General features: G+C 32.8%; 12 protein-coding genes across 13 annotated transcripts; 6 read left to right on the plus strand and 6 right to left on the minus strand.

Moving 5' to 3' along the window:
- The first annotated feature begins 11,061 nt into the window (after window positions 1-11,061).
- On the plus strand, window positions 11,062-13,020 carry LOC124913069 (beta-amyrin 28-monooxygenase-like). The gene is made up of 3 exons (XM_047453693.1): window positions 11,062-12,004; window positions 12,091-12,281; window positions 12,718-13,020. Exons 1-3 carry the CDS (start codon window positions 11,062-11,064, stop codon window positions 13,018-13,020), a joined length of 1,437 nt encoding a protein of 478 aa, XP_047309649.1.
- Window positions 13,021-13,631: 611 nt separating this feature from the next.
- Window positions 13,632-15,200, minus strand: LOC124912595. Its single transcript, XM_047453240.1, has 2 exons — window positions 14,467-15,200; window positions 13,632-14,400 (listed from the first exon to the last, which is right to left on the minus strand). The coding sequence occupies exons 1-2, from the start codon at window positions 15,139-15,141 to the stop codon at window positions 13,771-13,773; spliced, it is 1,305 nt and encodes a 434-aa protein (XP_047309196.1). The 5' UTR covers window positions 15,142-15,200; the 3' UTR covers window positions 13,632-13,770.
- Window positions 15,201-21,773: 6,573 nt separating this feature from the next.
- On the minus strand, window positions 21,774-22,446 carry LOC124913070 (mitochondrial intermembrane space import and assembly protein 40 homolog; the record flags this gene model as incomplete). The annotated part of the gene is made up of 2 exons (XM_047453694.1): window positions 21,774-22,116; window positions 22,303-22,446. Coding segments are annotated over 2 exons (354 nt in total), but the record flags the coding sequence as incomplete, so codon positions are not given.
- An 8,617-nt stretch (window positions 22,447-31,063) lies between these two features.
- Window positions 31,064-31,831, minus strand: LOC124913072 (cytochrome P450 CYP749A22-like). The gene is made up of 2 exons (XM_047453695.1): window positions 31,622-31,831; window positions 31,064-31,495 (listed from the first exon to the last, which is right to left on the minus strand). Exons 1-2 carry the CDS (start codon window positions 31,829-31,831, stop codon window positions 31,064-31,066), a joined length of 642 nt encoding a protein of 213 aa, XP_047309651.1.
- A 351-nt stretch (window positions 31,832-32,182) lies between these two features.
- Window positions 32,183-33,145, minus strand: LOC124913073 (cytochrome P450 CYP749A22-like). Its single transcript, XM_047453696.1, has 3 exons — window positions 32,869-33,145; window positions 32,518-32,741; window positions 32,183-32,420 (listed from the first exon to the last, which is right to left on the minus strand). The coding sequence occupies exons 1-3, from the start codon at window positions 33,143-33,145 to the stop codon at window positions 32,184-32,186; spliced, it is 738 nt and encodes a 245-aa protein (XP_047309652.1). The 3' UTR covers window position 32,183.
- A 2,058-nt stretch (window positions 33,146-35,203) lies between these two features.
- Window positions 35,204-41,647, plus strand: LOC124913074 (receptor-like protein kinase FERONIA). Its single transcript, XM_047453697.1, has 2 exons — window positions 35,204-36,083; window positions 40,583-41,647. Exons 1-2 carry the CDS (start codon window positions 35,424-35,426, stop codon window positions 41,645-41,647), a joined length of 1,725 nt encoding a protein of 574 aa, XP_047309653.1. The 5' UTR covers window positions 35,204-35,423.
- A 276-nt stretch (window positions 41,648-41,923) lies between these two features.
- LOC124913075 (beta-glucosidase 44-like) lies at window positions 41,924-44,443 on the minus strand. The gene is made up of 11 exons (XM_047453698.1): window positions 44,194-44,443; window positions 44,070-44,125; window positions 43,803-43,878; window positions 43,653-43,724; window positions 43,491-43,578; window positions 43,119-43,371; window positions 42,925-43,040; window positions 42,623-42,843; window positions 42,499-42,530; window positions 42,309-42,411; window positions 41,924-42,199 (listed from the first exon to the last, which is right to left on the minus strand). The coding sequence occupies exons 1-11, from the start codon at window positions 44,441-44,443 to the stop codon at window positions 41,925-41,927; spliced, it is 1,542 nt and encodes a 513-aa protein (XP_047309654.1). The 3' UTR covers window position 41,924.
- A 10,267-nt stretch (window positions 44,444-54,710) lies between these two features.
- On the plus strand, window positions 54,711-55,383 carry LOC124913076 (cytochrome P450 CYP749A22-like). Its single transcript, XM_047453699.1, has 2 exons — window positions 54,711-54,910; window positions 54,975-55,383. The coding sequence occupies exons 1-2, from the start codon at window positions 54,711-54,713 to the stop codon at window positions 55,381-55,383; spliced, it is 609 nt and encodes a 202-aa protein (XP_047309655.1).
- A 1,230-nt stretch (window positions 55,384-56,613) lies between these two features.
- Window positions 56,614-67,292, minus strand: LOC124911472 (transcription factor BIM2-like). Of its 2 annotated transcripts, none has more exons than XM_047451958.1 (8): window positions 67,106-67,292; window positions 66,897-67,013; window positions 66,724-66,808; window positions 59,692-59,761; window positions 59,514-59,609; window positions 58,492-58,886; window positions 57,157-57,286; window positions 56,614-56,953 (listed from the first exon to the last, which is right to left on the minus strand). In XM_047451958.1, exons 2-8 carry the CDS (start codon window positions 66,988-66,990, stop codon window positions 56,849-56,851), a joined length of 975 nt encoding a protein of 324 aa, XP_047307914.1. In that variant the 5' UTR covers window positions 66,991-67,013; window positions 67,106-67,292; the 3' UTR covers window positions 56,614-56,848. The 2 variants fall into 2 exon arrangements, with proteins under 2 accessions (XP_047307914.1, XP_047307915.1); XM_047451959.1 differs by having other exon boundaries at window positions 58,492-58,883; window positions 67,106-67,290.
- Window positions 67,293-70,859: 3,567 nt separating this feature from the next.
- On the plus strand, window positions 70,860-71,231 carry LOC124913077. Its single transcript, XM_047453700.1, has one exon. It carries the CDS (start codon window positions 70,860-70,862, stop codon window positions 71,229-71,231), a length of 372 nt encoding a protein of 123 aa, XP_047309656.1.
- A 5,198-nt stretch (window positions 71,232-76,429) lies between these two features.
- Window positions 76,430-79,838, plus strand: LOC124913078 (putative U-box domain-containing protein 42). The gene is made up of 4 exons (XM_047453701.1): window positions 76,430-76,459; window positions 76,536-77,714; window positions 77,805-78,114; window positions 78,193-79,838. The coding sequence occupies exons 1-4, from the start codon at window positions 76,430-76,432 to the stop codon at window positions 79,812-79,814; spliced, it is 3,141 nt and encodes a 1,046-aa protein (XP_047309657.1). The 3' UTR covers window positions 79,815-79,838.
- Window positions 79,839-87,950: 8,112 nt separating this feature from the next.
- Window positions 87,951-89,806, plus strand: LOC124913079. The gene is made up of 2 exons (XM_047453702.1): window positions 87,951-88,742; window positions 89,026-89,806. The coding sequence occupies exons 1-2, from the start codon at window positions 87,951-87,953 to the stop codon at window positions 89,653-89,655; spliced, it is 1,422 nt and encodes a 473-aa protein (XP_047309658.1). The 3' UTR covers window positions 89,656-89,806.
- Window positions 89,807-144,179: the final 54,373 nt, after the last annotated feature.

Raw genomic sequence — 144,179 nt, forward strand, 5'->3', positions numbered from 1 at the left:
TCGTCGCTAAAAGTCATAATGTCGTCGCTAAAAGTCATAATGTCGTCGCTAAAAAATATTAATTCCGACAAACAAAACCGTCGTAATTCGTCACTAAAACTTCGTCATAAAAAGAAAATAGCTTCTATCGACGGTGATAGGCCGGCATTGATAATTAAAATATGGTGAATGGGGAATTTCGTCATTGATAATTTTAAATTCTTATATTTTGACGAAAAGCGACGGCATTCTGGCTACGCCGTCATTTATATTATAACTATCTATAAGTATAAAAATTTGACATAACCCAATTTACCAATAATATTATTATTTTTAATAATATAAAAATAATATATTGAATTTTTTTAATTTAAAATAACCCAAAAAGAGATTAATGATCAAATTATAGTTAATTATTGTGATAATTAAACCATAATTAGAAAAATTAAATAAAAATTCAAAAATAATTTGAGCTTAAAATAATGTATTTATTTTACCCAAATTAAATCTAAGAAGGGTTAAAATTATTTAATTATGATTTTAAACATAAATTATGTATAATTAATGGCTTAAAATAGTTAAATAAATACCCCCAATATACTCAAAAATAAAAAATAATGAACATAATTTTTATTATGTTTCCAAAAATTTTTTTGCTAAATTTTTGGTAAGAAAAAACGCAAAAAATTGATTAAAATTCGATTTCAAATAACTCTTTTATAAAAGATAAAAGTGATAATCTTGTCTAGTCAAAATTATGTTTAATTAATGCAGTAGGATTCTGGACCATCAGATCAGCGCTGGATTTTCATTCAATGCCCAGAAATCAGTCATGCTTGCCCGCTGTAACGAATAGGATAAGATAGGGATAGAGATAAGAACTAGGCTGCCACAAATAGGATAGGAAAATCATCAAATTGAAGTTGAATTCCTCCTCCTCAACCGACTCAAAGCTGGATTTAATTATAAATAGTCTTAGGTGATTTTTTTTATCAATCCATCAAACAATCAACACATATTACATACAGAATCGAAGAATTCAAATTCGACACTAACAATTTTCTGTAAAAAAACTTCTCCAGTGATCACAACTTCGATCCAGGCATCTGGAAAGCTTCCAACACATCCTTGGAGTGTTCTCCAATCGTTGGTATGCATCCAGATCCATTGTAATTCAATTTGTGTTTGAAAATTAAATTTTTCTAAGTTTGATCGGTTTGATCTGTTCTAGGGTTCATTTGTATGATCTCTTTGTTTAGAATCAATCCCTAGATGTTATATGAACTTTCTATTGAAAGAGATTTGATAAAATCAACTTCAAACTAAAAAATTAAAAATTTGAATTGAAATTTTAGATTGTTTAAAATTAATATTCTCGAGCTTTATTCTTGAACTTTTTTTATTCAAATAGCTGCTAAACATGTTTATAAACATGTTGATGATTTTTAAATCACTATAACATCATCCCAAACATGTTTGATCAAACTGTAATTTTGAAAATTTTGAATTTGGATTTCATCTTCAAAAGTTATTACAGAGCTGCTATGATCTTCTTGTTTTGATTGTGTTCAACTATGTTTATCATTTCAAAGTTAATGAAACAAATCTCAGACCTTGAAATGGCATAATTCGAAAAATCTCAAATTTTGACCTAAAAATAGTTTTTTTAAATTGATCCTTTAAAGATCGATTGATCGTGTTTAGGATTAGGGCTTTTTTCCTCCATAATCATATGAATCATCTTCAACTCAAGAAAAGTTATTTCTTTTTTATTTTTGACCAATTCAAGAATACTCAGTCCCCGAAGACCGACTCTTGTAGGACCGGGACTGAGAACTAGGATCGAGAATCTTTTGTCCGGACTGAGAACCAGGATCGAGGATTTTCAGTCTAGACCGAGACCAAGGACTGATGTTCTTGAGTTAGGACTGAAATCGATGACTAGTGTTCTTACGTCATTCCCCGTTAGTCCTCAACTTCAAATGGACTTGTTGACCTCTAGTTTTGTATAAATACGTCACATGAAGATCGAGAGAACTACGTGAGACCTAATTCTTCCAAAGAAAATAAGAGAATCTATCAAGAATAAAAGGAAGATACGTAGGCAGCCTTTATATAGGTCCGGTCTCAAACGCCAACAAAAAACAAATAAAGAAGAATGAACTATTTATAGTTATATCCTCGTAGGTTCTTAGGATAGTGGGAACCTTGATTCTTTCCATCAACTAGTGATAAAGATTTTAGGAAACAAGTAAGGGAAAAAAACAAGGGCATCTCCTTTAATTAAACGAGGATTGATCTCCCCATACAAAGCCCCCATAGTTTCCAAAAAACTACAATCGACTAATATCCTTAATAATCTCGTTCTCATGCCACGTGATTATCCAGAAAGTTAACCCTCTCGGAAAGGCTTTTGAAAAAGAACTAGAATAAACTTCCAAAATCCAAGCCAAAGTCGTAATCTAAGAAAGGATGTCACATTCCCCTTTGTACAAGAGAATGGAGAGAGCTAGACTTAAGGCTTCAAAATTACCCCGCAGGCTGAGATGAAGTCATCGTTCATTCTCACTCGGGCGGCTGTCCCGATGACTATCGCAAGAGTAGAACGTACTAATTCCTCCGAATACACCCTGAGGACCGAAAAATAGAAAACACTCATGTGTAGGTTGAAGTGTTGAAATTAATGTTTATGCTCCCTTGAGCGACTGTCCCAATGACTATCGCAAGAACAAAACGTATCGATTCTTCCAAATATACATAAGAAGTCATAAAAAATAAAGAAAAGAAAAAGATAAATTTCCCCAGCAAGAAAAGTTGAAACTCTCTTTGTGACTATACCCGGAATAATCAATATTTGAAAGGATTGCAGCCTATGGCGAAAGCAATCAAAAATATAATTGAATATGACCTCATTTTTATGGTTAACTTCCCCGTAAGTTGATGCTTTGGATAATCGTCTACACGAGATAGAATTTATCATCCATATCTTCACATAGAAGAAAAAGGAACTTGAAATCTTTTAAAACGAGACAATCTTTACAAAATTGTAAGAATGCTCGTAGTTAGCCCCGAACACGTTCCGAATCCAAGTTACCCTAATACGTGATTAAGATCAAGGTTTCTTCTATTCTCAAATCTTGTTTGAAATATAATTGGGAATAGTTCATCCCCATGAAGCTTTTGTTAAAGCTCATCACACCATAAATAATTAAAGGCGTCATGATGCATGACAAGACAACTTGTGAAGGCCACTTCGGAAGACTAAAAGAAGATAGATTATATGCAATCCTCCTTTGAAAGTGATAAAATCCCCTAAGAGTCAACGATTCTAATCCAGTTGTGAAGAACATTTTTCCACACTAAAACCGAAAGTTTCCTTTGAGACAGCACAATCGATGTTTCACCTAGCTGTGAAGGACACTTTGCAAGACCAAAAGGAAAAGCTCTATAGGAAAGATTCCTAAGGATTAAAAATCCCCACAAAGTCAACGGTTTTAATCCAGTCGTGAAGGACATTTTTCCACACTAAAACTCAAAGTTTCCTTTGAGACAGCATGGTCAATGTTCATTTAGCTATGAAGGACATTTTGCAAGACTAAAAGGAAAAGCTCTATAAGAAAGTTTCCTATGGATTAAAAATCCACAAAATGTCGACGGTTATAACATAGTTGCGAAAGACATTTAGTAACATCAAAGCCAAAGTTCCCTTCATGACAATGCGGTCAATGTTTTACCTAGTTGCAAATGACACTTTGTCAAATCTAGAAGAGATAAGCTGTCAATCAGAACAACTCCTCTCGTGAACAATCCCCAGTAGAAGAAAGATATTTCAATTAGTTGTGAAGGTCATTTTGTACCAGACCTCTCTAAATCCCTATTCCAATAGGCATCTTTGTAGGTTATTATTATAACTTATCCCCAACAAAAAGGAATTGATAGGTTATTGTTATAACATATCCCCTCAGAGTAAGTGTTTTCACATATCCCCTATCAAAGTGAGTCTTATCTCTGAATAGGTATCCATATAGGTCATTGTTATGACCAAACACTACTAGAGTGATTGTTATCACATGTCCCTTTAGGATGATTGTTATCATTTGTCTTGTCTATAGGTCATAATGTATATCATCATCATGATTGTTATCATCCACACAAAGAAATTGTTGATAGATTCCCTACACAGCGTGATTGTTATCACCACCCAACATGATTATTGTCACGTCACCTAGAAGATCTCCCTTCATCCTCAGTAGAGAATTCTCTTCATTCCCCAGAAAAGTCTTAATTGTGGATACCATCTCCTATAGTCAGTCCTATCTCATTATAGGCATCCTCGAGAGTCATTATAATGACTAATATTCAATAATGGTTTATGTTTTTTGTAGGACGTGGTGTGATTATTATCACTATCCCCGAGAGTTGTATCTCTATCCTGGTGGGATTTTATTCTCAAGCGAGCATTTTTTAGGAAAGTCCTACTTCTTGATAGGTAGTCTTACTGGAATGAGACTCTTCCCCACAAAGAGTTCTTTTCACTTCCCAAGTGAGCCCTATTTGTTGATAGGCACCATCGGTCATTGTTATGATAGGATTATTATGATAATCCATTCCCTAGTCGAAGTCTTGCTTACTCATCAGCATGGTAAGACTATTGTAATAGTCCATCCTTAGCAAGATTCATCAAAGGAAAGAATGAGCCATTATCATGACTCATCCCCAGTAGCACCCTATCGTCTTTCTTGCGCATGATAAGACTATTATGATAGTCTATCTCCGGTAGAATACAACAGGCAAAGAAAGATCACATGATATCCCTAGTTATGAGTCATTGTTATGACTCATCACCAGTATTCGGTGTCATTCAAGTTTTATCCTTCTACCTCATTATAGGTTATGGTAAAAATTTTATGGTCAAACCTCGAACCCACATTTTCCAAAAATTAAGTTTGTTTATTCAAACTCGGTTCGAGAGGACATACTGTAAGTATGAAATTTTGATTTACCCTATTTTTAAATAATATTATTATTTTTAATAATATTAAAATAATATTTTGAATTTTTATATTCAAATTAACTCAAAGAAGGAATTAAAACTTAATTAAGGGTTAATTATTGTGATAATTAAACCCTAATTAGAAAAATTATTTAAAATTCAAAAAATAATTTAGGATAAAATATTGTATTTATTTTATCCAAATTAGACCAAAGAAAAGATTAAAAATATTTAATTGTGATTTAATCAAGAATTATGTTTAATTTATTACTTAAATCAATTAAATAAAATACTCCGAAATTCCCAAAAATACCCAAAAAATAAAATATGATCATAATTTTTATTATGGTTCTAAAAATATTTTTTGTGAAATTTTTGGTGAAAAAAAACTTAAAAAAGAGAATTAAAATCGATTTTTAATAAAAATAAAATATGATAATCCAGTGTAGCCAGATTTTTGTTAAAATTCTGCAGCAGGATCCTGGACCATCAGATGAGCACCCAGGATTCATCCAACAGTCTAGATGCTCCCACGTAGCCCTCTACAACAGATCAAGTGCGCGCCTACCATGTCTGATCAACTAACGGGATGGACTAACCCCATTAGTCAAACGAGTTGATCGCGGACGGAACTCCAATAGAACCCGGTGTTCCGTCACCCGAAAGGGCATCGTTTCACTCGTCGTCTCCGATCGAACGCAGGAGTCTCCGAATTCGCGATCGTCGCTAGAGCGGTTCTTCTAGAAGCTCCAACTTCCTCCAAAAACGATCAAATTTACTAATTTTTTCGCCCAGATGCTCCCCTCGTTATCGCCTACGAAACCTCCTTAACCTTCAACTTTATCCAACCCTAAAAAAGGCTGTTAGTGAACTGGATAAAACTTTGAAGATAAGTTCATTAGAGGGTAATTTCGACCTGAATTACCCCTCCTCAACTGACCTACAACTACTATAAATACTCTCAATGCTCTATGAAGCAAATCATCAAACAAACACTAAGAATTACAGCTTATAACCATCGGAATCAAAGTCTAAAAATCCAACCAAGAACTGGTTTTTGTCAAAACCTTCTTTGGAGACTCTTTCTTCGATCCAGGCTTCTGGATAGCTTCCAGCACCTCCTAGGAGTGCTTTCCATGTGTTGGTATGAATCCAGAATGCCTGTATATCAATCTGTAATTTAAAATTTTGATTTTTTTTCAAATTTTCTTATTTGATTAGGTTTGATATGTTCTTAAGCTTGATTATGTGATTTTTGTTTAGAATTATTATATATATCATGTATGAAATTTCTGTTGAAAGAGATCAGATTAAATCAACCTAAATCAAGAATTTTAAAATTTTGAGTTTGAAACTAAATTTTTAAAAACTTTTTGTCCTTGGTTTTAATATGGATTTTTTTATCCAGTTAGTTGTTATACATGTTTGTTAACATGTTAGAATGATTTTCAAGCAACTATAACAATATTTTGATCATGTTTGATCCAATTGCGTTTTTTAAAAATTAAACTTAAAAACTGAATTTTTTAAATCTTGTGTTTCTGAGTTTAATCTGAATTTGTTGATTCAGTTAGTTGTTATACATGTTTTTTAACATGTCAGAATGATTTCTAAGCAACTGTTTCATCATTTTGATCATATTTTATTTTATCAAATTGTGTTTTTGAAAATTTTTAGATTTTGATTCAATTTTATAATTTTGTTTTAATGTTTGAATGATGGTCTTGTTTTGGTTAAGTTCAACTATATTCATCATTTCAAAGGTAATGGAACAAAATCAAACCTTAAAATGGTCTAATTAAAAAATTTCCAAATTTTGACCTAGAAATGGTGTTTTGAAATTAATTTTTGTAAAGATTTTGAAATCGTGATTTATGTTAGGGCTTGTTATTCATAATCATATGAACCAACTATAGCTTACAGATCATTATTCCATGATCTGAATCAAAAGTTATAGAACCTAAAGTTTTAAACCAAATCAAGAACACCTCAGACCTGCATCCGATCAAGGATCTTAGCTAGCAACCGAAGAGTCCGACCGATGAACTTAGCCAATGACCGAGGAACCCGACCGAGAAAATTGACCTAGGACCGAGAATCTCATGACCAAATTTTAAGACCCAAGACCGATGTTCTTCAGCTCCGACCGAGGACCAGAACCGGTGTTCTTGAGGAAGGACCGAGCCCTAGGACCGATGGTTTTAGCCTAGGACTGTGGAGCCCGACCGAATTTTTTAACTTATGACCGAGTCCTCCCCTTAGCCTAAAACCGATTTTTTTAACCTAGGACCGAGCCTTATTTTAACCTATGATCGAGAGTCTTTAGTCTAGAGTCGTGCACTAGGACTAAGAACCTCTACCCTAGGATCGATGATTAGAACCGAGCCTCCTAGATCTAGGACCGGTAAAACTAACCCTAACCCTAGACCTATGACTGATAATTACATAACTCTAAGACCGAGCACTTAAACTGATAGACTTGACCTGGGAACGAGCCTCCCAAACACAAGACCGAGCTCTCCAGTCCCTTGACACATACCACCTAAGCCCTAGTTCGGATCACCCCGATCTTTACCGAGCCTAACCGAGCCTAGATCGACCAAACTAAACCCAGACCCTAAAACTCCGGTCCTAAGGCCTATTTGGGTCCATTTTTCAAAATCCAAAATTATTTTTGTAATTTTGGAACCTGAATCCATTTTCAAATAATCCCGAAAGGTTAGAAAATGATATTTTTATATTTTTGAGATATTTTCTAAACCAATATTTTGGATAAGACCCCATTTAGAATTTATTTTTTAATTCTAATATTTTCCTCTGACATTTTCATGTTTTGTTATATTTAAATACTAGTGCAACAGATACACACTCCTTTATAAATAATTTTGTTCAATTATTTACGCGATCTAAACGCATCCCTGTTTAGGACACTTGAACTACTAAATAAATGTGATAAATGTTATAAATGGATTTATCATAGCTAGACTTTGTTTATTTTAGAATAATTTTTAAAAACCATCCATAGGCGGGCATAGAGGACATAGCGCGAAAACTATTTCCAAGGCGTAAACAGACAACGAACTATCCATTTTAGAAACTCTGGTATAAATACGTTTATACACGTATCATATTATTGATTTTCATAAAATCACTTGACGAATTTGATTTTCAAACAAATAATCTTTTAAATTAGTGATGTTTAATTAATTTAAATTGGGTTCTGGTTAAATTGTTATTTAGTCCTCAGATTATTAAGATTTGAACAAATAATTAATTATTTTTACATAATTAATTTTTTACCGCTCCAGTTATTTTCAAAATCTTTTAAAACTAAATGTTTCATTTTAAAAGATGTCTGACTCGCAAACCAAGGTCGAAACGCATCAAAACTTGAGTCACCCCGCGATCTTCCCCCCATATTGCCACACGTTCGCCTCACTACGACGCGTGCTAAGCTATGGGATGGGATCGAGATCCCGTGGAGGGTTACAATTAAGAACGCGACTCAATTTGTATTAACTATGAAGTTTGAAGGACTAATATGTAGTTTGATATTTTACTCATTAATAAAACAGGAGATCCTATTGCGTGATATTTTTTTTACCAAATCTACAATCCCTAATTTGTTAAATGGTAAACTTAATTCCCTCTTCTAACTTAGCGACAATAAGAGATGGATACTAACCCTAAGTTCCTGGGTTCGAGCCCGTCGGGCGGGAAATTTTGTGCATGGTTAAATGGTTAAATGTGTTTGCGGGCTAAATATTTAATTTGTTGACCTATTTTTTGTTTTTTAAAGGTATACCCAATCTTTACATCTTCCCTTAGTCTTTTAGAACCCTTCTAAAAAGAAATAAAAAGAAAAAGAGAATATGACATTTCACTAAAAATAAAATAAATAAATAAACGGTTTTTCCTCAAATATATATCATATAATTCCTCTAGTCAAGTTGTTGTAAGTGCTAAAATAAGCATTCATTGTTTATTAATGTTTGACTTAGGTTTAATTAATTAATGTTGTTTACCTGCCCAAATTCAATGCTCATGCTTAATCAACACACCAATAGCCTATAAATTATTATCTCAGCAAAGTTAGTTTTCTAAGTATGTAAACTACTCCATATAAAACCTAGCATAGCCTACAAATATATTCTAATAAAATCATTTTGATGATTCAACATATTTTTGAGAGCTTATTTCTATTCTTTAAAAAGAGAGAGAAGATTTCTTTTATTAATTTAATGCAGATTATGATGATTATATTTATTTTATATAGATGAAATATATATTACAAATAGGGACAGTCAAATTAACAGATAACCAGTTAAAACCGGACAGAACTCTCCTAAAACAACCGGTAATTAACTTAAATCGAATATAAATCAATTAATTTAATCTCTAAACCAAATCTTGAAACACTTTGGTAATGGGTACCCGTAGGCCCGATACTCGTGGGTACCCGATAGTCGAGTTCGGGTATTTTAAATCGTATTCGGGGTCGGGTTTGGGGAGGGAGAGAAGGTACCCGGTCGGGTATAGGGTCGGGGATGGGAAGCGTGTGAAATCCGATACCCGATTATATTAATATTAAAATTAATTATTTTTATTAAAGTTTAATGTATGACTTTTCAAGTGTTTCATCATTACAAATACATAATTTAATTTAATCTTATCAACACTTCACTCTAAACAATGTCATAAATACACTACACTCCAATTTTAAATTTTTTATATTCTCTAAAAAAATATTTCTCCCAAACTTTTATTTAATAACAAAATATTATTTCACTCTCATCATTTTTCATATTTAATCTCTATTTTTTTTATTCTACTTTTTCTTTACACTAATTTATCTTTAATATTTACAAAAATAAATATGTAGGTAGACAAGTAATATTTTTATTTATATTTTTAATATTTTGATATTACTATTTTAAAATTATTTATAAAAGTTTGTGTTTTTTTTATTCAATATTTATAATTTTATTATAAGTTAAATATATAGGTAGACAAGTAATGTTTTTATTTATATTTTTAATATTTTAATATTACTATTTTAAAATTATTTATAAAAGTTTGTGTTTTTTTATTCAATATTTATAATCTTATTATAAGTTTTTTAATCGGATAATTAGGTACCGGTCAATGAATTGTGGATAGGGATAGGAGTAGTGATACCCGTCGGGTTTGGGTTCAGGTCGGGTAGTGAAATTAAAATCGGGTTCGGGGATAAAGTACCCATTGTCATCCCTACTTTAGAGAGAGATTTATTGGATGGACTTTAAACCAATCCAATTGGGCCATAAATATCTTTAATCAAACTAATTATGGAATTGTAATTATTAAAGAGAGTAAACAAATAAATTCTTCTAAACTTTATGTGAAAAATGTTAAAAATATTTCATCTTACTTAAGAAATCATTGGCATAAAACAGATAGTATCATATGCATCTTGTACAAACATTTTAGCAATTATTCACTTATCCATTATTAACGGTAATAATTGTACAAATTAGTCTTCGTTTGGTTGTAAGTATAACCTAATTCTAAGTAGTTTTTTTTTAATTAACTTTAGGGTTTTTTTCAATTGATTGAATAGATAATATATAGGGAGAAGATGAAATAACCCTTCAAGTGTAAGATTATAAAAGATCCCTTTAAGTAAGGTCCTAAATTTGACCCAAAAAAAGTCTGTTCCTTTTATTATTTTTAAATAATAAATAAAAATGTTTGGGAATTCATCTTTATTTTTATTTATTTATAAGATTAATAGATTCACATGGCATCATAATGATACCCGTCTTGGATAAAAATCTACTAGAACACCTAATGACTCCTTACAAATATATAGAATAATAATATATATAGTAAAGTTATATACATATTTATAAAATGTGAATCTAACCAATCTAAGAACATCCTTAATTAATGACAAGCACATGCAATATTGATCAATACATATATAGTCAACTGAAATATTTTATAAACTAAAATATTAATAAAAACACATTTCAAATATCTATTAAAATAGGAGGGAAACAAGATCAAATAGCTCTCAAAACATAGCTAACAAAGTTTTGATCTCCATCATGTACTTCTTCCATGCCTCTCTTGTTGTTCTTCTCTGTTTGATCATCCCAATAATTTTGGTGAAAGTTTTAACTCATTGGAACGCGGTCACTCGAGGGAAGTCGTCGCTTCCCCCGGGCACATCGGGATGGCCTTTTGTTGGCCAAACCCTAGAGTTTTTGGCAGCTGGTTGGAGTGGTCATCCCGAGAAATTCATATTCGATAACATTAAGAAGTATCGATCACTCATCTTTAGATCACACTTGGCTGGATCCCCAGCCGCCGTCTTCTGTGGGGCAGCTGCCAATAAGTTTGTATTCTCGAACGAAAATAAGCTTGTCCAATTGTGGTGGCCAAAAACAATCACCAAGTTAATACCTTCTACGTCCAATTTCGAAGAATCCCTTAAACTAAATAGGATGCTTAACAATTTCTTAACGCCAAAGACTCTAGAACCCTATATTGGCTTCTTGGACATAATCGCGGAACGACATTTTGCTTCTCATTGGGAGAATAGGGAACAAGTCACGGCGTTTCCACTTATAACAAGCTACTCCTTCGCGTTGGCTTGTCGCTTGTTGATCAACGTTGATGATCCCGAGCTCGTTGAAAAGCTCGCAGATCCTTTCGAGCAAGTCTTGAGGGGGACTGTTTCGATGCCCATTGACTTGCCATGCACAAGGTATAACCGTGCCATCAAAGCATCCCGTTTCATCATTAACGAATTTACGACGATCGTAAAGCAAAGAAAGACCGATTTAGAACAAGGAACATATAAATCCCTTACGCAAGATTTACTATCACACATGTTGCTTACTAGAGATGAAAACTTTGTGACGGACTATAACATCGCGGAAAAGATCATGGGATTAATTATAGGCGGCGACACGGTAAGCTCAGCATGTTCTTCCATTGTTAAGTTCCTTGCCAAACTCCCGGATGTTTATGAAAGAGTTTATAAAGGTATGGATCATGATTCATGATTAATGTTAATTTAAATAATATTTTTGATGATTAATATATAGTTCTTTTTTTATGCAAATAAATAGAGCAAATGGAGATTGCAAATTCAAAGAGTTTAGGTGAATTGCTGACTTGGAATGATGTTAATAATAAGATGAAATATTCATGGAGTGTAGCATGTGAAGCAATGAGGCTTGCCCCTCCTATTCAAGGCACCTTTAGGGAGGCCTTGACTGATTTCATCTATGAAGGCTTTTTAATACCCAAGGGATGGAAGGTGAGAAATTATCATTATTTAGATGGTCTCTTTTAGAAATAATTTATGAATCTGAATTTCTAAAAGAAAACATTGATTTGAAAATTGATTTAAATTAGATAATATTATGAAAGAAAACTAAAAAGTTTCCAAATGATATCATGAATTGGGTCGGATTTATTTAAATTTTGCCCTACTACTACAATTGTTACACTCAATCAAGATCCGACTCTATATTCGGCGGATTGATATTTTGGTAGGTTGATATTTTGGTAGGTTCGATAATTTGTTGAATATCTGACTCTATATATTCCGGTTCTACATCCATCAGATATTTTTCGATTTGTATTGGGTTGGTATGTCTCGATTGAGCGGTTCAAATTGATTTGAATGTTAACCTAGTTTAATAATCATTTTTTTCTTATTGAAAGCTATGTTTTTCTTGTATTAAATGCAGGTATATTGGAGTGCGAACTCTACACATAAAAGTGCGGAATATTTTCCTAAACCCGAAGAATTTGATGCCTCGAGATTTGATGGGCAACCGCTACAACCCAACACTTTTGTCCCTTTTGGTGGTGGGCCGAGGATGTGCCCTGGCAAAGAGTATGCCCGTATAGAAATACTTATTTTCATGCATTGTTTGGTGAAGCGATTCAGATGGGAGACGATAATTCCAAATGAGAAGTTAATTGTCGATGCTAGGTTTAGCCCCGAGAAAGGTCTTCCAATTCGTCTTTTTCCTCATCCAAAAGCTTAACATGTTGTTATCTTGTTTAGCTAATTATATCTTGAATAAGTACACTATTTAGTAAATATGCTTCTTTTATGATATTGAAATAATATGTGAAACTTTTATAATAAGATTAAACTAAATAAGCAATTTGGTGTAGTTGCTATGATGTAAAACACCAAAATCTCTTCCAGATAGATTTTAGACCTTGTCAAACACAATCAGAGACTATATCTCAGCTGGAGAAGATAGATTCTATCAATATTAGACATACTAAGGTTGGATACAATCTAGATCTAGTTGATACATATTTTCAAATAAAACCATTGCTCTCATTTAGCTGTTTTGTTGTTTGTCAATAAGAATTGATTAGTTTTTAATCATCATTCTTAACCTTTACTACATTGAATTGTAATATATGAACTTGTTAGACTAAGTTCTTTAGTAACTAACTATGTGATTATGACATCTAGATTCTCGCAAACAAGGTGTCTTTACTAACCGTTGTTCCCACATCGATATATATGGGCTATCACAGACCAGCTAGAGTTGCGACTTTTCTATGTTTTGTTACTAGCTGTTTTGTTTTAGCAAATATTTGTTCTCAAAACAATATTGGTAGTTTCTCTCAATTGGCACACAATCTACACAAATTTATTACTTAACCAAATATATCCAGATTATTACAACTATGGATTAGTGAAATTCTAGATGATGGTTTTAGTTGAAAACAGAACTTGAAAAAGAAGAAAAAGAAAGACATGAAATTGAATTTACTCACTTGACAAGACCAAGATTAAGGATCCCCCAAGAAGTGTTTGGCCAAGACTTGTCTTTAGACTTCATAAGAACAACTCTAGCCCAAGCAATCCAACCTTCCCAAGTCATCCTCTTATCCCACGGGCTTCCCCATTCCAGTATCAACCTCACTCCTTTCTCCGCCTCCATCTCTGCTTCCTCGAATCTCCCCTGTCCTGCATACACTTGACCCAGAACCACATGAGGTTCTCCCACAAATGGATTCTTCTCTATCGAATCAAGCAGCAGCCTTTCAACCTTCTCCTTCTTCTCATTTCCACCATTGCAGACTGCTTCCCAGTATAATTCCCTACCAGCTATTTGCTCCTCTGAATCTAATACTCTAGTGCAGTAATTGAAGACTGGAGGGATTACCAGCTTCAGTTCTTCATCTCTGTCTTTTATTGATTCTGTTTCAGATTGATTTGAATTGCACATCCTCTGTTGGATGAAAATCTCTTCTTCTCTTACCAGCAGACTGTAGATTGCTCCCATTCGGGATACCGAATTCATCCATAGCCCTGGTTTCCCATTTCCTGGCCATATTCCGGCAGCCCAGTCATTTCCTGAAAATTCCAGTCTACCGTTGGTGTTTTCGAACAAAGCATCCTGTAAAAGGAAAATAGAATATGAACAAAGTATTGCCTCTTTGCTTATTAAGTATCAATTTCTTGCCTGAAATCCGAAGAGTTGATCACTGAAATCCGCCATGGTCATCAAGAGAAAAATAGCTACAAGTCTTCTCGAGACACGAACGTCTTCACCGGTTTTGATATGCTTAACTATAACCCCATCGTCCGGTATGATAGACTGGATCTTCTTCCTCCACGGTTCATCATCGTCAAACAACCGCTTCTCCTTTGCATTCATCACCGAAATCTCCGACAGTTTGAGATGCTCAATAAGTTCAGAATCCGCATATTTGAACAACAAATCGTCATGGATTAGAGGTTGTCGAGGTACAATACAGAACAGATAGACAAGACGTTCAGCTTCTGCACCAACGTGTCCACGAACAACATCACGACCAGTAGTTGGATCAAAGATCGCGAGGTTAACGTAAGAATTAGAATATGCAGAATGGAAGAGACCGCATAGACAAACCGAATCCTGCGCGCCCCATAGTTTAAGAATCCTGTAGATGTCGACAAGGTGTTCGAGAAAACTTCCGTGTTTATGCCAACACTCTCCGGCGCCAACTGATCGGAGAACTGAGACAAGTGATGGAAGTTTGTCGTCTACGGATTCAAGTTCTCCTCGGAGGAAAGGACGGGCGGATTGGAGCAGAGTGTGGAGATATTGGTCTTGGTGATTGGATTTCTGCTCAACGGTTGCCGGAGAAGACGGCATTGTTGCTATGGAGATTGGAAATCGCAGTGAAAGTGATATTTGTATGAAGAAAGAAGGAAATTTGGAAATGTAAACGAAACCCTAAAGAAACGTGATCGATCTGTTGTTCTTAATCTTGAGATTGTGAAGTTTGATAACAACATTTTTAGTTAATAAATATATAAACCCTAAACCTACATTTTTAGTTTATTGTCAAACTAGTTTTAATTAGTTTTGTGGATGAACAAATTATATTAGTTTGTTACAATAATAGTAATAACTTTACTTAACCCGATTTTTATTTTACGATTTATCTCATTATCATGACAATGTATTTATGTTTGTATTCATCGAGTTATCCTTCTCTAATTTAGAAATTTAAGAAGAATAAACAAAAGTTTAAAGACATTGAAGAAGATAACATTTTTTTAGAAAAATGATAAACTAAACGACAAGTATGCCGCGTGGGTAGGATAGAAATTTTTTTAAAAAGGTCCGAAAATGCTCATGGTAGGAGAGAAAAAATTAAAAATGTTCTGAAACGCTTTTTTTGGGTCTTGAAACGGTCATTTCGGGACAAAAAATTTGTCCCAAAATTAGCGTTTTCAAGACCCGAAATGAGCGTTTTCGGGACTCGAAACGAGCGTTTAGAGATCCAAAATGTGTGTTTCGGGACGTGAAGACAAGATGACAGACCTGCTTTCGCTGAATTTTTTCAACGAAAATAAAGAAATAATATTTTTAAGAATATTAAAAATTAAAATTAGAATAAAATGTGAATAAAATTATGTAAAATGTCCTATTAAACTTTAATTAAAAAAATATATAGATTTAGTCCAACTTAAGCCTTGAATCAGATTGTTTGTCTTTAATAAATGTAATTAATTGGAGATCACATATTCTTAAATGAGTGGATCACATATTCTTAAATGAGTGAATTATATTGAGATCCACATTCATTTTGATTAGATTTACTTAAAAGAATATTTGGATTTAGTGCATTGCGTCCCTATTTCTAACCATTCATTTTGTTAGACCTAAAAGAATAAAAGTAATATTGGATTTAGTGCATTGTTGTATTCATTTTGATTAGATTTACCTAAAAGAATTTATAAAAGTATATTTGGATTTGCACTAAGTTACAAGGGCCTCGTTTGATCTTTGGGTTTTTGGGATAAAACCCAGGTTTTATTCCAAAACCCAATCATCCCATCATCAATCAAATCAATCCTTTTATTAATTAAAATATCCAAATTATCCTCTACTTAAATATTTATTTTTATTATAATAATAAATTATTTTAATATATATAATATTTATTTATATTTTAATTATTTTAATATAAATTAAATTATAAAATTATTTCATTTTAAATAATTTTATTAATTATCTCAAATAAAAATAAAATCACAATCTAAATTCAATTATAACATACCCTATTAAAATTTAAATAATTCAAATAAATAAATAATTATACTAAAAAATAAAGTTAATATATTTGAATAACATATATTAATTAATTTATAAATATATCTCATATAAATTAAATATTTATAAAGATATTTATTCTATTTTTATATATATAAACTCATTCTAAATAAATATATTAATTAATTTAAGTTAATATTTTTTAATTTAATAAAATCAAAATATTATAATGTAATTTAAGAAAATAATAACAATAAAATTAAATGACATTTAAATTATAATTATAAACCACTGAAACTATTTTATTTATTTATTTTTTAATTAATTATAATAATTAAAATAAATTTATAATATAAATAAAACTATAACATATTATATTATCTCATATAATATTTAAATTTTAATAGTAATAATTTATAAAATTAATATTTATTTAAAATTTTATTTTTATATTAATAAAAGTTAATACTAATATATGTATAGTTTTTAATATTTATTTTATTATATTTTAAAATTTAATTTAATAGAAATTAAATTATTTCATTTAAAAAAAAGTATTATTAATTATAATATATATATATTAAAATTTTATTTTTTATTAATAAAAGTTAATATTAATATATGTATAGTTTTTTAATATTTATTTTATTATATTTCAAAATTTAATTTAATATAAATAAAATTATTTTATTTTAAAAAAGTATTATTAATTATAATATATAAATAAATAGAGTTTTTTTTATTAATAATCATATTAAAATATTTAAAAAAATTTAATATTTATTTTATTATATTTTAAAATTTTATTTAATTTATATAAATTAAATTATGTCATTTACAAAATATTATATATATATATATATATATATAAAGGGTAAAATTGGTATAAATTTTAAAAAACCTGGTTTTTTATCAATTCCATCATATAAGGGTTATTTGGACAAAACCCAAGATTTATCCAAATAACCCCTTCCTCAAACAAGCTCAAGGTGAAGTCATGTATTAGTTTGGTCGTGTGTTATTTAAAATATATATACATATATATACCGCGGCGGACTCAAAAATGTTTTCTCGGGGGCCAAATACATAGTGGCCAAATACATGATAACGTAACATTTTTTTGGCGATTAAAATTTTACTTGGTAATTACATAAAAATACTAACAAACACAATTATAAAATACTAATAAGCACAATTATTAAATTATTCTTGTCCATGAGTCGGTACAAAAGAAGACAAGTTTATTTTACGAGATTTCATTTGTTGAAAATATTGCAATATTGCCTCATTTTCAATTGTTGAGAAAATATATTTCTCAACATATACAACTAAATTATCATTCATCCATTCATCTCCCATTCGATTACACAAATCAGTTTTCACGGTCTTCATTGCAGAAAAAACTCTTTCAACGGATTCAGTTGCAACTGGTAAAACTAAAGTCAACTCTATCAATCGATAAACCAATGGAAAGACTATATATTTTTTCTGTTGCAACCAATTTCTGAGAAAAAATTCTCAAGTCTTCAATTGAAGAAAATTGAGGATCATCCCGCAAATTAAATAAGTATGCCCGAAGTTGTTGTTCCAAAAATAAATAATCAATGCATGTGAAATCTTCGGAATAAAGTTTGGCAAGACGAATGAGTTTGCGAATATCAAATTGGGAGAATGAATTTCTGGGATGAAGACATGATATGCAGCCAAGTAATTCTGTATTAACTTCTGAAAAACGATTATTCATTTCTTGCATAATCAAGTCAACAACCTAACATTAAATAATAAATAATAACTATTAATAGATAATAGATAATAAATAATAACTATTAATAGATAAAAAAAAATATTTATTATACATGACAAAAGATTTCCACACGATAATGATGAAAATTAGTGATGAGTTTCTCTTTTCTTCTTCGCCTACCATTGCTATCAATTATCATATGTTCATTCATATCAAGTATTGAGATCGAGTGTAATTGACAAAAACTGTTAACTTTGTCCAAAATATCATGTCATCCATCTTCTCTAAATTTTTGTAATTGATTTTTCGAACCGCAATCAATGACATGGTTTGAACTATATTTTGATCTCCTCTTTGTAGGCAAAGTAATAACTCACTTGTAATTCCCATTAAATTTTTCATCACATGCAACAAAAAAACAAATTCATAAAAAATTAATTATATAAAAAAATATGAAAATCTAATTTAATAGACTTCAGCCTAGTTTTATGAGAATATAAAAAAAATAAAAATATAAATAAGAACAAAATACAAAAACGTGATAAACACATATCTGAATAGACACCCGAGATTACGATTATAGAATATTAATGCGTATAAAAATAATATATCAAATTCTTTATTTAAATATTGTAACTATTGTAACTTGTTTATTAATATTAATTTATATATTTTTATAAATTTTTGAAATAGTTTAAAATTAAGAAATATAAAACACTAATATTATTTTAATTTTTATATTTTACCCTTATAAGTAATTTGTATTATTAATTATATTGAAATAAATAAAAAAATAATGTATAATTATTACATAAATATAATTTTAAAATAAAAAATATTATAATATGATTTACATTATTTTATATATAATTTTTTATACTTTATTTATATAAATAAATTTTATTTATATATTAATTAAAATTTATGTATTATTATAAATATTAGAAAATATTGTTAGTATAAAATAAAATATTAATAATATATATATATATATATTTAATATTTGGTAATTGAAATAATTTGTTTAACTGTTAAGAATATAAATTTTTTGTTTAAACCTAACCTATAAACATTGATAATCAAATAAAGCATTTATAAAAACAATTTACATTTTTAGTCCATAGTCTTGCAATCAAACTAAAAAACGTATAAAATTATAATCACAAAAAAATTAATATACTTTCATATTTAAAAATAAAACTAAGAATTACACTCCAAAACAATCAAGTCCTATATTTTGATACAAAATTAAATTTAGACATGTAGACAATGGATAACTCATGAGACAAAATTAAATTTAGACATTATAGACTAATAACTCACTATACAATTAATCAAATCTTCGAATAGATAATGCTTTCAAAGTAGAATAAGTGAACCAAAAAAGAAATATCAATAAAAATCTTTTTAGAGTGGTTTAAAAAATCGGTTACAAAACAACTTTTATTATAATCAATTACAAAATTATACACCGAGATATAGAAATTTGTTTTTGGACAATCTCATTTAAAAAATAAATATCTCTCAACCCACTTCAGATTTCAAGTATATATATTCTTGATTCATTTTAGCTTCCATTAAATAACTAAAGTCCAAAAAATTAGAGATTTAGGATAAATCAAATAATATATATATAATTATTACCACCTAATTTGAAAATTTTCAGTTTTGTATGTCACTAAATTAAGCAACCATAAATTTAAATTATTTTTCCCAATTCTTTATTGATTTTCTCCTTATTGTTGTGATTTCTCCAAATTGTTACATTTTCATTCTTCAATCATGATTAACTCCTTTTGTTTTGAATTTTCTTTTTCCATATTAATTTTTTAACAAAGAATTAATCCTTAATTCAATTAGGACTTGTTAATAACATATTCATCACTAATCAAAAATATTAACATATTCATCCCAATCTCAATATATTTAAATCAAAATTTATTATATAGTATCACTTTAATTATAGCAACCTTTATTAGAATATAAGTTAGTTAAACTAATCTAATTATATATTTTGATTTTATAGATTTAATTAAACAGGTAAGAAAAATTGATCTAATCTCTAAAATGGAACCGAAAAATAACCAAACATTTCCAATCCACAAACTCATTCTCAAACCCAAAATGCAGTAAACATCACATCAAACACTAATTCATCTCCAACCCAAAACTCATTTCCAAACTAAAAAAAATATTCTTAGAATATTCCTTTCTTACCATAACTTTTTAACTTTATTAATATTATCTATATATTTACCAACTTTACATATTTAACCCTAATCTTTTCTCTTTCATTTAATAAAATTAATTATATATCTTTTCACGATAATTTTTTTTAATGTATTTTCTAAGTTTATTCGTATGGTTTAAAATTATAAATTTATAATTTATAAAATTTAAGTTATAAAATATAACGTAAAAATATATAATAAAATATAAATATAAAATAAATTAAATAAAATTTCAAATATATTACAATTTAATGATTTAATTATATATTTAAAAAATATTATAATTTTTTATCTTAAAATAAAAAATTAAAGGACCAAATAATTTATATAAACAAGTTTAATATTTAAATTAAAATTAAAATGTTTATATATTTGAAGGACTTAAAATTTAAAAAAAAAAATATGCCGGATGAACAGCAAATACGCATGTGCGTTTCTGTCTGGAGAGAGATTGCATTCTCATTTTGCAGGAGCCGTTTGCCGTTCGGTTGGAGAAAAATTGGAACTCCATTTTGCGTTTTCAGTCCGGTTAGAGACGCCCTAACCAAACCCAATAACTGACTTTTTTTTTTTTTTTTTTTTTATTGGATAATCAAGTTTACAATCATTTATAATATATTATTAACTGTTTAGTGGGATTTATTTGAATAAATGAATGATCTAATCAACTATCGATTTTTTTATTATCAAATTATTAATATATATATATTAATTAAAATTTATTCTATATTTTAATTTATAGCATCTTTAATTGGAATGATAGTGTTGAACTTCAACAATTTTAAAAAATTTATATTTTAATTTTGTAGATTTAACAAACAAACAAAATGTATGGAATCATTTAAATTGAACCGATAAATAATCGAATTAACCAAATTAACGACAGTATGCTTATAAATTGGTCAGTTTAATAGAGGTAGTATACTCTATGAAAATGTTTGGTTCAGTTTTCACAAATCGTTTTCTCAACCAAAAAAACATTCGAGAAATTACCAACATTTTACAATCCATAGAACAGTATTATCTATTTGCAAGGATGTCATTCCTTAGAATATATAGAAACTCTTTTTTTCATCTATAGTTTGTAAGCTTATAAATATTTCAAACTATAAATTAACAGTCCTTTTTTACATTAAGATTAATACCCACATTATTTTAAAGCAATAATTTAAACCCAAAAAAAGTTACACAATTATCTCAAATTTGATATGAACCAAAGCATTCCCGATTAAAAAAAAAACAAGTATTTAAAAAAACTTGCTAATAGAGTATCTAGGATTAGCCAGAATCTGATATGAGAATTAAGGCATATCTGGTTGCAAATACCAGATTAAGTCTAGGTTGTAAAGAATTAAACATTGATTAATGGAGAATCAAAATGAATCAATCGTTAAGTGGCTTAGTGGCTTTCGATTTTCTCGATTCAACTGACCAGATTGGCGGGAGTATCCTTTTGGGCACCTTAGCAGGTTCTTCTTCTCCTGTCTTTGTTTTTTCTTCTTCTTTGTCATCAAGAACTTCTTTCGAAAATGCACCAGGATTTGCTTTTATACAACTCTGCAAAGCCACAAATGGGTGCACACAATCCGAGCCCTACAAAGAAGCAAACATGTGTATTTTTGGATTTAGATCTTGTTTGATGTATAGATTATTTCATCAACTATCACTACCTCAATTCATCAATCTCATTATGAATCGCTTTTTACATTAAACAAGTTTTCTTTCAAATAAATCAGGTTATTTCCAAATAACCCTATATCGTGGTGAGAAAATTTTTACCTTTTCTTCAGCAGTGCTCTTCAGAAAGCAAAGGAAGGCAGCAGAAAATTGGTTACCACATGGCCCATTCCTCAAATGAGCTATACAAGGACATTCAAGTGCTTTCTGAGCTTTTGCATCAATAGACTGAAAATTGAAGATGAAGACATGATTTCACACTAATGGGTTATCGAAATGAATGTATGTATGTATGTAAAGTCGGGTTCCAACAAACCTCATCATTTTCACTGTCGCCAAATGCTGCAGCTTCTGTGAGGCCAAACAGTGAAAGAATTGTAAACCTCAAACAGTAAATTAGTGAATGATTATGCACAATTTGCATTTCAGTTCCTTCTTTCCCCATTTCAATTGACCATTCTTTGAAACTCTATTCAAGTACTCAGATTATATGGAACAATTAGGGAATGAGGAACTAATTCATACACATGATCAATTGCATATTCTATCTTCAAGAACTATTCTTGTCTTTAGTCATTATTAGATCTCACTCCTTTATCATATCTAGTAATCTAACCCAACATTTGTAACACTCTCCTAGATGAGGAACAAGAAAAGAATGTATATGAAACTCTGAAAAGTAATCTATCCAAATTCTCCCAAATAGAAAGGATCATGAGTCAATCACTTAATCAATGACATAAATTCTACCCTGTACATATAAGTCAATGACCTAGTTGATGCAGGGCTTAGTTTTTCATTGAATCAGGTATCTATAATCTGAAAGAAATACTGAAAATAGTAGATTGGACAAAGCAATGAAGTCAATTTAAGATACATAGTGATCCAAACTATTGCAATATGGGCAAGAAGGATCGGGTAATCGAATTTGTGTCGTACTTGAAAGAAAAAGGAAATACTAACAGAAAGAAATATAGGGTGAGAGAAATTAACGAACCTGCAAGTAAAGAATCGAGAGAAGGTTGGGGCGGTGGCTTATCAGAAGAAGAGGGAGATGAAGAGGAATTTCCTGAGCGCTGAGTAGCGACGTCGGAGCCATTTGCCGTGTCGCTCTGAACTTGGCCCATGGAGATGGGAGCGTGAATTGAATCGTCTTCTTGGAGAATCTATCTACAGTTGATCGTGTGCAATTCACAGTTCAGACATGCGCGAAGAAAGCTTTTGCTCAAGCTACAAACGTTAAGAAATGAGAGAGGCGGCTAGCTAAATATATCAAATCTCTTTTGCACATTTCTTTTCTTTTCTCAAAATATATAAATATAAATATGGCTCAAATGAAAGTTATTTAGATCACGCGTATCGCATATAATCCCGAGAAAACGAGTTTAATCACTTATTTCTAACTATGAACAAAAATCTATACCGAATGTCAAAATATCTTTGACTATAGATAGAAATAGAGGTAGACTCGGAGAAAACATTCGCCAAACATTATCACCACACCAAGTGTCGTTCTAAAAACTAATCGAATTTTCATTACCCACAATAAAAATTGAATGTTCCCGATAAACATTAAACATGGCATAAATACTACCCCAAATGTTGCATCCCACGGGTCTATAAGAATTCTTGATGAACCAACCAAACTTATATTGACCATATTTACATTTAATCAATTTAGCTCAAATATTCTTTTGCTCAGATTCAAATCTACTACACCATTTGGATAATAAGACTTTATTAAAAAACAAGATCGTGGATTCTCAGTCCTCGTGCTCTTTTATTAATTTAACTTTATCACAACTCACTAAATAAGGAATCAGACGATTCCTAAAAGAATTTACACATAATTTTCTTCATCTTTACCACCATACACTTTGGGAGACAAATAAATACATCATATAAGTTCGTATTGAAGAAAGAGCGCTTTTGATAAAGACTAAAAGTAAACGAGCTCCCTTAAAAATCATCTTACTTTTTCAAATGGAAAGCTTTATCTCCATCTTATTGATGATCGAGTCCCAAGAAGCTTTGAAGCTAGTTTTAACACCTAAAGGGAGCCTGAGATATATGTAAACAGAAAAACCTTAATTTTAAATCCCAAAATACATGACAATCTAATTTTTCTCCTAGACGAAACTAAATTAAAAAAAAGATATCAGACTTACCCAAATTAACATATAGTCTCAAACACGCTCTAAAACCAAAGAATATCACGAAGGTGTTTGTCATTTCTCTTAATAGCATGAATCATTCTAAGAGTGTCATCTGCAAATAATAAGTGAGACATAGATAAAGGAGATTGTCTTGTACCACACTCCACCCCACGAAACAAACTCACATTTTCGACAAACGACATCATTCTATAAAGGCCTTCAATAATAATAACAAATAAGAAAGGGGAAATATGGTCCCCTTTTCTTAAACCCTTGAACTCTTAAAGAAGCCATGAGAGTTCTCATTCACAATAATAGAGAATTTTGTCGTCGATACACATAATCTATTACATCCGATCAATTTCTCCCCCATACTCATTCTACCCATAATATCAAAAAGGAACTCTCAATTAACATGATCATATACATTCTCGACATCGAGTTTGAAAAAAGCACATTTATCGCCCCTGGAGTTAACCGAATCAATACACTCATTGATGATTAATGTCGCATCGAAAATTTGACGGCCTTTGATGAAAGTCATCTGATTGTCAAAGATAATTGTGTGCTCAAACTCAACGCATTTTGTTTACCAAACATTTCGAGATAATCTAATAACACAATGTAACCAAATTGATGGACGTAGAAAATTCTTCACGTCGATATTTCCGCTTGCCTTACGAATTATGACAATCAGCGTAGAATTCTAACTTTTCTCAAAAGATGAAAATCGATAGAAATGATTCATAACCACCATAATATCAGCCTTAAGGAACTTTCAAACCTTTGAAAAACACCTAAAGTAAAACCATCGATCTCGGGGACTAATCACTACTACTCGCATTCACCTCCTCGATATAAAACGAAACTTCCAACATGTATTTCTCATTTGAATTTATAGATGCAAAACTCATATTATTTAGTTTTAGTCTAACTCAAAATAATTTATAAAACAATTTTTTTAAAATTAAATAATATTATTATATAGTTGGTTCGAAGATATATAAATTCTCTATCTTCATTTATTTATTTATATTTATATATATATATATTTTCCTTATTTTTAATTTTTATATCTATGTGTACAATATTCTCACAAAATATATATTTATATCTATATTTTAATATTTTTGTTTTTTTATTGAAATCATTTTATTTATATCTTTATATTTATCTTTTATTAAAAAATTAAATTAATTTATATAATTGTACATTTTTTTAAATAAATATAAATGAGTGATGGGGGAAATAAATTTGATAGAGATAATAAGATGTCACCCCATTACTGAATAAAAAATGAATAAAAAGTGAGAAAAGAGAAAAAAAAAAAAATTTTCAACAATTAGAACAGATAATTCACTCTTTCAATCATCTCTCATAAATATAATATAACATTGCAATACAAATATATATCTAAATCAAGCTTCATTGTAGTATTAAAAGTATGCATATTTACACTAACGTTACTAATATGTATAATTATAAGAGAACATTGAAAAAAAAATGCCAATACTAGATCGAATTGAATAACGATGATTGTCAAATTGTGAAATCATTAAGACGAATTAATGGTTCAGTTTGTTGATTTTTGTAGTAGTGTAACCTGTTGGGAATTTTGAAATGAAGATTACTTTTATACTGTAATCTAGCAATGTGAGATGGGTAAATGCACAGGTTATCTAAGTCTAAAACAGAAGATCAAACACAGAACAAAACAACACCAGATTTACGTGGAAAACCCTCTCAACCTGGAGGGTAAAAAAACCACGGGGCCAACCAGCAAATTTCACTAATCAGCAAGAAACAAATACAAATGTTCTTTTCAACTTTAAACCCAAAGTTGAGGCATACAAACAGAGAAAACCAGATTCATCCAGACTTAAGCTAGTCTAGATATAAGATAACAAGAGATTGAAACCTGAAGGTGAAAATGTAAGAGATCCACTGCCTCTTTCTCTTCTTCTTCCTCTGTTTCTTCTTCTTTGTTTCTTCTCTTCTTTGCAGAATGGCTTCTCTCTCTAGAAGTGATAGAATGAGCAGCATTCTTAGGGTTTTGCTTGTTTTATTAAATGCCTAATTGGGCTGGACCCAAAGACCCAACAATCTCCCCCTCCAGCCCACGGAGAGAGGTACACCGATCTTCAAGTCATCACTTGGTATTCATGCCGACAAGCCGACAACAGAGCTCGAGCTTGTCTTTTGGAACAATCTTCGTAAACATGTCTGACGGGTTCTTATCCGTGTGAATTTTCTTCAACTTCATCTGCTGGTTTTCTATTACATCTCTTAACCAATGAAAACTCACATCAATATGCTTAGTTCTGAAATGATATGTAGCATTCTTGCTCAAATCTATGGCACTCTGGCTATCACAGAAAACAATTGCATCTTCTTGTTGCATACCAAGCTCTAGGAGAAATCTAATCATCCACAATAACTCCTTACCAGCTTCAGTTGCTGCAATGTATTATGCTTCTGTTGTTGATAAAGCCACACATTTCTGCAATTTGGATTGCCATGACACGGCCCCCCTGCAAAATAAACACATAACCCGAAGTGGATTTTCTGTGATCTAGATCTCCAGCCATATCAGCATCAGTGTAACCTTCTAGCACATGTTCACCATTTCCAAAACTCAAACACAAATTGGAAGTGCCTCTTAGATATCTAAGAATCTATTTCACTGCTTCCCAATGTTGTTTTCCTGGATTAGAAAGGAATCTGCTTACCACACCGACTGCATAAGCTATATCTGGCCTAGTGCAAACCATTGCATACATCAAACTCCCTACAGCTGAGGAGTATGGCACACTTGACATTTCATCCTTTTCTTTTTCTCTTGATGGACACAACTTCTTGCTCAATTTCAAATGGCTAGGAAGTGGACAACTTACTTTCTTTGCTCCTTGCATGTTGAATCTTTCAAGCACCCTTTCAATGTACTTCTCTTGTGACAACCAAAGTCTCTTAGCCTTTCTGTCACGAGTAATCTTCATGCCCAATATCTGACGTGCTTGACCCATGTCTTTCATTTCAAATGTCTTGGACATCTCTTTCTTCAACATAGCTATAAACAGAGCATCATGTCCTGCAATCAACATATCATCAACATAAAGTAAAAGGATTATAAATTTTCCATTATGAAATCTTTTGAAGAAAACACATGGATCTGCCTTGGTTTTCTGGTACCCATGACTCATCATAAAGGAGTCAAATTTCTTGTACCACTATCTCGGGGCTTGTTTCAAACCATATAGACTCTTCTTCAATTTGCAAACCATGTTTTCTTTTTCTTTCACTTCAAATCCCTCTGGTTGCACCATATAGATCTCTTCTTCAAGGTTACCATGAAGGAATGCAGTTTTTACATCAAGTTGTTCAAGTTCAAGATCTAGGCCAGATACTAGACCTAACACTGCACGAATGGAAGTCATCTTTACCACTGGTGAGAAAATTTCCTCAAAGTCGATGCCCTGTTTCTGTCCAAAACCCTTTACAACTAGTCGGGCTTTGTACTTCATAAGTTCTCCATTTTCATCTCTCTTTAGCTTGAACACCCATTTATTTCTCAAGGCCTTTCTGCCCTTAGGAAGCTCCACAAGCTCATATGTGTCATTTTCTTGCAATGACTTCATCTCGTCTTTCATTGCATCCTGCCACTTAACTTTGTCTTTATGAGCTTGTGCCTCCTGAAAACTTTCTGGCTCTCCTTCTTCTGTCAACAGGATATACTCTGAAGAAGTCAATTTAAGAAATATAGGGTGAGAGAAATGAACGAACCTGCAAGTAAAGAATCGAGAGAAGGTTGGGGCGGTGGCTTATCAGAAGAAGAGGAAGATGAAGAGGAATTTCCTGAGCGCTGAGTAGCGACGTCGGACCCATTTGCCGTGTCGCTCTGAACTTGGCCCATGGAGATGGGAGCGTGAATTGAATCGTCTTCTTGGAGAATCTATCTACAGTTGATCGTGTGAAATTCACAGTTCAGACATCCGCGAAGAAAGCTCTTGCTCAAGCTACAAACGTTAAGAAATGAGAGAGGCGGCTAGCTAATATGTAAATATATCAAATCTCTTTTGAACATTTTTTTTTCTTTTCTCAAAATATATAAATATAAATATGTCTCAAATGAAAGTTATTTAGATCACGCGTACCGCATATAATCCCGAGAAAACGAGTTTAATTAGTTATTTCTAACTATGAACAAAAATCTATACTGAATGTCAAATTTCTCGGGTTTAATTAGTTATTTCTAACTATGAACAAAAATCTATACTGAATGTCAAAATATCTTTGACCGATTAATCTCTATAGATAAAAATAAAGGTAGGCTCGGAGAGAACATTCGCCAAACATTACCACCACACCAAGTGTCGTTCTAAAAACTAATTGAATTTCCATCACCCAAAATAAAAATTGAATGTTCCCAATAAACATTTCACATGGCATAAATACTACCCCAAATGTTGTATCCCACAGGTCTATAAGAATTCTTGATGAACCAACCAAACTTATATTGACCATATTTACATTTAATCAATTTAGCTCAAATATTCTTTTGCTCAGATTCAAATCTACTACACCATTTGGATAATAAGACTTTATTAAAAAAAACAAGATCGTGGATTCTCAGTCCCCCTGCTCTTTTATTAATTTAACTTTATCACAACTCACTAAATAAGAAATCAGACGATTTTAAAAGAATTTACACATAATTTTCTCCATCTTTACCACCATACACTTTGGGAGACAAATAAATACATCATATAAGTTCGTATTGAAGAAAGAGCGCTTTTGATAAAGACTAAAAGTAAACGACCTCCTTTAAAAATCATCTTACTTTTTCAAATGGAAAGCTTTATCTCCATCTTATTGATGATCGAGTCCCAAGAAGCTTTGAAGCTAGTTTTAACACCTAAAGGGAGCCTGAGATATGTAAACGGAAAAATCTCAATTTTAAATCCCAAAATACATGACAATCTAATTTTTCTCCTAGACGAAACTAAATTAAAAAAAAGATATCAGACTTACCCAAATTGACACATTGTCTCAACACACGCTCTAAAACCAAAGAATATCACGAAGGTGTTTTCCATTTCTCTTAGTAGCATGAATCATGTTAAGAGTGTCATCTGCAAATAATAAGTGAGACATAGATAACGGAGATCGTCTCGTACCACACTCCACCTCACGAAATAAACTCACATTTTCGACAAACGACGTCATTCTATAAAGGCCTTCCATAATAATAACAAATAAGAAAGGGGAAATCGGGTCCCCTTTTCTTAAACCCTTTAACTCTTAAAGAAACCATAAAAGTTCGCATTCACAATAATAGAGAATTTTGTCGTCGATACACAAAATCTATTACATCCGATCAATTTCTCCCCCATACTCATTCTATCCATAATATCAAAAAGGAACTCTCAATTAACATGATCATATACATTCTCGACATCGAGTTTGACAAAAGCACATTTATTGCCTCTAGAGTTAACTGAATCAATACACTCATTGATGATTAATGTCGCATCGAAAATTTGACGGCCTTTGATGAAAATCATCTGATTGTCAAAGATAATTGTACCCAAACTCAACGCATTTTGTTTGTCAAACATTTTGAGATAACCTTATAACATAATGTAACCAAATTGATGGGTCGAAAATTCTTCACGTCGATACTTCCGCTTACCTTACGAATTATGACAATCAACGTAGAATTCTAACTTTTCTTAAAAGATGAAAATCGGTAGAAATGATTCATAACCACCATAATATCAACCTTAAGGAACTTTCAAGCCTTTGAAAAACACCTAAAGTAAAACCGTCAATCTCGAGGGATTTATCACTACCACAATCCATTATTGTCGCATTCATCTCTTCGATAGAAACAAAACTACCAACATGCATTTCTCATTTGAATTTATAGATGCAAAACTCATAATATTTAACTTTAGTCTAACCCAAAATGATTTATAAAACAATTTTTTTTAAAATTAAATAATATTATTATATAGTTGGTTTGAAGATATATAAATTATCTATCTTAGTTTATTTATTTATTTATATTTTTTCTTCATATATATATATATATATATATATATATATATATATATATATATATATATATATATATGAAGAAAAAATATAAATAAATAAATTGATTTCCACTTAAAACATCATCTAAAAGTTCAAACTCTATCTATCTACTTGAATTTTCATAGAGAGGTTGATGCTTCTTATTGTTGAACCTCCTTAGAATTAGAATGAAATTGTCATCCACCTATGATGATTATTATTATTTCGATACTTTCCATATAGGTAGTGTCTGTATTTCACTCATAAAATGACACTTATACATAAAAGTGAAACATTAGCCTCCTTGTTTATTGATTTTTTTTTCTCTTTATATATGTGCCGCTTTCTTAATGGATAAAGGTACTGCATGTACGGGTAACATCGAACTAATCTTATGATGATGAAAAATATCTTAACCTTAAACCATGTTGAGGTAGGTGGTTGGTACACTTTAAGGAAAATTGATAAAAGTGAATAAATTGACACAATCTTTTAGAACTTAAATACAAATATCTCCTCATTTTATTTTATTTATGCAATGGAGATACTTCTTACTGCAGAAACCAAAGAAACCAAAGAGTAAACAAACTTTACAGAAAAAAGAAGAGTGACATCAACGTTTTATTCCATGCTCAAACCGTCTGAAGAACAATATGAATTCCATGCAGAGGCCTAATCGAAAAAATCTGAACGGGCAAGTGAACGTAAGTAGGAGACAGAGTGAACACAAAACGTTGTAAAATCATGGCGAGAGCAATTTTTGATTCAACAATAGCAAAGTTCAAGCCAACACAAGTCCTTGGTCCAAATCCAAAAGGCAAAAATGCAGCCTGAGTTTTGGTGATAGTAGCATTCGCGACTCCTTTAGCGAACCTCTCTGGCTTGAACTGGTGAACATCTTCACCCCAGATATTGGGATCATGGTGAAGTGCAAGTGGGGATATGTATAACTCGAGTTTAGGCGGGAGAATCATGTTTCCAAGTCGAACTTCTTTAGTGACTCTTCGTTTTATATTAGGAATTGGCGGGTATAGTCTCAAGGATTCCTCTATAATCATGTTCATCTAAATGAGAACAATCAATAAATCATATGTTAGTGAAAATTGAACATGAGACCATTGGTCTCTTAAACAAAACATTTTCCATGATCTATCTTTGTGGGTGGTTGTGATTGAGGAATGAGGACTTACAATCTTTAGTCTTGGAATTCCTGCTGAGTTTGGATTGTTTTGGCCGAAAATTTGGAGAACTTCTTCTCTGGCTTTGTGTTGCCATTCTTGATGGGTGGCTAGAAGAAGCATGGTCCATGAAAGTAAAGAAGTAGTTGTTTCATGTCCTGCAAAGTAGAATGTTTTGCATTCATCGATAATGTCGTCTTCTGTCATCCACTTAGCCTGCATGAGTTTTTCTAGGAAACCGCCTTCTCCTGGTGTCGAGGTTTCTCTTCTCTGTATAATATCCCTAATGCACTCTTTGATTCCTTTCTCAAGCTTATCAGATTCTAAATCATCACTGCTTTTGAAAATCTTACTGTCAAATTTGGAAAAATGGAAAATTTGAATGTCAATTAGAAGAGCACAAAGATAAAGGATAAGTGGATGATTAAATTATAAAGAAAAAACTCATAAAGAATCCCTTAAAACTATTGCTAAATTTTGATATTCAGTTATTCACCCTCAATATTTAAGCCTCTATAGCTTAGAAAGGGACCTAAATAAAGTTTATAGAGTTTTCAAAATTATAAAGAACATTTTACCTTATCAAAGGAAACCTTATTTTGTGTATATTTCTAGAAACTAATAAGGTTAGATGCATTAACATGTCAAACATGTTTTTTCCTTCTAAATAGCTGCTCCCAAAAGCTGTTTTGGAAATGACCTCAGATGTTAGCACCCTAAACTCCTGAAAAACCTCGATTTCTTCCCCTTCGTAGTTCTTCCATTTTTCGAGCATAACCTCGCTGCTCTTGATCATTGCCGGAATCATGCTCTGTATATATGAAATTAATTAGCACAGTCAAATTAGCTCAATTCTCAGCTCAAATATGCATTATTCTTAGATCTCTAATGGTCTAATTGAGACATACTTTTAAACTATCAGCATGAAAGACATGATTAGACAGTTTTCGCATCTTTGTCCACTTTTCACCTTCAGAGGATGAAAGCCCATCTCCCAACAACTTCTTTGCATACCCTTTTAGGCATAGTTTTGGGTAAAAACCTTCCTTGTTGCTCAATATTTCCTCAACAAGTTCCACTTGAGTAACAACTAGCTCAGCTTGAGAACCTTGCCAGTTAAGATAGTTCTTCCCTAGAAAGATATATCAAAGTAAACCAAAGATGGTTAAATTCCCAATAAGAATACACTAATTCAAGTGAGGAGACATGACATGGGAGGTATAAAAGTAAACCAGAGATTCAACAATGAAGAATCTTACCGTATAAATTTGTCCAAGTGTGTACATGAGGTAGGATTTTTGGAAAAATGTTGTGGAATAATCCAGGGATGGTTTTGGCCATGGATTGCTTTCTCATGGCAGAGATCTCCTTTATGTTCCCATGAAGGAACTTGTAAGAAGGCCCTTTTATTCCTTGTTTCTTTAGTTTGTATTGGAGGAGAAATGGAGTCCAACATACTCTTTTCAAGAACTTGGCTAGAGCAAGAAGAAGGCAAACATAAAGAAAATAAGTAAGGAAGATCATTGTGTTCCTCATCACAGTTTTCAGAACTCATAAAACTTCAATATCATTTTATTACTCTTTCAGTACTATTTTGTAAGGAGAGATCATCTCCATTTTGTAAGGAGAGATCATCGGAGAGGGAACGAGAGAGGGAATGACGTGAAATCACTCATAAATCAGCCCCTAAAATATTCGTCAATTTTGAAATCCGTCCCCCTTGAGTGTTTATTTATAGGTTAACTCCACAAAAATTGTCTTTTTAGAGTAGAGACAATACAATAATGAAGGTAACAAGTGGGAATATTTAGAATGGAGATAGAAGACAAACACTTGGAGTTGCTGCTAAATAATAAAATAAATTTTGAAATATGATAATACCATCCCTGCTCCATGATTCTCCCCAAATTATGATTATAAAATGAAATGAATCAGCATCAAGTTGTGTAAGCATGAGATAATACTATTTTTGTTCTTACTTTGCTCTTTCTAATTTTTTATTTTACTACCTGTCTAACAGGATACTGGCAAAGGATATCGATATTTTGAAGTTTGTCTTGACCCCCTGTTTGTGGGTTAGGGTGTAAAATTTTAAAAGTTTTTAAAATTTTGTTGAATCATATGATATTTCAGGTCTTCTTGTTTAGGCTAAAAAATTTCCACATAGTTTAATGAAGATGGAATATCAAACTAGACCTTATTATAAACAACTCATTTGTGGTCCCAATAAAATGGTAGTTTATGTTATCTTGAAAGTTTTATTTTATTTACTTTCTTTTGGTATTACCTATAAATATCCATCCATCTTTAAGTTTGTCCCAATTAACACTTAGCACCCACTTTTCTTTGAGTAAGCCTTCTTCAATGTTGATAATAAGTGAGAAGTGACAGATGGCATAGACCTTAAAGAAAGACTCAAAAGGGCATAATGAGGTCTTTGAAAGTGTTAGATTAAATGGCTTTGACCAATCAACTTACAAAATGGGGCAAATTATTGAAATTGAACCATTAAATCCATAGCTTTGACCTTTGCAGTTTGTAGATAATTAAAGATAAGAGAGGAATCTAAGAGAGTAAATTTCCAAAGCATTTCCATTTTGTCCATTTCTGAAAATTGCAGAATCCAGTTCTTTAATCATCAAAGTCAAGTGGAAACTAGTAAATAACCACTCCAAGTAAAAAGAATACAATAGAAACTTAGATTTTATGTTTCAGAAAACCAACAACGCCCAGTTGACTTCATAGTCTTTTTATGTTTTTTTGTGTCCCCGGTTTATTTTCGGGGATGGTTAACACAGAAAGACTCAAAAGGGCATAGACCTTACAGAAAGACTCAAAAGGGAATAAAGGGTCTTTGAATCAGCAGTCTATTTCATGCTGATCATATTTCAAGGAATTTGGACACATGAAAGTTACATGTACAAGAATCTAGGCCAAGTGTCAGATTAAACGCATTTGACCAATGTACAAGATGGGGCAAATTATTGAAATGGAACCATTGAATTCATAGCTTTGACCTTTGCAGTTTGTAATAAATAAGATAAGAGAGGAATCTAAGAGAGTAAATTTCTGAAGCATTTCCATTTTTGTCCATTTCTTAAAAATGCAGAATCCAGTTCTTTGATCATCAAAGTCAAGTGGAAACTAGTAAGTAACCACTTCAAGTAAAAAGAAAACAATAGAAAGTTAGACAGTAACATTTATGTTTCAGAAAACCAACAACACACAATTGACTTCATAGTTTTTTTTTGTTTTTTTACCCAGGTTTATTTTCGGGGATGGCTAGCACGGCCCCCTTTTTAAATCAGAAGGTTCTTAGTGAGAACCGAAGGTCTCTTAGGTAAAATCCTTGTAATTTGAGCAACCTTGTTGAGTTGTTGACTTTATAGTCTTGAATTAATTTAGAATGGAAAATGGTACATAAACTACACAGAAGAGCATGACATAATTAATAACTGAAATAGACAAGCTATTATAAATATGGTCATTTTTTGAAGCAAAAATTCAGGAAACCAATATAATATTATTGGAGAGCAAATTGCAGAAAGAAGCATGGCTATACCAGTGCTCATATTAACATTGATTCCACAATTATTACTGCCCACCATGGCTGAGCCAGCTGACCACAAGACATACTCTTTTAACTGTGGATCACCAAAAGAGACTTCATCATCTAATCACCACAATTGGAATCTCCACATGTCAGAATGCATCAATGGAGTCTCAAGAGCTTCTTCCAGGAAAACCATGTACAAGGACATAGAAGCATGTACATTCACGTGTGAATTCACCTAGAGTCTCTATTTCTGCAGGTATGTATTTCATCCGCCTCTACTTCATTCCAATCTCATACGATGGCTTAAGCATATCAAAAGCTGTGTTTAGCATCTCTGCCAACCATTACACTCTTTTAAACACTTCCATGAATTCTTCATACACTTCTTTAGACACTAGTACCGATTACTACACAGTCAAAGAATTCTGTGTTGAAGTTGAGGGATCAGAACTCAACATCACATTTTCTCCATCCAAATATGTTTCAAATGCCTACGCCTTTGTGAACCGAATTGAAATTCTTCCATTAGTCCCTTCAGACCTTTACCTGCACAAAAATGCAGCCCTGCCTCTTATAGGAAAAAAGAACTCCTCTAAATCCTTTAGTGGGAACTCTAATGCCCTTGAGCTAATGTACCGACTAAATGTTGGTGGGAATGCCATCAAGCCTGAAGATACAGACCTGCACAGGACTTGGTTGGAGGATTCACCTTACCTTGTTAATGATCCTGCAACCACGATGAATGGAAGAATTGAGCAGGAGCATGGCATCCCCTTTCAAGAAATTGCACCTGAGGAAGTCTATGCAACTGCCAGAGAACTAGAATGGCTGTATCCTTTTGGATTTATGAACCTCACATGGTCCTTCAGTTTAGATACCGGTTTCTTTTACCTTGTTAGGCTACATTTCTGCGAGATTGTTGTTGGAATTTATGGGTCACTATTATAATAAATAAGTGTGCAAATGTCATCTTTTAATTAAGCCAAAATAATGTGATCTAATTAGAAATCAAGTTTATAGGCTTATGGGTGTATTTGTCATGAATATAAAGTGAGGATACCTAAGTGAACTTTCTAATTTTATGAAGGGGCTAAATTAGAATTGTTTAAACCAAAATAACTAACATTATGGTTATTTTGTAACGGTATGGTCCCCAAATTGATGTACGATTCAATTTCCTCTTTGCGTCCCCATCAACAGAGAGAGAAAACAAATTTGACGTACTCATCAATTGGAAGATCCATTCCACTTCTAAAGGAAGAGAAAACTAAAAAATCTTTCAAATATAAAGGAAAGAGATGACGAGTACAGGTACGCTTCCGCTAATGTTAATCGTAGTATTCTTTTCTCATATATATTATTAGGATTTAATTCAGATAATCTAACAATTGTATAATATATTACACATTACACAGAATAACCAAAGGAGTTTGCGGTATATTTCAATGGTGCCATTGCTGAGAAACATGTGGATATTTACCAGTGGAGTGGTGGAGTTGGCTTTCCATTACACAAGGACTACATCATAGATTTAACACAAAGAGACCACCAAAAGGTAGAGTCTTTCTTAATTGTATTGGGGAGTACAACAACGAATGGGAGCCCATCATCCATGGGATCTCTTTTAAATGGGTTGGAAATTTTAAAGATATCAGATCCATCCAACAATCTTGCTGGACTAAATCCATTTTGGAATAGGAATTTCCTCCACAATGTGAAAAGCCAATCCAAAGGTTCAGAAAATGCAACGTTTATTGGAGAACTGATGCGGTGCGAGTCGAAGAGATTGGAAGATAATCTAATTAAGGAAGGGATTGGAAGATATATTCTAATCAAGGAAAGGATTATAATATATATTCTAATTAAGGAAGAGATTACAAGGGATATTCTAAATTAAGTAGGGATATTCTTGTTATGGAAGGAATATCCTAAATTAGTGTAATTAAATTGTAATTAGACGTAATTCCTAATTTAATACGTGTAAGTCCTATAAATACCCTGAAGGTATTCCATTGTAAGGGGGAGAAGATTATTAATCAGAAAACGAGGTTTCCTCAATATCTATCGACTTTCGGTATTCGTAAGAATCAACGAATCTTGATAAAGATTCATCCTAGCCACGCACGCTGCATCAGTTGGTATCAGTTTCCAGTCGACCCTGAGGTATGCCGCCCCGAAGACAGCCGCGCAACCCTACCCCTGGTGCTGATGATGGTGACCTTGCTGAGTTGCGACGTGAAAACGCTGAGTTTCGCCGTGATAACGACGATTTGAAGCGGCAGGTTGAATGGTTGACGCAGCGGATGGATGCATCTATGCACATGCACCACCCTGAAGATGATGTTACGATGACAGATGAAAACCCCTTCGGTGGTCTTCGGAATCGATCCCCTGAACGCCCCAATCATCGCTGGGAGCAGGCTTTCAGGGTGGACATCCCTAAGTTCGATGGTAGTCTATCACCGGAAGAGTTTATTGATTGGCTTTCTCAGGTTGAAGAGATTCTGGATTTCAAGGAAGTTCCTGCAGATCGTCGTGTACCCCTTGTTACGATCCGCTTACATGGTCGTGCACAAGCATGGTGGCAGCAGTTGAAACAGACACGTGTTCGTCATGGTAAGGCAAAACTCACGAATTGGGACAAATTCAGGAAGCATATTAGGGCTGCGTTTCTACCATATAATTACGAACGTAACCTGTACCAGCGGTTCCAGAATCTTCGTCAGGGTTCTCGTTCCGTGGATGACTATTCCACTGAGTTTTACACCTTTGTGGCTCGTGTTGACCTGTCTGAGTCCCCTCTCCAGTTGGTTTCTCGCTATATTGGTGGCCTTCGCCTCCAGTTGCAGGATATTTTGAATATGTTTGATCCCTTGACTGTTTCTGAGGCACATCAGCGTGCTTCACAGGCTGAGAAACAGCTAGCCAGACGCGGTTCGGGTAGCTTTGGAAAACAGGTTGTCCCCACTAGTGGCATTGGTTCTTCTTCCCAGCCGGCCCATCCCACCCCAGCCCCCCCTCGCAGCACTACAGCCCCCCCGCAGGGACGTCCCGGTGGCTTGCGTTGTTTCAATTGTGGTGAAGTTGGCCATCGCCAAGCAGAGTGTCGCAACCCAAAGTCCACCAATCGTGGTCTTTTTACTGAGGTGGAGGATCCTGACTCTGCTCTTCCTTCAGATTCAGCCCCAGTGTATGATGTTTATGATGATGAGGCAGCGGAGGAGTATGTTTCTGGTGATGTTGGCCCCCTTTTGGTGATTCGTCGATCATGTTTAACCCCTCGTGCTCCTGACAACGAGTGGTTACGTAATAATCTGTTCCATTCCACTTGTACCATCGGTGGCAAAGTTTGCACCTTCATCATTGATGCTGGGAGTTGTGAGAATGTGATTTCTGAGGTTGCAGTTTCGAAGCTGGGTCTGTCCACTGAACCTCACCCCAAGCCTTATCGTCTGTCCTGGCTGAGTCAAGATTGTGTTGATGTCAAATCAGCCCAAGAAGGGTGCTGCCCCCACTCATCATGCGCCCCCCCCTACCACCTTGTTGTCTCGGGGTCCTTTTCAGACCGCCATGGTCGAATCGGGCATGGTGTTTGCTCCATTTTGTTCGCTGATTACCTGTGGTGCTAGTTCTGAGGTGCCTATTCCAGTGCAGCCGCTGTTACAGGAGTTTGCAGATGTCTTTCCTGAGAATCTGCCTTGTGCCTTGCCTCCTTTGCGTGATACCCAGCATCACATTGACCTGGTTCCAGGTGCTGCCCTACCCAACCGCCCTCATTACCGCATGAGTCCCAAAGAACATGAAGAGTTGCGTAGGCAGGTGGAGGACTTGCTGGCTAAGGGACACATTCGAGAAAGCCTTAGTCCTTGTGCTGTCCCGGCCCTTCTTACCCCAAAAAAGGATGGGTTCCTTTTCCGTGGTGTGCAGCTGTGCATTCCAGATTGCAGCCTGCGTTTGAGGATGATTCAGGAACTCCACAAAGAAGGCCATGTTGAGCGTGATCGTACCTTCCAGCTTCTTGCAGCTTCTTATTTCTGGCCTTCGATGCGCAAAGAGGTGGGGCGTTTTGTTGCTCGTTGTCGTGTTTGTCAGTTGGCTACGGGCGCTTCGACTAATGCCGGGTTATACTTGCCTCTGCCTATTCCCACTCAACCATGGTCTGATGTCAGTATGGATTTTGTCCTTGGGCTGCCACGTACCCAGCGTGGTTCTGATTCGATTTTTGTGGTGGTTGACCGATTCTCGAAGATGGTTCATTTCATTCCCTGCAAGAAAACCTCTGATGCTGTGGCTGTTGCACAACTTTATTTCAGGGATGTGTATCGCCTTCATGGACTTCCTGCCTCCATAGTTTCTGATCGGGACACTCGCTTTGTGAGTCACTTTTGGAGGAGTCTTTGGCGTTTGGTTAATACTCAGCTGAATTTTAGCAGTGCCTATCACCCGCAAACTGATGGCCAAACTGAAGTTGTTAATAGGTCATTGGGGAACCTTCTGCGCAGTTTAATTGGGGATCATCCTAAGGCTTGGGATCTGAAGCTGCCTCAGGCCGAGTTTGCTCACAATCATGCTGTTAATCGCTCCACTGGTTTCAGTCCTTTCCATGTGATTTACGGGCTGTCTCCGCGTGCTCCTCTTGATTTGTTAGCGCTGCCCAGCAAGGTGCGTCCTCATTCCACTGCTGCGGATTTTGTTGGTCAGTTGGCTCAGGTTCATCAGACCACTCATGACCGTTTGGTTGCTGCTACTGCCAAGTACAAGGAGAAGGCTGATTCGAGAAGGCGTGCTGTTGATTTTGAAGTTGGTGACTTTGTGTGGGCTATTCTGACTAAGGATCGTTTTCCAGCTCATGAATATAGCAAGCTTGCTGCTAAGAAGATTGGTCCTGTTGAGATTGTGGAGAAGATCAACCCCAATGCTTATCGTTTACGCCTTCCCAGCCATGTGCGTACCTCTGATGTGTTCAATGTGAAGCATCTTGTTCCTTTTGTGGGTGAGTCTTCTTCTGATGAGGATGATGCGGTTCCAGATTCGAGGACGAATCTTTTCTACCCTGGGGGGAATGATGCGGTGCGAGTCGAAGAGATTGGAAGATAATCTAATTAAGGAAGGGATTGGAAGATATATTCTAATCAAGGAAAGGATTATAATATATATTCTAATTAAGGAAGAGATTACAAGGGATATTCTAAATTAAGTAGGGATATTCTTGTTATGGAAGGAATATCCTAAATTAGTGTAATTAAATTGTAATTAGACGTAATTCCTAATTTAATACGTGTAAGTCCTATAAATACCCTGAAGGTATTCCATTGTAAGGGGGAGAAGATTATTAATCAGAAAACGAGGTTTCCTCAATATCTATCGACTTTCGGTATTCGTAAGAATCAACGAATCTTGATAAAGATTCATCCTAGCCACGCACGCTGCATCAAGAACTTGTTCTGGGTTTTTACCTTCTGTTACCACTAGTTTTCTCTGTTCTATTGTACATACTACCCGAGATACGATGGTTTCTGAAAGTAGCTTTTCTCTTATGTGGTCACTCTGAATGGCAAAGGAAAACCATCTTTAAATGGGCATCTGATGATCAGTGCCAATATTTCAGCCTTACAGAGCTTAAAGAGGCAACAAAAAACTTCTCTACAGCCACTTTGCTCAGCTCGGGTGGCTTTGGCAATGTATATGAGGGATATGTTAACGTTCATGGAAAGGCTACCCATGTTGCAATAAAACGCAGAAGCTCAAATTCCAATCAAGGTCTACATGAGTTCCATACAGAGATTATCATGCTTTCTAAAGTTACACATTTGCATCTCGTCTCTCTGATCGGATACTGCAAGGATGACAAAGAAATGATACTTGTTTATGAGTTTATGGAAAGAGGCACCTTAAGAGATCACCTCTATAATACCCAAGAACCGCCACTTCCATGGAAACAGAGACTTGATATCTGTATTGGTGCAGCTCAGGGCCTGCATTATCTCCATGCTTATGTAAATCAGATGATTATTCACCGTGATGTGAAGAGCACTAACATTCTACTCAACAAAGAATGGGTTGCAAAAGTTGCAGACTTTGGATTATCGAAAATTTGGCCACCCAATGGACTCACTTGTGATACTCAAGTCAGCACAGCTGTTAAAGGAAGTTTTGGGTACTTAGATCCAGAGTACTATCGCTATCGAAAATTGACAGATAAATCTGATGTTTACTCCTTTGGTGTAGTACTGATGGAAGTGTTGTGTGCGAGGCCTGCAGTTTTGCCTGTACCTACTACTACTACAGAAGATGACATGGAAGGAATAGATCAAGTAAACTTAGCAGATTGGGCAGTTAGATGTTATCAAATGGGTACTCTTGATCAGATAATAGATCCATATCTGAAGGGAAAGATTGACCACCATTGTTTCAAGTCCTTCACAGAGATAGCAATCAAGTGTCTTCGGTTATGTTGTTCTGTCTTAACGACTTTTTCTTAATCATGCATTAAGAACAAAATTAAATTTGTGAAAATTTTCGTAACTTCAACTCTCATACCAAGTAAAATTTTATCATTAAACTTCAACTACAAGAAAAAACATATCATAAACCAAGACATTATTAGTGATGTCTTAGAGTCTTGAATAAAAAAAATGAGGAGCTATAAAACCCTTATTTGCCTAGTCTATTAAAAAAAAATTCTTAAGACAACAGCAAGCTACCTCATAAGGCTACTAAAGAGAAAAAAGAGAGCAACATGCCTTCTTTGTTCACTAGCTAGATAGTTTGATTGCATAACTGTTTGAACCAATTAGCAGACATTTTGGGATATCTTACTAGTGTCTCAAAATCAACATAAGTAATACCAAATCTTGAGGTATAACCGAGTGCCCACTCAAAATTATCGAGCAATGACCAAGCAAAATAGCCTTCAACGTTTGCACCATCATCAATAACCTTCTTTAATTCGCCTATATATGCATTATAGTACTCAATCCTTGCAGTATCATTCAGGCCATGAGCAATGTCTACACTACCCGGATCATCCATTCCTACAAAACCCACGTAAAAAGAAACATATAGATCGAGAAAATATTAATTGGAACAATATTTATTTTTATAAATTTAAACATATACATAAATTATGACTATGAAGATTACCATTTTCAGCTAGAATCATTGTAGGATTTCCATAATGCTCCTTAATGTATGAGATGGCATTGTAAAGTCCCCATGGAACATTGTATAACCAATCGGAATGTTCCTTTTGCAATAATTGAATTAAATAAGTGGGAGTGTAGCATGATATATATATAGGAAAATATTAATTAAAACTTTATTTATTTTTTACCTTTGGACCAATTGGAACTCCATTCTTGGCATCTGCATTTTATAACCATGAGAAACAATTTATAAAAAATCAAATTTATTACTAACTTGTTTTGTTCTTATGGAAATATATGGAAGATTCTTACAAGCAAATGAAGCATGCCAATCCATATTATAGGCCTTCACTTTTGGATGATCTTGACTAGGATCATGATATATATAATATGTTGTGTATTGGTTAATTCCAACATAATCAATCGATCCCTTAACCATTTGAATCTCTTCTTTAGTGAACTTTGGCAATCGGTCACCAACAATATTTTGCATAGTCTTCGGATACTCTCCATAAGTTATAGGATGTATAAACCTAACACCAAACATCCACGATTGTAAGCATTATAATATATGAATCAAAATATAAATTTAAAATTGTTGTGAAAATCTTTACCATCCAACATGAAAATCTCTAGCTCTTTGAGCGGCATAATTGTCGGCTTTCCCTCTAGTAAGAGATTCATACCAGACAAAATCTAGTAGAATGCCAATACGCCCTTTTTGTTTATCCTATAATGATATAATGTGAGGGGTGGAATATATTTATAGAAAGTGACTTATAGAAACATAAAGAAATGAAGTTCTCACTTGATATTTTTGTCTATATATTTGAACTGCAGCTGCATGAGATAAGAGCAAGTTGTGAGCTACAATGTAAGGTTCGGTTGCAGAATCACCTTCGGTACAATTTCCATAAGGTTTAGAGCATCTTCCAGGTGCATGTGTTCCATCGTCATATCCAAGTGCTGAAACAACCCTTGGCTCGTTAAAAGTCATCCAATTTTTAACTCTATCACCATATGTTTTAAAACAAAATTCTGCATAATCTGCATAATCCTTCCTGAATAATTGGAAAATAAAATAGATTTATTATAAGAAAACATATACTATTATTCAAAATCTAACAAGCTTTTCAATTTGACACAATAGAAAATATATGATCCATGCGATTAAACTTACACAACTTGACGATCCAACCATCCTAGATATTTATCTTGAAGTCCTTGAGGAAGATCATAATGGTATAAATTGGCATATGGAGTAATTCCTGGTCATATGAACAATGCTATTATCTCAATTATAAATTTGTACTCTTTTCATTAGTTAGGGTTAAAGTTATACCTTTTTGAATCATGTAATCAATTAACCTATTGTAATAGTCAACTCCCTCTTGATTAATAACTTTGCTTCCATCTATATAATGTATAATAAGAATGTTAATTTAAAGTTGGTTAATAATTACCAATTATAATAATTTAATAATATCATTACTTGGGAAGATCCTTGACCACGAAATTGAAAAACGATATGCATCAAAATTAAGATCTTTTAGTAGATCCATATCTTCCTGCAAGAAAACGCATCATTAAATATATTAATTTAATAATTTGTATAATTAAGTTTTATTTTGATAAGGTAGAAAAATAAAATCTTTAATCGAAAAATATTATTTGAAATAAATTAATTATTCAAAACTCAACAAATTATAAAAGTTAAACATTAAATTTTGTTAATACATAATTTGAAATACATATATACTTTATATCGGTGATATTGATCGACCGTAATCGATGCATTAGCTCCCGATGCAATTCCTGTACAAAGACAAAATTTTAGTAAAATTGCATGTTTGAATTTTAAAATAAAAAGAAAATATTCTCACCATGAACTTTGATAAAAGTATCCCATATACAAGGTCCACGCCCCGCTTTATCAGTCATCCCCTCTACTTGGTACGCAGATGTGGCGGTTCCAAAAATGAATCCTTTCGGAAAACTTTTACGACTAAGACCACTCGTATTAAACATTTCAGATTGGAGAGTGGAGGGCATGTTTAATTGTCGTGCGCATGTTGTGTGCAATACAAATTGGATAATGATGCATAGTAGAGATAATTTCAAAACTTTTTTCATGATTTAATACTTAAAAAAGAAGAAAGAAGAATGTAAGTTAAACTAGTATAAGTTGTGCTTTTTATAGTCTAATATGGATAATGAGTTAAATTTCTATGAGTAACAATATATGGAGTGAAAAAGTTTGCAGCGAATATACAGCAAATGTGTTGGAATGAGATAAGGATTGACTAAGTATAATTTTTTTTTATGAATTATTTATCTTTCTTCTCTCACCTACTAATTTTAAAAAATATATTTATATATTTTATTTCAATTAATTTATTTATATATATATAAAATCAGTAATAATAGAGAGTAAATACATTAAATTAATAAAATATATAAATATATATATAAATAAATAAATAAAGAAAAAAAATAAATGTAAAATTATAAATATTATATTATTTGATTTTGTAAAGAATGAGGTTTAAGTAATATATTTTTGGTAAACATTTGAATTTATATTTAATAGATAATAAAAAATACCTTTATTTTTTTAATTATATCGTACAATCTGAGTGTATTTCTTTTTCTTAAATTTAATATATTTAATCACTTTTTATTTTACTTTAATATATTTTAAATTTTATAGTCAGTATGAGAATAAGTTAGTAGGAATTATAAGATTGTATTCAATATTTTTTCTTTCTTTTATTATTTATATATATAATTAATAAATATATATATATTTAATTATTTTTAATTATAAAAAATTATATATATATAATAATATATATGTCACATCTTAAAAATCCACTTTTCTTGACCAAGAATCTTTGGTCCTGGCGGTGACTTAGGACCGAGGATATTGGAACCCAGGACCGAGTAACCGGACCGATGATCCTCCAGCCGAGGATCATTAACAAGATCAACCTTTAGCAGATTCATAATCAAGGCGATCAATCTTTCTTAACATTTTTAAAAATCCACACAATGCTATATATATTCATGTATTTTATATAAATGATGCATACTGTTTTCAAAACAGGATTTCATTGCATGTCCATGATTTCTAAATAATGATGTTTTATAGAAGGGTTATGGAATAATAGTGATAAAATACTTATAAAAGAATTGACGAATAAATACGGGAGGAGGGCTACCAAGATGAGCTCTGGTAGTCTAATTCTAAAATACTAGTTAACGAATTGACAGATATGGATTCCTCACCCTTTAGGATCAGCTCTAAAGGGTCTAGGGTCAAATTACGGCTCAATATGTGATAGTACCTTCGCTATTGATGATATACTCTTAAAAACCCTCATATGGATGCAATGTAGTTTTAAATGTCCTTTATATAATATTTTAAATGTTTGTTGGGTCTATCGACTCACTATGCTTGTGTGGTGTAGGTACTCAGCCACGATTTTTAGATGACAGATGAAAGGAGACTTAGAGTGGAGCAAGGTGCAGGAGATGCGTGTGGAAGGAGGGATCGAAACCGTACAACCGTAGTTTTGTAGGAACATGTATTGAACGACCGATTTTTATAGCACCATTTTAATAGAAATTAATGTTAAAAGGCACCATATCGCTTCCGCATATGTTACTGAATAGGATGTGTTCCACACCCTCTATCCTATAGTAGACTTTAAAATTTAGGGTGTCACAATTTGGTATCAAAACAATGGTTCCGAACCTTAGTACTTTCACACACATGCTCATACAGATGCACCTCCAAAAGCTCACCTCCAGGTCTGTAAATTATTTTAAATAATGTTTTGCATGACATGAAACTGTTTTCATAATGATTCTAAATAATGTTTTGCATGAAACTGTTTTCATAATGACCAATGTAGTACTGCCATTATGTTCGAATTTCGAGGTCTAAATTCCTTATTAGTAGGGTAGTTTGTCACATCCTAAAAATCCACTTTTCCTGACCGAGAATCTTCGGTCCTGGTTGAGACTTAGGAACGAGGATATTGGAACCCAGGACCGAGTGGTCCGACCGATGATCCTCCAACCGAGGATCATTAGCAAGATCAACCTTTCATAGATTCATAATCAAGGCAAACAATCTTTCTTAACATCTTTAAAATCCCACACAATGCTATATATTCATGTATTTTATATAAATGATGCATACTTTTTTCAAAGCATGATTTTATTGCATGTCCATGATTCTAAAGAATGATGTTTATAGAAAGATTATGGAATCACAGTGATAAAATACTGATAAAGGAATTGACGAATAAATATGGGAGGAGGGCTACCAAGATAAGCTCTGGTAGTCTAATTCCAAAATACTAGCTGACGAATTGACGGATATAGATTCCTCACCCTTCAGGATCAGCTTTGAAGGGTCTAGGGTCAAAATACGGCTCAAGATGTGACTGTACCTTCGCTATTGATGATATACTCTTAAAAACCCTCATATGGATGCATTACATTTTTAAATGTCCTTTATATAATGTTTTAAATGCTTGTTGGCTCTATCGACTCACTATGCTTGTGTGGTGTAGGTACCCAACCACGGTTTTTAGATGACATGTGAAGGAAGACTTGGAGTGGAGCAAGGTGTAGGAGATGCGTGTGGAAGGAAGGACCGAGATCGTACGACCGTAGTTTTATAGCAACATGTAGTGAACGGCCGATTTTTATAGCACCATTTTAATAGAAATGTTAAAAGGCACCCTATCGCTTCTGCATATGTTACTAAATAGGATGTGTTCCACACCCTCTATCCTAGAGTAGAATTTAGGATTTTAGGGTGTCACAATATATATTTATAAGTTAATAAAAAATAAGTTAATTAAATTATATATTTTTAATTAAAATGTAAATAATTTAATAACTTTTTTCTAATGATAATTTAAGACATTTTAAGTTGCAGTCGAACTCGTGATGACAATGGGAAGGTTTTGTTCAAGGAAGCGCATTATCATTCCGACTGACGGATTTCAACTAGTTGTAATTGACACTTTGGAAATAGAAAAGAGAGAAAAAAATATATTGTTGAGATATTCCCTTAAAGATTGTTCCAAGATCGATACTGCAAAAGATAAACAAACAATCGAGTCTCAAAAACCTTATTTGTCGATAGGTCCAAAAACATTGTCTATTGATAAATACCCATAATTATTTGTATATGATCCATCACAACCCTATATGTCGATAAGTATCCACGATCATTCGTACATGATCCAACAAAACCTTATTTGTCGATAAGTCTAAAACCTTATCTGTTGATAAGTACCCACGATCATTCGTACATGATCCAATAAAACTCTATTTGTGATAGGTCCAATAAGCCTTATTTGTTGATAAGTACTGAGATTATTCGTAGATGATCCATCAAAACTCTATCTTTCGATAGGTCTAAGAAACCTAATATGTTGATAAGTACCGAGATCATTCGTATTTGATCCATTAAAATCCTATATGTCAATGGTCTAAGAAACCTTATATGTCGATAAGTACCCACGATCATTCGAACATGATCCAACAAAACCCTATTTGTCAATAAGTCTAAAACCTTATCTGTTGATAAGTATTTGCGATCATTCATATATGATCCATCAAAATCCTATTTGTCGATAGGTCTAAGAAACATTATTTGTTGATAAGTACCGAGATCATTTGTACATGATCCATTAAAATCCTATATGTCGATAAGTCTAAGAAAAATTATTTGTCGATAAGTACCCGCGATCATTCGTACATGATCCATTAAAACCCTATATATCGATAGGATTTTTTGATAAGTACCCGTGATCATTCGTACATGATCCAACAAAATTCTATCTGTCAATAGGTCTAAAACCTTATATGTTGATAAGTACCCGCAATCATTCGTACATGATACAACAAAACTCTATTTATCGATATTTCCAAGAAACCTTATTTGTTGACAAGTACCGAGATCATTCATACATGATCCATCAAAACCCTTTACGTTGATAGGTCCAAGAAACATTATATATCGATAAGTACCCGCAATCATCCGTACATGATCCAACAAAACTCTATATGTCGATAGGTCTAAAACCTTATTTATCGATAAGTACCGAGATCATTCATACATGATCCAACGAAACCCTATTTGTCGATATGTTCAAGATACCTTATTTATCAATGAGTACCGAGATCATTCGTACATGATCTGATCAAACTCTTTCTCTCGATAAGTATCCAAAGCCTATCTCTTAAATATGTATCCAAACCCTTTCCCATGATGGGTACAAAAATCCTATCTCTCGATATGTACTTCTTTCAAATTCACAAAATGATAAACCTATATGTTGATAGTATCATGGTCATTACTTGTTAGTAACCCTTTATAAACTCTCAAAAAAATCTATATGTTGATAGTCCGACGATCATCTGTTTGTAATCATACTGAGCGTTGCTTGTTAGTAGCCTACAAGAAAAGTTTAATAAACTTTTAATGTCCCCTCTATGTCATACCTAAACACTAACTTTGATCATTTGTGATCATCCCAGCAAGCATTAACAAATACTATCAGCCAATAGTTAAAATGCATTTGGCATGAACATTTTGTTGATATTCACGTCTAATAAAAGTTGATGTTTCAACAAATACCTATGGTTATCTCTGTACCACTATCCTATAAACTTTACGAACACTTTGTTAAGATCGGTAAAACATGATCCAAGAGACCATCCTTGTTAGGATAATCACCAAGAAAAGGTTCTTAATCAATTAGTGGAAAACCTCATTGAATGCTATACACATCAACACAAGGTCACCCCAACATCTTCTCACTCCAGGTTCTATCTTTTCATCACCTCAAATGATATAATTTGGACTATAAAACTTAGTGTTAGATGTCATACTCGAATCCACATTTAAAAAAAAAACTAGTTTATTGTAATCAAACTCGATTCGGGAGTGGACTATGTAAGTACAAAAATTTTAAATACCCAATTAATAAATTTAAAAATAATTATTTTGAATAAATAAATCAAAATAATTAAAACCAATGCCAAAACATGATTAAATAATTAATTAGATTAATTATTGTAATAATTAAATCCTAATTAATTAAGAATAATGGCCAAGAAAAATAAATAAAATAATTTGGGATAAATGTTGTACTAATTTTATCTCAAATTAATTTTAAAAAAATCAAAGGGATTAAAATAAATAATTTATGATAAATGTTGTATCCATTTTATCCCAAAAAAATTATTTATTAAACCAAAAAAATTGGCAAAATATGTGTCAAATTTATTTAAAATATTTTCTATATTTTTAAGATTAAAAACAAAGACAAAAGGGTAAAAGAAAAATAATTTCAAACAAACCCTTAAGTTAAAAATGGAGTGTGATCATGTGTGAACAAAATCCGGAAGAACCACTACAGTAGGAATCACAGTCATTAGATGAGCATTGAAAACCCATCCAATTCCTAAAGGCCATCAGCGTAGTTTGCTGCAACGGAAAAGAAGCGCTTTCGCGTAACACCTGATCAGCAAACGGATGCATTAACACCGTTAGCCGAAACGTGACGGAACACCTAATTACGGATGGAACGTAGATGAAGTTTACCGCGTTCGATTTCTCGCCCGAAACGACGTCATCTTACCCTATGTCTTCGTCTTCCTCGCGATAGTGAATATATAAGAACGACAACCATCTTTAATTTTTCAAAGATGGAACTTTGTTGTTTCTCCACCTTTTGACTTCATTCAAAAGGTGAAATGATCACCATACTCCGGTAATTATTTCCCCTATACTTAAGCACATCATTGCTTCATGTATCGGTAGCTGGCCAGAGAAAAGCCAAAATGTCATCAATGACTATTTGACTTATTCCGATACACTTGATGTATGAACCGACTTTGAGAGGCTATAAATAACCTCCCTTGAGAAAAACGAAGACAAGAGATCAAGTCTCTCCCTCTCAATAAAGCTCAAAGAAAAATCTGTCATTAAAGCTTCAAGCTTTTTTTTGGAATTTTGAATCTTCGAGTAAGGCTTTAAAGCTTCGATCCTAGTGTTTAAGGAGTTTCTCTACGAGCTAAGAAGTGTTCTCTAACTCCAAATAAGCTTATAATCACCCTCTAATTCAATCTAATAGTGAAATCTTTATATTTCAATTTTGACAATTTTGTATACTACCTGGTTATCGGATTTCTTGATTGAAAAATGATCCTAAGATCATTTATAAGTTTTATGTTGAAGTCATACTCAATCAATCATCTTAAATAAGAAAATCCCAAATTTGAATTCGAAAAAAATTCAAAATTAGGTATTCTATTTTTGAGTTATTGCTCAAAAACAACAACCTAGAAAGCTTTCCTACATGTTTTCAATGACGTTGGAACCTATTTGGACAATTTTCAATCCATCTCGAACATGTTTGATCACAGACCAAATTTATAAAAAAAAACAGTTTTTGAATTGGTCAGAACGAACAATTAGTTTTCATTTTTTGGTTCCATTCAATTATATGAAGCATAAGGAAGTTATTGACAAGCTCCTTACGCTTCATCAAAACCCACCCGTTTTTTGCACTAAAATTGTTTGATTTAAATGAAATCTCTTCTCGATCAAATGATACATCGAGATGATGTTCAAAATAATCATGGGAACTTGGTAAATCTTTCCATGCCCTTGGATCAAAGGATCCGGGCCTCAAACGAAAACATTAAAACCTGTACTTTTATGTTCTTGAGGAACTAAACTCCTTCGAGCCTAGGACCAAGAAATATTAGTCCCAGGATAACTCACGATCGAGAATCCTCAGTGCACATGACCGAGGAAAACTAGCCTCTTGCTAACCCAAGACTAGGTGTTCTTCCCACTTATGACCGAAAAAATTAGTCAAAGGCTAACCTAGGACCGAGAATTCTCGCACCTGACCGAGGATTTTAGCACCTCGACCGAGGATCCCCGAACCTCAACCAGGGACTTCAGCACTCCAACCGAGGGACATCTGCAAACGACCAAGGATTTTAACACCTCGACCTAGAGGCGTTAGCACCCCGACCGAGAATCCCCGAACCTCGACCAGGGGAGTTCCAACCTAGGACCGAGGCTTTTAGCTCCGACCGACAAAAATCGCACAAAGGACCGAGAGCACCAATCTTAGGGTCCGTTTGGTTCCATTTTCAAAATTTCAAAGTTATTTTTGTAATTTTGGAATCCTAAATTTTTTCTAAATATCCAAAAAAATAGAAAATTATTTCAATTTTAGAATATTCTCATAAAAAATATATTTTGATAAGGGGTTGTTTGAGATTTATTTTTAAACCCTAATGCATTTAAAACTGATATTCTTCAGGTACATTCCTCTTCATTCATCATCATTAGCTATAGGTACCAACATTTAAATCATGTTGTTGCAATTATAAATACACAAAAACGTGTGCATGTCTAGGACCTAAAGAATAATTGATTAAAATAAAACGTTATATAACCAATTTTCCAAAAGCCAATATTTTATAAAGTAAAAACTATTTTCTAATGGGTACGGAGGATGTAACGCGAAAACATTTCCCGACTATCACCAAACTACGAACCAAAACAAAACTTTAGTTAAAAATACGTTTGTATACGTATACTTATTATTGAATTTATACTAAAAATCAATTGGCGACTCTTTATCAATTAAAATTTTTTAATTAATTATTTTTAATTAAGATTTCTTTAATCAAATTTTTATTTGAATATTTCAAATCTAAAAGATTATTTAAAATTTGATTAAAAATTAATTATTTCTTATTTTAAACTGTTAGGACTCATTATGTAAATCTTTTACAATAATGTTTTATTTAAAAGATTTCTGACACGCAAACTGATGTTGAAATTTCTCGAATCATGAATTGGCGGGTGATTAAGGATTGACACAACTCTAGTTAACACACAATAATAATGAAAAACTAGGAAGATAAAGACTAGTGAAACACACTTATAAGTTGAGGTGGAGACATCTTGAAAATAACTATCAAACGAATTAAAGAAAAACTCATTGCATTATCTTCTAATGTAAGAAGATAAATAAAACCTTGAGTGACATTCCTAGTCATGAAAAAGAAGCTAGATGAGAGAGTCGGTTAATTCGAAGGTGATGATTTTGTTACTTATTTTGTTCTATCTTAATTGTCTATGCATTATGGATCATAGTTTAGATGAATGAAATTATTCATTTGTCATCTTATTGAGAAGATGATTGAGACCTTGAATGAGATTTATAGTCATGAAAAATGGGTTAAATGCGAGACACGCTCAATTCAATTGAAAGGATATTCACGATTTCTTTAGGAGAAACTATAGATTTGAAGCATTTGTGAAGACAATTGAAGATTGTTCGTGAATTTTGAAAAGATATTATTGAATTTCTAGTCGTTTTGGATTTAAAAACTAGTAGATTGCAAGTTAATTTGTGTAAGGAGAAGTATGAGATTCAAGTCGGTTGAGTGTTCAACGTTCAATGCAAGATGGATGACAAATGCTTTGTCAGATCTTGAGCTTGAGAAAAAAATGTCGAGATAACCTAATTTATATTTTATGATGTAGACGATAAAAGTCCGTCTTAGGTCTTCTCATTTTTTATCGATATTTTATCTTGAGGAAGTAGACGATGTAAGTTCGTTTTGGGTGTCCTCAGCTTTCGATAAATATCTAGTTTTAAAAAGTAGACGACGAAAGTTCGTCTTGGGTCTAATAGTTCTCACTCTGTACACAATGGTCTCCCATTCGATCGACTTTTTTTGGCCCCCCGACTATTTTGGTTTCAATCAATTGTTGGACTTGAAAAATAAGACACTTAGTTTGTGGAAATAAAGGTAAAGATTATTTTGACATAATAAAGAATTGTTCATTCTAGTTTCCGCATATTTCAACGGGTATGAACAAAGATTGGGAAGAGTTGTTGAATGTTTCTCGTCGTTGTAATAGCGTGGTTACCCAAATTTACTTGGTGTTATAAGCTCTATGATTTTATCTTCTAAGGACTTTTGAGCGGAAGTGGAGGTATAATAATTTATCTCGTGAATGGCTCGAGCAATGAAAATTGATGTGTGGATCATAACCTTTTGATTGCGCGATATACATGATGGTGAAGATTGTTATTCTTCTAAATTCTCTTAAGTAGAAGTGGAGGTATGACAAGTTATCTCATTAATGGCTCGAGCAACTGTAAAGATTGAAGTGTTGAACTACCTTATTTCTTGATGTCTTGATATTTGTCAAGGTGGAGATTGATGGGTACGACTCTTTTTCTAAGGACGTAAAATTCGTCAAAGTGGAGATTGTTGGGTTTAGACTCATATTTTATTAAAGTTTATATATTGTAATGAGTTTTAAATCTTTAATGGACTTAAGAGTAGTATTTTAGTCTTTATGATTTTTGATATACTCTAATAAATAGAGACATTATAAACTAAGATTATTTGGACCATTATTTCATTAAAATATATAGAATGGACACTCCCCGAGAATGTAGACATTTGATGGCCGAAACTCGTTATATCTTGTATTCATTATTATTATTTACCTATCTATCTCTATATTTCTTTTATCGTGTCTTTATATTAGACATTTTCTTAATAGATCGACGTTAGAGTATTTATATATTCCACAGAAGCAGAAATTGCTAAGGAGTGCTTCAGAATAGGGAGAGGAATTACAGGAAGGATAATGAAGGATTTTTTAAGAAACTTTTAGAGAGGATTTGATTGTATCAGAATTCAGAAGTTGAAAAAGGGCCAATACTAATAATGCCTTTGTGCTGAAAGCTTGAAGGTTTATATTTCTTTGTTTAAATCTGAATCATGTATTCTTTTTTTTTTTCTTTTGCCCAACTTGTTCTCTTATTCGCAAAAGTTTTGAACTAAGGACTTACCATTCACATTTTTCCTATTAAAGTGAGTTACAAATTAAATAGTTGTCTAATTAATGAAAAAACAAGTATTATGTTAAAGAATATTCTTTTTATTACCCATGTTTACAAAAATAATACAAAAAAAAACTTATTATAATAGTTGAATTGACAAGAGTTATGAAGAGACCAACTTCATGAGTTGCAAGTTGGAGTGACATCTTATTAGTTTCTTAAAATAAAAATAATATATATATATGAAATGGTTAAAAAGTAATAATGACTATTGGGTAACACAAAATTTATATTTTTTATGTTCATACAAAATCAAAATTCAAAATTTTTAGTTGCACCTAGTTCTTGGGTTCAAACTTGATATAGAAAATAATTTGAATTATGAAATTATGATAGTTTGTGTTCCAATTAGCTAATTGAATTTTAAGTACTTATTTTTGGCAGAGTATGATTCCAGCCATGATTGAAATGTGCAGATGATGCTAGACAGATGGATAGAACATGAAGGCAAAGAGATTGAAGTATTTGAAGATTTCAGATTACTTACATTAGAAATCATTTCAAGAACCTTCTTTGGAAGTATCAATCGCAAAGGACAAGACATATTTGAAATGATCGTTAAACTTTCTTCTATCGCGTCTCGAAATCTTTTCAAAGTTACCATTCCATGGCTGAGGTGCATACAATTGTTTCTGTTGTTTTCCCCTTAAGAGTTACAATTTACTTTTCTGAATTTGTAGCAAAATTTGGAAGAGCAAAGATGAAGTTGAGTCAGAGAAACTCGAACAAGGGATCAATGATGCAATAATAAGAATTGTAAGGAAAAGAGTAGGAAAAAACTTGGTTATAAGAATGGAAGGTGAAATTGAAAGTTTTGGGAATGATCTTCTTGGTTTGCTTGTGAAAACTCACAAAGATGAAGATGAAAATTCGAGGATTTCCCTTCAAGATGTCATCGACGAATGTAAGACATTCTACATTGCAGGGCATGAAACCATGACCACAATGATGGGATGGATTGTTTTTCTCTTGTCACTTCATCAAGATTGGCAAGACAAGGCTAGAGAGGAAGTGTTCAAGTTATTTGGGAATCAAAAGCCAAATGCAGAAGGCCTTACAAGAATGAAAACAGTAATTAACTGCCCCTAAATTCTCAATTTACATTTTTTATTAAAAATAAATCTACCCAAGTTTTGATTTTTTTTGTAACCGAATATAGGTAACTATGATCATCAACGAGTCTTTGAGGATTTATACTCCGGTTGGTACTATTGCTAGGAAATTTGAGCAACAAGGTAGTTTTAAAATGCTGAAATTCCAGAGGATATGCACGTTACAATTGCAACTTTGGCGATCCACCAAGAGCCACAAATTTTGGGGTTAGATGCCAATGAGTTCAAACAATAGAGGTTTTTTGAAGGTATCGCTAATGTCAATGAAAGAAACAATAACGGGGCTTTCATTTCTTTCGGGTTAGGACCCCGAATGTGTGTTGGAATGCATTTTGCAGCGTTTCACCTTCACTCTTACCCCAACTTATGTGCATGCGCCTACTCTTGTATTTTCTTCCTAATAATGTGAGAAACTTGCTATTATTGTGAACAATACTTGAGCATAGATGGTATATTATTATGCCAAATAAGTTGTAAGCCTAATAGTTTTTATTAAAGAATAAAACATTTTAAAATTGTGAAAAAACATAAACAATACAATTTAAATTAAATATCATAAGTTACTCAAACAACTAAGGAAACAAGATCAACATCTGGAAACATCTAAAATAAGAAATAGAGTTACCAAAAAAATCATATATAACACTAAATATGAAGCAACCAAAAACACTAAAAAATTTGAAATAAAAGTTGTCAAAAGAAATATAAATAACATTGAGAAGGGAGTCACCAAAAATAGATCAAAATTATTGTGAAAATTATAAAAACTTAAACTAAAATCTTATAATTCAAATGTAGGGGTCAAAGTTCCATACATTGACAATTAGTTCGAAACCTTTTTTAAACGCTTTTTTGGCAAACTATGGCAAACTCCTCGGAATGCTAATGGCCAGATCTTTACACTTAATATTTTGTTGTCCAACGACAATCTCTTACACCAAATTTGTAAGAGACCTATACCTTAAAATGGTCAAAGTTCCATACATTGACAATTAGCTCGAAACCTTTTTTAAACGCTTTTTTAGCAAACTATGGCAAACTCCTCGGAATGCTAATGGCCAGATCTTTACACTTAATATTTTGTTGTCCAACGACAATCTCTTACACCAAATTTGTAAGAGACCTACACCTTAAAATTGATTCTACTAAATGTTATTAAACCAACCACACTGAAAAAGAAAGAAAAAGATGCTAAACCAAAACATAATTAATGAACAAATTTAAGAGCTTAATTAAGCTATGAAAATCAGCTGTAAGAACATGTTAACAACAAAAATAAATAGAAGAAAAGAAGCAACCATTTTTCCTAAGACATCTATTACCATCTACAAAAGCAAGGCATAAAAATAATTGTTCAAATCCCACACCATATGTCATAAGAAACACCACTTCAGGAAGAATAACATTTACAAGGGCAGTTTGTAGGATCAGGAACAGGCAGACTAGCCTCGGGTCTTAAGCCTCTTTTGAGCTTGATCCGCATCCTCATTGTTGCTTTCGTCTCTTAGATTTTCCATCAGTTTATCAGAATGGTTATTCTCATGCTCCTATCAAATGAATAAACAGATATGGCTCCATAAGAAGAAAAAAATAACAAAAGATTGCACTTGAGACAAACTTCTTTTTGACAAGAAATCGTCTGATACAGCTAATAACAGCAACATTAGCGATAAAACAACCATCTTGACTTTTCACAATTGAAATTTAACCAAACCACTGAGAAAAAAAGAGTTGACGAGACTTCCTTTACCTTAGAATGGGAAATCCCAGATATAAATCCTGAATTAGCTTGTTTCCCCAAGTCAATCTGGACTGAGATAGTGGCTTGCGACAGATCAAGACCTACATCTTGTAATGCTTTGGCCAAATTATTCAACAGCCTATTCAAATAAATAATTCCATGTTAGCTCTCAGTTTAAAATAAGAATGAGACTTCATATAAATGGAATTAAGTATACAACAATTATAACAATATGCAAAACCTTACAGAAGCATAAAATAATTTTAATTGGGTCTTATGGAAATTGCATCTCATCCCATTTTCTCATATGGATATGGATATCTGTGTATGGATTCCATTTGAAAACGGAGTTTATAAATTTATTCCAACCTAGATGCAAATACACCTTACAAAGATGTCCTTAATAGAATTGTTCTTCCAACAGGAGGTGGTGTCCAATTGGGTCGGTGAGGACTAAAAAGAGTAATCTGATAGAGATCGATAAACTGTACAAAATTCAGGGTAATCAAACAGTGATGAGAGGCATTTGAATGTTGTGATTTCCAGTGTATTCCGAACCAACTACACCTTTCATACCAAACTTAGCTGGATTTGTATCTTGAGATTCACATGCGGTCTTCTCGGCCAAATTTGGATCCAGATACTTTTTTTTTATAGCAGAAAAATTGGTATCATGATTTTTTATCTTGATCATATCTTGCAAAAAAATCTACATTTGTCATGTTTTTCAAAAATAACAATCACGTAGAAAATAATCTGGATTATGATTTTTTTAACGAATGAAACAAAAGAAAAGGTACACTATAATTCGGATCATGATTAGAAAATACATGAATGATGATCCCAAAAAACAATCTTAAACCAAACAACAAAATGTCAATTATAATTTCACTTTAACGATTTTGTATTGGGATCGTGATTGCATCATGGGACATGAGGAGTACTAAACGTTGAATGATAAATTGTAGGCGCAAGGCTCGCTCTATTCTGTGTTTTCCATCCCATTCAATCTATCCTCACCTAAACCTGCCTATACCACCGTTATAGTTAAACCAGTAACACAAATAATAACATGTGACAGATTGTGACAGATTATTTCAAATAGAAGTTTCCAAACAGGCTGTGACTTTTAATGCTAAATTTTGTGTAACTTGGTTTACAACCAAATGAAGACAAAAGCAAACCAATCATTCATTATCCTACAAAAAATGGCCTTAGTGATCTGATGGTAAAGGCAATTGACAATAAATTTGTGTCATTTAATTTCCATATATATAAGCTAACTATGATAACAAAAACTAATGTTGAAAAAAAATATATATATTAGAGCTTTAGAGTACTTACCCTTCAGAGTATACACTGGAAATGCTAATAGTGCCTCCTTCAATCATCAGATGATCTTGTTGGTCTATCTCATTACCCACAACCGGAATCTCAGTTGATTGTGTATCAGAAACAGGTCTCTGAAGAGGAAGGTTAACAATGTCTTCACTTTGTATTGGAACTGATGAAGTGGGAAGGAATGGCATGGCATTAGCACCTCTTTTCAACAAATTGGGTAGTTGAGCAGTGTTTTTACAAGGTTCAGATTCAGTTAGATTCTGTGGAGTGGACTGAATGGTTGGAGGGAGAGCAATATCGTCGAATCTCCCGGAAAAGGGTGTTCCTGGACCAACACCATTCTTTGTGGCTTGCGGCTGTCCAATTAGGTTTTGAACCCGCCAATGACTATTTCTCTGCTACAAACAAAAGCATTGTTCACACTGAGAATACAATTTCTATATAGGATTTTGTCCAATAACAAAGGATTCTATAAAAATATAGTTATTAGTCAATCAGATTATTTGAACATGAAAAAGTGGATTATTTCAATTATTAATTTTAAATGATCAAAGTACCCTTAGTATTTGATATTTTTAAAATGTTATAAAGAATAAAATTGAGGCTATTTTGATATTTTAATGAATGGTTTCATGGGATGCTCAATGCTGTGCATCTGTCACATAAAACACAACTGTTAACAACAAATATAAAGCATCACTCAAAAAACTACAGGATGGGGAATATACTAGTTTTCTTGCTATACTAACTCATATAGTGGCAAAGCATTGCATGCTAAAGTTTCTGCTATATGTTTGCCAACTCCATTTTTCTCCACATTTTATCAAATCAATTTCTATATCAAGTACTTAAGACTCAGATATTTTAAATTATTTATTTGACATTTATTTTCCAGACACTTAACTAAATCGGCCCTTAAAATTTAATATTCAACATTTGATTTTCAGTTGTACCAAACGCAAGTCATTCTCGGTAGATGTCATCATAAGTTGACAACTTTGTCAGGTAAGGGGACGAGAATATACCCATGTCATTAGTTTTGAGGGCTCTGGACTCAATCCTGGATAAGAACCCTCATACTTTTGTACTTCTTCTTGTAAATATTGAACATACTCTATCACCTGCATGTACAAAAACACAATAAGATTGCATCATAGGGAAAACTAATAAGATTAAATAGAAACATATTTTTCCCATTACTACCTCCAGTAGAAATGATGATGTATCCCTCTTCTGGTCACTATGAGGTATAAGATCTCTCAATATCTGAAACCTGTAAGGGAAAAAGAAATTCATACCATCTATTTGCATCAAGTAACCATAGTGTTTAAGACATAACATTTTAATTCAATCATTTACAAATAACAACAGTCCTTTTTCATAGTTAGCACTGCAATCATGACTAAGGTTACTGGGTGATGCATAATAGGAGTCCACCAAAAGTTCAGTTATAGAGAAGAGATTTTTGAGTTTTGTCTCTCCAACTAAGAAATAATTCATTCTTTAGTTCATTTTTCAAAATACCTCAATTGGTACACACAAGAAATAGGTTAGTTCAATAGTTTTTTTATTTATTTTTTCAATTTCTGGTGGAGTCAGATTCTCACCTGTATGAGTCAAGGGAATGGTCCCTTGGACTCTTATTTCTATATAAAGAACCCTCTTTAATTTCTATACGGATGGCTTAATATCTTTTATAGTGGGTCACAAAAAAAAACTTTTATAGGAGACTGGAGGATGAAGTGACACCTGTTTTAGGAAATCCCCAATGAAAGAGTAGACACTATTTCTTCTTTCCTATCGAATCAATCATAAGAAGAGATGACTCGTAAGGGTAGCGATTACCGTCAAACTGAGAACTCAGAATGATAGTCATTGCCACTAAGGTGGTAACTCGTAATAACAGTCACTCCAATTAAACAGGTATTTAGTAAGACAAAAAACCACATCTTATTGATCCAATAGTAAAATCAATTTACAATATGATGCACTTATCCTTGATTCGATTTTCAAAATACAATAGTATTTTGCAAACCATATGTCAACAGAAACAGTACATTTGATCATAAATCAATTTTTTCAAAAAATTAGAGAATATAAAATTGTTGAATAAGATTACTTATATGTCCTTAAAAGTATGCTTACAAACTAATTTCAACCAATTGAGAAGAGTCTATGTTCATCTTCTTCTTCTAGTCTCTATCTCTCTCATGTCGCATATTGTTGGATAGGCAAAATCCCGACCAAACACACACAACCCTAATTAGACTATTTACAATAACGCTTTTAATTAATATACTAGTTAATAAGCTATATGTTTAGCAATAAATATATTTCCAGTTTTCTTGGATTATTTAATTTTTGTGTGTGAGATGTTGAGAATTTAGAAGACAATGAGATGGGAAACCAAATGATGCTTCCAATTGATTTTCCTTAAAATTGTATTAATCAAATGTACAAGCTAATTTAAAGAGAAAAAATAAAACATAGTGGGTGATCCCAACTATACATAACCGAAACATATACCACTGGTCCACTACATAATTAATTTATCACTCCAAGAATACATAAAATATATCTACACTTCCCCTTAAATTAGGTTGTAGATTCCTAACTTGTTACACAAGTTTTCAAGTGTAGTATTTTTTAGGAAAATAACTTAACGTCATTTCATTAAGAATCCAGAAGTGGGAGAAATGATCAATTATAAGTTAGACAAACTCTAACTATGATTAAAAGAATCAAACGACCTTAAAGTATCTAAATAGAAACAAACAAAAAATAGAGATTACAGACAACTAAAGGATACCAATCCTACTACTTAACATTCTTGTTCCATTTTGCCAAAATCTTCAAGTGTAGTTTTTAGTAGAGCCTTGGTGAGGATGGCTGTTACTTGTAGTCTCGATGGGATGAGAGATCTCAATTATACCAGCATTAACTTTTAGTCTCGATGGGATATGAGAGACCTCAATTATACCAGCATTAACTTTCTTGGAGATGAAATGTATGTTGATTTCATTGTGCTTAGTTCAGTCATGATGCACATTATTCTTCGCAATACTGACAGAAGCCAAGTTGTCACAATGAAGACAACAATGAAGTTTGATGGCCTTACCGTCACATATGACAGATGAATTTTTCTGTTATCCATCTCCTTTGCACAACCCGAGGGTGAGTGCTCTTAGCTCTACTTCAGCACTATTTCTTTAGACAACTTATGTTTGTGACATCTTCAACCTAGTCTGCATCAAAATATACATAGACATCACGTTCTTCATTCTTTTAAAACGACAATCCTTTACCTGAGTTCCCTTTTGTATCTCAAGATTCTATAAACATTGTCCATGTCGACAATTCATGAATTGACTCACCACACTCACCGAAAAGCCAATATCGGGTCGTGTGAGATAAATATAAGAGGCGACAAACCAATCGTTGATACCTTCCCTAGTCAACGACAACACTATTTGCCTTGGATCCAACATCCCATCTTGTTATATGGGCTCATCGAAGTATCAATTGACTTACAATCAAACATTCATGTTTCTTTCAACAGGTGAAGTATATTTACGTGGGACATGAATATACCTTTCTTTGAACGAGCTAAATCCATATCGGGAAACACTTTGGGTGCCCAATGTCCTTTGTTTCAAAATCTATGGCTAAATCTGCCTTCAGATCATAAATTTCCAAAATCTATGGCTAAATCTGCCTTTAGATCATAAAATTCTTGTTTATCATTTCTTATAGATTAATATTGTCAACTTACATAATAAGAATCACAATATTCTTTTCTCTTTAAGTCTTTACAAATATTGTGACTTTGGCAATAACAGGATATAGTAACAAATTTCTCAAACTTATTGCTCAAGACTTGTGGAGTCAACACTTGCCTTTCTTGAAAGCTTGAGTTCAAACCAGGAGAAATATCTATATATACTTCTTCTAAATCTCCGTTTAGGAAGACATTTTAACGTCTAGCTGATATAGTAGCCAATTTTTACTTCCGCTAGATAGAACAAGATTCTGATAATATTCAACTTGCCACAGGAGCAAATGCTTCACAGTCATCAATACCGTATGACTGAGAGAAACCTTTTGTAAAGAAACGAGCTTTAATCTTTCAATCGACTCATCTGCTATATGTTTAACTTTAAAAATCCATTTGCATCCAATGGACATTTGTTTTTAATGTTGAAAGTTAGCATGAACCCCACAACCATGACCTTCTCTTCAACTTAAGGCGTTCTAATTTAGAATCGAACCCGTGACTTTTAGTGTCTTAGGAACCACTCTTGCCACATGAGCTACTTTAGTGGGTTATCCACTGAACTTCTTATCAAGTGATAAATTGCAAATTGTTCAAGTCCCATTTTTGTAAGAGCACTAATCTCATCGTCGATTACTTCCTTCCATCAAAGGTGTTTCATTGCTTCTTCAACATTCTATGGTACCTAAATACTGTCATGAGTGGCAATACAAGTACAGTAGTGTGGAGATAGCCCTTCCTAAGACACAAACTTAGCGATGGGATGTTTAATACACGATCGAGTCCCTTTTCTCAAGGCTATAGACATGTCGCTATACTCAACAATATTATCAACATGTAAGGAAATACTGTGATCAAATGGATTACCTTCTGGAAATAAAATTGGGTCGACTGATTGATCATGTACCGAGTGTGCTTGGCTTGGTCTTTCTTCTTGTGTATACTTTGACCGGAGGTGAAGGCACAGAAGTAGAGTAGGAGAAGGTTGACCAAAAGGAGGTGAAGACACTTGTTGGGAAGAAGGTTGGCATCGAGAGGAGTGTTGTCGAGTGGAAGAGAAAGCTGGCCGAGAATTTCATCAAGAATTGGTTCAATAATGGGATGATGAAAAATCAGAAGGTGGATAAAATGCAGATTTTCAAAAAAGGTGACATCCATAGTGGTGTACATCTTTCTTGTGATGGGAAAATAACAACGATATCGAAGACGCATTTTTTTTAATTAAGGAGAACAAGCATGACACCTCACAGTTATGGCCAGCGCTTCCAGTTGGATGCATGTAGACATAAGATATGTAACCGGATACTTTAGGAAGAAGATCACGAATGATGGCTTTAGTGTTAAGAAAATATTGTAGTAAGCATTAAATGGGGCTTTCAAATTTGAGAATGCATGAATGCATGCGATGGATGAGGTATGTGGCGGTGGAAACGACATTGCCCCAAAAACGTTCTGGAATGTTAAAGACAAACATGTGTGAGTTACATTGAGAAGATGACAATTCTTGCATTCGGCGACTCCATTTGGTGGAGGAGTATGAACTATGAACACAAGAGCTAAGATTAAGAATACCCTTGAAAGAGAGAAATTGAGTGAGGTGTGAAGCAAACAAATCTAAAATGGCATTATCGGTTTTTATGGCTTGGATGGATAATTGGAATTGAGTTTGATAGTGTAGAATTGTTGAAAGATATCGCATACTTAGAATTTTTCCTTTATTTTAGAAATAACCATGATAAACGAGTGTGATAATCAACAAACCAAACAACCGAAAGATGACCATTAAGAATTTTGACTTGAGATGGTCCCTATACATCGCCATGAAACAATGCAAAAGGTTTAGACAACATATAGGGTAATTGTGGAAATGATGTACGTGAATGCTTAGCAAAATGACAAACTTCACATTGAAAAGATTCCCCACAGCATAACAACATGATTGTTCAATTCCAAGCTTCAAACCTTGGATAGCAGGTGGAATACCAGTTAAAACTGTTCTTACCTTTCCCACCAACTTAAATACATATGGCTAATGACAGAATGTCGTGTAGTCTCCCAAATTCGCACCAAGACATCGCTTTATTCTTTGGCTTGTGTAACGTAAGAAGCTAATGACAAAAGACAAAATCAGCAAGTTCATGGCTATACCGGATGCACACTATGTCCTATGCACAACAGAAATAGAGACAATTATTCACCTCCTTGGAAACTGCCCATTCACAATCGATATATGGAGGAAGCTTGCAAGAATGACACATACATGACGCATCGAATCCAAGAATGGACAGATAAAAAGCCAGAAACAACCTGTTTGTAGCTAACGCCCTCAAGAATATTTTTGGAGCTATAGTATACCAAATAAGGTCAGAAAGAAATGCAAGAATCTTTAAGGGGTTAGACGGACAAACAAACAAATTTGGCGAGATATTCGAACCAATGTACACGACATCACTCGCACGTGGAGAAGAATCTCGATCACCCAACAGAACTGAGAAACATGTCAAAGCCAATATTGACTATGCCAACGTCACAAAAATCACCCAATGTAACACGAGATAGTTAGATTACCTTTTGTATTGTTCTTAACATTCCGATGTAATTGATTAATTTTGTTTGGAAATTTCAAATATTTGAGGCAAATGTTTGCTTTGGCCAACGAAAACAATTATTTCGTTTTCCTATTTTGGGACAATTTTAATGAAAGGACTATCAGTCACTTTTTTCCAAAAAACAGTTACAGCCGGAGTGAAACTATGCCATATAATTCTAGCCATTTAATTTGTAACAAGTGATGATGAAAGAGGAGTTCTTTCCAAATGTTGGATAGTTGAAATTGCTGCATGCGGCAGTGGCTGCTGCAGTAGTAGCAACAGTGGAATCATCATCTGGATCGGGGCCGAGGAGGAAGAAGATGAACCTTTCACCATGATTGCAAAGAGTAAAGAAAGAGAAGACAGACAATTGCTGTATGTACGAAGAAGATGACCGGAAAGAAGGCTCCCAGAGGTCGGAAACAGTTGAGAGCATTTACCCTCTGATACCATTAGAATTTAGAAGACAGGGAGATGGGAAACCGAAATGCTTCCAATTGATTTTCCTTGAAATTGTATTAATCAAATGTACAAATATATGAGCTGAAAAAATGAAGGATAGTGGGTGGTTCGGTTCCAACTATACATAACTGAAGCCCACTTGTTAACTAAGATATACCACTACATAATTAATTTAGCACTCCAGTAATACATAAAATATTTTATTTTTCTGTTAAATCTTATAACTTTGTGACTCTATTGATAGGAAGCCTTTCAACTGCTACTAACATTTCTAACATGTCTAAGTTCGACTTATACTGTTGCATCTTAATAAGAATATAATATCTCCCAATAATCAATTCATCCTATTTCTCATCAAATTCCATCTAATGAATTGAACCCAACTTTGCCATAAAATGATAAGCCAAGGTCCAAGGGGTATTCCAAACAGAGATTCACTTCTCAAAAAATTAAAATGCATACAATGTATTATCCTTCGATTAATACAGTCACTATAAGTAAATCACTTTTACCGTTTACCATTATATGTCAAACAACATACACATCCCCTCTAATATCTCCAACACTTCTATACACAATAATACTCTTCTTTAAAGATACATTTTACTTTCAATTTAAGACAAAAATAAATTGAGCCCAACCATACCCCACTTAAACAATTTGATTCCTACTGTAGGAATCCTACAAAATGTCACAATTTTTGTTCAAGTTGCACTGTAAATAAAAACACCTCCAGCCTTCACTATCTCATCTCAACTTAATGGACATTGCCAATAATCCAACAAAAATTGAATTGTCGTCTCAAGATTGAGGGACCTATCCTCCAACGATTTCTAATCCTTTAAGGATGATCTTAATTATCTTATTGAGTTTACCCAACGATACATATATAACTGTCACGCTCAGTGTTTTCTGCTTTTCTTCAATTGAGCATAGTAAGTTTACCTCAATTGTGGAATAAATAATCAAACATGGCCTATTTCCAAGAGCATTTACCCAACTGGTTGGGGTTGTTGGTCTTCCAATAAAAGGTTCATTTATGTTTATCTAGGACATTGTTATTGCATTTAATTAGTTTTCTTCTAGCAATTCCTATAAATTGCATTCTACTTGTAATAGTTTATCAATCAAATCTATGAAAAAAATCATCTTCCCTACAAAATTTTACATCACTCAAGCCTAGAAATGAGCCATACCCATGATTTGGTTGCAATCATATGGCCTAACAAATTTCACTCAGATGAGAAGAAACTCATTAATGATCCAGTCCAACAATAGGAACAACAAACCCTATATGTAAACAGAAGATCCAACATTGACGAGGTACTGACAGTATAGACAGATTAAAGGATACCCTACAGAATTTCGTTAAATCATGGATACCCATGTTTGTAATCATCATTATTTTACCTCTCATTAATCTTGCTCCTCCGGCGCTGCTCTGTCACTGAGTGCTTCGTCCTAACAGCATTGGCCTTATCGTTGTTTTTGTCATCTGCGCAGACAAGTTGCAATGCAAATCCAAAATTGAAAACGTCAACAAGAAGATACAATCTATGTATGTATGATAAGTATTCATTTACCTCTAGCACTGGTAGACGTATTATCTTTCTTAGAACCCAATTCTTCATCCTCGTCTTCCTCCTCTTCGTGATGACCCCTCATCGAATTCATCATGTTTATAGCTCCTGAAGCATTTACTGCTCAAACAAAGAACAAATTCCAGAATAAATATCTAGAATTTTGGATCAAGATTATATTAAAGGGCGTGGAAAGAGATCTGATAACGAACCTAGACGGCTTTGTGGATGAAAAAAGATCTAAATCGTAGAGAGAGAATGAAAAAGAAAAAGCTTGTCTGCGATTAATCGGAGTTTCAGGTGAGAGCGCCACCGAACTGAGAGCTAGTAACCACCGCTTTTCTTCTTCGTTGTTTTCGGGGCATTTGCCTTTTTGGCTGGTGTTTTCACGGAGAAAGCATAGTGTAAATAAATGAAGATTGTGATTTTTCTCCCAAAATTTGTTAATAAATAAATATAAGGGCCTAATTAAAAGTATAAAAAAAATAGTAAATTTCCTTAAAAATACTAGCATGGATCCGAAATATAAAAATATTATTTATATATAAATATTTTAAATAAAAATAATATTATTTAAATTATTGAATTAATTTTAATAGATTAAAATTAAGTTAAATCTAAATTTAATATAAATCTAAATCATTTAAGTATATTTTTAAATTCATGAAATATAGTAAACAGATAAATCATATAAATTAACAATATACATTATATAGAAAAAAAAAAGTAATTTAAAAATAAAAATAAAAAAAATTTAGATTAAATTACCAATCAAATTATATAAAATTTTATTCCTATATAATATTTCTTATTATTATATTCTTATTTGAAAAATAAAAATATTAAAAAATTATTTAACTAATTCATTTAAGTTTTTTATATTTTTATATCTATCATAATTTTAATTATTTAATAACCAAATTAAGTATTTTTAAACATTCAAGTACACATTTCAGCATGATCTTATATCATGAATCATCCTCCGTGACCGAACCCTTAAGTTTCTCAATAATGTTTATTTTACTCAAGCCGATATTCCCAATATTCGATTACATATTTCGGTATGATCTTAGGCCCTAAATCACCCTATGTGAACGAAACTTTAGGTTTTCTCAATAATGTTTGATACTTTGATTTACTCAAGCTGAAATTCCCTCCATGGACGAACCCTTAAGTTTTTATCACCAATGTTTGCGTTACTCAAGCCAATATTTTTTCTGTGGATGAACCCTTAGATTTCTCACCAATGTTTGTATTACTGATCAAACCGACATTCTTGTTTCCACTTCATCTACCAATGTTCACGCACTCACATATAATAATTGTTTTTAGAGAGATTCGAACATTGATCTTAACTATGAAATCTTAACAATTTAACCGATAGACCATTTATAATTGTTGAAATAATTTTATAATTTTATATATATATATATATATATATATATTTTGTAAGTTACATTTTGAATAAGTATAATTTTTTTTATATTCATACAAAAATAAAAAATAATAAAAATAATTATATCTCTTATACTAATATTAAATAAAAATATCCGCTAATATATATATATATATATATATAACATTATATATAATAGAAATAATAAAATTAATTTTTATTTTTTCTCTTATATATATATATATTATTTAATTAAAAATTATTCGTTATTTATTAAGTATAAGCACATTGAATACATATTTTAAAATTATTGTAATTTTTTAATTTATTTTGTTTTATCTTTTCTGTGTGCATCGTACGTGAATTTACCTTGTATTTATTAAAAATGCTTAATAGTCTTGAACATTTTTTTTTGGCTTTAACTCATCCTCCGTGAAGAATTTTGCGATTTTCAAGGGTGCATTTTTAAATATTAGATTACAACTAGGAATGATTGTATGCCCTAAATCACCCTCTATGGACAAATCTTGAATTTTTTTCACCAATGTTTATATTACTCAAGCAGATATTCCCAACATTCGATTACACATTTCGGCATGATTTTAGACCATAAATCCCCATCCGTGGACGAACCTCTAGGTTTTCTCAACAATGTTTGTTTTATTCAATTCAGCTTTCCTTTAGTGAACGAACCCTTAGATTTTCTACGAATGTTTACGTCACTCAAACTGATATTCTCGTTTCCACTTCATCTATCAATGTTTACGCATCCACATATAATCATTACTTTTTAAGTGATTTGAACAATGATCTTAAGTATGAAATGTTAACATTTTAACCGCTAAACCATTTATGATTGTTGAAATAATTTTATAATTATATATATATATATAATTACATTTTGAATAACTATATATATTATATAAATTTTTCATACTCATACAAAACAAAGTTTAATAATAATAATTATATCTCTTATCCTAATATTAAATAAAAATATTTCGTTAATAATCATATATATATATATATATATAACATTATATATAATAAAAATAATTAAATTTCTTATCTTAATTTTTCTCAATATATTATATTTATTAATAAAAATATTTTTTTATTTTTTCTCTCTTATATATATATATAATTAAAAATTATTCGGTATTTATTATTTATAAGACACATTAAATACATTTTAAAATTATTGTATTTTTTTAATTTATTTTGTTTTTATATTTTCAGTGTGAATTTACCCAGTATTTATTAAAAATGTTTAATAGTCTTGAACATTTTTGGCTTTAACTCATCCTCTATGAAGAATTTTGCAGGTTTCAATTGTGCATTTTTAAACATTAGATTACACATTTATGCATGATCGTAGGCCTTAAATCATACTCCTCGAAACGAACTCTTAGGATTTCTCACCAATGTTTGCAATCAAGCCGACATTCCCTCTGTGGACAAACCTTTAGGTTTTATCAATAATATTTGCGCACTCACATATAATAATTACTTTTAAAAAGATTCAAACTCTCATCTTAAATATGAAATTTTAACACTTTAACCGCTAGACTTTTTATGATTGTTGAAATAGTTTTATAATTTTGTGTATTTATATATATTTTGTAAGTTATATTTTAAATAACTACATATATTATATACAATTTTCATCTCATACAAAAACAAATATAATAAAAACAATTATATCTCTTATCCTAATATTAAATAAAAATATTTCGTTAATAATGATATAAACTCAAGTATTCATTTATTCTCACATATATATTCAAGTTAACCACAACTCTCGACCCGATAAATTCAAATTAAACATTATTATATATATATATTATATTGTTATAAATGTCGCGCATTTACCAAATTTTGTGTAGAATTTAAAATATAAAGTCTTATTAGATTAGTTGATTAAAGAGTTTTACTTTTTTTTTTTTTGTTAGGTTGCAAATATGAAAAATATCTATAACATTTTTTATTTTATTTTTAACCGTTTAAGTTTAATAGTGGTTCAATCCACACTCCTCCGATCTAAATCTAATTATATATATAGATGATTTTTAAAATAATTTTTTTTTCGCTGATGGGCCTGAGTCTACACTATTGGACTATCAATGGATCTATAGAGATATCTTGTTTTTAAGTAGTATGAATCAATCTATTTGGAATTCTGGATTGTGGGTGAAAATTTGGGCCTAGTAAGATAATGGACCTGCGATCTATTAAACAAAATATGTCAAATTGTAATCTCATACAAACAAACAACTTTCATTGAAAATCTAACTAATACCAGTCATTCATAAAAATAAATATAATATTTTCAAATAAAAGCAAAACACCCACTATGTATCAAATAAAAAAATAAAAAATGATTTGAAGACACGTGCACCACTATGTATCTTATCCGTTCGAGTTCCTCTAGATTTAGAATTTTAGATTAATAACGGCTGGATGTGACTTGGTCTCTGAACTCTAAACTGTCTTTATAACTATAAAAGTAACTCAACATTTCCCAAACCCTAATCTTCTCTTTCTTCTTCATTTCATTTTCTCTCTACGGCATGTCTAGCACAACATTTGCTACATTTCCAATGATCATCTCATCCTCCTCCGCTGGCTCTAACCATAGAAAGTCCAATCAAAACCGCAACAAGGCACCGTCCTCCTCCACCACCTCAAGCCGCTGGTGGTTCCCGCTCTTCGGATGGACAGCAGCTGCGGATCCTAGCAACAAGATTAATAATGAAGAATCGGTTGGAAGTGATTCTGAAGCTGCAGATCTGTCCGGATCTCGCTTTCCCCCACTTGGATGCTTTACTGAAAAGAAGGCGAAACAACTGCGAAGGAAGACCGTGGAGATTGCTTCGTTTCATGATGTAATGTATCATTCTGCAATCGCATCTCGCCTTGCTTCTGACTCATCTGATCTATAAGTTCTTCTTCTTTTTTTTTCTTTGTTGATTAGTTGTTGGGGGTGTTGTTATCTTAGTTTGCTGCTATGTTAGCTAGCTAACCTAGGATATTGATATAGGATAATCACTAGTGTTTTTTGTTGTTGATTATCCCTCTTCCATATATAATTTCCCTTCTTTTTTTTCTTTAATTAATAAAATCTCCTGGCTGGCTCGATGTATTGTACTCACCTAATCATATTTGATGATGATCCTGTCTCTCATTATTATTCAATGATCACAGCTAGACAGAGATACAACAACAAAAAGGATCATCTCTTCCAAGTTCCTCGGTCAAACATAGATTTGACTTTGGAAACTGAAATAACAATAATATATTCCTAAAAATCATTGGTGAAACTGAATCTCATATGATACTATGGGAAAAAATTTATCAATCCATTTTTTTTTTATATATATTTCTCATTTTTTTGGTTTGATAATTAATTATTTAATAATATTTTATTTAGGTAAACATATAATTATTTTAATTTAATTACTGAAATATTATTTCACATAAATAATAAAAATAGACTAATTATTGTTTAGGTTTAATGTTTTGTAATTTTTATAAATATTTTATTTTATTTTTAAATTTTAAAACTCACTGGATCAGCTTCGGGTATCCGAAATTTGTTTTGCCCAATTCGTATTCGATCCGGAAATCCAATAAAAATATCGGACCGAATCATATCAATATCCAAATCCATTCATCGGATTCAAATTTTTCGGATCGGATCGACTGAATCAACAGATCTAATCTTTCGAACTTTCTTGCCACTAGTATTTAACACTAATGTTTATATACATCTAATAGGTAAGATTTATTTGTAATTAATTCCAAATAAAGTCACCAGTATAAAATAAAAAGAAACGGTTAAATATTATGCAATTGTAATCCTAAAACATATAATAAATGTGCAGATAATATATATAGAGAGAAACAAAAAAAATTTCTTGCTCACTATAATTACTCATATATATAATTTTGTATGTATATATATATATATGATAATTAATTTATATTTTATTTTCTCCTAATCTTAATTCTCAAATTTAAAATATAAACACTTCAATCAATACACTATTTGCATTTTTGCATTTGTGATTGATAAAATTGTTAGAAATTATTTTATAATTATATATATATATATATTGTATATAAAAAGAGAATTTATATTTATTTAAATATATCATAAATTAATTTTAAATATGTTGTTATATATTATATTTAATAATTAATATGTATTAGTTATTATTTTAAATATATAATTAAAAAAAGATATTTGGTATAATTTATTTAAAATGTGAACACTTTAATAAATATACCATGGTTGATGGTTAAAATTATTTTATAATATATATATATATTTATTTATTTATTGTATATTATATATTGTATATAAAGAGAGAATTTATTTTTATTTAATAATAATATCTTCTCTTTATATCTATAATATATATTTCCTAATTAATTTTCGTTTTTATTTTCTCTTCATTTTATTTATATATATATATATAGTCTTTTACATAATTTTTATAATTTTTTAATAAAATAAATAATTATACATATTTTAATTTATTTAAAAATAAATTCCTAAAATCTATATATTAATTTTCTTTCTTAATTAATTATTTTTATTTTTATTTTTAATTTTATATATATATATATATATATATATATATATATATATATATATATATATATATATATATATATATATATATATATATATATATATATATATATATATATATATTAGGAGAGAGAAAAAATAAATGATTATAGAAAGTTTATATTTTAAGTGTTATTAATTATATATATATTAAGAGAAAAAATATATATTTTAAAAGATAAAATATTAAGATAAATAATATCACAAAAGAAAATAAAAAAGTTAGATTAAAATAAATATAATACAAACAAACATTTATTCAAGTTTTTTTATTTATATATCTATATATTTATTATAAATGGTTTTTTTTTGTATTTTATATACAAACAAACGTGCCATTGGTTGGTTTAGACTGGTTGTTGGGTGGACCATCGGTTGAAGCGGAACCAGCTGCATAGTCTAAGCCAGGGTCAATGTGGTCCAGTCTTCAGCCAATGGGACGCGATACGCGGGGGTGGACTAGGAGAGGCGTGCTTGACTCGATGTTGGAGGTCGGGTTTTGACCAATCTTGGGTCATCTTCAACCCACTAGGATTTTGGTCTCGGGCTAGGGGCTCTAATCATGGACATGAGGACATAGGGAACTTCGTGTCCGATTTAAAAATTGTTCGGATAGTCAGGAGCTGTTATTCAACCGATAAAATAGTCACTGGAGCTCCGACAGAAAATGACAAATTTGAGATCGTTTAAGGTTCTAATTTTTACGATTTTAAATTTATAATTTATGATCTTTTAAGTATGAATTTATAGATTATTTTTATTTTATAATTTTATACAAATTTATATAAATAAATAAAATGAATTTATATTTATAAATTAAAAATTTACTTAATTAAAAAACTCATTTAATAAATTTTGTAATTATAACTTCTCATAAGTGTCATTTATTTATTATTATTTAATTAATTTTATATTTAATTATATATAAAAATAATAATATATAATTAATATTTTTAAATTAAATTCTCACCATATTAAATATACTCTAAACACCTCCCAACAATTTTACATCAACTCTCCATACATTAATTGATTTGTAATTTACATATTTTAATTTTGTTTTTGAAAATAATATAATTAAAACATTACAATTGAAATTCTATAACCATTCATAACAATATAAACATAATATTCAAAAGTATTTTAAAAATTAAACTCAAAATTCACGTACAAGACATGTTTCTTCCAATCCGTGGCTTGTTTGATTTTTTTTTTTAAATATTGTTTAACTAGATTATTTGAATTATAATGATATCTTTAGTATATTTAAATTTTATAAAAGAAATAAAAATATTTTAATTAATAAATAAATTAATATAATGGTAAAAGAAATATAAATCTAAAAAAAAATATTTAATAAAACTATATAAACAATATTTTTTAATATTATATATATATATATATTAATATATTGAAAATTTATATTTTTTTAAGGAATAAAACTTAAATCACTTTTCAAATATAAAAAATAAACAAATATTTATAAGTATTTGAGATATTTATATTTAATAAAAATAAATTTAGGTTAAATTTATTAATTTTTTAACATTAAACTGGATAGCATTAGGATTACAGATGAGTCAAGTTAAGCCTATAAACGATCATGTTCATCAGTTTATAGACCGAAATGTACACTAAAAACCGTTGATCCTGTTCGATCAGTTTATAGACCGAAATGTACACTAAAAACCGTTGAAATGTACAACTAAACCGTTGACGTCGGTTTACCCAAATCATAAACCATCGGTTTCGGTTTGATAGTCAGTTCGGTTTAATCAATTTAATAGTCGGTTCGGTCGGTTTATTCGGTTTTAAAAATATGTTAAAAAAACACTTAAATTAAAAAAATTTAACTTTATTAATCTAATTTAAAGTCATAAAAATAAACATAATTTATTATACTTAAAAAAAAACTAAAAGAATCTGCAACCAATATCAATAAACATTTACATAAAAATAAATTGGTCAAATTAATATATATAATAATGTTATAACAGTATAAATGGTTCTCTCTCACTTCTCTCAGAAGGGGAGAACTTCATCTTCAAGCTTTAAAATTTAATTTGTTTCATTCATAGAGTAAAAAAATTTTGGAATGGAACAACAACTAATTAATGATGGCATTATAGATGAAGGAAGCTGAAGACAAAAAGGCATATTTATTCCCCAGGTTTCATTTAAGCTTAAATACAATTTATCGATACAATTTATCGGTTTGGTCAATTGGTGGAACGGTTTCGCAACCAAAAAACCGATGCACCGAACCGAATGGGTTCGGTTCATGCTATTTCAGACCGCCAGTTTATCAGTTTGATCGGTTCGGTTAACTTCGGTTTGGTCGGTTTTCAACAGTTCGATCGGTTTACTTACCGACCTAAGTCAAGTTGTTCGTGTCAAAGCTCGACCTAGACTTGAGTTGACTTAACCAAATTTAACCAAATTTAAGTCGCTCAAGCTGACTCGTTTAATATTCAAGTTGAGCTCGAGTTCATATAAATATTTATTCGAATTTTATCGAACTTGATAATAAATAGTATTTTTTTTAATTATTTTAATATTAATATTAAAATGTAAAATATTTAAAAATAATTTTTTTCTACAAAAATATTTAAAATTTTAATTTTATTCAAATTTTTTGAGTCGAGCTTGTAAATAAATAGTCGAGTCAAACTCAAATTTATAAACTCGTTCAAACTAATAAATACTTAATCTAGCATAATGGTTTAAGATTAAAAAAATATATATTTTTATTTAATTATAAGTTCAAATTTAAATAAAAATATTTTTTAAACTAAAATTAGGCAGCCAATCTTTTTTTCAAGCCAATTATCGGACCAACACTGAGATTAGGGCGGGGACCAACACTGAGATTAGGGCGGAGTCGCCCAACCCATCTCGATCAACTACCAAACAAATTGGAAAAAAGTCGCCACAACGGCCGTTTATGATTGAAACAGCTCCGCGAATTAGAATTGCAATACTTAGTAATTAAGATTCAAGAAAGATTGATTTTTAAAATATTATTTATCATAGAATCTCAATAACAAAAAAAAACATATCTTTATGACTTACATGTCCCTCTGCTACTTTTGACATAGTCAAGACTAATGTCTCTTAATTATAACCAAGTCTATTATTCACTCTGCAATCTGGTGTAACTATCAACCACTCGATGCTAATTTCTCCTTACCCGCTTACCATTGGATTAACCGATGATCACAAGATAACCATAATCAAGTGTTCCATCAAGTTAGTTCAACAAACATCCCACCTTATTGGTTTGTTTGTTTTTCAGCAGAAATATACCCCAGAAAGGATAAACATTAAATTAAGTCAACCCAACTCAATCCAACATGTATTTTTTAAAAATAAAAGTAAATATCAAATGATGTCTGCAACCCACCACATAGGAGATATGTTCATCAAGTCAATAGCGTCCAAATTGAAATATGCAGATTTTTTTTGAATGGTAGGATTGCTTCTTCCTCATTTAGAGAAATCGTCATGTCGAGCAATGGATCATATTGGATATCGGTAAGTTTCTTGAATTTTCTATGAATCTGATTATGTTTTGGATATTGGGCATTCACATCTTCGTTATATAATGCAGCGAGATGGAGAGAGCAATGCTCCGATCGCGGTTTTGTCATCGTCTTCCATTGAAGAGATCACTGCATCACTTGAGAATTTGGAAGAGGAATCCGACCGTTTCGTCGAACTTGGATGTTACTTCTATCGGATGTCATTAGTCATTTTGGAACTACAAACTTCCAATACAGCCTTGGATATTATGGAGATATTATCTAAAAGAATCGATTCGGCTAAGGAAATAGTCGTCAAACGCCAAGCAAATGATGTTATGGAGAAGAAACTGAGAGAGGTTATTTACAATATGGGAAGAGATTTGAGTTCAATACCGTCGAAGACGTTTCATGATCTCGAATTCGTAGAACTATCAATTAAATCACTTTCTAAGGAGATGACAAGCGCAGGAGTTTCCGAGATAACAGATCAAAAGGAAACTGAAGAAGAAGAAGAAGAAGTTGATGTCAAAGATATCTCTACTCCACTACCAATGGTTGAAGTAGATACCGATCTATACTCGGCGGTAAGCATTGATGACAAATATATTTCTACTCCATCGAGAGAGGTACTACCAATGGTTGAAGTAGAGACCGATCTATACTCGGTAAGCATTGACTACTCAATCGAGAATTTCCCATCATCAAAGGGAAATCGACGAAAAAACAGCTTTAGCTATGGAAATGTAAGCCCGGGAGGAAACTTATCGTCTTTACCTAAAATGGCTCAATACATGGAGCCACATTACGAAGCCTTCTTTTGCCCTTTGACTAACAAGATTATGGATGAGCCGGTCACATTAGAAACCGGAGCAACTTTCGAGAGAGCGGCCATAGTCGATTGGCTTGGAAGATTCAAGGACCCAAAAGACTTTGTTTGTCCCAAGACGGGTAACAAGTTGTTGAATAGATCTTTGAGTACAAACATAGCTTTGAAAGCCACGATTGAGGAATGGAAGGAAAGGAATGAGGTCGCGAGAGTTAAGGTTGCTAGGGCAGCACTTTCGCTTGCCAATAGTGAATCTATGGTCTTGGAAGCGATGAACGAGCTTGAGAGCATATCGCAGAGGAAGAACAGTAGTAGGTTAATGATCCGGGAAATGGGGATATTATCGTTGTTGGTTCGGTTCTTGATGTATAGAGATAGAAACGTGAGATGTTCTACGCTTCAACTTCTCCTTCAACTCGCTCAAGATGACGAGGGAAAGGTTATTTCATTACTACCAAATAACAAAATATGAATGAAAACAAGTCTGATTCTTTTGTTTTGAATCTTTTGATGGATTGTTTGTTCTTAGGAAATGGTATTCAGGACAGTGGACATGACTATTGTGATCAGGATGCTGTCCAGCGGCCATCAGCCCATAAGAAATGCATCCTTATCACTGCTTAAGGAGCTGTCATGCACACAGTCTATGGCGGAGAAGATAGGTTCGATCACGGGAGGAATTCTGATGCTGATCACCATCAAATACAGGGAGTCTGTTGACGCCTCTGCTTCAGAGAAAGCAGGAGATGTTTTGAAGAACTTGGAGAAATGTTCCATCAATGTTAAGAGAATGGCGGAAAATGGTTTCCTGGAACCACTACTGAGACATTTAGCCGAAGGTAATTCATGAAGAGTTCTATCTAACTTCTAGTTAAAGATTATCGTTCTAATATTTGACAAAACGGAATTTAAATCAGGTACAGAAGAGATGAAAACAGAGATGGCGAATTACCTGGCAGAGGTTGTTCTAGGGCATGAAAGCAAAACCGTGGTGGCTGAGAAAGCTTCACCAGCTTTAATCAAAATGGTGCAGAGTGATAACTACATGACGAGAAACGCAGCATTCAAAGCTTTAAACCAGATCTCATCTTACAAACCGAATGCAACAGTTCTGGTGGAGGCAGGAATAGTGAAGAACATGGTTGAAGAGATATTTCTTAGAAATACCCACAAATCAGAGTACTCACCCTTAAACTCGAGAATTGAAGCTTCTACGGTTCTTGCAAACTTGATAGAATCAGAAGTCGAACTGGACAACGTGCGAGTAAATCAAGACGGACATTCGATTACATCTGAATATATGATCTACAATATAATCAGCTTGCTCAAGAACACAACCCCAGACGGACTCAACATCAATCTCATTAGAGTTCTGTTTTGTCTGATGAAATCGGAGAGAACCTCGTCTGCGATTATCTCAGTTGTGAAGGAAACAGACGCCAGCTACAGTTTGATCGAGCTCATCAACAATCCAACCGACGAGCTTTCTGTTGCAGCAACTAAGCTACTCATTTCATTATCTCCTTACATGGGAAACACATTGGCAGAACGACTATGCAAAACCAGAGGACAACCGGAGAACCTAATCGTGTTTCCGTCGGAGATGAATAATCGAATAACCGAAAAACAAGCAGTTTCAGCCAATTTCCTAGCTAAGCTACCTCATCAGAATCTTCAACTGAATTTAAATCTCTTAAACAAGAATACAGTACCTGTTGTTCTTCAGAGAATCAAAGAAATTCAAACCACCTCCATTAGAACAAGCAGGCATGCGAATTCCTACTTAGAAGGATTAGTCGGAATCCTAGTCCGATTCACGTCCACTCTCTACGACTATCAAATACTTATTCTCGCGAAAACCTACAATCTAACATCGGTTTTCACAGACTTACTCGCGAAGACGTCGAGTGACGAGATCCGAAAGCTATCAGCGATCGGACTTGAAAATCTCTCGTCGCAATCATCCAACCTATCAAAACTTCCTCCAGCGAAGAAACGCAAGCTTCTGCAAGTATTCCTGAGAAAATGCGGTTCGTTTCGTCAAACGAAAGAAACTGAACCGTTTATCTGTTCAGTTCATAGAGGAGCTTGTTCTGCACAGGATACATTCTGTCTAGTGGAAGCGAAGGCGGTGGAGAGGCTTTTAGCATGTTTGGAGAGCGAGAAGACGGAGGTGATTGAGGCGGTGTTATCAGCACTAAGCACATTGTTGAAGGAAAACGTTGTGATTGAGAAGAGTGTGATCGTGTTGAACGGATTGAATGCGATGGAGTATTTGTTGAGTGTAGTGAGAGAACATAGAGAAGAGGTGTTATGGAGGAAGATATTTTGGATAATGGAAAGGCTTTTGATCGACGATGGAAGTGATAGATCTGTTGTTTCTGATACGCTATCTAGGGATAAATTGCTTCCTTCGATTTTGGTAAATGCGTTTCATCATGGAGATGGATATACAAGACAGACGGCTGAGAATATATTGAGATATTTGAATAGGATGCCTAATTTTACCTCAGATGTTACCATGACAATGTCAATGTAGTTCTTCATCTTCTTCCTTCTTCTTCTTCTTCAAGAAACCATTGAAGACCTAATGTAATTATAGCCATGGCGCATAAAGTATATAATCTTGAATAGTAAATATATGTGTATTTTGATGAAATTTGTTTGTTAATATTTGTGAATTTGAACTTTTGGGGGAAATTTGAATTTGAACTTATTTAGATAAATGAGTTTTTCACCGTGCGACCTAATTTATAATTTAAAATGCGTTAGTGACCACTTTATATTTTTTTTTACGAAATTGTCTATGTTGCGAGACACAACCGGATGTAATATGAAAAGTCCACAATGCCTTGTGAAAAGTCTACAATCGCGAGATATAACCGGCAATCACGAGATACAATTCTTTTTATTTTTTTTAAAACCGGTTGCGTCTTGCGATCATAGACTTTTCACGACGGATGCATTTTCGTTAAAAAAAAAGTGTTCACCCGTATATTTAATTTTATGTGTTGGTCAAAAACCCATTTACCCTAATATTTAAAGTCATTTCGTCAAATTTCTCCCGATTTAAATTCATAAAAGGACACATTATAGACAACAATATAAATTTTTTTTCATTTTATTTTTATCAATTTAATATAAACATTCTATATTTTTTTATAAATTTATATCGAATCCTCAATCTTTATGATGCATAATCAACACTTAACCATTACACCACTTATAATTATAATTGTTAATTTATTTTTATAATTTTATATTTTTATAATTTTATATATCAATATATAATAGATATAACAAAAGAATATATAATTTTAAAATTGTCATATATATATATATATAATTAAATAATATAAACGAATTTAAAATATTGTTAATTTATTTATTTAAAAGATTAAAGTTATATGGTTAGAAATATCATTCAATTTTAAATATAAGTATCAACATTTTTATTTTTATTTTTTTAGATTCGAGTTATTTAATTAAAATTTTAATAAAAATTAATAAAAGTTAATTAATTAAATAAGAAAATATTAAATGAGATTAACTTGAATTTGAATAATCTAATTAATCCAAAATAATTTGAATTAAAATATATAATATACTTAATTCATTTTTTTAATTAAATATAAATAAAATAAATAAATAAATTATAAAATAAATATTATTAAATAATTTCAAGTTCAATTTAAAAAATAATATATATATATATATATATATATATATATATATATATATATATATTAGTTTGGATTGTTCAAACCATATTCAATCCAATTAATATTGGATCCGTATTAATTAGTAAAATGGTTTGAATTACGGATTAGATTAATTTAGTTTAGATTTAATTCGGATCGAACAAAATATATCGATTTTACCTATTTGTTCACTCCTAGCTCCAATATTACGCTTTAGAATTGTGTAAAATTTTGGCAGTGTAATGCAATAACACTCACCTTAAAGGCACGTTGGTATGTTCAAAGAAGAACCTTGACATTCTTTTAAACTCCTACATGCAAAGGTCTCCGAAAACAAAAGACCTACATATATCAAATGGTCAAGAGTTTGAGAAATCAGGTATCATTAATTAGAGAATTGTGAAATTTATAATTAAATATTTTAAATAAGATGAATCATTGTCCTCTTTTTTAAGATATGTGTTACAATCAAAATGTTATAATATCCAAGTATGGGTTTATAAATTTCAGTTAGTCTGGGTTTGAAATTTATTTTAAATATGTTTAATATTTTTTTATGATAGAGTTAAATAAAATAAAGAGAAAATTATGAATAAAACAAGTAAATAAATATGTGTTTAGCATTTTCTAGATTTATATAAGAAAATAGTGAATAAAAAAATTAAAGAGTCATGCAACTTTTTTATCGTGAAAAAGTTATTTTAAATATATTTAATATTTTTTTTGATAGAGTTAAATAAAATAAAGAAAAAATTATGAATAAAAAAAAGTAAATGAACACGTTGTTTAAATTTTTTTTAGATTCATATAAGAAAATAGTAAATAAAAAATAAAAATAAAGAGTCAAAAAGTTATATATTTTGTTGGGTTTAAGACTATCTGAGTCTAACCTAAATTTGTTCGGAAGAAAGTAATATGAAACTAAAATAAATTTAGTAAAGTACAATTTTAACTAAATTTTTATACAATTAAATATAATAAAAATCTTTTAAATTCATTTTGTGACGGTAAAATAATTAATAGTCCAATCAAATAAGTTATGAACATTATTAAGATTTGATAGGATTATAACAAAACATTTGTTATTAAATATTAATGGTAAATAACAATAGATTAGTAAAAAAATATTAAATTGACTTTTTTTTTATATATGTTTTTATGGAATGCCAATTGTCAACTGGTTCATACATGTAATAATTAAAGTAGACTTGTAAAAACTAAAAAAAAACTTGTGATGAACTCACCAAAATAAAAAATAAAATTATATATAACTAAAAAAGTTATTGAGATATAATTTATAAAAATTGTGAAGGTAGCCACTAGATAAATAATAATAATAATAATAATAATATTTTTTTAAAGATCGAAATATACTATTTTAATTTTAATTATTTAAAATTAATTATTTATTATAAAATATTATTTGAAAATAAAGAAAATAAATAAATTTAAAAGATAAAAAATACTTATATATTATAAGAACACTTAAAATTTTACAAATTAATTAAAATTCAATTAATCATTATAATCAAATAAAAAAACAAAATAAATATATCTAACTTCTTTTTCTCTCAAACAATGTTCAAAACCGAACAAATTTCATCATTAACAATCCGTTCCCTTTTTTTGCCAGATTGTATATAAATATAAAAAATATTATGGATGAACTAGGGGTAAGCTAGCCCACCTCAGCCTTAAGCTCCATCCATCCATAATAATATGAATTAATAGAGATGAAGATAGAATATTAACCTATGAAAAATAGGAAGAAAGTCATCTTTCAAAGCATTCTTAAGATAACTCTTAAAGTTTAGTTAAAAATAAGTGAAAGGATATTAATACTTTTTTCTCAGATGTTTGAATAAATTTGTCTTTCTATGATGAATACATTTATATATAGTTGAAAATGACAAGATATTTTATTGTTGTGAAAATTAAAATAAAGGTTATTTAAGATTTCCCAATTTTATTGTTGAGTCAGTCTTATTTATATGTTATTGTTTAGTCAGTCTTATTTATATGTTTGGTTTGAATGCTTGTCATCAAGTTTTTTAATTATAAATTAAAACTATTTAGGTCACTAGTGTCTTTAATTTATCCTAAAAAATATATTTGACTTTATAAAATATTTATATGAGGAGTGATAGGGAAATCTGGGAAGGAAATGATAGAGAATGATGTATTATTACCTAATTGGTTGGAAAAAATAGTTTGAGTAGAGACATAATTTTTTTTTTCCGGACAATCAGATTGCATCATGTCGTTCTCTTTCTCATTCGATATGTTAAATTAGCATTCCTATCCTTTCTCTATTTATATACAGAGAAATATTATAAGGAAATAATACTAAATTTGTCTACAAATTTATCAAAATATGTCATATATAAAAAGTTAACTACCACTAGAGCGGTCAGACAAGCCAACCCATGGCGGGGTAGGCCTACCCACCAAAACTTATACAGCGGACCAGCCCACCATTCCGGCGGGCTGAAAATCCCCAACCCAACCCAAGGTGGGTTGCGGGTTAGGCGGGCCAGCCCGCGTTTTGTCTCACTGCAAATAAAAATAAATAAAAATTATTAATAGTTCTAGAAAACAAGAGTTTTTGGGTTTTCCGGTAATAGGTTCTGGAATTCTTGGTTCTAGGTAGGACCTCTCGGTCATGGATATAAAAATCCTTGGTCGGACCTCTCGGTCCTAGTTCAAGAAAATCTCTCGAACCACTCGGTCCTAGATTTAAATTTCTCGATCCAAGGTCTCGATTCGGACCGATGATTGTCGGTCGAACCTCTCGGTCCGAGGTCGAACTTCTCGGTCCTCAAGAACACAAAAGTGCAATTTTTAAATTTTTTTTAGCTTGAATATTTTGATTCAAGAGCTTGAGTAGATTCACAAAGCTCCCAGAAACATGTTGATTATTATCTCAATGTATCAATCAACATGGATGATGATCAAATCATTCAAAACAGTTTGTGATCAAAATTGGATTTTTGATTTTAAAGTTCTTTTGAGGAGAAATGAGATATCAAATAGCTTCCTTATATCTCATATACTTTATTAGTATCAAAACAAGAACACTGGTTGTTTGTTTTGACCAAATCAAGAACTCAAAATTTCAATTATTTTAAAATTTTTGATTTTGATTAAACATAATCTGAATGGATCAAACATGATCCAAACAGTTACCCAACATGATTAGAATCATGTTGGGATTCTTTCTGAGCTATGATTTAAGAGAATTAGCATAAGAGTAGTAAATACATTTTTTTGATTTTTAAAATTCAAATTTAGGTTTTTCTGTTTTAGTTTGATGGATTGTTTTTAACATAATCAGAAAGTTCATAAATGATTTTAAGATCGATTTTCAACTATAAAACACCATAAATAGCAAGCATACAAGCTTATATAATTTGAAATATAAAATTTTCAAATTCAAACTGTAAATATAAATTAGAGGGTGATTGGATTATTACTAATAAATTGGAGAACACTCATTGATCCTTAGTAAAACTTTTGGGATGCTAAAATTCAAACTTTAAACATGAAATTTGAAAAATCTGAAAGCTTAAAGTTTTAATGGCGGATTTTTGATTTCTTTGATTTGAAGGCAGAGAGTAGATTCATTGGTTTCAAAATGACTCAGGGGGTGTATTTATAGCATCCTCGAGTAGGTGGAGGCTTCAAGTGGATTGAATTAGCCAAAATCCATTTATGATATTTTGGTTGTTCTTTCTTCCTCAAGTTGGCTATAATATGGATGAATCATCACTATTTGGATAAGAGGTCACTGTTGTAAGGTGATCATTCCGCCTTTCAAATAAGTCGAAAATGTTGATTGTGGAGGAAGTTCCACTTTTGAGAAATCAAAAGTGGATTTGATCTTATCTCCTCCGACGATCGCGATGCAGACGAAGGTGGCACATGAAACGACGTCGTTTCATGCACATTTGAGGCGTCCCGTAGGTAGTCCGTCCAACGCCGTTTGGACATTCCGTTAGCGATCTGGCTAATGGGCGTTAGCCGATCGCCTACTTCTCATGCGCAAGCGTCTTCAGTTGCAACGAGGTACGCGGCCTGCTCTTGGGTGTTGGATGAAGATCCGATACTCATCCAACGAACGCAGTTTCACTATAGCCATCTCACAAGATTTCGGCTACACCCGATTACGAATTTATTTTTTATTTTAAAGCTTAAGGGATTGTTTGAAATTGATTTTTCTTTCACCCTTTTAGCTTTAATTTCGATCCCTTTATTTTTTCTAAAATTACTTTAAGATAAATTAGTATAACATTTACCCAAATAATTTTATTTTTATTATTTTGACTATTTTCCTTAATCAATTAACTCAATTCTCACCATAATTAGTCTAATTAATTATTTTAATTGAGTTTTGATCACGGGATTAATTATTTTGATTTTATTTATTCAAAAATAAATCAAAATAATTATTTTAATTTTATAATAATTATTTTAATTTTATAAATTGGTGTGTAGATTTTTAGTGCTTACAACACTCTAACTTTATTAATGTGTTTTTAATAAAAAAGATTATGGTAATGGATTAACTAATGGATCAAAAACTTATATAATATATATATATATATATATATATATATATATATATATATATATATATATATATATATAAAAGTTATAAATTGAATTCAATAATCATAAGTGAACTTAGAGATCAAGTTTCAAGTCCCAGTTTGGTGCCAATTTGAAGGACTAAAGGAATTGTTGGATTTTAGAGAGGATGTTATAAATATTAAAATGATGATGGTGTTATGTGTGAGTGTAAATTTAAGGGATTGATGGAAATGATAGTGGTATATGTGGGTGTAAATTTGAAGAATTAAGGGAATGATGATTCAAATTAAGAATGATGTTAATAATTGCATATCAAAATATGATGATATATGTGAGTCCGAATTTTAGGGATAAAAAAATGATGGTTCAAATTGAGAGTGTGTTCATAATGTTATCTTTGAAAGAAAATATACTTATTTAGTATGGTAAGGAACTCTTGTAGCTTGAATATAGGTCGATTAGATGAGAAAAATGATAAACACATTCAAAAAAAGGTAAAATATCTAATTACATACTATAAATTTTGACATGTTTAACTTGTGAAACATAAAATTATAACTTCTTATGTATGTGACTATCATTTATGTTTATGTTAGCAGCAATAAGAGATCTATATTAATCCTAAGTTCATGAGTTCGAGCTTGTCAGGTAACAAGTTTTGCGTCTGATTAAATGATTAGGTATGTTTGCGGGTTACATACTTAATCTGTTGTTCTATTAGAGAATGAAATTAGAATGTATCCAAAATAAGATAAAATATTTTTTTTGATGTATTATAAATTTGGACATATTTATAGTTTTAATTTATTTGTATTTTTTTCCTTTTGTTTTACTGTCATTTATTTATGTATTTTTTTATTTCTTTTCTTTTTATTAATTTTTATCCTATATTATTAATTATCAATTTAATTGAATATTTATTGAATGATTTTGTAACAGATTTTGATTATTAATTTTAAATCGAAATATATTAATATTTTACAACTTATTTAATTAATTTTTGCAAAGTAAGTAATGTTATTAATTAGTAAAAAAATAAAAAATATTGTGGATAATGCTAGTTTCTTAACCTTAATAAAAATAAAAATAGTAATAATAAAAAATGTTGAGCTATAAGTATTTGTTATATTAACTTTGTTAACCCATTGCTGTCTTAAGTCTTTCTTAATTTATTTTTCTACTAAATATGTTTTTCTAACCCCATTTCAACAATTCTATATTATTTAAATCCTCAACTGTAACACATCTTTTGAACCATTAAGTTTGATTCCATTTGAACTAATTAGTAAATGAAAATAGAAATATGCATGTGAGTCATCCTAGATTCTTATATTAATAAAATCAAAAATAGTAATAATAAAAAATGTTCACCAATAAGTATTTGTTATTTAAACTGTTAATCAGTTGCACCAATTCTTTGGTCTTTCTTAATTTATATTTCTACTAAATAAGTTTTTTTAAACCCCACTACAACAATTCCATATTATTTAAATCCTTAACTACACATCTTTTGGACCATTAATTAGTGATATTATTATTATTAATACAACTTATATCTATATAAATTATTTTTTGAAACTAATTTATAATTATACTATTTAATTACAAATATTATTTTTTATTAAATTATTATTATTAACAATATTTTATTTTAAATAAACAATTAATATTTTTCAATTATACAAATATTTTTAATAATACATAGAATTTAAAAAGAAATATTAAATATTAATTAATATATAAATAAGTTTTATTTATATAATTATATAAGTTAAATTATAAAAAATTATATATAAAATTATGTAAACTATATAATTTCAATATAAATAATAATACAAATTACTTTTAAAATAAATATTATTTTTTTTTTTATATAAATATAAGGATAAAATAGTCATTTACCTTTTTTACTATTTTTTTATATTATCCATCAAACAAAAAAATAATAAATTTATATAATTTATATTGCTAACAAAAACACAAATAATATATATAATTTATAGTTTTAACCAAACACAAATAATATATATTTACCTACAATTTATACCTCTTACAAAAATTATATCTGGAAAGCTACCTTAATATATAAACTCGGTTAACAACCATTGTACCCATTCTTTGGTCATCAGTTTATTTTTTTTTATTAAATACTTTGTTTTAACCCCACCACACCAATTTCATAGTATTTGCTCTAACGACAAATCTTTTGGATCATTAAGATTTTTTTTTTATTAAGACAAGTCAACTGTTTATTGTGCAATAAAATGAGTAGTTTATTTTCTTCTTGAAATTCAGATTTGACATAAAAACCATACTCATGTACAATTAATTTTACATCTAGTTCTCAAATCTTTGAAAGCTATATACATTTTTTTCAAACAAGAATGCATAATGTTTTGGCATTCAGATTCAACTACACATCAAACAAACTCGAATGTTTGGGACAAAGCCCAAATAATCGCAAATACTTCAATTACAACAACGCGACAATCTCTCTAACACGGAAAGAAACACAAAAACACAACACAATATCATCTTCTTTAGTAACCCCTCGTAACGACCAATATCTCAAGACCCTATTGGATTCTTCGCGTCCTTTCCTCCGAGGAGAGTTTGAGGCCATCGACGAGAAACTTCCATCATTTGTGTCAGTTGGCGCCGGAGAATGCTGGCACAAACATGGAAATTTCCTGGGACACCTTATGGGTGTCTACCGAATTCTAAAAATATGGGGTGTGCAAAATGCAGTTTGCCTATGCGGTCTTTTCCACTCCGCATATTCCAACTCTTACACTAACCTCGCGATATTCGATCCCACTACTGGCCGCGACGTGGTTCGCGGCCACGTGGGACCTGAAGCCGAACGCCTCATACACCTATTCTGCATTGTTCCTCGACAAATCTTAATCCACGACGACCTCTTGTTCAAATACGTGGATTCTGAACTTGTCGAGCACCTGAAACTGTCGGAAATTTCGGTGAGCAATGCAAAGGAGAAGCGGTTGTTCGATGACGATGAACCGTGGAGGAAAAAGATCCAGTCGCTTGTGCCATCAGATGGGGTCATACTCAAGCATATCAAAACAGGGGAAGACGTTCGAATCTCACGAAGGCTCGTGGCGATTTTTCTATTGATCACCATGGCGGATTTCAGCGATCAATTCTACGGATTTCAGGCAAGAAACTTAATAACACGAGTCATTTTTTTTTTTTGTTGGTGGGCAAACAACTGTGGAATCGAAAAAAAGCAACTAAAAAACAAAAACATAATATTTGTACAGTAATTCGATAAAAACATACCTACATCCATTTTCGAATCACAAGACACTTATCATTTTGCTATCAAGAATGTTACATTAGTATTGTAATGAATTTTTGACAATTAAAGCTCACACGCAATTTAAAAGGAAGTAATGCTTGTAAGGCAATATATTTGAACATTTATTATTTTGTTGGCAGGATATTTTGTTTGGAAACACAAATGGAAGAATGGAATTTTCAGGAAACGACTGGGATGCCGGAATATGGCCAGGAAATGGGAAACCAGGGCTATGGATGAATTCGGTATCCCGAATGGGAGCAATCTATAGTCTTCTGGTAAGAGAAGAAGAGATTTTCATCCAACAGAGGATGTGCAATTCAAATCAATCTGAAACAGAATCAATAAAAGACAGAGATGAAGAACTGAAGCTGGTAATCCCTCCTGTCTTCAATTACTGCACTAGAGTATTAGATTCAGAGGAGCAAATAGCTGGTAGGGAATTATACTGGGAAGCAGTCTGCAATGGTGGAAATGAGAAGAAGGAGAAGGTTGAAAAGCTGCTGCTTGATTCTATATTGAAGAATCCATTCGCGGGAGAACCTCATGTGGTTCTAGGTCAAGTGTATGCAGGACAGGGGAGATTCGAGGAAGCAGAGATGGAGGCCGAGAAAGGAGTAAGGTTGATGTTGGAATGGGGAAGCCCGTGGGATAAGAGGGTGACTTGGGAAGGTTGGATTGCTTGGGCTAGAGTTGTTCTCATGAAGTCTAAAGACAAGTCTTGGCCAAACACTTCTTGGGGTATCCTTAATCTTGGTCTTGTCAAGTGAGTTGTTCAATATCATGTCTTTCTTTTTCTTCTTCTTCAAGTTCTGTTTTCAAATAAAACCATCATCATCATCTAGAGTTTCACTAATCCATAGTTGTAATGATCTTGATATATTTGGTTAAGTAATAAATTTGTGTAGATTGTGACTTGTATGGAGAGAAACTGCCAATATCGTTTTGAGAACAAATACTTTTAAGAGAGATTTAAAAGAATTTAATACAAAACCTTTTATTAATTCAATTTAAAATTTTCTTATAAGTTATTTTGTTATTATTTTTCACAATTCAATATTCAATGTCAACTGAAATCATTCTACAAATTTTTAGTTTTGTTTACAGAAGTATCAATTCAATCCCATTAATATCTTATTTCCTTGAGTTAATCATAAACAAATTATCAAAGATTCTCAAGAATATCACATAAAAGCCCTTACATGAAATACACCCACTAAAACCTCCCTCACTTTTACTAAATATACAATGATAAACGAATATGAAAAGGTCGACATGATTAAATAATAGAGACCGCGTTATATCCTGTTACCATGTATAAAAATTAATGGTAACAAGATATAATGCATATCAGCTTACCAAGATATTTTTCAACAAAAATAAAATAAAATCTTACAATTTTTTAATCAAAACATTCAAAATCTGTAATTTTTAAATTCAAATATTCAATTAATAATATCACCACAAAAGACTCAAGTTGAAATTTATACTAAATGTTTAACAAAGTTTATATGTCTTCTAAATCTAAAATAAGTTCAAGATCTATATAACTATTAATAAAAGTAACAAATTTCTCAAGAAGTCTTCATCTTCCAATTGTATTTGATCAACCTACAACTACAAATAAAGACAACCACACTACAACAAAAAAAAAAAAAAACTTCTGGCGACCCTTCAAAACACTTATGTCAACCCTTAAAAGCGTCACCAAAAATATCACCAACCCTTATTCTTGCGTCGCCATAAACAGTGTCGACACAAGTTATAACAACGCTTATTTAAGCGTCGGTAACATGAATTTAAGCGTCGCCAAAACCCCATATAATTTTTAACAATATTAATTTTTGTTTTAATTTAAATAATCATTAAAAACATTTAAAAGAACATTTTCTATTCATTATTGACAATTTAAATAATAAAAAAAACATAAATTTTCTCTACAATATTTTATCATAAAATAATATCATAGTCTAATAAATAAAAATTAATTATCATATTACAAGTTTTTATTAATGTTCTAATGTTCAAATAAAAAAACATTAGATTCCCGTTTATTTCCAACTTTGGGGAATTATTCTGGGCAGGCTCCATGCGAGTGAACTCTGGCTACGTATGTAAAGAACATGTTTGTGATGGTCACTATTCTTGTCGAAAAGCTGCTCACCAACCAAACCATTAAACATTAATGGAGTGATACGATAAACACAGATGAATAATTAATCACTCGACAAATTCTAACAAGTTGAAATAAATCTATCTATATATTGCACTTACAAATGTGATGTTCATAGGCTCCAAAGGGTTTGATGAAATAAAATTTGTTCTACTCTACAACAAAAATATTTAAGTCATATATATGAGACAAGGACAAAAAGAAAAAAAAACTTTAAGAGTCTAGAAAATACACATGACAACAAGTTATGTAAATACAAAGAATGTAGGAATTGCGCAATTTCAAATGCAATTAACCATGTTTAATGACTTAACTAGTATCTATAGCCATAGAGAATCGTCTCTCCAGTATCAACCTGATCCAATGAATATTCTTCAACTTACTTAAGAGAATAAGGCGGATCCACAAGCTTCTCAATAGACATTGAGATCGGAAGTTGTCAACTACAAAATTAACTACAAAAATAAAGTAGATTTAGTGAAGTTCACCCAAAGACTATCTCAGGGAAATGGCAGAAACAAAAATTTACCATCGATCAAGAAAAAACAGATACAAAGAGGTTTCTCATTTTTCTAAATCTCATACATACATCAACCATAAAGAATATTAGCAAGCAGTTCAGGGCACATGTAATTGGGAGTTCCAACAACCTGTTAAGAACATAAGAGGAAGGACTAAATGTTTGGCCAATAGATAGACGAAAAAATTGCAAACGTTGAAGAACATACTTCTACCACCCCATTTTGATCCATACTTATGCTTTAACATGCAATCAAATTAGTTAGCTGGGAAGTTTCTATAACTAAATTCATATCCATTGTTCTTTCCTATGTTTATATGAGACTTGCCTGTCCAAACAACAGAGTTTGCCTGTGCAGGCATTGTCGTGAGTCTTCTTGACTACGGATTTCCAGTTAATAGGGATTACACCACCCTAGTTAAGACAAATTGAAAGAATGTTCAAGTAAATGACAGTATAGATGTTAAAACTTAAAACAGGTAGATGATTTGAAAAGTGCATTACCCAACCGAAAGTTCTTGAAAGGTCGTTGCCTGTACCGAGACATAGGGGTGTTCATCGGTTCGGTTTCGGGTTATTCGAGTTCCTCAATTCGGTTTCTTCGAATTTTTTGTTTTTTTTCGCCAATTCGAAAACCGAATTCAATTTTATTTTATTTTAAACTCAAAATAAAATGTACCAACCAAGAATTGAACTCGGGGTCTATATCATGGTAAGGTACTATTCTACCACTAGACCACTAGTGTTTTTGATCATTTTTTTCTCTTATTATAAATCTTAATTCAAAATATTCTAGTTTGATTATTTTGAACTTATTCTTAAGTTAAGTTTGGAAGTAATAAAAAATGAATTCGGTTTTCGATTTAGTTTTCGAGTTGAAACCCAAACTCGAAAACCAATTCGAAAACCGTATTTGAATTCGAATTGGTTTGAAATTCGATTCGAAAATCGAAAATGAAATTCGAATTCGGTTTATTCGAATTCGGTGAATTCGAATTCGGTCGGATATTCGGTTCAGACAAAATATTGAACACCCCTACCGAGACATCCCAAAATCCAACCTACTGCACTATCACCTCCTGCAACATGCAAAATTTTAAAGTTTTTATAATGTACATGCATTTCTGCAAACAGTTTATAAGCATGAATCTTACCATAATTCATACTGAACAAACTCATAAGGCTTCACAGAGTTAAGATAAAAAACCTGAAGATTTACAAATTAAGATCATTTATGAGGCTTCACTAATTAAAATATGAACTAAGATAAACATAAATTAGTAACAATTACAAATTGATGGCTTCAATTGCTGTCATTTCAATATATATATATATAGTATAGTATGATCCAAATTCAAACCCAAATTCCAAGTTCTACTTCAAATAAGTTTTGATTTATTTGCCGTCTACATTAACCAATCAAATGAATACCCATTTGAGATAGAGATAGAGGGAAGAACCTGTTCACCCATCAATTCTTGAAGACGACTTTTCAACCAAGGGTCATGCCGACCACCGCTGTTGGAGTTAATGAAGACAACCAACAAAGATTCACAAAGTCATTAGAAAGAAAAACAATCAAATTGGGGATAGTAAGTAAATCAAATTGGTAAGAGAAAAGAAGGATTACGTTGAAGAAGAAGGACCAAACATAGGATTGTCGTTGAGCGGCTGAAACGAAAAACGACCGAAGATCCAGCATAACCGTTCCCTCTGTTCTTCATTCTCCTACTTTCCAAATATTGAAACAATAAAGAGCATATCTCAAGATTGAAGGAATTAGCAGATAGACTAAAGAGAGAACGAGTGATCTATAAAAGAAAGATAAAAACAAAACCAATTTGTAGAATAAGAACTGTCTTCTCCTCTAATCAATTTAGAGTGTGATTAAATGATGAAGTTATCAAGTATGTATATCAAAAAATTAATAAAAAAATTAATAAAGGTTGTTGTATGTAAAAGGGTTGGCAAAAATTTTGTTTCTTTTGATTTTTAGCCACGCTTAATATGCGTTGGCATATAAGTGTCGCCGAAAATATGTTATGTTGTAGTGCCAACCAACCAATTTTTTAACACCAATATATCTAAATTTTTTCAACCACAACAAAACATCCTTCAACTCAAGACAAAAAAAAAAGAAAACAAGATAGTTTTAAAAAATACATGTTTTGTCTTCTTTCTCATCTCAGTTATCTTCATATTCTTCTACATCTGAATTTAACATACTTATTAAACCAAGAAAATCTAAAATGATAGAAGATGGAGTGCCTAAGTATCTAGCAATTTTCCCTCCATTGCGATATTATTTTATCAATCTTCTAACTTCATTAGTTGTTTGATCAGTTAATCTTTTACCTTCACAAGCTGCTTGTTCATAGACTAATTGGTGTACTAACTTACAAAGTTCTACGTTTTTAAGTTTCAAAATCGACAGTTTTGTCTTTTCGTCTTCGAGTTTCATCGTCTTCGAGTTTCAAGAAAGGCATCTTAGTAAGTCATTCGATTCTCATCTCTTTACTCCTAAATTGATTAAATCACACACATTAATTTTTAATTTTTAAATATGCACACCAAAAATTTTGTGAACAAAATGTCTTAATTACTATTTCTTGTTCTAATTGAGAAAAATACTTAGCTCCCATAATGATAAACATATTTAAAATTTATTTACGACATAACAAGTTTTTAGATATGAACAACCTTAAAAGCACGGGTAAGGGAGGGTAGGTAAACAACCATTCCCAATCTTCTTGTGTGTTTGGTGTGTGCTTAAGTTGCATTCAAATTATTCTCATGTGGGACAATGTGTTTTTTATTTTTTCTATTATCGGACCTCCATTTGTCCCATAATTCATTCATGTCTTAATGTAGCATAGTCCGATATATGAGTGTAAATGAGTCAAGCTGTTCGTGAGTAGCTCGTTCAAAGCTCGACTCGAACACAGTTTGATCGAACTCGAGTTTTATGTTTGTTGTTCGGGTAGCTCACGAGTAACACATGAGACTCCGATAAAGATGCATGTTAGGAGTATCAATATTTATCTTAAAACAATTAATAAAATATTAAGAGTGATTCAATGTGATTATTGTTCATATAAATTGAAAATAAATATTAACTCACATCCGCATACTAGTGTCACAGATTATCAATAGTAGACTGACCTAACAAGATCCATTTTAGTATATGATGTCGAATGAAAAAATTATCTCGGTACAAGACCAATTCTTAAAACATGTTTTTTTTAGATTTTTCATCAGATACATGTTGCGGAAAAAGATCTAATCTAAATATATAATTAGGATATTCATGCATAATCGATCGACTAAAGATATACTTCATTAAGTTATATTTTTGATGGGTGAACTCATTAGATCTCGCAGTATAAAAAATGAGAGCAGCACGTTTTGCTCATCTAGTCCGTACACACAAGTTCGTTTAGATCTTATTGCCTTCTATTGCTAGGACAAAAGAACAACATATACAATATTATTGTCTATTGGGAAACAAAATATATATCGTATTAAAATCCTTCTATCTCTCGTTTGATTAAAATGAGAGATGGAAAAATAGAAGAATTCAAGGGACTATCCATTTTCTAATTATAAGCGTTCCTTTTCCATTTTGGGAATATCAAAAGACAATCTTTGATATTTCGCCTTCCATTTTCGAAATTATTTTTATCATTAATAATTGTTTTATTTCATATAAGTGTTGAGATGAATATTTCTAATTATTAATAATATCTAATATATTTACTAATAATTAGAAATCATTCCTTTTAATCTATTCCGTCAACTCTAAGTGTTGACCTCATATGACTCAATTATAATAGATATATGTTTAACCCCATTAATCGTAGTTGGCTTCTAGCAAAGCATTGTGACTCCTAAAACAATTAGATTAAATTATCTCCGTTAATTGTCCTACCCAAGTTTAGTCATTGCACATTGAATTAAAGGACATAATTCCTTCAATCTCCCACTTGCCCTTAAACAAGTGTGCAATATAAAATACCTTTGTCTCTTAATGTCTTATTTGACAATATGGTGACATTCATATCATTTATCAAATATGTGTTTCGAATTTATGAGTTTGAGCTGTCAATTAAACGAATGATTCAAATAATCCATCCGAGCATTTCCATGCATTTTCAATTCTTTCCCTTCAAGTGGTCGAGACACCATTTCTTTTTAATGTATCACATTATACATGAAGCAATAAGACTGAGACACCATTTCTTTTCAATGTATCACATTATACATGAAGCAATAAGACTTCTCCAGTCTTGTATGACTATTGCTCCCACTCAACTTTTAGTAATCCTAACAAATGCTTTTATAACTCTCTTTTATGGAAAATGTTTAACAATGTTAAAGAAATACCAATCATCAAGTGGGATAATAACATACTCATGTTTGAGGAATCTACTAAACATTGTTTAACTCAAAACTCTACAACTTTTGAAAAGTCTTAAGGTGGTCAGTCTTACATGTATCCTTCATGCACATATATGTAAATAACTTAGACATCTCCATGTCCCTATAGCCCATGAAACCTGGCATTATCAATCAACTTACAATATAGTAATATATAAAATCATCCATGTCCATTTGATGATTTCAAACTATAGACATTTTAATAATTCAAAAACACATTTTAATGATGTTTCATTCACTAGAACACTTAAGGTGATCTCATTTGTTAATAATAAATTTTTTAGACATATTATTTAATATTGATAAGAACAATATATTTTTTCATACTAATAATATAAAATATTTTTTTAGCAATAACTTTTATATTAAAATATATAATATTACATAACATATTAATTTTTATATATATATATATATAATATATATATATATATATATAATAATGTTTACTATCACCACATTAATCAATGTCAACAGTTTTTTTTCCTTCCTCTCTCTTACTTTCTCTTTCTTAATTAAATTTTATTTATTATTATATATATATATTATATTTCATTACCATATATTATCTAAAAAATTATACATATTAATATTAATTTAAGATATAAACAGTTTTGTTATAAACACATATCTTCATAAATTTTTATATTTTTTTATATACATATATAAACTATATATATATAAACAATTTTTTTTTTATAAATGCACCTAAATTGATAATTTTATATTTATTTATTACCTTATATATATTATATTATTTTTCATCATTAATTTTATATAAATACATTATCAAATATTTTTTCTCTCATATATATATATATATATATATATATATATATATATATATATATATATATATATATATATATATATATATATATATATATAGTATTTTCTTTATGAGTATAAATAACTTTTACGTTTATATAAAAATTAACTAATTGGTAATAAATATTAAATAAAAAATATATATACATACACAAAATAATAAAATTATTTCAACAATTATAAGTGGTCTAACTGTTTAAGTGTTCACATTTCATGTTGAAAATCAGAGTTTGAATCCTAAAACATGCAAATTTATATTTTCAAGATGGCGCAACTTTTAAACAAATGATAGACATCTGAAAATGTGAGGGCAAAATTAGTGTTGGTTTGGCGAATATTTGAAAGTCTGAGGTTTCGAGATGGAGGTCGGGTGGTGGGTGGTTTGTCGAGTGTGAGGTCGGAATTAATGGTTGGTATGATGAGCATTTGAAAGTCTGAGGTCTCGAGATGGAGGTTGGGTGGTGGGAGGTTTGTCGAGTGTGTGAGGTCGGAATTAGTTGTTGGTATGACGAGTATTTGAAAATGTGAGGTCACGAGATAAGAGGTCGGGTGGTGGGTGGTTTGTCGAGTGTGAGGTCGGAATTAGTGGTTGGTTTGTCGAATATTTGAAAGTGTGAGGTCACGAGATGGAGGTCGGGTGGTGGGTGGTTTGTCGAGTGTGTGAGGTCGGAATTAGTGGTTGGTATGACGAACATTTGAAAATGTGAGGTCACAAGATGAGAGATCGGGTGGTGGGTAGTTTGTCGAGTGTGAGGTCGGAATTAGTAGTTGGTTTGTCGAACATTTGAAAGTCCGAGGTCTCGAGATGGAGGTCGGGTGGTGGTTGCTTTGTCGAGTGTGAGGTCGGAATTAGTGGTTGGTAGGATGAGCATTTGAAAACGTGAGGTCACGAGATGAAGGTCGGATGGTGAGTGGTTTGTCGAGTGTGAAGTCCGAATTAATGGTTGGTTTGGCGAACATTTGAAAGTGTAATGTCACGAGATGGAGGTCGGGTGGTGGATGGTTTGTCGAGGGTGAGGTTAGAATTAATGGTTTGTTTGACGAGCATTTAAAAGTGTGAGGTCACGAGATGAAGCTCGGGTGGTGAGTGATTTGTCGAGTGTGAGGTCGGAATTAGTGGTTGGTATGACGAGCATTTGAAAATGTGAGGTCACGAGATGGAGGTCGGGTGGTGGGTGATTTGTCAAGTGTGAGGTCGGAGTTAGTGGTTGTTTTGGCGAGCATTTGAAATTGTGAGGTCACGAGATAAATGTCGGGTGGTGGTTAGTGGTTGGTTTGACGTTGGATAAGAGGTCTGTGATCAATTGAGATTGGTTGCTGATTTGTTGAAGTGTGAGTAAAAGAGATGTTGACTAAGATTGGTGAGTAGAATATATATTTAAAATATTATTTATCTATAAATATTTTAGATAAAATTAATATTATTCAAATCTAATTAATTTAAAATTATGCACCCACTTAACCCATCAATTGATCATCATGTTGTGACTTACACTTTTTCATATGTCTTTTTTATCCCCTCATGAATCACCCACCAATCTTAGTTGACCTCAAATGCGACAAACCACCCACTTGACCTCCATCTCTTGACCTCATACTTTTAAATGCTCACCAAATCAACCACTAATTTCGACCTCACTCGACAAACCACCCACACCCGACCTCAATCTTATGACCTCACACATTGAAATGCTCATCAAACCAACAAATAATTCCGACCTCACACTCGACCTCCATCTCATGACCTCACTTTAAATACTCGCCAAACCAACCAATAATTCCGACCTCACACTCGACAAACCACCCACATCCGACCTCCATCTCATGACCTCACACTTTCAAATGTTCACCAAACCAAACAATAATTCCAAACTCACACTCGACAAACCACCTGACCTCCATCTCGTGACCTCACTTTCACATGCTCATTAAAACAATCAATAATTACGAGCTCACACTTTCATATGCATCGTATCATTTATTTAAAAGTTGTGTCACCATATATTATAGTCAATAATGCATTCTTGAAAATCAAAATTTAAATATTTTGGAATTCGAACCCTGGTCTCAAACATAAATTGTGAACACTTTAACCGTCAGAACACTTGAGTTATTAAAATAATTTTATTATTTTGTATATATATATATATTTATTTTATATTTATTATAAATGTATAATAAAAGATAAAATATATTTATATAAAATTAATGATGAAAAATAATATATATATATATATATATATAAATAAATAAAGAAAGGTAACTACATTTAAATATATATATATATATATATATATATATATAAATAATTAATTAATGAAAGAAAAAAATAATTAGGAAAGAAAAAAATATATAAAATAAAATATATTTATAGTTTTTAAAATCTAAAATTTAATTAAGAAAAAGATAATACGAGAGGGTATGAAAAAAAATACATAATCACACGTGAATTATTGGATTATTGTGTATTATTGGATGTTTTTTTACTTTAAATATCATTATATATATTTATATATATTCACTATCCTCATCACAATTACTATTATAAATAATATTTTTGTAATCGTAAAAATAAAAATTAAATAATTCTTTCATATAATAAAATTGTATTAAGACAAACAAAAACCCTCCAGAAACTTTATTATTGCAAAAAAAGATGAGGGATTACAAATAAAAAACAAAATATTAAAATCTACATAGACACAAACTTAACGGCGCCGTCTCACAAACCCCTTGAGTCTTACCTCCAAATTTACTCTGGCAAAGAATAGTGCAATGCGGTTTATCACAGTTGTGTATATCCACTGGAATCTCTGCAAACTTTGCATTTACCGTCCACAATACTTCATTACCTGCTTATAAAAAAAAAAGTATTTTCTTACCAAATCTTAATAACAATGTTATGAATAAGAAATTAGAGTAAAAAAATCTTGCATGAAACAATAATGAATTCAACTATAAGTGTAACTCAACATACTCAAGAAAATAATATATCACAAATTATACTACTATGATAAGAAAGATTTAAAAATATAAAATACCCGAAAAACTAAACAGAAATAGAAGAACGAATCCTAAAATAGCTGTAGAACTTTTCATAGTGAATTTATGTGTTTTGTTGAATACTTTTCTTATTATATTAGTTTACAAAAATAAAATATTGAAACCATGTTGTATTTTTATACTAAAATAATGCAACAATAAAATATATATATATATATATATATTTATTAATGGTTACTTTCTTAAAAGTTATCTTATAAAATAAAATCTACAATATTATATTAAATACACATACGTACCCATGTTGACAAAAGTGACTTTCAAATCTATATATATAATGATGCTTAATTTTTAAAGTGTCCGGATTGTCGAGTCGAGATCTGTGGTTAATTTGAATACTTGGGTCGGATTGTGGGTTAACCCGACTTTAAATTTAAAACGGTTAAAAATAAAATTAAAAATGCTAGAGGTATGTTTCAAACTTGCAACCTAACAAAACAAGTACAACTCTTTAACCAACTAGGCTACAAAGACTTTATATTTTAAATTCAACGCCAAATTTGATAAACGCGGGACGTTTTAATATTAATATAAGTTCAACTTTTTAACTAACTAATATATATATATATATATATATATATATATATATATATATATATATATATATATATATATATATATATTTATATATATATATATATATATATATGATGCTTAATTTTTAAAGTGTCTGGATTGCCGGGTCGAGAGCTGTGGTTAATTTGGATACTTGAGTCGGATTGTGGGTTGACCTGCCTTTAAATTTAAAACGGTTAAAAATAAAATAAAAAATGTTAGAGGTATGTTTCGAACTTGCAACCTAACAAAAAAACAAGTACAACCTTTTACCAACTAGGCTACTAAGACTTTATATTTTAAATTCAACACCAAATTTGATGAACGCGAGACGTTTTAACATTAATATAAATTCAATTTTTTAACTAATATATATATATATATATATATATATATATATATATATATATATATATATATATATATATATATATATATATATTGATGTCGAGTAAATGGATACTTGGGTCGGATTGTGGGTTGACTCACCCATTAACTTAAAACGATTAAAAATAAAATTAAAAATTTATCCGTAATTTTTTTTAACGATTTTATATATTATTAATCGTGCAAATGTACAGACTAAATGCTAGTAATTTATTAAAATATTTCGTAGCCCTTCTGTCCACTTGGACCGTCCGTGCTTCCAAATTGGCCCGCCAACGCATATAGTTTGTTTGTTGGAATTTGGCATCATTTAGCTTATTTAATCACTTTATTGCTTTAAATCATTTTTTTTTTAAAAAAAATATATGATTTAGAATAGTTTTCTAAACAGAAATGAACAAAATATTTTATTTGGGACTGTTTGGTTATATTTTATCATTCTTCCCAATAATATACATTACTTTCATTATGCAACTACAATTAAAAATAAAAAAATCTTGATGATCCTTGCATTAAATAATGATTTTTTATATGCGAACTTGAATTTTGAGAATAATTTTAGGTTTTAGCTCAATTCTATCCTATCATGTTATAGTTATGTATTTATTTTAAATGCAATTTTCTTACCTTTTTAAATTTCGTGGCCTAGAAGCATGTTTAGGAACATAATGATAAATATTCCCTAGATTCTAGGTTAAACAAAAAACATTGCCTTAAAGACACACGAGGATATGTTTCATGAATAAAAAAAGTGTAAACATCACGATTTCAAAAATAACAAATTCATTTAAAGTAGAGATGGTCTATTTGAGAACAAGCATGTGGGACATGGCGCATAGGTATTTTTTACATGTGATTAAGCACCGAATCAGAAATTGAAATCTCAATATTCTTTCCTAATTTCCGATGGAGCAAACTATGTGGTGACTTTTAAAGTCAAAATCTATATATATTTAAATTGAATAAACTGAAATAAATTTTGGTTAAGTCTGTCATTTCGATTTCTCATCCCACTCGGAATTCGAAAGGAAGATAAGACATCACGAATTCAAACTTTTTTTTTGAAAAATGAAAAGGGTCAATTTTAGACGTGTCATAATTTTTTTTTATTTCTTTTTTTGAGAAAAACGACTTAGCGTCATTTCATTAAAAATTTCCAAAAACGGGAAAAAAATCACGAGTTTAAGAGATTATTCTAGACAGGCCTAGAATGATTTTGAAGTCGTAATATTCTGAATAAAAGCTAAAAAACTAAAAACGTAAATGAATTATCTGTTTACAATGCTTTCAATTCTAGTGAGTTTAAAAAACGGTAAATTCCAGTGCCTACAGATATTCCAGTTCTGCTCCGTGCTTGGAATTCTTCTCCACGTTCCCGCGAGGGCGCTGCAATCCGATACAATATCTTTCCATAACTCGTCAATGCTCCTGCGGTTCTGTCATATACCCTTGCATTCCGTTCTTGCCAAATGTTATACACCACTGCTCTAAAGCCGCACTTGAACACGCTTGTTGCAAATCTATTTCCCTTGGCTTTGAGTAGTGCTGCTTCTTTGATTTCATTCCATTCGCTCGGGAAACTGATCAGCTCCAGGCTTTTATAGAATCTGTCCCAAAGCTCCAAAGCAATACAACAGCTCCCGAATAGGTGATCTATGGTTTCTTCATTTCCTATGCATAGAAGACAGCTCGCGTCCGGGATGCTCATATACTTACTGATACGATCACGAGTGCTGAGTCTTTCCCAGAAGGCGAGCTATATGATGAACTGGTGTCGAGGGATAATCTTCGTTGACCATACAAGAGTAGCTCATTCTACTTTCTGCGCTTTTTCCCAGATTACCTCCCATATTTTCTTCAATACCAACTTCCCATTGTCCTCAGCTTTCCATTCATGAATATCTGGTCTGTCGTGTAGTTGTATGTTACTTATATGATCAAGTATCCTCTTTCCTTCTGAATTCTTCTCAAGAGCAAGTTCCAATTCCCTTCTTTGATGTCTCTGATTTTCGCTTTTGCGCAGTCCCTTCTGATACGAGTATTTTGAAACTCCTCTTTGTCGATGATAGGCTGGTTTTCAAACCAAGGGTTGTGCCAGAATAGAGTGCCTTTCCCGTCCCCTAGTCGGATGTCATAAAGATCTGCAATATCGCTTCTTAGTTTAAGAATCTTTTTCAGAGACCAGCTCATACCTTCGTGAATTTTACAGGTCCAGATGCTGGTTTCGTGTTTCATAAACCTCGTATGCATCCATTTGATCCATAGTGACTCCTGATTGCGCTCCAAAGCCCACAGATGCTTGAAGGTTAGAGCCTTGTTCCACTCTATACAGTTCTTCAAGTTGATGCCTCCCTCATCCTTCGGTTTGCAGAGAGCGGTCCATTTGACTTTCTTTCCTTCTCTTCCACTACTATCCTAGATAAAGTTTCTCATCAGTGTGTCGAGTTCCTTCATTAACTTCTCCGGAATGACCATTTACTGCGCCCAATAGCCAACTATGCCCATAACCACGGTTTTGATAAGTTCGATCCTCCCTGCATAATTACAACTTAGTGAAAGAAGAATAATGACAATTATTCTATGCATAATAAACTCTAATTAAGATCATATATTTATATGTCAAATAATTGGCCTAATGGAAAAATATCAAACAAATAATGATTTTTTTATCGTAGTGCGAGATTAGGTCCATATTTCGGTCAAAACTGGTTTGGTCACCATAACTATTAGGCCTGTAAGCAGTTCGGTTCGGTCGGTTTATAGACTAAAATATACAACCAAACCGTAGGCGTCGGTTTGCCTAAATCATTATCCGTCGGTTTCGGTTTATTGATCGTTTCGGTTTCATCGGTTTGACGATCGGTTTGGATGAATTATTCGGTTTGGTCGGTTTTAAAAATCTGCTATAAAATAAAACTTGAAAACACTATTAACGAAAAATCAATTTTAATTTGTATCTTCTCAATCAATAATGAATTTTACATTCTTCAACTACAACAAGAAAACAAAACTCCCAAAATTATATAACAAATCTGATGCACCGTTCCAATATATTATATCCCCTATCCAATTTGTTGAATAATAAATATATATCAATCAGATCATTACTCTATCTTCAGCATTGAAAACAATTTCACAAACTGTTCCAAGCACCGTGAGTAATCCATTTCATCACCAAGCTGGTGTCACTGTAAACCGACAACGTTGTAATTCAAACAAAGAATGGTAATTTCTTGAGAATTGGAAATTGGGAAGACAAGATTATACCAGACCGGTCTCTATCGGAATATTTTCTACTACCACCAAGATTTGCACCAACGACCACTCCGCCCAAGCTCACGTCTTAGGTTTTACAGTGATCGCTGCGCCCTCCTACTCATCGGGGCCTAGCACTTGCCCCGACGGCCGACCTCCTACTCATCGGGGCCTAGCACTTGCCCCGACGGCCGAGTATAGGTCGCGCACTTAAGCGCCATCCATTTTCGGGGCTAGCTGATTCGGCAGGTGAGTTATAGGAGAATTTGGCATGTGAACATCCATATCAGGCATCTGAACATCACTAATCACAAGATCAAATATGTTCTTGTTTTCCTTCAACATTTTAAAAGTTATTTTTACTGAACTAGTTGTTGTAACTGAAAACAAAAACACAAAATCTTTATTATCCTAAGAAAATTCGCAAATACCCAATATAGGATTTTGATTAATGAATCAATTACAGACCTTGGTATTGGCATCTTCGAAGTAAGGTTTCTAAGAGTTTAAACAAGTGGGATCATCATCAACGGAAAGAACTCGCATTCCCACTAGAAGTTTTTCATTTTCGCCCATTGAATCTCCTTTTATCTCTCTTCCACGGTCATCTTCACAAATGGCTTCAAATCAGTTTTCTAAATTAGCAAATCTCTCTATGTAGTGGTTATGACAAATGCCCATTTACAGATTTTTTTAGACCACGGTCGCTAGCTTCCTTTTTAAACCTTAAAATGATTCGCCGCCTCGTTCGTACCTAGTTAATGGAGTGATTGGTGAAGGAAGCTGAAGACCTCGTTCGTACCTAGTTAATGGAGTGATAGATGAAGGAAGCTGAAGACGAAGAGCCTCTCCATTCCATTGGGTTGATATGTTGCGTCAAAGTCGAAGCAACACGAGTGAGAAGGAACTGCCGAGCATTCATTGCATATAAGCTGAAATACAAGCGTACGGTTCCGCCACCAAAGAACCGAAGCACCAACCCGAATGAGTTCGGTTCAAGATATTTTGAACCATCGGTTTCTCGGTTTGACCGGTTCGGTTCGTGGACGGTTCGGTTAGCTTCGGTTCGGTCAGTTTCAATCGGATCGGTCGGTTTTCTTACCGGCCTAATAACTATAATCGTTACGGAATAAAATAATAATATAGAGTTTCATTAATCCATAATGTAATAATCCAATATATACTTGGTTAGGTAATAAATTCGTATAGATGGTAGCTTGTATAGTGAGAAATTGTCACTCGGAATTTGAGAGAAAAGTAAGAATATGGTCAATGCTCTAGATTTTGAACTTTTTTTAAAGAAAAAAATGTTTTAGGCATGTCAAAATTAAAATTTAAAGAGACAAAAAAAATAATGATAAATATTATGTGTATAATAAACCACTAGTAAGAAAATGGACTTCAGTAACAAATATCAGTAACGACCTAAAAATCCCGACGGGCTAAAAATCCCCAACTCAACCTAACCCAAGGTGGGTTGCAGGTCAGGCGGGTCAGCCCACAGGTTGTCTCACAATAAATAAAAATCATTAATAGTTATAGAAAACAAGATTTCAATAACATGATCAAATAGTCATAATAAACACCAAACAAGATTCTTGTCCATCATTACATATTAATTGACCAAATAGTTCAACAAAGTAACTAAAATTTGAAAATTTCATAAAATATAAATTTCAGTAAAGTCAACATTCTTTAAATATCATCAATCGAGATATAATCCATGTCAAATCCTTCTCCTTCATCTCATTTTTCTTCAATGTTTACATTAGCATCCTGTAGAACATTATATCATTGCTTGAACAATATTGATGTAACTATTACGTTACCTTCTTGAATTTTATTTACATATGAAATACACAAAAATGAAGACTATAAGGCTAGGGAGAGAAAAAAACTGGGATTATGCGGCATATGCCTATAAGGTTATAATTAAATCTGATTAGATTCTTTTTCCAACCCGCGGGCCAACCCAAGCCCGACCCGCCTAAGCCCGCGACCTAAGCGGGTTGGCCCGTGTATGCCTACTTCCAAATGGGTTGCTAATATTTTAACCCAACTCGTCTAAATTGTTTGACGCGGGGACCAACCCAATAGGCCTAACCCAAATTGACGACTCTACTTGCCTTATAAAGTTGTTACAGGTGATATATTAGTAACGACTCTAAAGTAAGTCGTTACTGAAACCATAATTTTCTCTTTATTTTCCAGGGATATCTGTAATTGTTTTCCAAAAAGCTGTTACCGAAACTGCCGTAATATTAGTAACAACATTGTAATAAAGTCGTTACTAATAGTCATTAAATGAGCATCTGTAACAGCTGACGACAGAGTAGTTACTGACGCTCCTTTAATTAATCCTAAAGAATTTATTCTCGCTTTCCTTGTGCTTTTCTTCTTTACATTATGTGCTACCTTATGAATAATTAGCAAATATTGATCATGCAAGAAATACATAACGAATGGCAGTTAAGAGATTGTGATTAAAAGGTTTTTAATTACATGCATATGTGCAAGTAATAGATTCAAATCCTAAGTTGACTTTCCATCTTCAACAGATGAGAACGGTGGAGTTAATTTGAAGTGGAAAGGTGATCGAAGCGTTGAATTTTGTTGCAAAGGAGCTTTTACCAATAGGAGAAGCAAAGGTGATTCTCAATTTCACTCTTTTGATATCCAAATGTGGGTTAGTGTTCAATATAACATTTAATAATTGTTCTTAATACATATCCAACCCATCATTTTGGGAGATAGAGAGAACACAGGTGATGCTAATGAGATTAATGCAACCATTCTCACTACCTTGGGTATTGACACAGGTAATGATCTTAGTTTCTTTACTATCTTGTGATTTTGGGAGATATAGAGAATATTGTTTATTCCCTAGAATAATTTAAAAATTCAGTACTATCATGTTCATATCTTCTTTCTTTATTATTAATTTCTGATGATTTTATAAGATTATTCTTATGGGATTTCTTCAGTATACGTGATATGATTTGATTCTGTTTTCTCAAACCAGATTGATCTTCTTATAAATAATAAAATGTTTTTTTATTTTTCTTGAGGGAAGTATTTATACCCATCCTAAGTCGGTTGAGGAAGCCAAATGGACTGAATCCGTCAAAAACCATTAATGAATTTTTGGCTGTTCTTGGCTTGTAGTAGCTGGAATAAGCAGTGACGAAACCCACTCTTGTAGGGAGAATGATGACCATCGTAGGGTGATCATATTGAGCTTTGAATAAGCTCATTTGGTGGACCAATGACTGAGTTCCAAGAACCCAAAATCAACAAGGTTCTTCATGCTTATCTAGACGACGTCGCGATGAAGAAGGTGATCGGAAGTCAAAGCAACATTGTTTTGATGGTGTCCTAGCGTTCCGTCTAGACGTTGTTGGCGTTTGGGCGGTCAGTTAACGTTCTAGCTAACGATCGTCTCCTGATATGTTACGACCCGGGCGCGCGTCTCCTTCTGGCCGCTAGATAAAAATCTTGCACTAATCTAATAATTTTGGTTTGCGCTGCAACTAATTCTTTTAGTTTCGGTCACAGGATCATATATATATATATATATGTTAGAAAATAATTGTTAGAACTTATGAATGTTTAATGAATAGATAAATTAAATTCAAATAAATATGTTAAACCGCTAAGTCATATCAAGTATATTAATTTGTTTAAATATAACATGAAGCTGCTGTAGTGTAGTGGTAAACACTATTGTAGGCGAGATCGACTTGGAAATATATACCGGTTGTTTGACTTCGATTTGAAGTGGAAGTTTGGTCAACCAGATCGGTCAACCGGCTCAGTCAGACAAACAACACTGGTCATAAATGCTCCAGTTATTAAATGAGCCGCTCCGGTCATAAATGTTCCGGTTGATTAAATGAAGCCGCTCCGGCCATAAATGCTCCGGTTGATTAAATGCTTGTCTAAATCCAGAAGTAACCTCCAAGCAACAGGTAGCTGTCAGACATGCTTGTCTAAATCCAGAAGCAACCTCCAGTAGTAGGTAGCTGTCAGGCAGGCTTATCCAAGATCTATATCAAATCTCTGAAACAGGCGGCCGACTAAGTGCATGTCTGCCATGTGTCCAAAATGAAAACCGGTTAAGTGCATGTCTACCATGTGTCCAAAATGCAAACCGGCTAAGTGCATGTCTGCCATGTGTCCAAAATGCAAACCGGCTAAGTGCATGTCTGCCATGTGTCCAAAATACAAACCGGCTAAGTGCATGTCTGTCATGTGTCCAAATTGATCTGTCCAAAAGGAAAGGCGTGCAAGCCTCTTGATCATTACCGGTTTCTAGCGGCCAATCTCCTGGACAGAGAAAATATGACCGTTGTCATATTTTTCATATAAATAGAAGCCAAGGAAGAAATTTTGCCAAGCATCAAAATTGTCAAAAAATGGTTCTGAAATACTTTGAGAGAGAGAAAGAAATCTCACGCGCGATCCAAAAATGTTGTTTCATTTACCGAAAGCTTTATTGTGATGTATTATTGTATTACATCAAGAGTGAGTTGGTGTAACCGGCGAGTAACGAGTTAGACTTGACCGGCATTGTAATTGTTGTAACTTTGAAAGTTAGTGGAGATCCTTCTCATAATCTGAGAAGAAGGGGTGACGTAGGAGGGTTTGCTCCGAACATCCATAAAAAATCTTGTATTGTGTCTTTTACTTATTCCCTGCCTACTTACTCTAAAACCGAAATACATTAACCGAAACTTAACCCTACTTATTAATCAAAACCGGTCTATACATACTCCTTAAACCGACTCCTCATAAATCTCATCCAAGTCGTGTGCGTTGCTTCAGACTGAAACAGACATTTCCGCCCTTAAACCCGGTTCAAGAGTCTGTGACAGTTTGCGTAGTGTTAAGAAGAGTTGTAGTCTTTAACCGGACTATCACCAAATTGTGTGTTGTATTGTTGTAAGCGGCTACCCATCCAAAACCGGAATACCCCGGTCCTCCAAGGGCGACCCGATCCTAACAATATATATAATTAAATTCTTAAGGGCTTATATGAAAATAATTTTTCTTTCACCCTTTTGTTTTAATTTTGATATTTTCAAATATATAAAATATAAAAATAAATTTGAAAAATATTTTGTTAATTTTTTTATATATGTTTAGGATTTAAATAAATAATTCTTTAGATGGAATAGATACAACAATTCATCAAAATTATTTATTTTTGTCCTTTAATTTTTCTAAAATTATTTTGAGACATTATGGGTAAAACATTTATCCCAAATAATTTTATTTTTTACTTTGTTCTTAACTCTTAATTAATTTGATTAATTAGCACAATAATTAATCATAAATAATTGTTTTAAATAGGTTTTTGGCCATGGATTTAATTATTTTAATTTTTTTAATTTAAAAATAATTCAAAATAATTATTTTAATACTATAAATTGGAGTATAAATTTTTAGTGCATACAATATGGTTTGATCGAAACTGAAGAACCTTCGACAATTATAGATGACCGTTGAAGTCCATTCAAAACGATATTCTCATGACGCTGGTTGAGGTGAGATCTGGTACGAACGTGGACTCAACGGAGGATCACATCACTCTTTTGGAAGATTTTCGTGCTAAATGATTTTACATTTTTATTTGTGTAGTATTGATTTTATTTTTCTCAGCATTTTTCATGTAATAAATTTTACGTTCCTTTAATGACACTTTAATTTTATTGAATCATTTTTAATAAAATAATAATTAAAAATAAAATAATAAATAGAAATCCTGAGTTTTGAGTAAATCAAACATGTTCATATATATATATGTATATGTATGTATATGTATATATATATGTATATGTATATGTATATATATGTATATGGTGTGTCCTTCCTCTCTTGTAATTAAGATTGGATCAAGAAATATCAATTTTAATAGTAAATATTCAGATTTATTTTGATGAAATTTCCTTTGTTAATATTTATGAATTTAAACTTTTTTTTTACCTAGAACCCATATAGATCCAGATTCATAAAATAATAAATTATTTATCTAGGGAAGTAGCGGAAGAGGATGAAAGAAAGTCAAATGGACCGCTCTTTGCAAATCAAAGGACGAGAGAGGCATCGGCTTGAAGAACTGTATTGAGTGGAACAAAGCTCTCACCTTCAAGCATCTGTGGGCTTTGGAGCACAATTAGGAGTCACTATGGATCAAATCGGTGCATATGAGGTTTATGAAATACGAAACCAGCATCTGGACCTGCAAAATTCATGAAGGTATGAGTTGATCTCTAAAAAAGATTCTTAAACTAAGAAGCAATATTACAGATCTTTATGATATCCAGATACGGGACGGGAAAGACACTTTATTATGGCATGACCCTTGGTTCGAAAACCAGCCTATCATCCACAGTGAGGAGTTTCAAAATACCCGTATCAGAAGGGACTGCGCAGAAGTGAAAATTAGAGACATTAAAGACGAAAATTGGGACTCATCTTAAGAAGAAATCCAGAAGGACAGAGGATACTTAATCATATAAGTAACATACAACTACACGACAGACCGGATATTCATGAATGGAAAGTCGAGGACAATGAGAAACTAGTATCGAAGAAAATATGGGAGGTAACCCAGGAAAAAATGCAGAAAGTAGAATGGGCTCCTCTTGTATGGTCAACGAAGATTATCCCTCGACACCAGTTCATCATATGGCTCGCCTTCTGGGAAAAACTCAGCATTCGTGATCGTATCAGTAAGTATAAGAGCATCCCAGATGCGAGTTGTCTTCTATGCAAAGGAAATGAAGAAACCATAGATCACCTATTCGGGAGATGTTATATTGCTTCAGAGCTTTTGGACAGATTCTATAAAAGCCTGGAGTTGATCAGTTTCCCGAGCGAATTGAATGAAATCAAAGAAGCGGCACTACTCAAATCCAAGGGAAATAGATTTGCAACAAGCGTGTTCAAGTGCGGCTTTGAAGTAGTGGTGTATAACATTTGGCAAGAACGGAATGCAATGATATATGACAGAACCCTCAGGAGCATTGAAGAGTTATGGAAAGATATTGTATCGGATTGCAGCGCTCTCGCGGGAACGTGGAGAAGAATTCCAAGCACGGAGCAGAACTGAAATATCTGCAGGAACTGGAATTTACCGTTTTTTGAACTTACTAGAATTGAAAGCATTATAATCAGAAAATTTATTTACGTTTTTAACTTTTTAACTTTTATTTAAAATGTTACGACTTCAAAATCATTCTAGGCCTGTCTAGAATGATCTCTTAAACTCATGGTTTTTTTTTCCGTTTTATGAAATTTTTAATGAAATGACGCTGAGCCATTTTTCCAAAAAAAAAATATACAAATTACATGCAACAATACAATTGTTTTTATGGTAAGAGAATAAATAATTTTTATCTGAATTGTTTTATGATAATCATTTTTTTTAAAATAATAGAAAAAATAATTTTGTTTTTATTTGATATAAAAACTACAAGATAACAAATTTGATAAGAAAACATTTATTTAACTTTTTTCTCATCACATCGATTTTTTCATTTTCGACTTTTTACTCTCATTTATTGGTTAATCAATAATATCATTTATTACGTAATAAAACTCTCATATTACTAATCCCATGACCTCATTTTTGCACTCAACTGTCTCAATAGCACTAACATCTTTTACCATCATTTTTGACAAATCGACCATCTTAACATATCTCTAACCTCTTTACCCCCACTTCTTCGGTAAACCAACAAATTCATTCATATAGTTAACGACAAATATTTTTTATTTTCCAATGAACATCTCACTAATAATCTTGTGACCTTAATTTGAGTATTTTGTACCTCAATCATATCATATCATTATCGCGACTTATTTAATCTCACTTTAGCAAACCAACCACCAATCATATTGACATCTCATCTCGTGAACTCACTTTTACACTTCGTTCAACCAACCATCTCATATCACCAACCTCTTTACCCTCACTTCTTCGGTAAACCAACAAGTTCATTCATATATTTAACAAAAAATATTTTTTGTTTTCTAATGAACATCTCACTACTAATCTCGTGACCTTACTTTGAGTATTTTGTACCTCAACCATCTCATATCATTATCAAGACCTCTTTACCCTCACTTCAGAAAACCAACCACCAATCATATTGACCTCTATCTCGTGAACTCACTTTTACACTTCGATCAACCAACCATCTTATATCACTAACCTCTTTACCTTTTCTTCTTCGATAAATCAACAAATTTATTTATATATTTAACGAAAAATATTTTTCGTTTTCCAATGAACATCTCACTACTAATCTCGTGACCTTATTTTGAATATTTGTACCTCAACTAGGAGGTATGTGTACATTGGCTAAGGTGGGCTTAAGGCCACCCCAATTTTTTTTTAATATATTTAATAAAAAACAAGATTTTTACTTCTCACTCATTTTCAATGCTTCTCACTTATTGTCAATGCTTCTCACTCATTTGTAAAATATATATATAGTCGCATAATATTTTAATATTTGTATCCGGTTCATTTGCATGTTTATGCTATAATATTAAATTTTATTTTATTAATTTAATATTTTACTAATTTTTTATTATTTAATTTTAATTTTAATTTTTATAATTATTTTTTAAATTCAGAATATATAGAATCTCATCATTTTTTTAATTTGTTTTCTTCTATTTCTCTTCTCTAATATTTATCTTCTTAATGGTGTATATTATGTTCATGACTGATTTTATTTTATTATGTTTAATTATATTTTTAATTTATAATGTTAATATTATTTTTTTTATTTCACTCTAACTATTTAATAAAATAGTTACTTAGTTTTAATATTAAAATCGTTACCATTACGGAACAAACATTTTCAGCCATAAAAATAAATAGAACCTCGCAATAAAATAGAGGATGATATTTTCATTACGCGACCACTTTACCCTCACTCTAGAAAACCAATCACCAATTATATTGACCTCTAATCTCGTGAACTCATTTTTACACTTCAGTCAACCAACAATCTCATATCACTAACCTCTTTACCCTCACTTCTTCGGTAAACCAACAAATTCATTCATATATTTAACAACAAATATTTTTTTGTTCTCCAATGAACATCTCACTACTAATCTTGTGACATTACTTCGAGTATTTTGTACATTAACCATCTCATATCATTATCGCGACCTCATTACCCTCACTTCAGCAAACCAACCACCAATCCTATTGACTTCTCATCTCGTGAACTCACTTTTACACTTCGGTCAACCAACCATCTCAATCACACATTAACCACCAATATTTTGTTTCTCAATGGATAACTTTCATTACTAATATTGTGACCTCACACACTTTCACACGTCTCTTATCCCTTACCAAACTAACCACTAAATGTCAATTGACCTCATACTTTGGTCAATGAACATCTAATTCCAATATATTTTTAACTACCAATCACAATCGACCTCTAATCTCGTGATCTTACGATCTTTTGTTACCAGTCTCTTGTCCTTCAGCAAACAAACCACCAAAATATCAATATTACCGACCTCTTATCCCCTTAGCAAACCAACCACTAATCTCATCGACCTCTAATCTCGTGACCTCATACTTTCACATGTTTATAATATATCGACAAACCAATTATCAATCACAATTGACTTCTAATCTAGTGACCTCATTACTATCACACACCTCTTATCTCTCGTCAAACCAACCACTTATCTCAATGAACCTCTCTATCTCATGATATGACACTTTCACATGCCTCTTATCTCTCGGCAAACCAACCACCAATCTTAATCACACTTTCACATATCTCTTATTTCTTGGAAAACTAACCTCCGACCTGAATCAACATATTGTCCCTCAGTAAACTAACAACCAATTCTAATATTACCGACCTCTTATTCATCGATAAACTAATTACCAATCTACCTAGGGTTTAGATTTAGGTCTATCATTCCTCAAATTCGCAACTACCATGATCATTTTCATTTTAGTTTTATACTATCACTCTCAAGGACTTAAGTCTTTCATTCCAATCACACCATCCGTCCACATATATCATCATATTTTCTCATGTGAACACATTAACGTTATATCACTTATAATTGTTGATTTTAATTTAAAATTAAGTATATATATATATATATAAGTTTTTAACTAACTAAATTATGTGTTTATATATATATATAATAATAACTAAATTATCAAGGAAAAATATTTTTATTTAGAGGGAAAAATAAAACTTGGGTGCATGAAATTTAAAATTGTATTATTATTATTATATATATTTATATTATAAATATTTAAAATATTTAAACCTAACCTATATTATATGATTAAATAAAAGTTATAATTTCATTAAAATAAATAAATGTATATACATATATAATATACATATAAGAAAATAAAAATAATAAAAATTAGAAGAGATAAAAAATTATATAATATATATATATATATATATATATATATATATATATATATATATATATAATATATATATATATATATATATATATGAAAATAGAGAAAATAAAAAAATATTAATTAATAAAGATAAATTAATTCTTATACGAAAAAGTGTATTTAATGATTTATAAAAAAAAATTGTTTAGATAATTTTTTCTTTACTTTCCATGCATTTTTAGTATCATTCTTTTTCATACAGTAAGGCATAAAACACCTCGGAATTACAAGAATCACTGTAAGGCATACAACACTTCGGAATTACAAGAATCACTGTCGGATAAAAAACAATCAAAGATAAGATTGTATACAAAAAGTAAGGGTGTGTTTTGGATTGTCATTTCAAGAGTGAAATGATTTTGTTACCCGATTTATTCATTTATTCTAAAGCTCTCAAGTGGGAAGGATTCGTATGAAGTGCAGATAAAACTAAAATATATAAAAAAATATTTAATATTTTATTTATAAATATAAAAATTATTTATGAAACAATATATATTTCTATATGATTAGTTAAAAAAAATTATATTTTTATAAAATTAGTAGTGAAAGAGAATATATATATATATATATATATATATATATATATATATATATATATATATATATATATATATATATATATATATATATATATATATATATATACGAAAAGAAAATAAAAATAAAAATTAATTATGAGAGATAAAAAAAATAGATAATATATATATGATAAGAGAGAAAATAAAAAAAATAATAATTAGAAAATAGAAATTAATATATATATATATATATATATATATATATATATATATATATATATTATACTATATATTTTCATCACAATTAAGATTATAAATAATATTTTTGTAATCGTGAAAATAAATATTAAAAAATTCTTTCATATAATAAAATTGTATTAAGATAAACAAAAACCCTCCAGAAACTTTATTATTGCAAAAAAGATGAGGGATTACAAATAAAAAACAAAATATTAAAATCTACATAGACACAAACTTAACGGCGCCGTCTCACAAAGCCCTTGAGTCTTACCTCCAAATCTTGCATGAAACAATAATGAATTCAACTATAAGTGTAACTCAACATACTCAAGAAAATAATATATCACAAATTATACTACTATGATAAGAAAGATTTAAAAATATAAATTACCCGAAAAACTAAACAGAAATAGAAGAACGAATCCTAAAATAGCTGTAGAACTTTTCATAGTGAATTTATGTGTTTAGTTGGCTAGTTTTCTTATTATATTAGTTTACAAAAATAAAATATTGAAACCATGTTGTATTTTTATACTAAAATAATGCAACAATAAAAAGTATATATATATATATATATTTATTAATGGTTACTTTCTTAAAAGTTATCTTATAAAATAAAATCTATAATATTATATTAAATACGCATACATACCCATGTTGACAAAAGTGACTTTCAAATCTATATATACAATGATGCTTAATTTTTAAAATGTTCGGATTGTCGGGTCGAGATCTGTGGTTAATTTGGATACTTGGGTCGGATTGTGGGTTAACCCGCCTTTAAATTTAAAACGGTTAAAAAGAAAATTAAAAATGATAGAGGTATGTTTCGAACTTGCAACCTAACAAAACAAGTACAACTCTTTAACTAACTAGGCTACAAAGAATTTATATTTTAAATTCAACACCAAATTTGATAAATGCAGAACGTTTTAATATTAATATAAGTTCAACTTTTTAACTAACTAATATATATATATATATATGATGATGATGATGCTTAATTTTTAAAGTGTCCGGATTGCCGGGTCGAGAGCTGTGGTTAATTTGGATACTTGAGTCGGATTGTGGGTTGACCCGCCTTTAAATTTACAACGGTTAAAAATAAAATAAAAAATGCTAGAGGTATGTTTCGAACTTGCAACCTAACAAAACAACAAGTACAACATTTTATCAACTAGGCTACTAAGACTTTATATTTTAAATTCAACACCAAATTTGATATTTGATGAACGCGGGACGTTTTAACATTAATATAAATTCAATTTTTTAACTAATATATATATATATATATATATATAATGATGTTAAGTAAATGAATACTTGGGTCGGATTGTGAGTTGACCCACCCATTAACTTAAAACGATTAAAAATAAAATTAAAAATGTTATCCGTAATTTTTTTTTAACGGTTTTATATATTATTAATCGTGCAAATGCAAAAGCTAAATGCTAATAATTTATTAAAATATTTCGTAGCCCTCCGGTCCACTTAGACCGTTCGTGCTTCCAAATTGGCCCGTCAACGCATATAGTTTGTTTGCTGGAATTTGGCATCATTTAGCTTATTTAATCACTTTATTGCTTTAAACCATTTTTTTTTTAAATATATGATTTAGAATAGTTTTCTAAGCAGAAATGAACAAAATATTTTATTTGGGACTGTTTGGTTATATTTTATCATTCTTCCCAATAATATACATTACTTTCATTATGCAACTACAATTAAAAATAAAAAAATCTTGATGATCCTTGCATTAAATAATGATTTTTTATATGCGAACTTGAATTTTAAGAATAATTTTAGGTTTTAGTTCAATTCTATCCTATCATGTTATAGTTATGTGTTTATTTTAAATGCAATTTTCTTACCTTTTTAAATTTCGTGGCCTAGAAGCATGTTTAGGAACATAATGATAAAATAAATTTCGTGGCCTAGATTCTAGGTTAAACAAAAAACATTGCCTTAAAGACACACGAGGATATGTTTCATGAATAAAAAAAAGTGTAAACATCACGATTTCAAAAATAACAAATTCATTCAAAGTAGAGATGGTCTATTTGAGAACAAGCATGTGGGACATGGCGCATAGGTATTTTTTACATGTGATTAAGCACCGAATCAGAAATTGAAATCTCAATATTCTTTCCTAATTTTTCCTAATTTCCGATGGAGCAAACTATGTGGTGACTCTTAAAGTCAAAATCTATATATATTTAAATTGAATAAACTGAAATAAATTTTGGTTAAGTCTGTCATTTCGATTTCTCATCCCACTCGGAATTCGTAAGGAAGATAAGACATCACGAATTCAAACTTTTGTTTTGAAAAATGAAAAGGGTCAATTTTAGACGTGTCATAATTTTTTATTTTTTTTTTATTTTTTTATTTCATTTTTGGGAAAAACGACTTAGCGTCATTTCATTAAAAATTTCCAAAAACGGGAAAAAAAACCACGAGTTTAAGAGATTATTCTAGACAGGCCTAGAATGATTTTGAAGTCGTAATATTCTGACTAAAAACTAAAAAACTAAAAACGTAAATGAATTATCTGTTTAGAATGCTTTCAATTCTAGTGAGTTTAAAAAACGGTAAATTCCAGTGCCTACAGATATTCTAGTTCTGCTCCGTGCTTGGAATTTTTCTCCACGTTCCCGCGAGGGCGCTGCAATCCGATACAATATCTTTCCATAACTCGTCAATGCTCCTGCGGGTTCTGTCATATACCCTTGCATTCCGTTCTTGCCAAATGTTATACACCACTGCTCTAAAGCCGCACTTGAACACGCTTGTTGCAAATCTATTTCCATTGGCTTTGAGTAGTGCTGCTTCTTTGATTTCATTCCATTCGCTCGGGAAACTGATCAGCTCCAGGCTTTTATAGAATCTGTCCCAAAGCTCCAAAGCAATACAACAGCTCCGGAATAGGTGATCTATGGTTTCTTCATTTCCTATGCATAGAAGACAGCTCGCGTCCGGGATGCTCATATACTTACTGATACGATCACGAGTGCTGAGTCTTTCCCAGAAGGCGAGCTATATGATGAACTGATGTCGAGGGATAATCTTCGTTGACCATACAAGAGGAGCCCATTCTACTTTCTGCACTTTTTCCCGGATTACCTCCCATATTTTCTTCAATACCAGCTTCCCATTGTCCTCAGCTTTCCATTCATGAATATCTGGTCTGTCGTGTAGTTGTATGTTACTTATATGATCAAGTATCCTCTTTCCTTCTGAATTCTTTTCAAGAGCAAGTTCCAATTCCCTTCTTTGATGTCTCTGATTTTCGCTTTTGCACAGTCCCTTCTGATACGAGTATTTTGAAACTCCTCCTTGTCGATGATAGGCTGGTTTTCAAACCAAGGGTTGTGCCAGAATAGAGTGTCTTTCCCGTCCCCTAGTCGGATGTCATAAAGATCTGCAATATCGCTTCTTAGTTTAAGAATCTTTTTCAGAGACCAGCTCATACCTTCGTGAATTTTACAGGTCCAGATGCTGGTTTCGTGTTTCATAAACCTCGTATGCATCCATTTGATCCATAGTGACTCCTGATTGCGCTCCAAAGCCCACAGATGCTTGAAGGTTAGAGCCTTGTTCCACTCTATACAGTTCTTCAAGTTGATGCCTCCCTCGTCCTTCGGTTTGCAGAGAGCGATCCATTTGACTTTCTTTCCTTCTCTTCCACTACTACCCCAGATAAAGTTTCTCATCAGTGTGTCGAGTTCCTTCATTAACTTCTCCGGAATGACCATTTGCTGCGCCCAATAGCCAACTATGCCCATAACCACGGTTTTGATAAGTTCGATCCTCCCTGCATAATTACAACTTAGTGAAAGAAGAATAATGACAGTTATTCTATGCATAATAAACTCTAATTAAGATCATATATTTATATGTCAAATAATTGGCCTAATGGAAAAATATCAAACAAATAATGATTTTTTTTATCGTAGTGCGAGATTAGGTCCAGATTCCGGTCAAAACTCATTTGGTCACCATAACTATTAGGTCTGTAAGCAGTTCGATTCGGTCGGTTTATAGACTAAAATGTACAACCAAACCGTAGGCGTCGGTTTGCCTAAATCATTATCCGTCGGTTTCGGTTTATTGATCGGTTCAGTTTCATCGGTTTGGATGAATTATTCGGTTTGGTCGGTTTTAAAAATCTGCTATAAAATAAAACCTGAAAACACTATTAACGAAAAATCAATTTTAATTTGTATCTTCTCAATCAATAATGAATTTTACATTCTTCAACTACAACAAGAAAACAAAACTCCCAAAATTATATAACAAATCTGATGCACCGTTCCAATATATTATATCCCCTATCCAATTTGTTGAATAATAAATATATATCAATCAGATCATTACTCAATATCTTCAGCATTGAAAACAATTTCACACAAACTGTTCCAAGCACCGTGAGTAATCTATTTCATCACCAAACTGGTGTCACTGTAAACCGACAACGTTGTAATTCAAATAAAGAATGGTAATTTCTTGAGAATTGGAAATTGGGAAGACAAGATTATACCAGACTCGTCTTTATCGATAAAGCCGATCCTATCAGAATATTTGCTACTACCACCTAGATTTGCACCAACGGCTACTCCGCCCAAGCTCACGTCTTAAGTTTTACAGCGACCGCTGCGCCCTCCTACTCATCGGGGCCTAGCACTTGCCCCAACGACCGACCTCCTACTCATCGGGGCCTAGCACTTGCCCCGACGGCCGAGTATAGGTCGCGCACTTAAGCGCCATCTATTTTCGGGGCTAGCTGATTCGGCAGGTGAGTTATAGGAGAATTTGGATATCAGGCATCTGAACATCACTAATCACAAGATCAAATATGTTCTTGTTTTCCTTCAACATTTTTAAAGTTATTTTTACTGAACTAGTTGTTGTAACTGAAAACAAAAACACAAAATCTTTATTATCCTAAGCAAATCCGCAAATACCCAATATAGGATTTTGATTAATGAATCAATTACAGACCTTGGTATTGGCATCTTCGAAGTAAGGTTTCTAAGAGTTCAAACAAGTGGGATCATCATCAACGGAAAGAACTCGCATTCCCACTTGAAGTTTTTCATTTTCGCCCATTGAATCTCCTTTCATATCTCTTCCACGGTCATCTTCACAAATGGCTTCAAATCAGTTTTCTAAATTAGCAAATCTCTCTCTTTGTAGTGGTTATGACAAATGCCCATTTACAGATCTTTTTAGCCCACGGTCGCCAGCTTCCTTTTTTAACCTTAAAATGATTTGCCGCCTCGTTCGTACCTAGTTAATGGAGTGATTGGTGAAGGAAGCTGAAGACCTCGTTCGTACCTAGTTAATGGAGTGATAGATGAAGGAAGCTGAAGACGAAGAGCGTCTCCATTCCATTGGGTTGATCTGTTGCGTCGAAGTCGAAGCAACACGAGTGAGAAGGAACTGCCGAGCATTCATTGCATATAAGCTGAAATACAAGCGTCGGTTCGGTCGGTCAGTGGTAAGGTTCCGCCACCAAAGAACCGAAGCACCACAACCCGAATGAGTTCGGTTCAAGATATTTTGAACCATCGGTTTCTCGGTTTGACCGGTTTGGTTCGTGGACGGTTCGGTTAGCTTGGGTTCGGTCGGTTTTCTTACAGGCCTAATAACTATAATCGTTACCGAATAAAATAATAATATAGAGTTTCATTAATCCATAATGTAATAATCCAATATATACTTGCTTAGGTAATAAATTCGTATAATTGTCACTCCAAATTTGAGAGAAAAGTAAGAATATGGTCAATGCTCTAGATTTTGAACTTTGTTTTTTAAGAAAAAAATGTTTTAGGCATATCAACATTAAAATTTAAAGAGAGAAAAAAATAATAACAGATATTATGTTTATAATAAACCACCAGTAAAAATATGAACTTCAGTAACAAATATCAGTAACGATCTAAAAATCTCGACGGGCTAAAAATCCCCAACTCATTCTAATCCAAGGTGGGTTGCAGGTCAGGCGGGTCAGCCCACGGGTTGTCTCACTATAAATAAATAAAAATCATTAATAGTTATAGAAAACAAGAGTTCAATAACATGATCAAATAGCAAATAGTCATAATAAACATCAAACAAGATTCTTGTCTATCGTTACACATTAATGGACCAAATAGTTCAATAAAGTAACTAAAATTTGAAAATTTCATAAAATATAAATTTCAGTAAAGTCAACATTCTTTAAATATCATCAATCGAGATATAATTCATGTCAAATCCTTCTCCTTCATCTCATTTCTTTCAATGTCTACATTAGCATCCTCTAGAACATTATATCATTGCTTGAACTATTACGTTACCTTCTTGAGTTTTATTTAAATATGAAATATACAAAAATTAAAGCTATAAGGCTAGGGAGAGGAAAAAATCTAGGATTATGCGGCATATGCCTATAAGGCTATAAATCCGATTAGATTTTTTTCCAACCCGTGGGCCAACCCACGCCCAACCCGCCTAGGCCCGCGACCTAAGCGGGTTGGCCCGTGTATGCCGTTTTTCAAATGGGTTGCTAATATTTCAACCCAACCCGTCTAAATTGTTTGACGCGGGGGACCAATTCAATAGGCCTAACCCAAATTGACGACTCTACTTACTGGTCTTATAAAGTCGTTACAGATGATATATTAGTAACGACTCTAAATAAAGTCGTTACTAATAGCATAATTTTCTCTTTATATTTTAGGGATATCTGTAATGGTTTCCAAAAAACTGTTACTGAATCTGCCTTAATATTAGTAACAACATTGTAATTATTAACGACAGAGTAGTTACTAACGCTCCTTTAATTAATCCTAAAGAATTTCTTCTCTTTTATTCTTTTCCCTTCTCTCCGTTGCCGTCCAACGCTTTCCTTGTGCTTTTCTTCTTTACATTATGTGCTACCTTATGAATAATTATCAAATATTGATCATTCAAGAAATACATAACAAATGGCAGTTAAGAGGTTGTGATTAAAAGGTTTTTAATTACATGCATATGTGCAAGTAATAGATTCAAATCCTAAGTTGATTTTCCATCTTCAACAGATGAGAACGATGGAGTTAATTTGAAGTGGAAAGGTGATCGAAGCGTTGAATTTTGTTGCAAAGGAGTTTGTACCAATAGGAGAAGCAAAGGTGATTCTCAATTTCACTCTTTTGATATCCAAATGTGGGTTAGTGTTCAATATAACATTTAATAACTGTTCTTAATACATATCCAACTCATCATTTTGGGAGATAGAGAGAACACAGGTGATGCTAATGAGATTATTGCAACCATTCTCACTACCTTGGGTATTGACACAAGTGATGATCTTAGTTTCTTTACTATCTTGTTATTTTGGGAGATATAGAGAATACAGTTTATTCTTTAGAATAATTTAAAAATTCATTACTATCTTGTTCATATCTTCATTCTTTATTATTAATTTCTGATGATTTTATAAGATTATTCTTATAGGATTTCTTCAGTATACATGATATGATTTGATCTTCTTATAAACTAATAAAATGTTTTTTTCTTTTTCTTGAGGGAAGTGTTTATACCCAACCGAGAGGAAGCCAAATGGACTGTATCCGTCAAAAACCATTAATGAATTTTTGGTTGTTCTTGGCTTGTAGTCGCTGAAATAAGCAGTGACGAAACCCACTCTTGTAGGGAGAATGATGACCATCGTAGGGTGATCATATTGAGCTTTGAATAAGCTCATTTGGTGGACCAATGACTGAGTTCCAAAAACCCAAAATCAACAAGGTTCTTCATGCTTATCTAGACGACGTCGCGATGAAGAAGGTGATCGGAAGTCAAAGCAACATTGCATATAAATATGTTTGATTATTAACACATATGTTTGGTTTAATATAAAAATCTTAAAATAGTTTGTTTGTGCTAAGCTATTTAAGAGCTTGCGCCATCGATTTTTTTTTTTTGTCTTTGATGTTTCAGATATACGAGTCGCGGTGTTGCGAAAGAGATGATGTTCATTTCGAAATAATGAAAAAGATTCATCTTAAGGAATCAATAAATAAAGATAAGTCTTTATTGCATATAAATATGTATGATTATTAACACATATGTTCTTATGCTGTTAAAGCTTAGTTTTATAAGCTAATATATTTTGATATGAAAATTTTCTCAAGAAACATTAATTTGTATATTTATTATACAAATGTTATATAGAAAATAAATTAGAACACAATAATTTAATTTGTTCTAGTCTTATTTAAAGATTTGTTTGGTTATTAAAATTATTAATAATAATGAATGAAAATAAGAAAGTAATTAATACGTTAGCTTTCAATTTTCATAAAATTTATGGTGTTAAAATTAATTATAATTGAAACATATGGTTTTAGTTTTAAAATAATTAATTATAATATACACCTTCTTTTTAATTAAGCATTATAATTAATAAGAATATGGTAGGATGATTTAATAAATAAAGAGAGAGGATATCTTTATTTATATACATTTTTTTATATATTACATTTTATTTTGGTAATAAGTTATCATTTTAAATGTGTATATATTCATTGGTTGATAGAGTCTAGTCAATTATGAAATATAAGTTGTCTCTTGAAAAAAGACAAAAGGTCATAAAAGCGGTACAACAATGAAATGACACATTAATGTTGAAACCATTCTAATTTCTTATGTAGAAATTATGAGAGATGAATGGGTTCATAATGATTTTTATAAAATATATATAAATATATAATATGAGAGATGAATGGGTTCATAATGATTTTTATAAAATATATATAAATATATAATATGATTTGTTTAAATGACATTAATCATGAATGTTGAAATCATTATAATTTCTTATGTAGAAATTATGAAATGAATTAGGTATCCTAATGATTTCTTTTATAGAAATTATGTGATTCATAATGACAGAAAATGAAGGTCATATGTATAATGAGATTAAATAAGTTATTTGTTTTAGAACTTATTCTAATCATGTATTTAAAGAGACACGACTATGTTAGTCGAAATTGTCTTTGCAAAAATTGTCTTGACGAGAATAATCTACTCAGATTTATTTTGAGAATGCATAGTCGTTTAACGTCGATTATTGTTCAAAACATGGCAATGTAAGTGTTTCGATTAAGATATGAAATACATTTGTAGTTATATTTAATTTGATTATATGTTAATTGATTATTAATATAAATCATGCATATTAGCTAATAATATGATGATTCATGTTATTCATAATAAGTATGATTATTTAGAAATTTATATATATATATATATATATATATATATATATATATATATAAATTAAGATTTATTTTCTATCTATTTTTATTTTAATAGATAATTTTGAAATTTGTCACAAATCATGATTTCTTGGTAGAAATCAGACATGAGTCTTGATGTGAAAATCATTATAATTTTCTTGTGTAAAAATTATGAGATTAATTGGTTCATAATGATTTTTATAAAATATATATAAATATATAATATGATTTGTTTAAATGACATTAATCATGAAGGTTGAAATCATTATAACTTCTTATGTAGAAATTATGAAATGAATTGGGTATCCTAATGATTTCTTTTATAGAAATTATGTGATTCAAAATGACAGAAAATGAAGGTCATATGTATAATGAGATTAAATAAGTTATTTGTTTTAGAACTTGATTAGAAAATCATTGATTTAAATCATATAAGTGTGTGATTTTAAAAAAAGGGTACCAATCCGAATTTGGGGGCAAATATTTTATTGATAATAACACAAAATATTATGTATATTAGGATAAATAAAAGATAATTTATTGTTAGAGAAATATGTTCTCTACAAAAGATAAAGTTGCGCAACTTTACAAAAAGAAATAAAATAACAAGAAAATGTCTTGTTTGTATTTGCTGAGTTGGTGCTCAAATCGATATTTTAAATTTGAGGATTTTTTAATCAAGAAACGTGTCATATATTGACATCACTTTCATAAATAATTGAAGAACCAGTGTCTTCAAAAAGATTTTATGAAATAAATGAAAAAGAAAGTTTATAAAGTTTTGATATGACTTATAACAAATTTTACAATAATGATATGAAAATTTGATCATACTTTTATTAAAAAGTGTATGTGACAATTATATATATCATGAAGACAATGAAAATTATTTCATTACGTGTCTTTTGTACGATATTTTTATCGTTGAAAATTACGATAAAAATGATTAAATCAATTAAGGATATGAATTGCACTACACGAAATATCATGTTTTATCAAATGATATATTGATATTATTAAATGAATGACTTTATGTCTAAAAGTGAATATGTTTACAGTTAGAAGTGCAATCTACATATGGAAATCTTCTAAAAAATTATGATGGATAGATTAAACGTTATAATCTATAATTTTGACTTATGTCGAAAAATAAAATATTTTTATACAAAATATATAAATGTTTACACGAAGGCAGAATAGTTCAAAGACATTTTGTCTACTAGTTAGCCAAGTAAACAATATTTTCATAAAAAATAAATGATAAGCATGTACGAATGACTATGGTTCTTATTAGAAGATATTCTAAGGTTAACTAAGAATGTACCAACATAAATTTCTAATTATTATGATAGTAATTAGAAATTGGACAAGCTTAGAGTCAGTGACAAGTCTAAACATACACGTCTTAGACATAATGTTATTAGACTATACTCTCTAATGGAGTTATCAAATTTGACTATGTAAGTCAAAGATAACAATGTGGATCCACTAATCAGATTATTGAATAGAGAGATAGTTTGAAGTCTTTTGAGACATTAGCCTATTATAAGTTGGTATGACTGGAGATCCCAAGAACTAGGTTAAATAGGACAACCTAATTGTACTGACTTGGAAATTTATTGTTGAGGATTAATCCTATAACGAAACAATATATATTTTGACGAGAATAAGTATATCGCTTTTAATGATTCTTTGTGAGCAAAGAGATCACCTATGTGAGGGAGAAGTGGGGCCGCTTCGAAAGAATTGCACGGCTCAATTCTAGACCCTCTCATAGAACCAGGCGCGTGTTCCATGGCCAAAATGGACACAACCATGAGAGCTTGACATGTATTAGGGAGAATTCTATGTGAAAGTGTGTAATCGTTTACACAAAAGGCAAAATAGTTCAAGGACATCGAGTCTACTAATCAGCTAGTAAAGTTATATGCTTTCACAAAGGAAGGTTCAAAGGGTTACACCTACCTATCCTATGTAGAATTCAACTGTTGAACCTTTCACCGGGTTAATCTTTCAATTTTCATTAATGTGGGGGATTGTTGGAATTAAGCTAATTCCATTAATAAATGGAAATAAGATTGTGAATAAATAAAATCAAATAAAATTCACACAAATTCAAACGTGAATTAACGGTGAATTTAATCCAAATTATAATTAAATATTAATTATTTAATTAATATTTAATGCCTAATTAGAAAATTAAAGTATAATGTTACGATAAACATTTAACTTTAATTGCCTATCAATTGTCTAACGTTTAGACTCTTCAATTTGCTAGCATTGAATGTCTAACATTGTATTCCAACAAATTAACGTATAGGCAACGATGTTAATTAGTTATGGACTAATTAACAAATGAATGAGAAATATTTATTATTAATAAACGTTTGGATAGTTTTATTTGAAGGTTTAATTCTCAGCAATATATACTCATTCATTATTCATTTCACATTATTCAATCATCTTATATTTTCTCACTCTAGAATTCCAAAAGCCCTATTCTTGTTTTTGTGAGTGTTCTTCGAGTTCTTTACTCGATATTTCCGTTGAAACCCGGTGATAGTTCAGGTACGCTGATCAAGTTCGACGAGTAGTGATTTCAGTGCAGAATCACTACTGGATTCGTAATACCCTAGGAGACAGCCATCTACGATAAGCTTCAGCACAAACGGGAGACGATGAAACTGTTTTAAGGGAAATGTGTCTAACACATGCCTCGAATCAACATTTTATCTGGTGATTTCGTTCTTTGTAATATTATATTTATTTAATTTATTTGTAAGATCATTTTATATATATTTTCTGTTATTTCAAGACATTATTTCTAACCGGTGGACCAATGACTGAGTTCCAAAAACCCAAAATCAACAAGGTTCTTCATGCTTATCTAGACGACGTCGCGATGAAGAAGGTGATCGGAAGTCAAAGCAACATTGTTTTGAAGGCGTCCTAGCGTTCCGTCTAGACGTTGTTGGCGTTTGGGCGGTCCCTTAGCGTTCTAGCTAACGATCGTCTCCTGATATGTTACGACCCGGGCGCGCGTCTCCTCGGCTAAAACGGGCTACACAAAGTCTTTCTGGCCGCTAGATAAAAATCGAGCACTGATCCAATAATTTTGGCGTGTGCTGCAACTAATTCTTTTAGTTTCGGCCACAAGATCATATATATATATATATAATTAAATTCTTAAGGGCTTATATGAAATTAATTTTTCTTTCATCCTTTTGTTTAATTTTGATTTTTTCAAATATATAAAATATTAAAATAAATTTGAAAAATATTTTACTAATTTTTTTTTATATATTTTTAGGATTTAAATAAATAATTGTTTAGATGGAATAGATACAACAATTCATCAAAATTATTTATTTTTGTCCTTTAATTTTTCTAAAATTATTTTGAGACATTATGGGTAAAAAATTTATCCCAAATAATTTTATTTATTATTTTGTTCTTAACTCTTAATTAATTTGATTAATTAGCACAATAATTAATCATAAATAATTGTTTTAAATAGGTTTTTGGCCATGGGTTTAATTATTTTAATTTTATTTATTTAAAAATAATTCAAAATAATTATTTTAATATTATAAATTGGAGTGTAAATTTTTAGTGCATACAATATGGTTTGAGTGGAACTGAAGAACCTTCGACAATTATAGATGACCGTTGAAGTCCATTCAAAACGATAGTATCATGACGCGGGTTGAGGTGAGATCTGGTACGAACGTAGACTCAACGGAGGATCACATCACTCTTTTGAAAGATTTTCGTGCTAAATAATTTATTACATTTTTCATGTAATAAATTTTATGTTCATTTAATGACACTTTAATTTTATTGAATCATTTTTATTAAAATAATAATAAAAAATAAAATAATAAATAGAAATCCTGAGTTTTGAGTAAATCAAACATTTTCATATATATATATTGTTAGGATCTAGGTCGCCGCTGGTGGACCGGGGGTTGGACCGGTTAGCGGTTCTCACTCGTAGGGTGGTGGTTAATCCGGTCAGAGATTAACACCGGGGTTTCAATACTACACAACCTGTCACAAACCCTTGAACTAGGTTCAAGCGCGGAAGATGTTTGCTTTCAAGTTGAAGCGGTACACGTGTATGATAGGCGGAGTCGGTTTCGGATGATGGAGATTTGGAGATGGTGGGTCGGTTTTGGCAATCTGGATGTTCGGTGTGATGAGTAGAGATTCGGTTTGGAGCGGTATGGATAAATTAGTCGGTTATGTAATGAAGCCAACAGAAAGTAAATAACACAACAGATTTTATGGATGTTCGGAGATAAAACTCCTACGTCACCCCTTCCTCTCGAAACCGCGAGAAGGATATTCACTAAGGAATACAAGTACGATTCGATCGAGACTTATTTCCTGCTCGATAACACGCTTACAATTCACACCGAAATTGTAGCACACACTTAGAGTTTAGCACTTAGGCTTTCTTAGAATACCACACTGTTATCACTTATAGTAAATGCTTTCAACGCTTCACTTGTCTCACTAAATGTCTCGCTTAATAACTCTTGGTGACTTCATTTACTCTTCTGCAACTGCCTCCTTTTATAGGTGAAATATGCCAACGGTCATATTTCGAAGCCTTGAATCTGATTGGCTGATCAGAGATGCAGTGATTCAGTGTCTCAGACCTGCCGGTCGTCTCAGACCTGGTATCCTGTTTCAGACCTGCCGGTCTGTAAGGCAAACCTGCTGGGTTTGTCTTTTACTTGATATAGACACTGTCTGCTTGGACAGTTGTCTGTACTTTGAAGATTTCCTTTCTGGTTTATCCCGAAGTAGAAGGATCCGGTAGTACTGTCTTCTGCAGCCTACAGGCTTTCCTCAGACTTGCATGGATATGGAAGTATTCAGTCTGTTCCTTTGGTATCATTCTCAACAGATACCCAAAGTGTCTTCTTGTACAGGTCGGCCACTTGACTTGGCCGAATGTCTTTTGGTAGTGAAGAGACCGGACTTCTTCCGGTTATTCTTGTCTTGTAGATAGTCGGCTATTTGATGGATCTGGCTTTTAGGCTTTGGCCGATCCTCTGTGCGGTCACGTACCGAATACTCTTGATCGGTTTGGTAGCTTGACCGGTTCGGTTTCTTCAGTTGGTTTTCTTTTGTTCATCCGGTCCGGTTTCTTGTTCCTGCATGGGAAGTTTGTTTAAGTTAGGTTTATTCGAACCGGTATGAATTTATCTAACAATTTCTCCCTTTTTGATTATTTTATTTAAAATTATCAAAATTATGTAAGTTTGCAACCGTAGGCCGGTTGTTTTGTTTGGCCGGTTTTTGAAAAAGACTTAGAGAATTTTTCGAAAAATTTTGAGGGAGGAGTTTTTGAAGGATTTTGGAAGAATCTCTATCATTTATCTAACAATTTCTCCCTTTTTGATTATTTTACTTAAAATTATCAAAACCAAGTAGAAATGCAAAATAAGGCCGATATTCAAAAATAACTTTTATATATATTTATAGATAACCGAAAGACAAAGCATAAATACTGAGACAAGTAAGAAAAGGAAAGATAGTCCCTATTCCGAGTCCGTGAATTCATAGGCACTCTTCTTTTTCTTCGGTTGCGGTGGCGGTTGCGGTTGCGGTTGCGAGGAGTGTCGTGGTCGTTTAGATCGGGACCGCAGCTGTTCTTCGAATTCATCCTCGACTTGATCGTCTTGCTGCGAAGTACCCGTCTCGACCGGGTCAGAAATTGTATTGAGCATCTCCACAATCCGAACTTTCTTAGGAGCCGGCTTCTTTCTCTTCTTCGGTTCTGAAGCAGAGGCGGCCGCCTTCTTCTTTTTCTCGTGTTCCTTTGCAAATCCCGCCAGCCTTCGTTGCTCCGTTTCTAATCTTTCGGCATCCGCTGCGGCCTGTCTGGCCAATTTCTCAGCATATCCTGGATATAAGATCTCGGCCCTTCTTATTCTTTCGGCCTCTACTTCTTCCTCGGTCAGCTGAGTCGCTCGCGGCGCCTCTTTGTCTTTGCTAACTTCGGCGTCCAGCCTTTCCTGGACTCTCTTAACAACCAGAGCATCGGCCTCTATAGCCGCGGCATCCGCGACTTCCTTAGCTTTCAGGATTTCGGCTATCTGTTCTGTAAGTGCCTTTACCTCGGACACGAGAGTCTTATTTGATTTTTCCAGCACCGAGACTCGGTCAATTGTCGTGTCGACCCGGTCGAAATCCTTCTTTAATTCCGAAGTGATACCCTCCAGAGCTACAATATGCTGAGCACAGTTTGCTCGCTCACCGGCTTCTTCCCACAGTCCGGTGCTGAGTTCCGCTAGGCGTGCTTGATGTTGATCCACAACCTGTTTTGTCACATCGGCGAACTGCATAGCCGTATCGAAAATGTTCTCGCATCTATCCTTGAGCGGTTGAAGCTTAGAAACGTTGTGGTCAAGTATGCGGTCATCAATCTGCTCTGATATTGATGCCTCAAATTTCTGAAGCCGATCTTCAATTTGCCCCGATGTGGACACTTCAAATTTCTTAAGTTGCTCACCAATCCGCCCAGAGACGGATGCTTCAAACTCTTGGAGCCGGTCTTCAATCCATTCCTTAGGAGGAACTGAAACGGAGGCTTCCGGTGGTGGAGAGGGGATTCACTGTTCGGTGGGATCGGGATCGGCTCTTGCACTGGAATCTATCAGTGCAGCATTCTCATTAGGAGGTTCCAATGTGACCGCATCCTCCAAGTTCGTTACCGCAACCTCTGAGATTGGTACCTCGACATTTTCTAAACTCTGTACCTCAACAGTCTTTGAAGTCGGTATCTCAGCATTTTCCTGCATCGGTGTCTCAATGTCCCTCGGTGTCTCAGTGTCCTCTCTTGAAGTTGTTGTCCAGTCAATTGGAAATTCTTCGATGACTGGAGCGGTATATACCGGTACTTGTTTCTGATTGCATATGGCTTCCAGCCGCTCTATTTCCTGCCGAATTTCCAGTTTGCCCTTTTCAAGCTTTTCCAATACTCGCGGTGCTACTGTAGACACCGATCCCCCTTCGGCATATTCTTCCTTAATCTTTCTGATACGCCTTCTTAGCTGTCGAAGATGACTTCTCGGTATTAGTAGGCAAGTTCGGCATTGTACCTCATGAATGGTATTGGATTTTGTGAGGCTTAAGATCATCTTCTCGACTTCCTCCAATCTGGCGATGCAATTTTCTTGCGAGAGGTCTGATAGGATGTCTTTATACTTTGTATTATACCGGTACTCATGCCACTCCAGATATAAGTCTATGACGTCCTCGTCCCGCTTGTTGATGCCGAAAAAGATATTCTGTGCTAATCTTTCGGCCTCGGCCTCATCGGCTTCTTCCCTGCTGAGGCCTTCATCATTGGCACCTGTGTCAACCCCGTCCTCACCCTCGGTGGTCTCAGGATTGATGCTATGTTCGGCATCGTTCGGACTTCGAGCCGAAAGATCATCGTCATGGTCCGTTCTATTTTCGGTTCCCTCTGTGTCGGCTTCCTCATCGTCCCACTCCTCATCCTCTGTTTGTTGAGGTGGGTCTTCGAAAATTACCTTTTCTTTTCTCTTTCCTCCGGTGTTTTCTTTTGCCGGGGCATTTTTCTTCGCGGCTTTCTTCTTTCGGCCACCTGAGGAACTGGAGGCCGACTGCTTTCTTGGAAGAAATTGCCTCGAACGAATGATACAACGTTTTATTATCCCAACACCGGGACCGACGTTGATGTTTAGGTGTAAGAAGATCTTACCGAGTTGTACGGCATACCCCCATGACCTGGCTGAATCTGATCTTACCATGTCCATGAGGTTGCTGAATACCGATCTTGCCCAGTTCACCTCTGTTCCTTCCATCAGACGAAAAATCATTTTGATTTTGTCTCTTGTCAGATTGCTGAAATTCCCTCCCCTTGCCAGTATCGCCCTGGCAAATACGTCACATGCCGGGATAAGCTCCGGTTTCAGCATCTGTTTCTTTCCGGATGTGGTAACCGGCTTGTTGGTCGCCGATAAGACGCGGCGAGCTGTTTTATAAGTTTCCTCGTCTATCTCTGCCATTGCGTCCATGCCGGTAGTTGGAAGACGCAAACTCTCGGCCACCACTGCTTCGGTGATCTCAACTTGAGAACCGCAAACTGTTGCGAGGATCCTATCGTATGAGATGGTTGCGGTTTTGAAGAACTCTTCGACCGCGTTCTTGTAAATTACGTGAGGGCCATCTAGAAAATATCCCAGACCGGTTTTAATCAGTCGGTCAATTACTTCTTTTGCCTCGGTTGTTCCATTCTGCCGAATCTCTTCAAAGTCCACTTGAGAGTATAGTTTGAATAATACCGAATCACGACCCATGTTTGAAGAATTTGAGAATGAGAGAATTCGGCTTCAAAGAATTTAGTAGCTTAGAGAGAGAAAGTGAATTTGTGTGAAAATGAAAAATATGACGAAGGCCCCCTTTTATAGGCACGGTTTGGAAGCCAAACCGTCCCATCATGAATGGGCGGGAGTTTTCCCTCCAAAACGAAAGGACGCCAAACAGTGGGCGGTTACGTACGAATCGGTGGGCGGCATTTTTTGAGCGGGAGATTTCCCTCCAAAATTTTGTCTATGTCATGGATGACACAATCTTTTCTTTGATACCGAATGAATAATCGGTTTCAGACATTTCGATTAACAGTTCAGATTTTATGAAACCGGATAAGAGCGAGTTAATATTTGGTTACTTAGATAAATTCGCAAAGGTTAGAGGGACACGGTTATTGAAACTAAAGCAATATTTTAGACCGAAACGAATGAGTACATAGAGAAAACTGATAAGATGATACGAAAGATAGACATTTAGGCAGTAAACACCATCTTGGAATACTTTTCCACCACCGCATCTGCATCAAGAATGTTTGAGGAGGATGCCGGTGTGCCCGGTCCAAAATCTGGCCGGTACTTGAGAATCAACCTGCTGATGTGGGGTGCAAAGCCGAGACCCTTCTTGGTCCGCACCATTTTCCTCAAGATTTGATAGAGAACCGTTGCCCAATTTATGGGCGTGTGGTTGTAGATGTGAGTCATCATATTATAGGTATTCTTTGAATACCGCTGATTTACAGATTGGCACAGAATGGACCGAGTGACAATCTCAAGAAGTAGCTGAGTGCTACGACCGAGACGGGTCTTTAACCCATGGGGTTCCACCGTATCGAAGGTTGCAGAGCAGCGGAACCCATAATAGTATTCATCGGTTCCCTCCATGGCAGGAAAATCAGAGAACCCTTCTTTGGGCAGATTGAAGAGGGAGGCAAATTCGGCTTCATCAAGCCGGAAGGTATGATTCCTTACAGTGGTTACAATGCGATCTCCCCAGTTGATGGCATTTCTGAAAAATTCCTTGACATCCTCAGTCAGTATGGGACCGGATTCGTCAAGGAAGGCTTGAAGACCGGTAACAATGAGACTTTCAAACATGTGTTTCTTTGGATGATCATAGTCCCATTCGGCCAAGCATGAGCCGAAGTCAACACTTAGAAAATTTCCCAAAGTTCGGCTTGGCATGATTATGATGTAGAGAGAGAGAGATTCAAGAGAAATACAAGTGATTTTGGATGTGGTAGAGTGAGAGGAAGATGACTCCTTAAATAGGATCGGTTTTGGAGGGAAAATCTGTGCATTGATTGTCAGTTTTGTCTTATTAAGGAAGAGAATCTTCCCCTTTTAATGATGCATGGGGAAGGAGCAGATTGCAAGGCTCGAGGTAAATATTAGTTGGGAAGCAACCAGATTAGTTGGAAAGTAAATATGTAGGTGGTTGGGAGTTATCTCATTAAATAAGATTATCTCATTAAATGCATTTATCACATAAACAACATTGATTAGATAGAGACCGAAAGTGGTAGAGATAAAGCCGAAATATGTCATACAGAAATAAGAAACACGAATAGAACCGAAGTGGACATGGATGAAGCCGATATGGTCAGATTTGAGTCGAATAATAATACATCCGGTGCATGAAGCAAAATGACCGGATGCAAGAAGGAGTGACTTAGCGGTTCCTCCTCCACTCTTCCTCAACCCGATCGTAGAACGAGTCGATGATCTCCTTGGTGAACACTTGGCTGCGGTCCAGATCTTCGCCTGGACAGGTTGGGACCCCAAGCTCCTCAAACAGTCGGCTGATCTGGGGAATGAGTGCTACTGACCTGGTGCCGATTATCCAGATAAGGACATCGAACAACACCCTGGACCAGTTGACCGGCGTCCTTGTTATGATGGCCACCATCATATTGAACGTTGCCGTGCAATATGTGTTGGTTACATCTTTCCCGAGGATGCTCCTCCCTATGATGTCGTTGAGGAGCTGGTATTCAGCCCTCAAGGGATATTTAGAGCCATGGTCATCGACGGGCTCATCAGATCGAGAGAGAGAGAGAGACCTCAGCCTTAGTGTCGGCTGGAGGATGGAGGTCCGTGAGCCCTTGTTTGGGCAGACCGAAGCACCGAGCAAAATCTTGCTCGGTGAAATCAAAGAGAGTACCTCCAACTTTCGATTGGATGTGGGTATTGAAATATGGTGTCCCCCGGTACACCCTAGCATTGTTGAAAAATTCCACGACAGACTGAGGATAGATGGTTTGATTATCATCCAGAAAATACTGGAGGCCGGTATCCTCTAGCTGTTTGATCATTCGATACAGATCATAGTGATCTGTATCGGAGCAAGATTCAAAGTTAACTTGTAGGATGTTTGTGAAGATAGACATTTTGCCTTAGAGATGGAGAGAGTGTTTTGCCTTAGCTTTGTTTTGTGAGTGTTTGAGTGAATGAGTATTCCCTTTAAATACTGGTTTCGGGGCTAGCCTATTGTCCGGGCATTAAGTGAGATGATGTGTATTAACTGCAGGGTAGGAATCTTTGCATAGAATAGGCAACTTTGCAGGTCTAGGTGTCGGTCATAGGCCTGGACTGTGAAAGATATCAAAAGATCTTCACGTCTTTTTAGGCACGACCAGGTTTATTTAAAAAGGCAATGATGCAGAGCAGAGACCTTTAACCTCTGATAACTATTCCTCTTTTGTTTGAATTTCAAATAATCTGGGGTAGCTTTCTTCCGAACCGGTCAGCTATCAGTTGTTCATCCCGATGCGGTTATGTGGTGCATGCACCAAGTAGCCGGTCGGTTTACTCTATCTGATACGCTGTGCGGTTCTTCCACAAACACCCCGAAGATTCAAAGTTCAACATCTTAGGAAGAATTTCCGGTTTGTCTGTCTGAACCGATTTCCTTTTAAGTATCCTTTGGAAGGATTTGGCTAATATCGGTTAAGCCGAGAGTAAGTCTAAATTGAGAAAACTTAGCTTCCTGCAGCGGCTTCGTGAAGATATCGGCTACTTGCTGATCGGTCGGTACGTACTCCAGCCGGATATGCTTCAGCGTGACATGCTCTCGGATGAAGTGATGTCTGATGTCGATGTGCTTGGTTCTGGAGTGGAGAACCGGGTTGTAGGTGATTGCAATGGCACTTGTGTTGTCACAGAATATCGGGGATTCTTCGGCTATGATACCGAAGTCCTTCAGCTGCTGTTGGATCCAGAGGAGTTGAGAGCAGCAGCTTCCGGCTGCCAAGTATTCAGCTTCTGCGGTTGATGTAGCCACCGATGTCTGTTTCTTGCTATGCCATGATACCAGTCGGTCACCAAGGAACTGACATGTTCCGCTGGTGCTCTTTCTGTCAATTTTGCAGCCTGCATAGTCTGCGTCTGAGTAGCTTGTTAGATTAAAGGATGAGTCCTTTGGATACCACAGACCGACATCAGGAGTGCCTTTTAGATACTTCAGTATCCTCTTTGCGGCTGTGTAGTGGGATTGATTTGGATTTGCTTGAAATCTCCCACACACACCAACTGCAAACAGGATGTCTGGTCTACTCGCTGTCAGGTATAGTAGGGAACCGATCATGCCTCGGTATGCAATCTGATCTACTGATTGGCCTTCATCGTCCCTGTCCAGTTTGATTGATGAGCTCATTGGAGTGGCCGCCGAGGAGCAGGTGTCCATACCGAACTTCTTTAGCAGCTCCTTGGTATATTTCGGTTGACTGATGAATGTTCCTTCCTTAAGTTGTTTAACCTGAAGACCTAGGAAGAAACTTAATTCTCCCATCATACTCATTTCAAACTTGTCAGTCATCATTTTTGAAAATTTGTCACAAAGCTTGGGGTCAGTGGAACCAAAAATAATATCATCTACATAGATTTGAACAAGTAGGATATGTTCCTTCTTTTCAAATTTGAACAAGGTCTTATCCACCGATCCGATGGTGAAGTCATGCTCTAATAGAAATGCGGTTAGCGTATCATACCAGGCCCTAGGTGCTTGCTTTAGATCGTATAAAGCTTTGTTCAGCCGGTACACATGATTTGGAAATGCAGCATTTTTGAAACCGGGTGGCTGTTCAACGTACACTTCTTCACGTATATCACCGTTCAGAAATGCACTTTTAACATCCATTTGAAAGACTTTGAAATTTTTGAAAGCAGCAAATGCAAGAAAAATCCTAATGGCTTCAATCCTGGCTACAGGAGCAAATGACTCTTCAAAATCAATGCCTTCTTCCTGTTTGTAACCTTGAGCCACTAATCTGGCTTTGTTCCTCGTGACCAAACCGTCTTCATTGAGTTTGTTTCTGAATACCCATCTTGTTCCTATGACCGATTTATCTTTCGGTCTGGGAACTAAGTACCAGACTTTACTACTCTCAAACTGGTTTAGTTCTTCTTGCATTCCCAAGATCCAATCCGGATCTGACAGTGCTTCATCTATTCTTTTCGGTTCAATCTGGGATATAAAAGCAGAGTTAAAATATCCTTCCAGAAGTTGACTCCTAGTTCGAACAGGTTCTGAAGGGTCACCAATAATTTGCTCAGGAGGATGTTTACTGTTTCTTCTGAGATTCAGTTCAGGAGTGTCTACCAGGTTGCCGTTTGTTTGATCAAGGCTAGACTTGTCGGTAGGCTGACCAAGATTGTCAGACCGACCGGCTTCCTCGGGTTGGACCGAAGTGTCAGCTTCCTGTTGTGAAACAGCTTGATCCGGCTGGGTATCAATGTTACCCATTAGGTCATGGACGAATCCCCTGAAGACCGGAGTCTCATCTTCACTATCAGAATGGATATCATTGTTCTCCAATCTGTTGTGTAGGTCAAAGCATGAAGTAGTGTTACTCTCAACCGATTCATCGAAAACAACATGAATTGTTTCCTCCATGGTTGCAGTTCTATTATTATATACTCTATATGCTTTACTTACTGACGAGTATCCTAGCATAATGCCGGTGTCGGTCTTTGCATCAAAAGCAGTGAGTTGAGTTTTGCCATTATTATGAATATAACATTTACAACCGAAAATCCTGAGGTATTTAAGTTTAGGAACTCTGTTAAAATAAACCTCATATGGTGTTTTGTTGTGAAATCTGTTAATCAAGGACCGGTTTTGTGTATGGCATGCAGTGTTGATAGCTTCAGCCCAAAATTTCTGAGCAATACCGGAATCGGCTATCATAGACCGTGCGGCTTCCTTGAGAGTCCGGTTTCTTCTCTCGGCCAGGCCATTTTGTTGAGGAGTCCTAGCACTAGACAACTCGTGTCTAATACCGGATTCATCAAGATATGCAGTTAATGTACTATTAGTAAATTCGGTACCTCGATCACTTCGAATGCTGTTGATGCGAGCTGATTTTTCATTTTGCAACCGCTTAAGAAGTGTGATCAGATTTGATACAAATTCACGTTTAGATGGTAGAAAAATCACCCAAGTATATCTAGAATAATCATCAATAACTACCATGGTGTAAAGCATACCGCCTAGACTAATGACCTGAATCGGTCCAAATAAATCCATGTGAAGAAGATCTAGGCATCGGCTAGATTGAATATTTCCATTACTCTTAAAGGATGACCTAGTTTGTTTACCCATCTGGCATGCTGAACAGACCTTATCCTGGTTGAACACTATATCAGGAATACCTTCAACTAGCTTTTTACCGCGAATGTAGTTTAAGGTCTTCATGTTTAGATGATTTAGTCTCTTATGCCATAGCCAGGTTTGATCAGTCTTAGCTATCATGCATATAGGATGTTCTACTCTTGTTCTCCAGTCTACTTTATAAATGTTTCCTATCCTATTTCCGGTTAGTAATACAATACCTTGAGAATCTTTAACTAAGCATGCATGTTTAAGAAATTCTACCGTGTATCCGGCATCACACATCTGACTGATACTAAGTAGATTAAAACGTAGGTTTTCAACTAAAAGTACGTTATCAATAGTTAGGTTACCATGGACAATCTTACCCTTGCCCACAGTTTTACCCTTTGAGTTGTCACCGAAGGTAATTGGAGCACCGGTTACTGGTCTGATGTCGATTATCAAATTGCTATTTCCGGTCATGTGCCTGGAGCAGCCGCTGTCCAAAAACCATTCGGAGTTTCCTAGTCGTTTCTTTGGATCCTGCAAAATATACATATTTACAAATGTTTGGTACCCACATTTACTTGGGTCCACATGCGATTAGTCCCTTAGGTACCCAAACCTTGATGAACCGGACAGTTTTCTTTGCTAGGGTTTTAACTGTCCTTCTGGCACTCGGTCTCGTGTATTTCGGTTTTCCTTCAGATAACCTAAATGGAAATGATCTTTGAATCGGTAATCTATAGTTTGACCTACGTGGCTCGGGAAAATCTTTCTTATATTTGAGGATTTCTGCTTTCCTTTTCTCAAGATCAAGCCATGAATCGGTTGGGCCAACATAGTCGTATTTTAACTTCTCTTCCCTATAATATGCGGTTTCCTCTTCTTCGGCTGTCCAGGTGCTCTTAAGAAATTTTATAAAGGGGAGATTTCCTTTTGTGAGTCTTGATTTCTCTATAGGTTTTCGGTTTTTAGAGCTATTCCCTGTGTATCCTAGACCACGCTTACAACGAGGATGCCTATAGTGTTTATTCATATCCTTTACTATATCGCTAGATCTCTTATAGGCGGCCATCGTATATTGGAATCGGGCATTCTCTTCCTCGGTTAGCTCTCTAGTCGGTTCACTAGGTTGTTCGATCTTGGGATCTAACTCGGTTTCTAGGGTGCGGGTATCATCAGGTTGTATGACTTCCGGTTCGGTTATGACAGATACCTCTGGTTCTATTGGGATCGGTACTAAAGGATAGGTCTTGATGTTGAGGTGTTTAGGTAACATGGTTAATAGGTTCTTATATTCTTCTACCATGTCATTTAATGCTTCATATAACTCATCTTTAGTAAATTCATCATAGGGAGAGTCGAATACCTGTTCCTCATTAGCCATAAGGCACGTGAGTTCATCGTCACTGTCACTGCGAGCCCACAAACTTCCTCCATCGTCGGCTATCAGTGCTTTTGGCACCTCACTTCCCTCACCGGCTTGTTGATAATTGTTTCTGTCATTTTGATATTCCGGTTTCTGGGTATCCCTCCTTGGTTTCCTGCATTCCCACTTAAAGTGTCCCATACAGTTACAGTTATAGCATCTTACATTGGATTTGTCACCATAGTAGTTGTTTGTCGGTTGGCTCCTTTTCATGAACCTCCCAAACTTCTGTGCGAGCATGGCCATGGCGTCCTCAGTAAACTGTTCGGCTGTTCTGATTGGTGCAGGTGCAGGGACCGGTATCGGTGCAGGTGTGGGTACAGAAGCAGGTACAGCCGGTTCTGTAGATGTGAATAATGCTCTGGTTGATGTTGAGGCCGAGACTTCCTCTTCGGTTCTGGATTTCATTTCGAACTCGTATGCCTTAAGATCTTCGAATACATCGTATAATTTCATCTTACGTAGGCTCTTTGATTCCCTCATTACCATTGTTTTTATATCCCAGGCGCTTGGAAGAGATCTCAAGACCTTCATAATGACCTCTTTGTTGTCATACTTCTTACCCAGAGTTGCTAGTTCATCTAACACACCAGTGAACCGGTCACTATATTCCTTCATAGTTTCTCCTGGTTTCATTTTGATGCTTTCGAACTTCTGTGTAGCTACCATCATCTTGTTCTCCTTTGTTCTTTCATTTCCCTCAAAGATCTGGATAACTGTGTTCCATGTCTCCTTCGCGGTTTTGCAATCTCTGATCTTGCAATATGTGTTTCTGTCTACGCTGTTGGAGATCCGGTTTCTTGCATGGTTGTCCAGATTGTTCCTTCTCCTATCTTCAGCCGTCCATTCTTTTCTGTCTTTATCAATGACTATAGGTCCTTCGGTTAGAATGGATTCCATTTCATCATCCAAGGTGACTAGGTGCAGGTGCATGCGTGCCTTCCAGTTGGCAAAGTCATCACCTTCTAGCATTGGAGGCCTATCCTGATACATGTTTGCTTGAGTATTGAAACTAACTGCTCTGATACCAATTGTTAGGATCTAGGTCGCCGCTGGTGGACCGGGGGTTGGACCGGTTAGCGGTTCTCACTCGTAGGGTGGTGGTTAATCCGGTTAGAGATTAACACCGGGGTTTCAATACTACACAACCTGTCACAAACCCTTGAACTAGGTTCAAGCGCGGAAGAGGTTTGCTTTCAAGTTGAAGCGGTACACGTGTATGATAGGCGGAGTCGGTTTCGGATGATGGAGATTTGGAGATGGTGGGTCGGTTTTGGCAATCTGGATGTTCGGTGTGATGAGTAGAGATTCGGTTTGGAGCGGTATGGATAAATTAGTCGGTTATGTAATGAAGCCAACAGAAAGTAAATAACACAACAGATTTTATGGATGTTCGGAGATAAAACTCCTACGTCACCCCTTCCTCTCGAAACCGCGAGAAGGATATTCACTAAGGAATACAAGTACGATTCGATCGAGACTTATTTCCTGCTCGATAACACGCTTACAATTCACACCGAAATTGTAGCACACACTTAGAGTTTAGCACTTAGGCTTTCTTAGAATACCACACTGTTATCACTTATAGTAAATGCTTTCAACGCTTCACTTGTCTCACTAAATGTCTCGCTTAATAACTCTTGGTGACTTCATTTACTCTTCTGCAACTGCCTCCTTTTATAGGTGAAATATGCCAACGGTCATATTTCGAAGCCTTGAATCTGATTGGCTGATCAGAGATGCAGTGATTCAGTGTCTCAGACCTGCCGGTCGTCTCAGACCTGGTATCCTGTTTCAGACCTGCCGGTCTGTAAGGCAAACCTGCTGGGTTTGTCTTTTACTTGATATAGACACTGTCTGCTTGGACAGTTGTCTGTACTTTGAAGATTTCCTTTCTGGTTTATCCCGAAGTAGAAGGATCCGGTAGTACTGTCTTCTGCAGCCTACAGGCTTTCCTCAGACTTGCATGGATATGGAAGTATTCAGTCTGTTCCTTTGGTATCATTCTCAACAGATACCCAAAGTGTCTTCTTGTACAGGTCGGCCACTTGACTTGGCCGAATGTCTTTTGGTAGTGAAGAGACCGGACTTCTTCCGGTTATTCTTGTCTTGTAGATAGTCGGCTATTTGATGGATCTGGCTTTTAGGCTTTGGCCGATCCTCTGTGCGGTCACGTACCGAATACTCTTGATCGGTTTGGTAGCTTGACCGGTTCGGTTTCTTCAGTTGGTTTTCTTTTGTTCATCCGGTCCGGTTTCTTGTTCCTGCATGGGAAGTTTGTTTAAGTTAGGTTTATTCGAACCGATATGAATTTATCTAACATATATATATATATATATATATATATATATATATATATATATATATGGTGTGTTGTGCCCTTCCTCTCTTGTAATTAAGATTGGATCAAGAAATATCAATTTTAATAGTAAATATCCAGATTTATTTTGATGAAATTTCCTTTTAATATTTATGAATTTAAACTTTTTTTTGGACCTAGAACCCATATAGATCCAGATTCATAAAATGATAAATTATTTATCTAGGGAAGTAGCGGAAAAGGATGAAAGAAAGTCAAATGGACCGCTCTTTGCAAACCAAAGGACGAGGGAGACATCGGCTTGAAGAACTGTATTGAGTGGAACAAAGATATCACCTTCAAGAATATGTGGGCTTTGGAGTGCAATTACAAGTCACTATGGATCAAATGGGTGCATATGAGGTTTATGAAATACGAAACCAGCATCTGGGCCTGCAAAATTCATGAAGGTATGAGCTGATCTCTAAAAAAGATTCTTAAACTAAGAACATTATTGCAAATCTTTATGACATCCAGATAGGGGACGGGAAAGACACTTTATTCTGGCATGACCCCTGGTTCGAAAATAAGCCTATCATCCACAAGGAGGAGTTTCAAAATACCCGTATCAGAAGGGACTGCGCAGAAGTGAAAATTAGAGACATTAAAGACGGGAATTGGGACTCACTCCTAAGAAGAAATCTAGAAGGACATAGGATACTTAATCATATAAGTAACATGAAATTACACGACAGACCGGATATTCATGAATGGAAAACCGAGGACAATGAGAAACTAGTATTGAAGAAAATATGGGAGGTAACCCGGGAAAAAACACAGAAAGTAGAATGGGCCTAAGAAGAAATCTAGAAGGAGATAGGATACTTAATCATATAAGTAACATGAAATTACACGACAGACCGGATATTCATGAATGGAAAACCGAGGACAATGAGAAACTAGTATTGAAGAAAATATGGGAGGTAACCCGGGAAAAAACACAGAAAGTAGAATGGGCTCCTCTTGTATGGTCAACGAAGATTATCCCTTGACATCAGTTCATCATATGGCTCACCTTTTGGGAAAGACTCAGCACTCGTGATCATATCAGCAAGTATATGAGCATCCCGGACGCGAGCTGTCTTCTATGCAGAGGAAATGAAGAAACCATAGATCACATATTCGGGAGATGTTGTATTGCTTCGGAGCTTTGGGACAGATTCTATAAAAGCCTGGAGTTGATCAGTTTCCCGAGCGAATCGAATGAAATCAAATAAGCGGCACTACTCAGAGCCAAGAGAAATAGATTTGCAACAAGCGTGTTCAAGTGCGGCTTTGAAGTAGTAGTGTATAACATTTGGCAAAAACGGTATACAATTAAAATATATGACAGAACCCGCAGGAGCATTGAAGAGTTATGGAAAGATATTGTATCGGATTGCAGCACTCTCACGGAAACGTGGAGAAGAATTCTAAGCACGAAGTAGAACTGGAATATCTACATGAACTGGAATTTACCGTTTTTTGAACTCACTAGAATTGAAAGTATTGTAATCAGATAATTCATTTACGTTTTTAGCTTTTTAACTTTTATTTAAAATGTTACGACTTCAAAATCATTCTAGGCCTGTCTATATTGATCTGTTAAACTCATGATTTTTTTTCCGTTTTTTGAAATTTTTAATGAAACGACGCTAAATCATTTTTTCCAAAAAAAATATACAAATTACATGCAACAATACAATTGTTTTTATGGTAAGAGAATAAATAATTTTTATCTAAATTTTTTTTGATAATAATTTTTTTTAAATAATAGAAAAAATAATTTTGTTTTTATTTGATATAAAAACTACAATTAAAATAAATGATAACAAATTTGATAAGAAAACATTTA

The sequence above is a fragment of the Impatiens glandulifera genome, chromosome 8 (genome assembly GCF_907164915.1).
Source record: "Impatiens glandulifera chromosome 8, dImpGla2.1, whole genome shotgun sequence".
Taxonomy (NCBI): Eukaryota; Viridiplantae; Streptophyta; class Magnoliopsida; order Ericales; family Balsaminaceae; genus Impatiens; species Impatiens glandulifera.

Coding starts and splice junctions, on each gene's coding strand:
- LOC124913072 (XM_047453695.1), bottom strand. CDS start 31,831: ATGCAGGCTAAGTGGATGACAGAAGACGACATTATCGATGAATGCAAA. Junction 31,496..31,621: donor GAATTCCAAGACTAAAGATT/GTAAGTCCTCAT, acceptor GTTCTCATTTAG/ATGAACATGATTATAGAGGA.
- LOC124913074 (XM_047453697.1), top strand. CDS start 35,424: ATGTATTTCATCCGCCTCTACTTCATTCCAATCTCATACGATGGCTTA. Junction 36,084..40,582: donor GGCTACATTTCTGCGAGATT/GTTGTTGGAATT, acceptor GATTCATCCTAG/CCACGCACGCTGCATCAAGA.
- LOC124913075 (XM_047453698.1), bottom strand. CDS start 44,443: ATGAAAAAAGTTTTGAAATTATCTCTACTATGCATCATTATCCAATTT. Junction 43,879..44,069: donor ATCAATATCACCGATATAAA/GTATATATGTAT, acceptor GTTTTCTTGCAG/GAAGATATGGATCTACTAAA. Junction 43,372..43,490: donor TGGTTGGATCGTCAAGTTGT/GTAAGTTTAATC, acceptor CCAATTATTCAG/GAAGGATTATGCAGATTATG.
- LOC124913076 (XM_047453699.1), top strand. CDS start 54,711: ATGATGCTAGACAGATGGATAGAACATGAAGGCAAAGAGATTGAAGTA. Junction 54,911..54,974: donor GTTACCATTCCATGGCTGAG/GTGCATACAATT, acceptor CTGAATTTGTAG/CAAAATTTGGAAGAGCAAAG.
- LOC124913077 (XM_047453700.1), top strand. CDS start 70,860: ATGTCTAGCACAACATTTGCTACATTTCCAATGATCATCTCATCCTCC.
- LOC124913078 (XM_047453701.1), top strand. CDS start 76,430: ATGTCGAGCAATGGATCATATTGGATATCG. Junction 76,460..76,535: donor ATGGATCATATTGGATATCG/GTAAGTTTCTTG, acceptor TATATAATGCAG/CGAGATGGAGAGAGCAATGC. Junction 77,715..77,804: donor CTCAAGATGACGAGGGAAAG/GTTATTTCATTA, acceptor GTTTGTTCTTAG/GAAATGGTATTCAGGACAGT.
- LOC124913079 (XM_047453702.1), top strand. CDS start 87,951: ATGCATAATGTTTTGGCATTCAGATTCAACTACACATCAAACAAACTC. Junction 88,743..89,025: donor ATCAATTCTACGGATTTCAG/GCAAGAAACTTA, acceptor TTTTGTTGGCAG/GATATTTTGTTTGGAAACAC.
- LOC124912595 (XM_047453240.1), bottom strand. CDS start 15,141: ATGCCGTCTTCTCCGGCAACCGTTGAGCAGAAATCCAATCACCAAGAC. Junction 14,401..14,466: donor ATCAACTCTTCGGATTTCAG/GCAAGAAATTGA, acceptor TTCCTTTTACAG/GATGCTTTGTTCGAAAACAC.
- LOC124911472 (XM_047451958.1), bottom strand. CDS start 66,990: ATGATGAATTCGATGAGGGGTCATCACGAAGAGGAGGAAGACGAGGAT. Junction 66,809..66,896: donor TACGTCTACCAGTGCTAGAG/GTAAATGAATAC, acceptor TTGTCTGCGCAG/ATGACAAAAACAACGATAAG. Junction 59,762..66,723: donor AGGAGCAAGATTAATGAGAG/GTAAAATAATGA, acceptor TTTCCCTTACAG/GTTTCAGATATTGAGAGATC.
- LOC124913069 (XM_047453693.1), top strand. CDS start 11,062: ATGTACTTCTTCCATGCCTCTCTTGTTGTTCTTCTCTGTTTGATCATC. Junction 12,005..12,090: donor TTATGAAAGAGTTTATAAAG/GTATGGATCATG, acceptor GCAAATAAATAG/AGCAAATGGAGATTGCAAAT. Junction 12,282..12,717: donor TAATACCCAAGGGATGGAAG/GTGAGAAATTAT, acceptor TATTAAATGCAG/GTATATTGGAGTGCGAACTC.
- LOC124913073 (XM_047453696.1), bottom strand. CDS start 33,145: ATGAGGAACACAATGATCTTCCTTACTTATTTTCTTTATGTTTGCCTT. Junction 32,742..32,868: donor CACTTGGACAAATTTATACG/GTAAGATTCTTC, acceptor ATATCTTTCTAG/GGAAGAACTATCTTAACTGG. Junction 32,421..32,517: donor TTCATGCTGATAGTTTAAAA/GTATGTCTCAAT, acceptor TCATATATACAG/AGCATGATTCCGGCAATGAT.